The following is a 144,179-nucleotide window of genomic DNA, read 5'->3' as shown; positions in this document are numbered from 1 at the left end:
TACACAAACATACCAAACAGAAAATGTCAGCTGACCTCAGTTTGAAGTTATACGCATGCACGGAGAGCTTTTTTGTCTATTCCGCAGTCTGCTGCAAGCAGATGCTTCTAAATTTAGACACAGAGATGGTGGTGGAAGACACTAAATGCAATACACATTTCACTCATTGTAATGGAAACATGAGACTGAACTAAACTGACTAAACCAATTGAACTACAAAACACAATAAATCATAACACTAACAAAACTAACATGAACCACAATAACAACATTTAAAACACCAAAACCCCAAAAATCCCTGGTTAGTTAAAATGGCTAATTTCTCTAAAAATATTAGTCCTATAAACTTTCTGTTTTTGCAGTATTCATGCTTGACCCAAAATACATAAGCATACCAAACAGCAAATGTCAACTCTCCCGAGTTTCTGTGTGATCGAAGCCATACACACGCGCACACACACAGAGGCCACTTGGCTATTATAATGTAGATGGTAAATGTTCTTCTTGCTGTGTATTAAGTGAATACTTTTTTTTTTTTTGGTAGATGATAATTAGTGACTGTCTGTTTCAATCCTTTGTGTTGTCACTTGTGTGGGTTTTTGTTGGACATTGATTTTTCAGTCTGTGTTTATTATCAATCAATCAATCAATCAATTTTTTTTATATAGCGCCAAATCACAACAAACAGTTGCCCCAAGGCGCTTTATATTGTAAGGCAAGGCCATACAATAATTATGTAAAACCCCAACGGTCAAAACGACCCCCTGTGAGCAAGCACTTGGCTACAGTGGGAAGGAAAAACTCCCTTTTAACAGGAAGAAACCTCCAGCAGAACCAGGCTCAGGGAGGGGCAGTCTTCTGCTGGGACTGGTTGGGGCTGAGGGAGAGAACCAGGAAAAAGACATGCTGTGGAGGGGAGCAGAGATCGATCACTAATGATTAAATGCAGAGTGGTGCATACAGAGCAAAAAGAAAAAGAAACAGTGCATCATGGGAACCCCCCAGCAGTCTACGTCTATAGCAGCATAACTAAGGGATGGTTCAGGGTCACCTGATCCAGCCCTAACTATAAGCTTTAGCAAAAAGGAAAGTTTTAAGCCTAATCTTAAAAGTAGAGAGGGTGTCTGTCTCCCTGATCTGAATTGGGAGCTGGTTCCACAGGAGAGGAGCCTGAAAGCTGAAGGCTCTGCCTCCCATTCTACTCTTACAAACCCTAGGAACTACAAGTAAGCCTGCAGTCTGAGAGCGAAGCGCTCTATTGGGGTAATATGGTACTACGAGGTCCCTAAGATAAGATGGGACCTGATTATTCAAAACCTTATAAGTAAGAAGAAGAATTTTAAATTCTATTCTAGAATTAACAGGAAGCCAATGAAGAGAGGCCAATATGGGTGAGATATGCTCTCTCCTTCTAGTCCCCGTCAGTACTCTAGCTGCAGCATTTTGAATTAACTGAAGGCTTTTTAGGGAACTTTTAGGACAACCTGATAATAATGAATTACAATAGTCCAGCCTAGAGGAAATAAATGCATGAATTAGTTTTTCAGCATCACTCTGAGACAAGACCTTTCTGATTTTAGAGATATTGCGTAAATGCAAAAAAGCAGTCCTACATATTTGTTTAATATGCACTTTGAATGACATATCCTGATCAAAAATGACTCCAAGATTTCTCACAGTATTACTAGAGGTCAGGGTAATGCCATCCAGAGTAAGGATCTGGTTAGACACCATGTTTCTAAGATTTGTGGGGCCAAGTACAATAACTTCAGTTTTATCTGAGTTTAAAAGCAGGAAATTAGAGGTCATCCATGTCTTTATGTCTGTAAGACAATCCTGCAGTTTAGCTAATTGGTGTGTGTCCTCTGGCTTCATGGATAGATAAAGCTGGGTATCATCTGCGTAACAATGAAAATTTAAGCAATACCGTCTAATAATACTGCCTAAGGGAAGCATGTATAAAGTGAATAAAATTGGTCCTAGCACAGAACCTTGTGGAACTCCATAATTAACTTTAGTCTGTGAAGAAGATTCCCCATTTACATGAACAAATTGTAATCTATTAGACAAATATGATTCAAACCACCGCAGCGCAGTGCCTTTAATACCTATGGCATGCTCTAATCTCTGTAATAAAATTTTATGGTCAACAGTATCAAAAGCAGCACTGAGATCTAACAGAACAAGCACAGAGATGAGTCCACTGTCCGAGGCCATAAGAAGATCATTTGTAACCTTCACTAATGCTGTTTCTGTACTATGATGAATTCTAAAACCTGACTGAAACTCTTCAAATAGACCATTCCTCTGCAGATGATCAGTTAGCTGTTTTACAACTACCCTTTCAAGAATTTTTGAGAGAAAAGGAAGGTTGGAGATTGGCCTATAATTAGCTAAGATAGCTGGGTCAAGTGATGGCTTTTTAAGTAATGGTTTAATTACTGCCACCTTAAAAGCCTGTGGTACATAGCCAACTAACAAAGATAGATTGATCATATTTAAGATCGAAGCATTAAATAATGGTAGGGCTTCCTTGAGCAGCCTGGTAGGAATGGGGTCTAATAAACATGTTGATGGTTTGGATGAAGTAACTAATGAGAATAACTCAGACAGAACAATCGGAGAGAAAGAGTCTAACCAAATACCGGCATCACTGAAAGCAGCCAAAGATAACGATACGTCTTTGGGATGGTTATGAGTAATTTTTTCTCTAATAGTTAAAATTTTGTTAGCAAAGAAAGTCATGAAGTCATTACTAGTTAAAGTTAATGGAATACTCAGCTCAATAGAGCTCTGACTCTTTGTCAGCCTGGCTACAGTGCTGAAAAGAAACCTGGGGTTGTTCTTATTTTCTTCAATTAGTGATGAGTAGAAAGATGTCCTAGCTTTACGAAGGGCTTTTTTATAGAGCAACAGACTCTTTTTCCAGGCTAAGTGAAGATCTTCTAAATTAGTGAGACGCCATTTCCTCTCCAACTTACGGGTTATCTGCTTTAAGCTACGAGTTTGTGAGTTATACCACGGAGTCAGACACTTCTGATTTAAAGCTCTCTTTTTCAGAGGAGCTACAGCATCCAAAGTTGTCTTCAATGAGGATGTAAAACTATTGACGAGATACTCTATCTCCCTTACAGAGTTTAGGTAGCTACTCTGCACTGTGTTGGTATATGGCATTAGAGAACATAAAGAAGGAATCATATCCTTAAACCTAGTTACAGCGCTTTCTGAAAGACTTCTAGTGTAATGAAACTTATTCCCCACTGCTGGGTAGTCCATCAGAGTAAATGTAAATGTTATTAAGAAATGATCAGACAGAAGGGAGTTATCAGGGAATACTGTTAAGTCTTCTATTTCCATACCATAAGTCAGAACAAGATCTAAGATATGATTAAAGTGGTGGGTGGACTCATTTACTTTTGAGCAAAGCCAATAGAGTCTAATAATAGATTAAATGCAGTGTTGAGGCTGTCATTCTCAGCATCTGTGTGGATGTTAAAATCGCCCACTATAATTATCTTATCTGAGCTAAGCACTAAGTCAGACAAAAGGTCTGAAAATTCACAGAGAAACTCACAGTAACGACCAGGTGGACGATAGATAATAACAAATAAAACTGGTTTTTGGGACTTCCAATTTGGATGGACAAGACTAAGAGACAAGCTTTCAAATGAATTAAAGCTCTGTCTGGGTTTTGGATTAATTAATAAGCTGGAATGGAAGATTGCTGCTAATCCTCCACCCCGGCCCGTGCTACGAGCATTCTGACAGTTAGTGTGACTCGGGGGTGTTGACTCATTTAAACTAACATATTCATCCTGCTGTAACCAGGTTTCTGTTAGGCAGAATAAATCAATATGTTGATCAATTATTATATCATTTACCAACAGGGACTTAGAAGAGAGAGACCTAATGTTTAATAGACCACATTTAACTGTTTTAGTCTGTGGTGCAGTTGAAGGTGCTATATTATTTTTTCTTTTTGAATTTTTATGCTTAAATAGATTTTTGCTGGTTATTGGTAGTCTGGGAGCAGGCACCGTCTCTACGGGGATGGGGTAATGAGGGGATGGCAGGGGGAGAGAAGCTGCAGAGAGGTGTGTAAGACTACAACTCTGCTTCCTGGTCCCAACCCTGGATAGTCACGGTTTGGAGGATTTAAGAAAATTGGCCAGATTTCTAGAAATGAGAGCTGCTCCATCCAAAGTGGGATGGCTGCCGTCTCTCCTAACAAGACCAGGTTTTCCCCAGAAGCTTTGCCAATTATCTATGAAGCCCACCTCATTTTTTGGACACCACTCAGACAGCCAGCAATTCAAGGAGAACATGCGGCTAAACATGTCACTCCCGGTCTGATTGGGGAGGGGCCCAGAGAAAACTACAGAGTCCGACATTGTTTTTGCAAAGTTACACACCGATTCAATGTTAATTTTAGTGACCTCCGATTGGCGTAACCGGGTGTCATTACTGCCGACGTGAATTACAATCTTACCAAATTTACGCTTAGCCTTAGCCAGCAGTTTCAAATTTCCTTCAATGTCGCCTGCTCTGGCCCCCGGAAGACAATTGACTATGGTTGCTGGTGTCGCTAACTTCACATTTCTCAAAACAGAGTCGCCAATAACCAGAGTTTGATCCTCGGCGGGTGTATCGTCGAGTGGGGAAAAACGGTTAAAGATGTGAACGGGTTGGCGGTGTACACGGGGCTTCTGTTTAGGGCTACGCTTCCTCCTCACAGTCACCCAGTCGGCCTGCTTTCCCGGCTGCTCGGGATCTGCCAGGGGGGAACTAACGGCGGCTAAGCTACCTTGGTCCGCACCGACTACAGGGGCCTTGCTAGCTGTAGAATTTTCCACGGTGCGGAGCCGAGTCTCCAATTCGCCCAGCCTGGCCTCCAAAGCTACGAATAAGCTACACTTATTACAAGTACCATTACTGCTAAAGGAGGCCGAGGAATAACTAAACATTTCACACCCAGAGCAGAAAAGTGCGGGAGAGACAGGAGAAGCCGCCATGCTAAATCGGCTAAGAGCTAGTAGCTACGCTAAGCTAGCGGATTCCTAAAAACACGCAAAGCGAATAATGTGTAAATAATTTAGAGGTGATTCAGCAGAAGGAGTGCTTTAGTTAAGGCACGTAAAGATTACACTGGGAAACAAATCGTAATCTAGATAACTAGATCAATCTAACTGCGCAGATCAAACAGCTAACAGATACAGAAAAACACCGCTGTGCTCCGGAACAAGAAGTGATACAATACCGCAGTGAGAGCCGACCACCAGTAGAGTCAAGTAAAAAAGTAAAAAAAAAAAATAAAAAGGTAAAAAAGTAAAAAAGTCTTGAAAAAGACTATTAGTTCAAAGTCCAAAGCAGCAGGTAGCAGTCTCTGTGTAAACAGTCCCAACAGAGAGCCAAAATTAACAGATACAGCAAAACACCGCTGTGCTCCGGAACAGGAAGTGTTCCGTCTGGGTCTGCTGTTCTGACCCTGCCCTCTGTGAGCACTGGTACAGTTTCACCTCCAGTGGGAGCAGCCCTGTAGCTTCCTTCCTTGTGTGTCTGACAATCTTCAAATGCACCTTACAGTACAAGGGATCCAAAATCATACCATGGTCAGCAGCCCCGCAGCACCCTTGATGTATTACAAGGATACAGGCACACAGGGCACCCCCAAGCCAACATGGGACATAGCTACCAGGACACAAACCTTGGTAAGCCAGGAAAAAAAAAAACACCCAGAGACTGCCCAAGTTCATAATTGGCCTGTTGGTCTTACGTCCCCCTGAAAGGATCCTGGCTTGCAGTCTTTTCCAGCTGTCAATAATACTTTTCCCACAGTTAACAGATCTTTCCCTGCAGTCACTGGAACTTTCCACAAAGTCCGTCCGTCCAAAGACAGGGTTTTATCATCTTCAAATGCACCTGGCAATGCAGTGGAAGCTAGAGTAGTACTGCCTCAGCTCATCCACTAACCTCAGCAGCCCTTCAGCACCTGTGAGGTCCTTGATGTGTTACAAGTCTGCAGGCATACAGGCCACCCGACTGAGTCAACAAAGGACGTAGCTACTGGGGTACATAATGTCTTCTGTTTGTAATTCACACACCTGTCTTTTGTTGGTAATCATGCACCTGGTTCCATTTACATCGTCCTCATCACTCAGAGTACATCAGTTGCTGGTCTGTGTTTGTTGGGTTGTGCTGTTGGCTTTGATGCAACTTATAAAGTCGTGCTTGCTGTGTGGCCACGTTTAGGTTTCGTACAGTTTAACCTGCTTGTCTCGTTCCTTCTGTTCAAGCTTGCTCTGAGCCAAACCCATATGACAAAACAAGCATCCGCTTCACGCCCAGCTGTCATCTTACCGCACACCAAGTCCAGCCATCACACCATGTCTTTGTATCACAGCCAGGGTGCCTCACCTTCATATCAAACAAGTCTTCACACCACAAACATCCAAACCGCCGCCAGCCTCCACGTCAGGACGACCCTTCACATTCTTTATCAAGTTGCCACATCATGATCATGCAACGCTGATGATTACAGTGTAAATGAATCGCATTTCCTGTTCACTCCGTGTCTGTGTAGGCCAGCTCCAGGCAGCACGGTGGTTTAGTGGTTAGCACTGATGCCTCACAGCAAGAAGGTTGTGGGGTCGCTTCCCGTCCTTCCTGTATGGAGTTTGCATGTTATCCTCGTTTCTGCTCCGGTTTCCTCCCACAATCAAAAACATGCTTATTTAGGATCTGCTGCTTTTTCTGGAGTTGGTCCCCGGATGCCGGACTGTGGCTGCACAGTGCCCCTAGTGGTTGGTTTGTGTCTAACTGTAATTAGGATGGTTAAATACAGAGGACACATTTTGTTATGTGTATGGTTCCTTCTGTGGTGAAAGAGGCTGTGGAGTTGGATTACCTGATTATTAACCTCATTAAATGTGATTACTTTGGTGATTGATGAAGTCAGGATGTGTGTCTTTTGATGCTGGTCAGCTGTTTGCTTTCAATAAATGATTAACTTTAAACCTTATTTCAGGTTATTAAACCGTGAGAACATCAGAGTCAATTTAGTTTGATGAGACACAGATTATGATGCCTCCTTTGCGTGGCCTTTTGGAGGTTTGTTGGTTTGAGGAGCAGGCAGGAGACCTGGACTACATCCAGAATGCAGTGGAGGAATTAAATCTGTTTTCTGGCCTGGAAACAGCGCGAGATCTCCCGGAGTGGCAGCTGAAACATTTCACTTAGTCTGATGCCACGTATGACCCAGTCCCAGAAAAGTGGTGTCAAAGTAGGTTCATGTCAAGATCTGAAAACAGCATCAGTTACAAATGTTTTTGTTTCAGCTGTTTGGGCAGTTAATATATTTCAAGTCGTTTACTCTGTGTAAAACACACTAAATCAGCAGTTTGGTCACAAAGCACAGTAACCACCATGTCTGAGGCTATAAATCTCAATATAACTGATCCACATCCTGCACGCTGTGCACACGGACAAATAAATACAGTAGTGTTCAGAATAATAGTAGTGCTGTGTGACTAAAAAGATTAATCCAGGTTTTGAGTATATTTCTTATTGTTACATAGGAAACAAGGTACCAGTAGATTCAGTAGATTCTCACAAATCCAACAAGACCAAGCATTCATGATATGCACACTCTTAAGGCTATGAAATTGGGCTATTAGTAAAAAAAAAAAAAAGTAGAAAAGGGGGTGTTCACAATAATAGTAGTGTGGCATTCAGTCAGTGAGTTCGTCAATTTTGTGGAACAAACAGGTGTGAATCAGGTGTCCCCTATGTAAGGATGAAGCCAGCACCTGTTGAACATGCTTTTCTCTTTGTTCAAGACGTTCAGAAGAACAGTGTAGTTTGATTAAAAAGATGATTGGAGAGGGGAAAACCTATATGCAGGTGCAAAAAATTATAGGCTGTTCATCTACAATGATCTCCAATGCTTTAAAATGGACCAAAAAACCAGAGATGCATGGAAGAAAACAGAAAACAACAATCAAAATGGATAGAAGAATAACCAGAATGGCAAAGGCTCACCCATTGATCAGCTCCAGGACGATCAAAGACAGTCTGGAGTTACCTGTAAGTCCTGTGACAGTTAGAAGACACCTGTGTGAAGCTAATTTATTTGCAAGAATCCCCCACAAAGTCCCTCTGTTAAATAAAAGACATGTGCAGAAGAGGTTACAATTTGCCAAAGAACACATCAACTGGCCTAAAGATAAATGGAGGAATATTTTGTGGACTGATGAGAGTAAAATTGTTCTTTTTGGGTCCAAGGGCCGCAGACAGTTTGTGAGATGACCCCCAAACTCTGAATTCAAGCCACAGTTCACAGTGAAGACAGTGAAGCATGGTGGTGCACGCATCATGATATGGGCATGTTTCTCCTACTATGGTGTTGGGCCTAGATATCGCATACCAGGTATCATGGATCAGTTTGGATATGTCAAAATACTTGAAGAGGTTATGTTGCCTTATGCTGAAGAGGACATGCCCTTGAAATGGGTGTTTCAACAAGACAATGACCCCAAGCACACTAGTAAACCAGCAAAATCTTGGTTCCAAACCAACAAAATTAATGCCTCACAGATGTGAAAAAATCATGAAAAACTGTGGTTATACAACTAAATACTAGTTTAGTGATTCACAGGATTGCTAAAAAAGCAGTTTGAACATAATAGTTTTGAGTTTGTAGCATCAACAGCAGATGCTACTATTATTGTGAACACCCCCTTTTCTACTTTTTTTTTTTACTAATAGCCCAATTTCATAGCCTTAAGAGTGTGCATATCATGAATGCTTGGTCTTGTTGGATTTGTGAGAATCTACTGAATCTACTGGTACCTTGTTTCCCATTTAACAATAAGAAATATACTCAAAACCTGGATTAATCTTTTTAGTCACATAGCACTACTATTATTCTGAACACTACTGTATATGCATCTGTCTGTAACAGTATTTTTGACTATATGTGGCCTGATCATGTGACTTCATGAGGAAGTCGTTCATAGCAATAAGTCATAAATATTTTCTTATTGATACCTGTTAGATCATCCATCTAGGCTGCTTGGTTGTTGAGAAATTAAAAAAAAAAAAAAAAAAAAAAGTTTTCTGAGCGACTTTGCAATTTGGGCAAACTACTCCAAAATCTAATCATTTCTAGATATCTATCCAGGTAATATTCCCACCAAGTTTAGAAGAAATCTGCTGAGGTGGTTTTGAGTTATCTGTCCTCAGACACACACACCTGCAATCGATGCCTCGCCGACAAACAAGGCAACAATGATGCACAGCCAGTTTTCTTTTTCAAAGAATAGTAAAACAGAAGGGAGGGTGAATAATCCAACTGGCACAGAGTCCTTAAGGCTGAACCTCCAACAGAACCGTCCCTGTTATGTAACACAGCAAAGCAATTTCATGGACTCAGGCGCTTATCATCAGTGGAACCACAGCAGTGATGACTGACAACAACCTGAGTGCATGAACATATGAACCGTATCTATGCGCTGGCACACCCCACTCCAGCATCCAACCACCCCCGTTTTTTAATTAAAATTGGTTAAACGGCAACCCCAAATTAAAAATGATTTTTTAATTAAAGTTGATTAAACACCCACCCTATATTAATTTTTTTAATGAAAATTGGTTACACAGCCACCCTAAATTAAATAATTTTATATTAAAATATATTAAATGGCCACCCTGAATAATTTTTTTTTTAATCTATTAAATGGCCACCCTAAATTACATTTTTGTTTATTAAAATTGATAAAACACCCACCCTATATTAATTTTTTTAATTATTATTAAAATTGATTAAAGTTCCACCCTATAATAAAATTTTTATTATTAAAATTGGTTAAACAGCCACAATAAATTTAATATTTTTTTTAATTAAAATTGATTAAGCAAAAACAAAAAGACCTTAAAACTAACAGTGAGCTGAAGAGAGGGGACAACCTGCCAAATGTTTAAAATCAGGCTCATGATTTTTTTAAAAGTTCAGGACACAAATTTTCTGTCATGAGACAATAAAAATAATGTGCACTCAGAGAACACAGCGGTAACAATGTCCATCTGTTCTTACCTCTGCCGGCCGACAGCAGAGGTTGTAACTAAGGAGACAGTGGATCTGGATCTGCCAAAATAGAGTCTCGTGTTCTTTCGTCTTCTAACTCATAAACTTGAGTCATAATTGACGCGGATCCCCAACAGGCCGCTGGACGTCCCAGTCAGCCTGTACACACATCATGTGACTTCTTGCCAGTAAATAAATGTAAAGATCTTCTGGTGTTCAGTGCTTTATATTTAGTTCTTTATTGTTTTATTTGTGATCTCAGAGGATTTGTGAGTTTGAACTGGAGGAAGCCGCCATGGAAATGTTTTTCCTGCAGACTTGAGGAGACCTTCTGGGAGTGGCAGGATGACAAAGGTAATATGTCCACTACAAATACGCTGTTTTATTCTCGTTTTATTAACAATAATACATACAATTTTAAACACTTTGGTACTGTGATGACACTCACTCATGAATATAAATCTGCCATTGAATGAAGCTAGTCAGCGAATGACTTTCTGGGTTTTGTTTAATAATAAAATCAAGGTCATCAGAAGGAGGATGCATCACTGCAGGCCGCTCAGAAGTGCAAAGCCTGCATGAGGAACTTTCCTGGAACAGAATAAGGCTCTGAAAAATCCCTTTTCGGGGTTCCTGCAGAGGAGCCGTGCACAAACGTGGGCTCTGGTGGAAACAGGTCTGTTGTTTCAGATGATGGTGTCTAAACTTTGGGCAGAGTTCTCCAGGTGGATGGACATTTCACACAGCTTGTCCTTTAGGTTCCAACCACAGTCAGACAGGTGGACAGACAGTTACAACACAGAGCTGGAAACGGTGTTGAGGGACAGTTTCCCAGCAGCCCTCATTATGGGCTGACGGGTTTATTCTGGGTGGAATATGCCCACGATTCCCTCGCCGTCTCTACGTGCATTTTATTTCTGTGACACAGAATCAGTGACAATAACCATCAGGAGTCGCACCAAAATGACGTTTGGGCTCAGTGCGGAATCAGGTCCACCTGTTACACATGGAGACATTTATTCTTAAAGAAATAAGTAGGGATGGGTATTGATAAGATTTTATCAATATCGATTCCCTTATCGATACCTCTTGTGAATTTTGTGTGTACTAAAAGTCGGCTTTACAGGTTTTCTATGTCAACAACATTTTAAATTGGTCACTAGATCCTTGATCTCTGGACATAAATAAAAATAAATGAAATCTGTCAAAAGCATTTCCTTTCAGACATTTTGGCATGAATGTCTCTCCGTACCTCTGAGCTGAGCTCAGCCGGCTGCTGCACGTCAGCGCAGGACGTCTCGTTTTGGGAGAAAAACAACATTGTGATCGATTTATGTCTTTACAGACATAAAGACATGGATGACCTCTAATTTCCTGCTTTTAAACTCAGATAAAACTGAAGTTATTGTACTTGGCCCCACAAATCTTAGAAACATGGTGTCTAACCAGATCCTTACTCTGGATGGCATTACCCTGAGCTCTAGTAATACTGTAAGAAATCTTGGAGTCATTTTTGATCAGGATATGTCCTTCAAAGCGCATATTAAACAAATATGTAGGACTGCTTTTTTGAATTTACGCAATATCTCTAAAATTAGAAAGGTCTTGTCTCAGAGTGATGCTGAAAAACTAATTAATGCATTTATTTCCTCTAGGCTGGACTATTGTAATTCATTATTATCAGGTTGTCCTAAAAGTTCCCTGAAAAGCCTTCAGTTAATTCAAAATGCTGCAGCTAGAGTACTGACGGGGACTAGAAGGAGAGAGCATATCTCACCCATATTGGCCTCTCTTCATTGGCTTCCTTTTAATTCTAGAATAGAATTTAAAATTCTTCTTTTTACTTATAAGGTTTTGAATAATCAGGTCCCATCTTATCTTAGGGACCTCGTAGTACCATATTACCCCAATAAAGCGCTTCGCTCTCAGACTGCAGGCTTACTTGTAGTTCCTAGGGTTTGTAAGAGTAGAATGGGAGGCAGAGCCTTCAGCTTTCAGGCTCCTCTCCTGTGGAACCAGCTCCCAATTCGGATCAGGGAGACAGACACCCTCTCTACTTTTAAGATTAGGCTTAAAACTTTCCTTTTTGCTAAAGCTTATAGTTAGGGCTGGATCAGGTGACCCTGAACCATCCCTTAGTTATGCTGCTATAGACGTAGACTGCTGGGGGGTTCCCATGATGCACTGTTTTTTTTCTCTTTTTGCTCTGTATGCACCACTCTGCATTTAATCATTAGTGATCGATCTCTGCTCCCCTCCACAGCATGTCTTTTTCCTGGTTCTCTCCCTCAGCCCCAACCAGTCCCAGCAGAAGACTGCCCCTCCCTGAGCCTGGTTCTGCTGGAGGTTTCTTCCTGTTAAAAGGGAGTTTTTCCTTCCCACTGTAGCCAAGTGCTTGCTCACAGGGGGTCGTTTTGACCGTTGGGGTTTTACGTAATTATTGTATGGCCTTGCCTTACAATATAAAGCTACAATATAAATACTACAGCAAGTAGTTTCTCCATTCTATATTCCATGCTTTCCTTGGAGCCATAACATCACACAGCACCTGTTTCTGGAGGTCGTCATGGTCCACTCTGCACATGTTATTTCATATGCTGTATCACACAAACATCACAGGTGGAAGGAGTGTTTGTAAGTGCACGTAATTTCTCATTTGATATTCTGAAGCTCTGATCAACTTCTGTTCCTTCATGTTCTGCCTGGTCCGTGCATTTTTTCGTTTGCATCCTCCCCAAACCATTTTTCTTAAGAAGCTATGCCAAATGACTTCAGCCGTGTTCAGTTCATGCTCTGTTAATTCTCATGCTTGAACGCTGTGCAAAAGCCTTGATCGTATATACAGGTGGGTAGGAATTTCACTCCAGTTGCAAGTCGTATCCTTCTGTCAGTCATTACATGTTTTAGTTCATTCCATTTCTGTTATGCTGCACTGATTCTCGTATGTAATGATTGCATGGTACATTCAAAGTTGGTGATGGTGTACCCTAAGTACTTAAAACTGCTGACGGTCTTTAGTTTGTTTGAGCCAATACTAACCAGACTCAGTCGCTCCCAGTGATGCCGGTTACTCTAATCTGGCCACTTTTTTTAGTAACGAGTAATCTAACGCGTTAATCTTTCCAAATCAATAATCAGATTAAAGTTACTTCTCCAAGTCACTGTGCGTTACTATTATTTTTGCATTGTGGGTCGATAGCAGCATTAAACTTGGTCCGTGGGCAGGAGGTCGGGGTTCAACTGAACTGCCCACTTTAAGCAGAGCTGTGAGCTTTTCATCCACGGTTTTCTGTAGCAGCTCGTCCTCACCTCTTAAGCGCGGTGATCAGCACACCTGCACTGAGCTTTACAAAGACATTTTTATACTTTTTTCCTCCTTTATTTAGAATTCTGAGCTGAGCCGCTCCGTATCGTCTCCTTAAAAACAGCTGATCCTCCGCGACGCGTCAACAACTAACACTATTTTCCACTCAAATGCACCTAAACTCTCTTTCTGAGGACCACATGATGTGAAAACGCAATAAAACTTTCTTACCTTTAAATCTGGTCCTGTTTTCCTGCATAAATAAATGTTATCCATTCTTTGCGCTCAAACGCCAAAGCAGGGGCGAATCCAGATGGAATGGGGACGTGGGGCAAGGATGTGCCCCCCCCCCCCCACAACACCCCTAGATTAAAGGTCTAGTTTTGAAGCAGTTTTTTTATTACAACTACTAATATTGCTTAAAATAATAATAATTTCGACAAGTAAAATGTTTAGAGAGAGTTTAAATGTTAGAAAAATGTTAGAATTTAATAGTTACATTTATAAACAATGTAGGTTTGAAATTGCAAGTTTTACTGTTACAGTGCTGTCAACAGTTAAATATGAGGAACCTCCAACAGAACCGTCCCTGTTATGTAACACAGCAAAGCAATTTCATGGACTCAGGCGCTTATCATCAGTGGAACCACAGCAGTGATGACTGACAACAACCTGAGTGCATGAACATATGAACCGTATCTATGCGCTGGCACACCCCACTCCAGCATCCAACCACCCCCGTTTTTTAATTAAAATTGGTTAAACGGCAACCCCAAATTAAAAATGATTTTTTAATTAAAGTTGATTAAACACCCACCCTATATTAATTTTTTTAATGAAAATTGGTTACACAGCCACCCTAAATTAAATAATTTTATATTAAAATATATTAAATGGCCACCCTGAATAATTTTTTTTTAATCTATTAAATGGCCACCCTAAATTACATTTTTGTTTATTAAAATTGATAAAACACCCACCCTATATTAATTTTTTTAATTATTATTAAAATTGATTAAAGTTCCACCCTATAATAAAATTTTTATTATTAAAATTGGTTAAACAGCCACAATAAATTTAATATTTTTTTTAATTAAAATTGATTAAGCAAAAACAAAAAGACCTTAAAACTAACAGTGAGCTGAAGAGAGGGGACAACCTGCCAAATGTTTAAAATCAGGCTCATGATTTTTTTAAAAGTTCAGGACACAAATTTTCTGTCATGAGACAATAAAAATAATGTGCACTCAGAGAACACAGCGGTAACAATGTCCATCTGTTCTTACCTCTGCCGGCCGACAGCAGAGGTTGTAACTAAGGAGACAGTGGATCTGGATCTGCCAAAATAGAGTCTCGTGTTCTTTCGTCTTCTAACTCATAAACTTGAGTCATAATTGACGCGGATCCCCAACAGGCCGCTGGACGTCCCAGTCAGCCTGTACACACATCATGTGACTTCTTGCCAGTAAATAAATGTAAAGATCTTCTGGTGTTCAGTGCTTTATATTTAGTTCTTTATTGTTTTATTTGTGATCTCAGAGGATTTGTGAGTTTGAACTGGAGGAAGCCGCCATGGAAATGTTTTTCCTGCAGACTTGAGGAGACCTTCTGGGAGTGGCAGGATGACAAAGGTAATATGTCCACTACAAATACGCTGTTTTATTCTCGTTTTATTAACAATAATACATACAATTTTAAACACTTTGGTACTGTGATGACACTCACTCATGAATATAAATCTGCCATTGAATGAAGCTAGTCAGCGAATGACTTTCTGGGTTTTGTTTAATAATAAAATCAAGGTCATCAGAAGGAGGATGCATCACTGCAGGCCGCTCAGAAGTGCAAAGCCTGCATGAGGAACTTTCCTGGAACAGAATAAGGCTCTGAAAAATCCCTTTTCGGGGTTCCTGCAGAGGAGCCGTGCACAAACGTGGGCTCTGGTGGAAACAGGTCTGTTGTTTCAGATGATGGTGTCTAAACTTTGGGCAGAGTTCTCCAGGTGGATGGACATTTCACACAGCTTGTCCTTTAGGTTCCAACCACAGTCAGACAGGTGGACAGACAGTTACAACACAGAGCTGGAAACGGTGTTGAGGGACAGTTTCCCAGCAGCCCTCATTATGGGCTGACGGGTTTATTCTGGGTGGAATATGCCCACGATTCCCTCGCCGTCTCTACGTGCATTTTATTTCTGTGACACAGAATCAGTGACAATAACCATCAGGAGTCGCACCAAAATGACGTTTGGGCTCAGTGCGGAATCAGGTCCACCTGTTACACATGGAGACATTTATTCTTAAAGAAATAAGTAGGGATGGGTATTGATAAGATTTTATCAATATCGATTCCCTTATCGATACCTCTTGTGAATTTTGTGTGTACTAAAAGTCGGCTTTACAGGTTTTCTATGTCAACAACATTTTAAATTGGTCACTAGATCCTTGATCTCTGGACATAAATAAAAATAAATGAAATCTGTCAAAAGCATTTCCTTTCAGACATTTTGGCATGAATGTCTCTCCGTACCTCTGAGCTGAGCTCAGCCGGCTGCTGCACGTCAGCGCAGGACGTCTCGTTTTGGGAGAAAAACAACATTGTGATCGATTTATGTCTTTACAGACATAAAGACATGGATGACCTCTAATTTCCTGCTTTTAAACTCAGATAAAACTGAAGTTATTGTACTTGGCCCCACAAATCTTAGAAACATGGTGTCTAACCAGATCCTTACTCTGGATGGCATTACCCTGAGCTCTAGTAATACTGTAAGAAATCTTGGAGTCATTTTTGATCAGGATATGTCCTTCAAAGCGCATATTAAACAAATATGTAGGACTGCTTTTTTGAATTTACGCAATATCTCTAAAATTAGAAAGGTCTTGTCTCAGAGTGATGCTGAAAAACTAATTAATGCATTTATTTCCTCTAGACTGGACTATTGTAATTCATTATTATCAGGTTGTCCTAAAAGTTCCCTGAAAAGCCTTCAGTTAATTCAAAATGCTGCAGCTAGAGTACTGACGGGGACTAGAAGGAGAGAGCATATCTCACCCATATTGGCCTCTCTTCATTGGCTTCCTTTTAATTCTAGAATAGAATTTAAAATTCTTCTTTTTACTTATAAGGTTTTGAATAATCAGGTCCCATCTTATCTTAGGGACCTCGTAGTACCATATTACCCCAATAAAGCGCTTCGCTCTCAGACTGCAGGCTTACTTGTAGTTCCTAGGGTTTGTAAGAGTAGAATGGGAGGCAGAGCCTTCAGCTTTCAGGCTCCTCTCCTGTGGAACCAGCTCCCAATTCGGATCAGGGAGACAGACACCCTCTCTACTTTTAAGATTAGGCTTAAAACTTTCCTTTTTGCTAAAGCTTATAGTTAGGGCTGGATCAGGTGACCCTGAACCATCCCTTAGTTATGCTGCTATAGACGTAGACTGCTGGGGGGTTCCCATGATGCACTGTTTTTTTTCTCTTTTTGCTCTGTATGCACCACTCTGCATTTAATCATTAGTGATCGATCTCTGCTCCCCTCCACAGCATGTCTTTTTCCTGGTTCTCTCCCTCAGCCCCAACCAGTCCCAGCAGAAGACTGCCCCTCCCTGAGCCTGGTTCTGCTGGAGGTTTCTTCCTGTTAAAAGGGAGTTTTTCCTTCCCACTGTAGCCAAGTGCTTGCTCACAGGGGGTCGTTTTGACCGTTGGGGTTTTACGTAATTATTGTATGGCCTTGCCTTACAATATAAAGCTACAATATAAATACTACAGCAAGTAGTTTCTCCATTCTATATTCCATGCTTTCCTTGGAGCCATAACATCACACAGCACCTGTTTCTGGAGGTCGTCATGGTCCACTCTGCACATGTTATTTCATATGCTGTATCACACAAACATCACAGGTGGAAGGAGTGTTTGTAAGTGCACGTAATTTCTCATTTGATATTCTGAAGCTCTGATCAACTTCTGTTCCTTCATGTTCTGCCTGGTCCGTGCATTTTTTCGTTTGCATCCTCCCCAAACCATTTTTCTTAAGAAGCTATGCCAAATGACTTCAGCCGTGTTCAGTTCATGCTCTGTTAATTCTCATGCTTGAACGCTGTGCAAAAGCCTTGATCGTATATACAGGTGGGTAGGAATTTCACTCCAGTTGCAAGTCGTATCCTTCTGTCAGTCATTACATGTTTTAGTTCATTCCATTTCTGTTATGCTGCACTGATTCTCGTATGTAATGATTGCATGGTACATTCAAAGTTGGTGATGGTGTACCCTAAGTACTTAAAACTGCTGACGGTCTTTAGTTTGTTTGAGCCAATACTAACCAGACTCAGTCGCTCCCAGTGATGCCGGTTACTCTAATCTGGCCACTTTTTTTAGTAACGAGTAATCTAACGCGTTAATCTTTCCAAATCAATAATCAGATTAAAGTTACTTCTCCAAGTCACTGTGCGTTACTATTATTTTTGCATTGTGGGTCGATAGCAGCATTAAACTTGGTCCGTGGGCAGGAGGTCGGGGTTCAACTGAACTGCCCACTTTAAGCAGAGCTGTGAGCTTTTCATCCACGGTTTTCTGTAGCAGCTCGTCCTCACCTCTTAAGCGCGGTGATCAGCACACCTGCACTGAGCTTTACAAAGACATTTTTATACTTTTTTCCTCCTTTATTTAGAATTCTGAGCTGAGCCGCTCCGTATCGTCTCCTTAAAAACAGCTGATCCTCCGCGACGCGTCAACAACTAACACTATTTTCCACTCAAATGCACCTAAACTCTCTTTCTGAGGACCACATGATGTGAAAACGCAATAAAACTTTCTTACCTTTAAATCTGGTCCTGTTTTCCTGCATAAATAAATGTTATCCATTCTTTGCGCTCAAACGCCAAAGCAGGGGCGAATCCAGATGGAATGGGGACGTGGGGCAAGGATGTGCCCCCCCCCCCACAACACCCCTAGATTAAAGGTCTAGTTTTGAAGCAGTTTTTTTATTACAACTACTAATATTGCTTAAAATAATAATAATTTCGACAAGTAAAATGTTTAGAGAGAGTTTAAATGTTAGAAAAATGTTAGAATTTAATAGTTACATTTATAAACAATGTAGGTTTGAAATTGCAAGTTTTACTGTTACAGTGCTGTCAACAGTTAAATATGAGGTCAAGAGAGAGGTCTTTATTTTACTTTTTTATAAAACAAGTATTTATTTTCATTGAAGTCAAGAAAGGATGACTATAAAGTGAGTTTTGGCAAAACAGGTATCACTGTCATGTTGAGGTGGCAGAGGGTTGTTGTCGGCAGCTGGGGAAAGTAACTAAAAAAGTAACTAGTAATCTAACTTAGTTACTTTTACAATTGAGTAATCAAGAAAGTAACTAAGTTACTTTTTCAAGGAGTAATCAGTAATTGGATTACTTTTTCAAAGTAACTGTGGCAACACTGGTCGCTCCATCAGATGTTCGTCTACATTGAAGACCATTGTTTCAGTCTTTGTATATGAGATCTGCATCCCAAACCGTCTAGATGTGTTATCATAGATGGTGAGCATGTTCTGTAATTCCTCTTGTGAATTGGCAAAAGAGGTTTTACCAGCTCCGCTAACGTGTCACTGGTAAAACTCAATTTGCGACCGTAAAATCCAGCATGAACATCTGCAAATCATCATACACAATAGGGTTATTCCCCAATTATATCTCAATCAAAAGTGCCTTGGTCACTCTCATATTTCTGTTCTGGATTTACCTTCAGCACCAAAACGGGATCCAGGAGGTTCCAGTTTTATGCCCGTTTGTCTTCCAGTTATCAGTCAGAAACCAAGTGCCACAAAGCATCGACACATTGTGCACAGCAGAGAAAACCAATGTTCTGTGAAAATGACCTGAAAAAGAATTCAGAAACTGAAAAATTTAAAACCTGACAACACCACAAAAAAAAAAACACCTTTGATTCAAGTGCATGAACTTTTCACCTTTGAAAGACTCAGTCCTCAGTGTGAACTGTTAGCAAATCAGCATACAGGCTTTTGTCCGGGTTATTGTGAGCACTTTAATAGATGCTCAGGCCCCAAGTCTTCAGCACACTTGCATGAGGACAGTAATCCTTCATACTGGCCGAAGTCCAGGTGACTCTTATTTGGGTTCAACTTTCATGAGGTTTCATGTGGGTCTGAGCCAAGTCTCTTTATCACACCATATTTTCACATGACTCCTGGGAAGCGGCCTTCTGCAGCCGTCTATAGGCAGAGTAAATATGCAGCATCAGCGCTCTGATCACACTCTGTGTGACTCTGCGTGCGCCTGCAGCTCACTCTGTTATTTCAGGTGGAAAAGCAGCTGCTGTTTTATTGGTGCAGTGGTTTTTGTGATCACGGCTCTCCTGCCTTCAGGCTGCTACACAACCAGCTGAGACTTTTGGACTTGGTGTGTGTGTGTGTGTGGGGCGAGGCCTCGGCCGTCTCCTGGAGCCTCACCAGCCGGATCATCCCCACATGGTTACAACAAGCGCCACAGGACAGAAACCTGCTTCATGAAGTCTTCATGTTTTCAGAAGACTAACCCCAAATGTCTCCAAAGAAACGCTCACCAACATGCAAAACTTTGAAATGAAGTTTTACATTAATATGTCATCTTGAGTTTTGCATGTAAATCTGATCACAAATGATATTTTAACTTTTAAGCTGACCTTTGTCACCTCCAGTTAGCTGTCCCCAAATCAGTCCCCGCCCACGCCTTTCACTCCATCTATCAATAATTTACTGAGTTTATATCCCCAGTTAATAGTAATGTATAGTGGCCATCCCAGGGTGGCAGCTGTGCCATGTGGGGGTCAATTAAGAATAACAAAGGGTCACCATTTATAAATGCCCCAAATCATATCGAAAAGTAAAACCACATTATTCATCTGATCACAAAGATAAAAAACAAAAACCCTTAATCCTTAAACTGGAGTAAATTATGTTGTGTTATATCAGACAGGCATGTTCTTTTTTTAAATTCAGGCGTTTGATTTATTTTGTGTAGCTTGACACTGTGCATCCCGCGATGTGATGATCGCACGAAGGTCAGCTGAGAGAAAACATGGAAAATATGAGTTAACTTCAAGTTTAAAGGTTAAAACATGAAAACAAGACAAGGATAAACACAAAAGTATTTTGGTGAAGATAGAATAGTTATTTAAAGAACACAATAAAAAGCTCCTTGGATTAATTTTTGTGGTGTTGCAAAATATGTGAAATCCAATTGCAGAAAGAATTAGAATTATTGAAGAAAACTGAAATAAATGCATGCTGTTTGGTAACTGTGTGGTCCTTGTTTTAAATGATTTTTGCACAAAACCCTCTTAACAACCAACCAGACAAAGAAAAAAAAATAAGTTCAAAAAATTTCCACACATTGCAAAAATAAATAATTCTATAATATATTAATTTACATCACCTCTTTTGTCTTTTTGTTGATAAACTGCAATAATAAAAGAGTGAAAATGCTTAAAGTGCTTTGCAGTGATGCCTCACATTCACAATTTAACCTACACACACGTACAGCTGCAGTGGCGTCAGGACAGGCATCTGGGTGTAACTCGTGTCCAGTCTCAGTGCTGATGTGGACTGTGTCCATTGTGGTGACCCCCAAACACCCGCAGGCAGCTGAAGGACAAAAAACAGAGTCGGATGGCCAACCAGTTTCCACCTGTGGGCTGTGCCACCGAAGGTCACCACCTGGCCCCGCCCACGCAACATTTGTTTGGTTGTGAACAATATGCTAACTGGTGATTGTTGGTGTTTGGTATTGTTTACGTCTTTGATGACATCTTACTCTGCAAACGCACAAACTCACAGATGAACTAACGCCTCCCTGAGTCCGGGTTCATGTCCAGACCGGCTTTGACCAGCTGATCGCAGGATTAAGTGAATCCTTTGGTTTCCTGGAAATCTCAAGAAGCCTCCTAAAAGCGTCACCGCATTAGATGGTTACGGCTGCAGAGAGCAGAGGTGAAAAGTGCAAGAACTAAAAGATCCTGTGTTGGATGTATCCGAGTGTAGACTTGGTTCTGTGCTGGCTGACTGGTGCTCTTTCATGTTCTGGCTTCAGACCGGCTAAATCTGCATCAGGAACGGAGGATGAGTCTGTGTTCCTCCTCGTGAGGAACATCATGGCACAGACACGTGAAACAGTGAAGTGCTCAGTATCTGAAGTTTTTCTGAGGAAGCCTTTAAAGTGTGTAAGACTAAGGGGAGCTTTCTGTCAGAAGCAACAACCGGAAACCTTGGAGGACAAAGCGGTCTCACTGTTTCTAGGCAACATCATCGCTGCCGACCATGACGAGTTCAAAGTGGCAGAAGGGTCACGCTGTCATCCTTTTCTTAATGCAACCCGCTTTCAACATGCACACCAGCTGCACGGCAGAGAGTTTAAACTGCAGCGTCGGTTTAGCTGGTCGAGGGTTGACTTGATAAACTAGTGACGATGTTTTAAAAATTTTATTTTGTTTTTAGTGCAGTCAAGCTGCATTGTGCACATCTGATCCCATCACAGCTCAGAAGTTAAGCGGAGTAGGTCCTGATTAGGCTCGTATCACACTGGGCTGCGACATACTGCAAAGGGCATCCGTGAGGAAATTCGCACAGTTCAGAGCAAGGTTCTCAGCCTTTCACCATCACCTCACCTCAGTCATGGGGGGGTGGGGGGTGGTGTAGCACGCATCACAAAAGATTCATAGCAATGAACTTCTTCACCAAATCGTCAGAAGGGCACCTCGCTCCCCTCACCACGTCATCTCTGAATGTGAGCAACACAAGAGACAACTTGTGAAGGGTTGACACACACTTTTCCTTTTATATGATCGGACAGGATCAGCGCTTCTGAAGCAACTGAACACTCCAGCAGCCTCCAGCTGGACCGCTCTGGACCCACCTGACATGCACGTGCACACTGGGCTGGACGCACGAGCTGCACAAACCAGATTCAGTGTCTGTTTATTTATTTAATTGTTTTTCTGATGACGGAAGTGGATTTAACGCTTCTGGTCAGAGCACACCTGGCACACACACGCGGGAGCAGGCTGACATGTTCTGTCAGGCCATGGACGACCTGCACAAACCGGATTTATTGTGGTTATATTTATTTGTTATTCTGAGGACAGAAGTGGATTTAAGTTTAACGCTTCTGGCCAGAGCACACCTGGCGCACACACACGGACAGCATGCTGGACATCACCTGTGCGCTGAATGGGGACTACGCCAACATGCCGCCTTTATTTTTTTATTTTATTTTTCCAGATGATCACAGTGACGGTGTGCCCACAGTGCAGCGCTTCAATCAGATCACGGTGCTCAGCCAGTGGAGTGTCGTATGGTCACTTGTGGGAGGACAGGACCGTCACCAGCTGGGACAATAGTATTGACATGTGGCACCTCCTGGACATCTTCTGTGGCTTTAGCAACGTTTATTGTGTTTTAAAATATTATTTATGATTATTTAATGATATATTTTATGTCATTTTTGTATTATTTTCGGTGCTTTGTCTGCCTTAAGTCAGGGGAATTCTCACAGCCTCTTTCACATAACACTCTGATAGTCCACATCTGTCCTGAGCACTGTGTGCACAAATGCGTCGTGTCAGCCACGCCAGTGATGCTGAACATCTGTGAGAGTGCTGCCACACAGCATTTGTACACAAATTCTTGCCCCTGCAAAAGACCCATCAGTGGCTCTCACTATGTAGGTGCGTGTGGACTGCTCTAGATTTGTGGCCGTGTTTTCACTGCCACTCCAGATGGCATTCAGTCAGCCGTCATGTGCGCATGTGTCGGGAAGACGGATTCAGTAAGATTTCACATGATAAAGTTATCACCTTTTCACCCGTTTTGCGCAATGTTGCGTCTCCACCTCCTCTCCAGCAGTCGTGTGTCAGTGAGATATTAGCCTCAGTACTTGGCTGGGAGACCACCAGGAACTGCACAAGTTCTTCATGGACAACTGAACCTGTTCCAGGAAGGCCATCCAGTGCAAAAATTGTGGCAAATCCAATGTGGAAATCCACTTGAGCAAGTGGGGGCAGCCATAAAAAATACAACCCCAGTTCCAATGAAGTTGGGACGTTGTGTGAAATGTAAATAAAAACAGAATACAATGATTTGCAAATCCGCTTCAACCTATATTCAATTGAATACACCACAAAGACAAGATATTTAATTTTCAAATTGATAAACTTTATTGTTTTTGTGCAAATATTTGCTCATTTTGAAATGGATGCCTGCAACACATTTCAAAAAAGCTGGGACAGGAGCAACAAAAGACGGGAAGTTGATGAATGCTAAAAAGAACACCTGTTTGGAACATTCCACAGGTGAACAGGTTAATTGGAAACAGGTGAGTGTAATGACTGGGTATAAAAGGAGCATCCCCAAAAGGCTCAGCCATTCACAAGCAAAGATGGGGCGAGGATCACCACTTTGTGAACAACTGTGTGAAGAAATAGTCCAACAGTTTAAGAACAATGTTTCTCAATGTTCAATTGCAAGGAATTTAGGGATTCCATCATCTACAGTCCATAATATAATCAGAAGATTCAGAGAATCTGGAGAACTTTCTACATGTAAGCAGCAAGGAAAATGAAAATGTGTGGCGCATTATGAAGCACAAAATACGACAACAGAGACCCCGGACTGTTGAACAACTGAAGTCGTACATCAAGCAAAAATGGGAAAGAATTCCACCTACAAAGCTTCAACAATTAGTGTCCTCAGTTCCCAAATGCTTATTGAGTGTTGTTAGAAGGAAAGGTGATGTAACACAGTGGTAAATATACCACTGCCCCAGCTTTTTTGAAACGTGTTGCAGGCATCCATTTCAAAACGAGCAAATATTTGCACAAAAACAATAAAGTTTATCAGTTTGAACATTAAATATCTTGTCTTTGTGGTGTATTCAATTGAATATAGGTTGAAGAGGATTTGCAAAGACTACTGGCACGTGAGTCTTATTGTAGGTCTGGACCACTCATACATTTTGTTTGTACCTACGATAAAATTCAAAATGCTTCTGTTTGTAGAAACGGGTCAAGTATGAGGCCCATCGGTACGATAGTTTGTGTTCCTTATTTCCGTTGAATCATGAGAATTCCGTCAAGATGAAAAGCAACAAACTTTTATGTATATTTGGAAAGCAAAGCCTGTGTTTGCGTCCTTGGGTTCAACATCCTTGTAGTCTTGACATTATTTCCGGTATCAGAACATGTATAAATGCTGACCTTTCACAGTCTTGCTGACTGGTGTGTTTCTGTGTGTATTAATATCAGATCGTTTCTGCCATTGCACCTGTGATGTCGAGGTCCCACTTTGCAGGTCTCGTACCCCAACATCTGTTGGAGCAGTATGTCTCATGGCTAATTCGCTACTTTTCTAACTTTATATAATAGAGATAATGATAGTAATAATAATTACTTTATGTTGTGTGTCATGATGCATACTGTCCTTCTGCTTATCACGCGACACGGACAGAAAACAGTTTTACTTTTACACATAGCGTTTAATACGACGCGTGCACTCACCACAGATAGAAGTCAAAATGCAACATCTTTCAACCATAATCACATAACTTTACTGATCCACATTGAGGGGAAACGGCCCACCCATCTGGGGGTGGAGCTGGAGTGCAGGGAGAAGAGGCAGGCAGAGTCAGTGTGTGGTCAGTTTGTAAGCTGATGAGTTTTCCTGCGAGGCAAAGAGATCTTCATTTTGAGTTGAAATCTTACAAGTTAATGGTCAGTAGAGCACTCTGGTCTGCGCATAGCTTTTGTGCATAATACGAGGTCTGTCCAAAAAGTAACAGACCTTTTTATTTTTTTCAAAAACTATATGGATTTGAATCACGTGTGATTGCATCAGCCAAGCTTGAACCTTCGTGCGCATGCGTGAGTTTTTCCACGCCTGTCGGCTGCGTCATTCGTCTGTGGGCAGGCTTTGAGTGAGCACTGGTCCACCCCTCCCGTCGGATTTCTTTTGTCTGAGAACTTGGTGAGAGACTGCCGCTTTGCTCCATGAAATTTTTTTCAGAAACTGTTAGAGACAGGCAGTTGGAAGCCATTCGATAGATTCAGTTGGATATCGGTGAAGATTCTGTCGGCGTCACGCGGATTATGGACTGTTAAAACCTTTTTAAAGACGGCCCACAGTGGCGGAGGGCGCGTGGCGCGCCGAGCGGCCATTCGACAGGCTGGATCGACCAGATCATTTCTAAACTGAACGCTGTGTTGATCCGGGACATCATGTGACTACCACAGAAATGGCAACAGAGCTGGACATAGCACTTTTGCGGCACATTCCACTGTTACAGGAGATTTTGTAATGAAAGATGTGTGGAGGATTTTGCGCGTCAGCACGAAGCAGCTCAGGACGTGCAGCAAAAAAAAAAACACCTCCGTGTTGGAAACCATTCAGAAGATTGAAACGGCTTTTGTTGGCTTTCAGTCGAGTGAGTATCCGAGAAATTGTGTAACAGCTGGACATGCCCCAACATGTCCTGTGAGACTTCCAAGACGGAGGTGTTTTTTTGCTGCATGTCCTGAGCTGCTTCGTGCCGACGCGCGAAATCCTCCGCACGTCTTTCATTACAAAAAATCTCCTGTAACAGTGGAATGTGCTGCAAAAGTGCTATGTCCAGCTCTGTTGCCATTTCTGTGGTAGTCACATGATGTCCCGGATCAACACAGCATTCAGTTTAGAAATGATCTGGTCGATCCAGCCTGTCGAATGGCCGCTCGGCGCGCCGCATGCCCTCCGCCACTGTGGGCCGTCTTTAAAAAGGTTTTAACAGTCCATAATCCGCGTGACGCCAACAGAATCTTCACCAATATCCAACTGAATCTATCAAATGGTTTCCAACTGCCTGTCTCTAACAGTTTCTGAAAAAAATTTCATGGAGCAAAGCGGCAGCCTCTCAACAAGTTCTCAGACAAAAGAAATCTGACGGGAGGGGTGGACCAGTGCTCACTCAAAGCCTGCCCACAGACGAATGACGCAACCGACAGGCGTGGAAAAACTCACGTATGCGCACGAAGGTTCAAGCTTGGCTGATGTAATCACACGTGATTCAAATCCATATAGTTTTTGAAAAAAATAAAAAGGTACGATACTTTTTGGACAGACCTCGTGTATCTGCTAAGTCTGATTTTCTCCTGATGGCATAGTCAAGCAAGTGGAAGTGACCTGAGTGTGGGTGCTTCCAGGTGCAATAGTTCTTGGCAGGTTGGTAGAAAAATGTGTTGGTAATGCTGTGTTCTAGTTGTGCACAAAGGTTCAGCAGAAACTCCCCATTAGAGTTATTTTTTGGCTTTCTAAATTTGCCAGTGATGCCCATATACGTAAGTTTCCCAATTGGTTCCTACTCGAGCGTTGAAGTTGCCTAATATAAGGAGCTTGTGCTCTCTGGAGATCTTTAGCACTATTTGAGTGAGTTCTTGATAGAAGGACTCGTCCTCCTCATCAGTGTAAGTCATCGCGGGGGCATATGCATTCATCAGAGGCAGGTAGCACGCTTTCTCAATCAGCAATCTCAAACACATGAGTCTGGGGGAGATCGCTATGGGAAGTGATGTCAACTTCTTGGCAATGGTGTTATGAAGTGCAAGGGCAACACCAGCTTCTCTAGGCCCAGTGGTCTCGCTAACCCAAAAGAAGGTGGAGTCTGCTTCTTGGATTTGTCCCTGTCCCCCAAGACGTGGTTCTTCGAGAACTGCAATGTCGAGGCTACACAGCTGAAATTCCCTTGCAATCAGGGCTGTTCTTTGTTTGGGTCGATTGTCTTCATATAGCATTGTTCGCACATTCCATGTTGCAACAGTTAACTTGTTTTGTCTTAGATTTATTTACTGCTTTAGGTGACGTCCCGCTGACTGCGGCTAGCCAGTCAGGTGTGATCTGAGTACACATGTTTTTTACCCCACCTTTTCTAGGGGCTTCCCATCACAGAGCAGGCAGTGCTGTCCCAAAAAAGGGCTGCCTGGACACTCACATTGCTGCCTCAAGAAGCTCGTACTCAGGGGTCAGCTAGAGTTGTGACCATCAAATATGAGCCGCCTGCATGCAGCGCTTCTGCTAGCACCTTAAAGCTACTCAAGCTTGCTGCTGTCACATACACTCCATCGCCACAGGACATCCTCCACTCAAAACAAAACAAATAACTGGTTTGTAACTGGCTGTAACTGACTGTAGCCGGTTTGTAACTGACTGTAACTGGTTGTAACTGGCTGTAACTGGCTTGTGACTGGCTGTAACTGCATGTAACTGGTTTGTAACTGACTGTAACAGGTTGTAACTGACTGCAACCGGTTTGTAACTAGTATGTAATTGGCTGTAACTGCATGTAACTGGTTTCTAATTGAGTGTAATAGGTTTGCAACTGACTGTAACTGGGTTGTAACTGACTGTAACTGGTTTGTAACTGGCTGTAGCTGGTTGTGACTGGCTGTAATTGGTTGTAACTGTCTGTAACAGGTTTTGTAACTGACTGTAACTGGTTGTAACCAGTATGTAACTGACTGCAAGTGGTTTGTAACTGACTACAACTGGTGTGTAACTGACTACAACTGGTTTGTAACAGACTGTAACTGGTTGTAACTGACTGTAATAACTGTTTTGTAACTGTCTGCAGCTGGTTTGTAACAGACTGCAACTGGTTTGTAACAGACTGCAACTGTTTTGTAACTCACTGTAACTGGTTGTAACTGTTTTGTAACTGCCTAACTAGTTGTAATTGGTCTGTAACTGGTTTGTAACTGATTGTAACTCTTTTGCAACTGACTGTAACTAGTGATATTTGGTTTGTAACTGACTAACTGGCTGTAACTGTTTTGTAACTGACTGTAACTGTTTTGTAAGTGGTTGTACCTTGCTGTAACTGATTGTAACTGACTAACTTGTATGTAACTGACTGTAACTAATAATAATTTGTTTGTAACTGACTGTAACTGGTTTTATCCTGATGTAACTGATTGTAACTGACTATAACTGATTGTAACTAGTTGTAACTGGCTTGTAACTGGTTGTAACAGTTTTGTAACTGACTGCAACTGGTTTGTAACTCACTGTAACTGATTGTAACTGTTTTGTAACTCACTGTAACTATTGATAATTGGTTTGTAACTGACTAACTGACTGCATCTGGTTTTGTAACTGACTGTTACTGGTTGTAACTGGTTTGTAACTGCCTGTAACTGGTTTGTAACTGGTTGTAACTGTTTTGTAACTGACTGTAACTAGTGATAATTGGTTTGTAACTGACTGTAACTGGTTGTACCCTGCTGTAACTGATTGTAACTGACTAACTGGTTGTAACTAGTTGTAACTGGCTTGTACCTGGTTGTAACTGTTTTGTAACTGACTGTAACTGGTTTGTAAGTGACTGTAAGATGTAACTGCTTTGTAACTGACTGTAAATGGTTTGTAATTGTCTGCAACTGGTTTGTAACTGACTGTAACTGCTTTGTAACTGACTGTAACTACTTGTACTTGGTCTGTAACTGATTTTAACTAGTGATAATTGGTTTGTAACTGACTAACTGGTTGTAACTGTTTTGTAACTGACTGTAACTAGTTGTACCCTGCTGTAACTGATTGTAATTGACTAAATGGTTTATAACTGACTATAACTGATTGTAACTAGTTGTAACTAGTTTGTAACTGGTTGTAACAGTTTTGTAACAGACTTTAACTGTTTTGTAAGTGACTGTAAGTGGTTGTAACTGCTTTGTAACTGACTGTAACTGGTTGTAACTGTTTTGTAACTGACTGTAACTGGTTGTACCCTGCTGTAACTGGTTGTAACTGACTAAGTGGTTTGTAACCAACTATAACTGTGTCTAACTAGCTGTAACTAGTTGTAACTGTTTTGTAACTGACTGCCACTAGTGGTAATTGGTTTGTAACTGGTTGTACCCTGCTGTAACTTGTTGTAAATGTTTTGTTACTGACTGCAACTGGTTTGTAAGTCACTGTAACTGATTGTAACTGTTTTGTAACTGACTGTAACTAGTGATAATTGGTTTGTAACTGACTAACTGACTGTGTCTGGTTTTGTAACTGACTGTTACTGGTTGTAACTGGTTTGTAACTGCCTGTAACTGGTTTGTAATTGACTGTAACTAGTGATAATTGGTTTGTAACTGACTAACTGGTTGTAACTGTTTTGTAACTGACTGTAACTAGTGATAATTGGTTTGTAACAGACTGTAACTGGTTGTACCCTGCTGTAACTGATTGTAACTGACTAACTGGTTGTAACTAGTTGTAACTGGATTGTACCTGGTTGTAACTGTTTTGTAACTGACTGTAACTGGTTGTACCCTGCTGTAACTGGTTGTAACTGACTAAGTGGTTTGTAACCAACTATAACTGAGTCTAACTAGCTGTAACTAGTTGTACCTGTTTTGTAACTGACTGCCACTAGTGGTAATTGGTTTGTAACTGGTTGTACCCTGCTGTAACTTGTTGTAAATGTTTTGTTACTGACTGCAACTGGTTTGTAAGTCACTGTAACTGATTGTAACTGTTTTGTAACTGACTGTAACTAGTGATAATTGGTTTGTAACTGACTAACTGACTGTGTCTGGTTTTGTAACTGACTGTTACTGGTTGTAACTGGTTTGTAACTGCCTGTAACTGGTTTGTAATTGACTGTAACTAGTGATAATTGGTTTGTAACTGACTAACTGGTTGTAACTGTTTTGTAACTGACTGTAACTAGTGATAATTGGTTTGTAACAGACTGTAACTGGTTGTACCCTGCTGTAACTGATTGTAACTGACTAACTGGTTGTAACTAGTTGTAACTGGATTGTACCTGGTTGTAACTGTTTTGTAACTGACTGTAACTGGTTGTACCCTGCTGTAACTGGTTGTAACTGACTAAGTGGTTTGTAACCAACTATAACTGAGTCTAACTAGCTGTAACTAGTTGTACCTGTTTTGTAACTGACTGCCACTAGTGGTAATTGGTTTGTAACTGGTTGTACCCTGCTGTAACTTGTTGTAAATGTTTTGTTACTGACTGCAACTGGTTTGTAACTCACTGTAACTGATTGTAACTGTTTTGTAACTGACTGTAACTAGTGATAATTGGTTTGTAACTGACTAACTGACTGTGTCTGGTTTTGTAACTGACTGTTACTGATTGTAACTGGTTTGTAACTGCCTGTAACTGGTTTGTAACTGCCTGTAACTGGTTTGTAACTGACTGTAACTAGTGATAATTGGTTTGTAACTAACTAACTGGTTGTAACTGTTTTGTAACTGACTGTAACTAGTGATAATTGGTTTGTAACAGACTGTAACTGGTTGTACCCTGCTGTAACTGATTGTAACTGACTAACTGGTTGTAACTAGTTGTAACTGGATTGTACCTGGTTGTAACTGTTTTGTAACTGACTGTAAATGGTTTGTAATTGTCTGCAACTGGTTTGTAACTGACTGTAACTGCTTTGTAACTGACTGTAACTACTTGGTCTGTAACTGATTTTAACTAGTGATAATTGGTTTGTAACTGACTAACTGCTTGTAACTGTTTTGTAACTGACTGTAACTGGTTGTACCCTGCTGTAACTGACTGTAATTGACTAAATGGTTTGTAACTGACTATAACTGATTGTAACTAGTTTGTAACTGGTTGTAACAGTTTTGTAACAGACCTTAACTGTTTTGTAAGTGACTGTAAGTGGTTGTAACTGCTTTGTAACGGACTGTAACTGGTTTGTACCCTGCTGTAACTGGTTGTAACTAAGTGGTTTGTAACAAACTATAACTGAGTCTAACTAGCTGTAACTACTTGTAACTGTTTTGTAACTGACTGCCACTAGTGGTAATTGGTTTGTAAGTGGTTGTAGCCTGCTGTAACCTGTTGTAAATGTTTTGTTATTGACTGTATCTAGTTGTAATTGCTTTGTAACTGACTGTAACTGGTGTGTAACTGACAGCAGCTGGTTTGTAACTGACAGCATCTGGTTTTGTAACTGGTTTGTAACTGACTGCACATGGTTTGTAACTGGTTGGAACTGGTTTGTAACTGTGACTGACTGTAGCTGGTTTGTAACTAAGTGGTTGTAACTGTTTTGTACCTGACTGTAAGTGACTAACTGGTTTGTAACTGGCTGTAACTGTTTTGCAACTGACTAAGTGGCTGTAACAGCTTTGTTACTGACTGTAACTGGTTTGTAACTGTCTGCAACTGGTTTGTAATGGACTGTAACTGGTTGTAACTGTTTTGTAACTGACTGTAACTAGTGATAATCGGTTTATACCTGACTGTAACTGGTTGTAACTCTTTTGTAACTGACTGTAACTGGTTGTAACTGACTAACTGGTTTGTAACCAACTATAACTGAGTCTAACTAGCTGTCACTAGTTGTAACTGTTTTGTAACTGACTGTAACTACTGGTAATTGGTTTGTAACTGTCTGCATCTGGTTTGTAACTGGTTGTAACTGTTTTGTAACTGACTGCCACTAATGGTAATTGGTTTGTAACTGGTTGTACCCTGCTGTAACCTGTTGTAAGTGACTGTAACTGTTTTGTAAGTGACTGTAAGAGGTTGTAACTGGTTTGTAACTGCCCACCCGGAAGCGAACATTTGCAAACAAACAAATGTTCATAGAATGTTTGTTTACTGTTCAGCAAGTTTGTGAACATTCATGTAATGTTTGTGATGTTTGTCTAATGTTTGCATGGAGGCGAAAATTTGCGAACATCAACTGAACGTTCATAGAATGTTCATTTAGTGTTCAGCAATTTTGCGAACATTCATATAATGTTCATGTTGTATGTGTAAAGCTTGCCTCTAAATAAATGTATATATATATATATATATATATATATATATATATATATATATATAAATTTCACATTATAGGAAAACATTAAATATCATTTACGGCATACAGAAAGTTAATGTTGGACTCCATTTAAATTATGTGTGCAAACATAGGTAGAATGAACAATAGGAAATAATTTAAGCACTCTACCATGGTAACCAATAATTTGTCGATTTATGATTTATTCAGGCCTACTGAATATACTGTATAATTTCAAGATTACTGTAATAAACTGACAGAGCTAACTCCAAAACATGTCTTGGTGCAACTTGCATAAACATGCACTCTGTTAATTGGAATATTAATTTTTGCAAAATAATTTACATCACTACAGACTGTGATTGTCAGCTACCAAAATATGTTTTTTATGGAAACAGATTGCAATGGCAGCTTATTATCCAGAAGTCCCACAGACCTGAGTTACATACATTTTGCCAAATTTAAAAAAAGCCTATCTTTAGCATTTTTGTAAATAAGGAAAAATACATTAAAGTTATTAAAAATTGATTTACAAAATAATGTTTTCAACATGCATGAGCAGGAAGCATTGACATTTAAATAAAACAGCTCACAGGCAATATTTTTTACTGGTCACTTCACAACTTGCAGTTCAAACATGCTTTTAAACAAACATGCTGAACATGAGATGAATATAGCAGTCACACACATTACGGTGGCAGAAATCAACTAGATTTCACATTTCCAGAATGAACATTTGTCCAGGGTTTAGTGTTTCACTCAGGCTTCATTTGAGGATGACTTCATGTCACAGTCGAACAGTGTTTGGTGGGAATTGTTACCACATAATTGTTACAACATATTTTTTGCTTTCTGATTCCTTTAATATCAGCTGCTTAATTCATGTTTGCAGTGAGGCATGATATTATAATTATCCAGGGTAAAACATGTACATTGTACACAATATAATTGTAAGACCTGGATACAATCATTTCTGTATGTAAAATGAAATAAATAAATAATGGTAAAAATAAATAAATAAAAAAGCATCAGTGATCATTGTGTATAATTTCCTGTAATCACATTATACATTCAAGTATTGCCAATTAAGTTAACAAATTTCTAGCATAAGTGTTTGGTTCCTTCATGGTTAAAGGTAAAGCCAGAGCAGGTTTATCAGCTCAGAGAAATGCTGTCTCACAAAACTATTGTAATAATTGGGTCAGAACGTCTGAAACACTATAGTGCTTTATTTTATTTTTGACCAACATTATCAGAGGATACAATTCAAATGAATTCATTTTATTTAAAGTAGTTTGTGTACATAGATCTATTTACTATTAAATTATTTTGTTAACAATATGCTTGCTGCTTCACAGTTGCTTGCAGTGCTGCTCACGCACCAGTTGGTGGCAGTAGTGCACCAAGTTGGGTTAAAACCCGCTGTTTAAAAGAGCAGAAGAAGAAGACGTAGCTGAGTTATGGCACTCAGCTCCGTTCTGTTTTAGCAAATAAAAGTTTGTGTTCCACAAGTTAATTTGCCTGTTCAGTCTCTATACTGTGATTAAGAGACCACTGAGAGCAGAAGAGGAGACTAACGCTGGACGCTCGTCGACTGGGATTCTTCACAAAGAACAACCACATAGCTACCATGAGGTAGCAGCTAGCTTCAAATGGCGGGGCCTTTGTGCCGTGATATCGGCGCTGTGACTATCAAAAGAAGGTAAGGGAAGCTGATGTGAGCACAAATTCGTTTTAGCCAGAAATAACAAAACTTGCTTGAAGCTTGATTATGCCAGCCATAGATTAATGGGAACCAAACCAACACATTTTTGACTAGCATGGAGCTAACGTTAGCCACAGAGAAGCACAGGCCTAATTAATATTTTGACTAAAACATGAGTAAAATATATACTCTCTTTTATTAGGTGTTGATGCAATTGAAGTTTAAGTAATGTCAGTGCCCAGAAAGAGACTTTATGAAGATAAGCTTGTGATAATATTTTCGAATTATTGCTTGTTTTCCCCCCAACAGCAACCATGCCTGCTGCCATAAGAGTTGTTGAATCAGTGAATCCTCCATCTGATCAGTGGGTTGAGTGTGTGCCTGCAGTTGATTCACATCAGCCCGATTATCCCAAGGTTTGTACTATAATGGTTAAATAAGATTGTATAGTGTCTTGTACCAGTAAATTCTAAAATTCATGTTCAGCAAGCAAAATATTCAAACATTTCTGGCAAGAAATACTCTGTTCTATTTGGGATATAATTTGAAAATAGAGTAAAATCTGTCAGTAATGAAGTTGTATATGCTAACTTTCCTTCCTTAAAGAAATAATTTACAGGCCCTGTTACTCAATAAACATATTTATTTATTGCTGATATAAAGTTTAAGAATTTCTTATATAAAAAATTCTGTGTCCCTTGCATAATGTTTCATTTGCATAGTGTGTGCATGCTGTCTATGGTACCATACACTTGAAACAGAAGGACTTCTGTGCTGTACTACTGAGGTTTACCACCTTATCTGGGGTGGAAAAACTGACCTGTGCCAACAAAAAAATTAATTTTTTGAGATTCTTTTGGAATAGACCTGAGTAAGCACCAGAATGCATTTGAGATTTCGCATTTTTCTGGGGGACAACCACCAGACCCTGCCAGGGCCTTTTCAAGATCTTTCAAGTTTTTTTTCCATAGCTCACTTTCATCACTCAGTTCATTCACAGATTTGTCCGTGCTCATGATGAAAGGTCAACAGCATTGGCTTAATCATTTGTGAAGCATAGGATTTAATAAAAAAGTGGGAACTTCTGTATTAAGATTGTAACATGTGGATCTATATACATTTTGTGTTCCAGGAGAAGCACAATGACATCATTCACAGTATCGAACAGCTGAATGACAAAGTTGATGCACTACATCCTTGGACCATCCCTGAAAGTGTCGGTTCCCAGACATACCAGGAGAGAGAACAATGTGGACGCTGCTGACACGATTATCCGAAGGTTGGCCATCTAAATCAGAAGTGTGTGCTTGAGCCAATTACAAGCAGTGCCTGGAAGTAATGGGGCTTCCAGTAAAGTCACTCAAAGAAGTGAGTTCATGTGTTTTCTGTTTGTTAGATCCTCTTCACTTCAATAAAGTTTTGCCTTTTTTTTTAACACAGTGTATTATAAACATGCTGTATTTATGGAAACTAGTAACTAAAGGGCCTTTCACATTGCATGCTTTATACGCGTCAGGCAACAACTCCCAATGTGTCATCAGTCATGTTGTGTCAACGCCTCCCTACACCCTGACGCGACGCATGCAGCAGGGGGGTGGAGATTTTCACTCTGATTTTTTTTTCCAGAGGAAAGCTGAATGATCGCCATGTTGTATATGTGTCGATGAACCAAGAAAAAGCTTTAATATAGCAATTTGATTTCACAATCAAATTAATTTTTGGGTTAAAAACATTTGCAAGGATTTTTATTCAGAAAACTGCTCTGTATAAATGAGCAGTCCTGTGACACGTTTCTGTTTTGTAGAGATCAGTGGTTTCTGCCACGAGTCTTCCATGTTTGGACCCAACACGTTTCTATTGGACAGTGCGAAGCTTTGTCACAGTTCAGAGCGCCAAAAGCTGGATTTTTTTATTTTTGTATTTTTTTTATCATGAATTTCCTCAGGAAATTGTATTGTAATGTGTTTGTGTTAAAACTGTTCAATTTTGCTTTAAAAATTGTATTCAGTTATATTGTCATATCTGACTGTCATACTTCTATGTGATAAAAACTTAGTGTTTTGTCATGTGAATTTCCTCAGGAAATTTATTGATTGTAATGTTTGTGTTAAACTGTTCAGTTTCGCTCTTAAAAATGTGTGTTCAGCAAGTTGCATTGTCGTATCTGACTGTCATACTGAGTCTTCAAATCTGTGATTAAAAACTTTATATTTTTTCATAGGAATTTTTTGAGAGTAATGTTTGTTTTAAAACTGTCCACAGATTTGCTCTTAAATATCATAAAGTATTATTAACTGTATGTAGATGTAAGCTGAATTTATTTTTGTTCCTAAAATGTGTAGTTGGTTGTAGATCAATAGATGAATGTTTTTTAGGTTTCATTATTATTTCTCGAAGATTTATTCTTTTGTCTGAACATCTTTTGGAGTAGTGTCGGTGGTATGCCATGTAAGATCTAAAGATGTAAAATCTTTTGTAAAGTTGAAAATTTTTCATTTTATGTGCTTTTTATTTTTGAGCATGATGTTTAATTCTGTAAAGATGAATTCCATCATAAGTGATTTCAAAAGTTTCTGCATTGATTTTATATGTGAATTCCATAAATACATTGCAAGTTACTATTTGAATAAAACCTGTTGAATTTTAAAACATTTATAAAGTTTGTTTTACATCATTTTTAGTTCTCAATAGGAAAAATCCCCCCAAAAATTGTAGATATATTGAGCAGGAACATTGCACGAACATCATATGAACAAAGAATGAGGACAGGTAATGCTAGCATTCAAACATTCTACAAATGTTCATTTAATGTTCCGGTTCAACTGTTCACATGATGTTTGTGAACGTTTGTATAATGTTCATTGAATGTTTGCATGCAAACATTACCTGTCCTCATTCTTTGTTCATATGATGTTCATCCAATGTTCATGCCACGTTTGCAAACGTTCAATGAACATTCAAAGAATATTCAGTTTCCGGGTGGGTGTTTTGTTACTGACTAGTTGTAATTGGTTTGCAACTGACTGTAGCTGGTTGTGAGTGGCTGTAACTGGTTTGTAACAGACTGCAACTGGTTTGTAACTGGAGTGTAACTGACTGCATCTGGTTTTGTAACTAGTTTGTAACTGACTGCAAGTGGTTTGGAACTGGTTTGTAATTGTAACTGACTAGCTGGTTTGTAACTGACTAAGTGGTTGTAACTGTTTTGTACCTGACTGTAAGTGACTAACTGGCTTATAACTGGCTGTAACTGGTAGTAACTGGTTTGTAACTGTCTGCAACTGGTTTGTAACTGGTTGTAACTTTTGTAACTGACTGCCACTAATGGTAATTGCTTTGTAACTGGTTGTACCCTGCTGTAACTTGTAAATGACTAACTGGTTTGTAAGTGACTGTAACTGTTTTGTGACTAAGAGGTTGTAACTGGTTTGTAACTGTTTTGTTACTGACTGTAACTAGTTGTAATTGGTTTGCAACTGACTGTAGCTGGTTGTGAGTGGCTGTAACTGGTTTGTAACAGACTGCAACTGGTTTGTAACTGTAACTGATTGCATCTGCTTTTGTAACTAGTTTGTAACTGACTGCAAGTGGTTTGTAACTGGTTGGAACTGGTTTGTAATTGTAATTGACTGTAGCTGGTTTGTAACTGACTAAGTGGTTGTAACTGTTTTGTACCTGTCTGTAAGTGACTAACTGGTTTATAACTGGCTGTAACTGGTAGTAACTGGTTTGTAACTGTCTGCAACTGGTTTGTAACTGGTTGTAACTGTTTTTTAACTGACTGTAACTGGTTGTACCCTATTGTAACTGGTTGTGACTGACTAACTGGTGTGCAACTGACTATAACTGACTAACTAGCTGTAACTGGTTGTAACTGTTTTGTAACTGACTAACTGCTTTGTAACTGATTGCAGTTGGTTCATAACTGTTTTGTTGCTGACTCTAACTAGTTGTAATTGGTTTGTAACTGGTTGTTACTGTTTTGTAAGTGACTGCAACTGGTTGCAACATGTTTGTAACTAATTATTCCATTTATGAAATATAGAGAAGATTCGTCCCATCCTGTCTATGGCTGATGCTGAGACTTTGATTCATGCATTTGTCTCTTCTAAATTGGACTATTGTAATGCTCTATTTTCTGGCTTACTGCATTAGGGGTCTTCAACTGGTTCAAAATGCTGCTGCCAGACTTTTGACACAAAGCAGAAAGTTTGACCACATTACGCCTGTTGAAGCGTCCCTGCACTGGCTTCCAGTTGCTGCAAGATCGGATTTTAAAGTACTGTTATTAGTTTATAATATTGTCCATGGACTTGCACCTCCCTATCTGGCTGACCTGGTAAACCCCTATGTACCAGCTCGGGCACTGCGTTCTCGGGGTGCAGGACTTCTGTGTGTTCCCAGGGTGAATAAAAAGTCTTCACTTTATTTATTCAATGTCTCCAAAGGAGCAACGAGCTGTACAGCAATGGGTATACAGAAAAGCACAGAATAAAAAGAAAAGCAAAACACTCCAAACATTCAGTACACAAGGGGGACACAGTACAGACCTGGATCGATGGAAAAGGAACCGAGTTACCTAACACGATTTGCCATCAACCCTAAGTACCTGCTTCTCTTCTCTGGTCAGCATTCAGAACAGAGACAGCCACAGGTACAAAGGAATGCTTATATCTGTTACTCCTCACTGTAGGAAAGTCTGCCGGTCAGGAGCTTTCTCCTACCGTGCCCCAGCTCTGTGGAATGATCTCCCGGCACACATTCGGCAGTCGGATACTGTGGAGACTTTTAAGTCACGTTTAAAGACTCATTTGTTTTCCCTGTTTTATCATTAGTGTTATGATGTGTTTTTATTCTTGTATTCTTTTATGGTCATCTTTTATTGTGTTTTAAATTTTTAATTCAGTTTTTTTTTTATGTTGTGTGAAGCGCCTTGAGGCGATTTCATCGTGAACTGGCGCTATATAAATTAATAAATTTGATTTTGATTTGAATTCTAATTAGATGTATCTGGTTTATAATTGACTGTAACTGGGTGGAGAAGTAACATGCAACTGTATCCCATCTGGGGGGAGTCGTGGTTTTCATGAATAAGCCTGACGGGCCTCAGGGCTTGTACACAATGTACTTCTTCATTCTCAATACTTATTTTCATTAATTGTGATTATATGACACCATTAAATTTGGGTCTAAAGAGTCCACCTTTAAATACTGTGAGCATATTTTTCTGAATCGATCACCTCTTTAATAAAAGCTACATAAACATGTATATAAACATTTAAATGAAGATAGAACACTTTCCTCCCAGGTGGAGCCATTTCAGCACAACGGGCCACAGAGTGCATCTGTCCCTGATGATGCAGAGTCCTCTGAGTTACATAAAACACCTGTATTCCAGGTAGAACCTGTGACTGGGCTAAAGCTGCCAAGATCTGGATCCAGATTTATGTAGAGACAAAAGTAACATTTATAGAGGAAAACCTCAAGCAGAGTGATCCCGAAGAAGAAGCCAGTGCAAGTTCATGTTTGTATCGTCCTCCTGTTACATTTCATGACCCTGAGCCGCCATGACCTCACTGAGTGTGTGTAGCCATCAGCAGTCTACTTAGAAGTGCAGTTTAAGGACCCGTCTGTTGTCTCAGATGCACAAAGTGTGCAGCGTGACGTGAGGTCAGTGGATGGAGTTGTGAAGTGGAGATTCAGTCTGACGGCCAACCTCACAGGTGATCGAAATTGAGGAATGTTGTTGCTTGACAGCTCCCCCCCTCTCTGTCTCTCTCTCTCTTTCTCTTTCTCTCTCCCCTGACTCAAAAACTGGCTGGCGACTCCCCCCCCCCCCCCACTGCACACACCACACTGTCTGGCTGCGTGTCACCCAGGTCACACTCGAACCCTCACTCCACAATCATTCCACTTGCTGAATAATACAAAGCAAACACTGACCTACTTTCAAAGTCAGGAACAAGCTGGAGAGAAGACGTGGAGCGGAATCCAGCTGAGAGGCGGACCAAGGGAGGAGCAGCAGTCGATCAGGGGGCGGAGCCACTGAACAGATTTAGCTGCTGGTGAGCTTTGCTGGTTGTGAGCAAAGGGGCGTGGCTTTGTGGACAGAGACGTGAACAGTCCACGTGTTGTGCCGTGTGAGCTCCTGAGTCCAAGTCCGCGGACTCCGACCGCGGCTTACAGCCTGCTGTCAATGTGATTAAACAGGCAGGCACAAGAATACTGCAGAGCTGCTATCCTGGAGGCCTCCTGGCATAAGGAATGCTGTTCACAGGAACAGGGCCTGACGTGTCACACCACCAATCTACACCTTCTGACCCCACACCCGCCTGCGTTCATGCTATCTCTGCTTACGCTGCCTCTCCCAGAGCTTCAGGGGCAATGCAATTTCACACTTGTTGCTTGAGCGCTGTCTGTCACGACAAAGAAATGGTGTGCACCTGATCTACAGGAAACCAAAAGAAAACAAATCTGAAATCTCAACAGTTTTGTTTAGGTTCTTGTTATCATATACACACTATTATATATTATATATTATTATTTTATCAGTATTATTATTGTTATTTTATTTTATTATTATTCTATTTTGTCATTTGATTTTAAATGGACCACAATGGAAATAAGTGTTTTCACTTTCTTGTGACATCCATGTATTTTTAATGTATTTACAATTGTATTATGTGCTCACAATGAACGTAGTAAATAAACTCACACACTCACGCATGCATATACACCTTTAATACAAGCGAAGTGATGTGCGGCAGCATGAAGCAAGCTCATGGTACACGGAGTCCCAAACAGGAAACAGGTGAAACAGGAAATGTCAAACACTTCCTGGATCCCTTGAGCTGCGATCTCATGGGATCTTGTGAGAATTTGGTGGTAAGTTGAGACTGAAATAGGAAGTGACCGGGCAGCCTGTCACGGCACTGCATGTCTGGTTGAAAAGAGCTGCATTTTGAAATCAGTGACACATATTGACTGCTCGGTCCCTCCCGTACAGCAGTGAGCGCTGTGTACCACAAAAAGTTCTAATCCACCTCTGAAGGACTTATTTTTATATAACCTCTTAATTTTGCTATCTGAGTGACACACCAGTGACACAGTCTTCCTTAAACTCAAAGTGAAAGCAAATCTCTACAACTTCATATAAATTAATGAAAAATATAAAATGCAGCTTCCTGGTGAAGTGGAAGATTTTCTTAAAAAGAAGATGTGATAGTTCAGCTACAATTTGCCAGAAAATACATTTGAGATCAAAGCCAAGATTTGATGTTTTGGTGAAAGAAACTTTTGTATTTCTTCATAATTGATGTAAATAAAGTCCAAAACATATTCAGTGACTTGGAAATGTTCATGTTTCCATCCCCTGACAATAAAACTAATTATTATTTACTGGTATTATTGTCAGGACATGTGGTCGCGTGACACAGAGGGTGGGTGGACACAAAGTGCAAACTCTGATGTGTAGGAGGTAAAGGAGGCTTTATCTTATAAACAGTCCAGGGTCTGGTACATAGAAAGGCAGGCAGCATGGCAAAGGTACAGATAAGTACAAGGCAAAAATGTGCGGTCAAAGACAGGCTGGGATCAAAAGGCACGGAGAGACACGATTACATGGGCAGAGGCAAAAGACAAAATCTGAGTAAACAGAGCGAGGTCAAAAACACTGAGGCAAAATGAGACATGAGAAAGGCTGGAACGAGGATCTAATGCTGCATTTACACATAGGCAGAACGCATTACGAATGTCATATTTGCGTCATTCTTGGCACATTCCTGACATTCTTAACGTGACTTAACACATCAGGTTTCTTAATAGTGCATCTTGGTGCGTGATTTTTGTGGAGCATGTTTTTTTTTGGCTGTCAAAAAAAATCTTTCACGAATGTCATGCACCACCCTCATTTTGCCTCATGTCGTGGAGGTCACAACTGAGCATGTTGATCCGTCTTGATTAGTGGTGATCCTTAATAGAGCGTGACAGCGTTCTTCTCTGATATGCACACAATTAAACCCTGCTGCACCACATTCAGTTTCATTGCTGCAGTATGCTGAAGAAGGACAGAGATGCCAAGTAAGCTAAAAGTCTTGTTTCAATGCTCCTCAGCGTGCTCCTGCAGGTGTTCCAGCTGCTGCTGTTGTGCCTAATGTTTGGGAAAACAAGCAAGACGAGAGCCGCGTGGAGCCACACATCTGGCTCTCTCTGTCTCCTTCTCTCTGTGCCACTCCATGGCACAGAGCCCAACTAAGCATGCAGTCACAAAGTTCTTCTGCTGTGGATTTTGAGGAGCAAACTGGAGCGATCTGAATTGTTCAGCAGCTGATGGATGAATATGGGTGTGTGTGGAGACAATTAGCCTCATTCACAAAGTGACACAACGTAACGATGAGCTGTTACGCCCAACAACAAAGCAGATCAAAAGCAAGAGGAGTCACTGACAGACAAAACCAATGGTGAAAATATAACATGGCCAAAGACAACAAAAGGAAATGTGAACAAACTAAAAGGACAGACTAGGAAATAGAGTGACAGACCTAAAAGAACAAGAACAATGAAAGACTATAACCAAAACTAGAACAGTACTGAACATGACTGAAGAATAAATGTTATAACAAACTCAGAAAATAAAATAGCAAAACAAACTATGGGCTGACCAGAAAATGAACAGAAACAAAACCAGAGCCAACAGTAAAACAGGAAATGCACAAGATAAACGATGACCAAGAACAAGACAAATGATGATAACAGGAACGTAACCAGATAATAAGAGATGAAAGATAAACAAAACCAGGGAATACCATCACACAAACCACTCAGAATGGGCCAAAAGAGGTGCATAGATGGAGAGAGACATAAAAACAGGGGATGAATTCATAATGTAGACCTGGGTGGGACAAAGCCCGACAATCATCAAGTTTTCGAGATTTGCTTTCAGTTTGAGTTTGAGGAAGATAATTTTCAAAATTTTTATTCTATATTTCTTGTATTTAAAATTGCATAAACAAATTAAAATGTGTGAAATTCTAAGTGTTCCAATACTTTTGGAGGGCACAGTAGCCTAACCTTATGATGAGTGCAAAATGAGTGTGGTATTATTACTGTTTTGTTTAAGAATGTTTAATTTTCACTGTTGCTGCACTTTGTGTCAGTTTTTGCACTTTTTGATATGACAATATTGAGATAAGATAATTTGGTATATTGTACAGCCCTACTGTCAACTAGCTGAAAACTTTGAATATTAATTTACATCTGCATAAAAAAAATGCTTCAAGCGGCAGGGGGTTAAGAGGGCTGTAATTTGGGGGGGGGGGGGGGTCTGTGGGATGGAGGCCCCCCAGAAGCTGAAAGGCAAATAAAAAAGAAAAATGCTTAAAAAGGCAGGGATCCGAAAGGTTTTAGCCATGCTAATGGTCCCCTGAAGGAAAAAAGTTTGAAGGACCTAAATGACACATGGTCAGATGCTGAAGAGCTTTGCTCGTTCATGACATATACATATTATAGTTCAGATTACATGATTGGGTGATTTTACTGTCCATTCATAACTAGGAGCACTGAGCACATTCATTTTTTTGTTTCTCCTCCCCTTTCCGTGACAACCAACTCTTAGAGGACTGCGTCATGCCCAGTGATGGGTTCATCCCTGCCTCTTCACAAAGATAGAAGTTTCTGTTCCTTCCTTGCTCAGAGTTGCCCTCAGACACCTCTTGGATCTCTCTCAGGCTGAGATTCCTTGCCAGGAATTTTTAGGCTAAGTTAGGAGCTCTCTGAGAGGACTCTGAGATGCTTCGTGCATGGGCCCAGATGTTCCAGGAGTCATGAGCAGCTTGAAAAACATCTTTCACCTTCAAGCAATTTACATGATCAAGTTTATTGTCCTGGTACATACAGTGGTTTAAGTGAAACCAGCCTGCTCCTGTTGCCAGGATTGTAAAGAAACGTGCACCGTATTGCACCATGTACAGAGCAACTGCATTATGAATAAAGGTGTTTCTACAGCATATCACAGACACTTCTGTGGAACATCTTGAACAAAATAGGCTGTCCAGAGAAATTCATCGCCCCCACAGTCTTCATCATCTTCATGGTAACAATCCTCTACCTGTTCAAGGACAAGGTGCCACCATTAATTGACACCATTTACAGAACAGACGGAAAACTCTTCAACCTAAGCCGAGAAGAAACACCACCACTTTGCTCCTGGACTTCCAGTATGCCGACGGCAGTAGTGTGTCATCCTTTCCCCTCTCCAATCAACTTTTTAATCAAACTACGCTAATCTTCTGAACAATGTCTTGAACGTCCCATTTTCCTCAGGCTTTCAAAGAGAAAAGCATGTTCAACCTGTGCTGGCTTCATCCTTACATAGGGGACACCTGATTCACACCTGTTTGTTCCACAGAATTGACGAACTCACTGACTGAATGTCACACTACTATTATTGTGAACACCCCCCCCCCTTTAAACTTTTTTTTTACTAATAGCCCAATTTCATAGCCTTAAGAGTGTGCATATCATGAATGCTTGGTCTTGTTGGATTTGTGAGAATCTACTGAATCTACTTGTACCTTGTTTCCCATGTAACAATAAGAAATATACTCAAAACCTGGATTAATCTTTTTAGTCACATAGCACTACTATTATTCTGAACACTACTGTATGTGTTCTTTGAATGTCAGAGGGCTACATGATAATACTAAGAACAGAAATATTTTCATTTACCAGAAATTGGAATACAGACATATTTTTTTTGCAAGAAACTAATTCATGTAAGGAAGATGAAAGACTTTGGAAATCACAATGGAGTGATAGTTTTCTTTTCCCATGGCTCCAATCATTCTGCCGGTGTCGCTGTGTTGTTTAACAGGTTTGAAAGTGATGTTTTGGAATCCATAATTTGAAATGAAAGCTTATGGATTATTTTGGTTCTGAAAGTGGACAATTTGAAGTTTATAATTGGCAATGTTTATGGACCAAATAATTCTGCTCAAGCAAAAAACACATTCTCCAAACTCTCCCTAACCCTGGACATGTTAAGGGCAAAATACAAGGACTCCCTCATCGTCGCAGGTGGAGACTATAACGATGCTTTTGATGATGAAAAGGACAGACATCCCTCCAAGATCTTCATCAACATCAGGTTTTAAATCCACTTTGTTCATTAGTAACAACTGTTTACTTACAGATGTATGGTGATTTATGAATCTAGATGTTGCAGAGTAACATAGTCGAACTCCAAGAGATCTTTACTCTCTTGTATAGATATACAGTTAATGTCATCACACGGATTGCTATTTGTTACAGATAAATGGTAAAAGGACTGCATTTATAACGCGCTTTTCCATCTGCATCAGACGCTAAAAGCGCTCGACAACAATGTCTCACATTCACCCCGATGTCAGGGTGCTGCCATACAAGGCGCTCACTACACCCCGGAAGCAACTAGGGGATATAGGACCTTTCCCAAGGGCCCTTAGTGATTTTCCGGTCAGGGTGGGATTTGAACCAAGGATCCTCCGGTCTCAAGCTCAATGCACCTATCCAGATGTTTCTCATTCTCATGCTCCACTGTCCGACCACAAATTAATAACCCTCAGGTTGAATGGATACATGACTAAAGCAAGCTATTGGGGTTACTGGAAATTGAACAATAATTTGTTAGAAGATTATAAGTTTAAGGAAAGTGTAGCTTTACTTATAAAAGAGATTTTTAATGATAAAGGAATGAACCCAATCAAAAAATATCCATCCATCCATCCATTTTCTTCTGCTATATCCGGAGTCGGGTCGCAGGGACAGCAGCTCAAGCAAAGCCGCCCACACCTCCCGATCCACATACACCTCCCCCAGCTCTTCCGGGGGAACCCCAAGGCGTTCCCAAGCCAGCCGAGAGACATAGTCCCTTCAGCGTGTCCTGGGTCTTCCCCGGGGCCTCCTCCCGATGGGACGTGCCTGGAACACCTCTCCAACGAGGCATCCAGGGGGCATCCGGAAAAAATGCCCGAGCGACCTCAACTGGATCCTTTCGACATGGAGCAGCAGCGGCTTGACTCCGAGCTCCTCTCAAGTGACCGAGCTCCTTACCCTATCTCTAAGGAAGCGCCCAGCCACCCTGCAGAGGAAACTCATCTCGGCCGCTTGTACTCGCGATTTCGTTCTTTCGGTCATGAGCCAAATCTCATGACCATAGGTGAGGATTGGAAAGTAGATTGATCGGTAAATCAAGAGCTTTGCCCCCCTACTCAGCTCTCTCTTCACCACGACAGTCCGATACAGCGACCGTACCACTGCAGATGCTGCACCGATCTGTCTGTTGATCTCACGCTCCATCCGTCCCTCACTCGTGAGCAAGACCCCGAGATACTTAAACTCCTCCACTTGAGGCAAGGACACTCCACCGACCTGAAGAGGGCAAAGCACCTTTTTCCGGTTGAGAACCATGGCCTCGGATTTGGAGGTGCTGATTTTCATCCCGGGTGCTTCACACACGGCTGCAAACTGCCCCAGTGCATGCTGAAGGTCCTGATTTGACGAAGCCAACAGAACTACATTGTCCGCAAACAGCAGAGACGAGATTCTGTGGTTCCCAAACCAGACCCCCTCTACACCCTGGCTGCACCTAGAAATTCTGTCCATAAAGATAATGAACAGAACCGGTGACAAAGGGCAGCCCTGGCGGAGGCCAACGTGCACTGTAAACAGGTTTGACTTACTACCGGCAATGCGAACCAAGCTCCTGCTGCGGTTGTACAGGGACCGGATAGCCCTTAGCAAAGGACCCCGGACCCCGTACTTCCGGAGCACCCCCCCACAGGGTGCCCTGAGGGACACGGTCAAACGCCTTCTCCAGATCCACAAAGCACATGTGGACTGGATGGGGGAACTCCCATGAACCCTCGAGCACCCCAGCGTGTAGAGCTGGTCCAGTGTGCCTCAACCAGGACGAAACCACACTGCTCCTCCTGAATCCGAGGTTCGACTATCGGTCGAATTCTCCTCTCCAGTACTCTGGAATAGACCTTACTGGGGAGGCTGAGGAGTGTGATCCCCCTGTAGTTGGAACACACCCTCCGGTCCCCCTTCTTAAACAGAGGGACCACCACCCCGGTCTGCCAATCCAGAGGCACTGTCCCAGACTGCCACGTGATGTTGCAGAGGTGTGTCAGCCAAGACAGTCCCGCAACATCCAGAGACTTAAGATACTCAGGACGGATTTCATCCACCCCAGGAGCCTTGCCACAGAGGAGCTTTTTAATCACCTCGGTGACTTTGGCCTGGGTAATGGATGAGTCTGCCTCTGAGTCCCCAGTCTCTGCTTCCTCTTCAGAAGATGTGACAATGGGATTGAGGAGATCCTCGAAGTATTCCTTCCACCGCCCGACAACATCCCCAGTCAGGGTCAACAGCTCCCCACCTGCACCGTAGACAGTGCTGGTGGAGAGAAGCTTCCGCCTCCTGAGGCGTCGGACGGTTCACCAGAACTTCTTTGAGGCCGACCGATAGTCCTCCCCCAACTCCTCCCAGACCCGAGTTTTTGCCTATGCAACCGCACGGGTTGCGGCATGCTTGGCCTGCTGGTACCTGTCATCTGCCTCCGGGGTCCCACCTGCCAACAAAGACAAGTAGGACTCCTTGATGGCATCCCTTACTTCTGACGTCCACCACCGAGTTCGGAGATTGCGCCGCGACAGGCACCAGAGACTTTGTGAACACAGCTGTTTGTACATTTTGTTCAGAAAAACAAACACATCATCTCGAAAAAGACATTTTACAGAGGCGTGTTGGACGTTTGCATTTCTTTCATCTAAATTCCACTTTTAAAATCAAATGGCTTAAGAAATGTTTGGAGAGGCCAATTTCACTTTGGTATTTTATTCCACACAATTTATTGAAATTGGTATAGGTGGCCTGAAATTTTTACTAAGTTGCAATTTTACTGTTACTAAATTACCAGTTAAACTTTCAAAGTTTTATCAGCAGGCCTTATTAGCAGGGAAATTATGCCATGTGTGTAACTTTTCTCCACACAAGGAGATAATATACAACCCCTGGCAATAATTATGGAATCACCGGCTTCAGAGGATGTTCATTAATTTGTTTAATTTTGTAGATGGATGAAAATTTACAGGGTGATTCCATAATTTATTCCTCAGAATTGAGTGAGTCCATATTTTTTTTTCCCTCTGCTTGGTCTAAAAAAGTAACCGTTACTGACTGCCACAATTTTTTTTCCTGATTTCTTATAGTGTTTCTTAAAGCCAGAAAGTTGCCATTTGAAATGACTTTAGTTTTGTGTCATGTCTGTGATCTGCTTTTTTTCTACAAAATTAAACAACTGAATGAACATCCTCCGAGGCCGGTGATTCCATAATTTTTGCCAGGGGTTGTAGAACAATGGCAATACAATATCACTGTCAAAAACATGTTTATAAGGAAGGGTGGACTGAAAGGGGTATCACTTTTGTTTCTGATTTATTTGAAGATAATGGCAAACTTTATAGTTATGAAAATTTCTTAAAAACAAAATAATTTCCAGTTAAGTGTAAAGAATTTGCTGCTGTTGTAAAGGCCATTCCTCAGAGTACACCTGAGTTAATGAAGTGTCATCTAACTTATCAACAGACTGAGGTTCAAACACCTTCTCTTACGATTGGGGGGTTTGATATGCTTGACAGAAACTGTACAAACAGACATGTCAGGAACACACTTCAGAGCTATAACAAGATCTTCCCCAAAAGAACATTTTTCTGGAACTCACAATTACACGACATACAATGCTGTGCCCCTTCCAGTTGAATCAGAGACAATTTCACATTTATTTTGTCTTTGTTTCATCTACGTTTTGGAGAGAGTTTGAAAAATATATCTATGAAAAAACTGGACATACCATCATAGTTGGTTCAAAGGATATTATTACAAGATTTGAATGTAATAATAATAAGCCTTTTGCTTTTGTAATTAATCTTATGTTGCTAATTGGCAAACTTTACTTACAGCAAATGAGAATTTCTAAATCTCTTGCATGTTTTCAAATATTTCTGGTAGAATTTAATCGGTATAGAAATACTTTGGAGCTAACACATAAGAAAAGTGAATATACACTGCAATACCTTGGAGACTTGTCACTAAGAGACCTTGGGTGAGTTTGTTGTGCAGTCAAACAACAACAAATCATGTTTGTGACGTCAACACATTTGATGTGGCCACAAAGTAATCAGCTCTGAAAAAGTGAATCAGAGGGACTGTGAGGTCCGTGTGGCAGATCATAAAGGACGCCTGGAGCTGCTTGTTAGCTTTGCGCAGTGTGAAATCGGCCCTGTGGTTTCCTTGGGAACAGCAGAGTCCAGTGACACGGCGTCAAACACACGGCCTCCACAAATTCTCTTCATGAGCCTTTTCTGTCCTCAATGAAGGATTTCATTGAAGGCCCAAAAATAAAATAGACAAAAAGTTGGAAAGTATGAAAAAATAAAAACTCAGATTGATTCTTCCTTTTACTTTGAATTTTATTTTATTGCATACAAGATGAACATACATCATATGTGTGTTTTGTTTTGTTTTTACGTTTCCCAGACATGCCAGCTTCTTCTGACTTGGGAATGTATTTAAGAGTTTGCCTCAGAGCAGCCTCGGGTTTCACCAGGGGTGGATTGGCCATTGGGAGTACCGGGTTTTTTCACGGTGGGCTGATCAACAATGGACCGATGGCTGCCCAGTTTTTTTTTCCCCTTTATGCTGTGCCTTGCCATGATAACTATCCCAGCCCAGGGAAAGAAACATGTACTAGCCCACAGAGCTCAGCTGCAGCCTGCAGACACAGCATAGGTCCAGTGGCTTGTCTGTCAAAAGAATACCTGACCCATTTGTGGCGTTGTAACAGGCTGCAGAGGCCCCACCCACACATGTTCTACGCAACTCAACCTTTATTTCTAAAGCATGACAGCAGTCGACCAAAGTGCTGTAGATAATTAAAAAACAGGCACCAAGTTACCGTCACTCGTAACTAAATTAATTAAGAACAACAATAAAATTACAACAGGCAATAAAACAAAAGACAAAGTAAAATAAAGAGTAAAAAGTAGTAGGAAATAATTTAATTTGATTTAATTTATTATATTTACGGATCGGTGCAGTGATGCGGTCGCTGTATTGGACCGTCGTGGTGAAGAGAGAGCTGAGCAGAGGGGCAAAGCTCTCGATTTACCCATCGATCTCACCTATGGTCATGAGATTTGGCTCATGACCGAAAGAACGAGATCACGAGTACAAGCGGCCGATATGAGTTTCCTCTGCAGGGTGGCTGGGTGCTCCCTTAGAGATAGGGTGAGGAGCTCGGTCACTCGGGAGGAGCTCGGAGTCTAGCCGCTGCTCCTCCAGATTGAAAGGAGCCAGCTGAGGTGGCTCGGGCATCTTTTCCGGATGCCCCCTGGACGCCTCGCTGGAGAGGTGTTCCGGGCACGTCCCATCGGGAGGAGGCCCCGGGGAAGACCCCAGGACACGCTGGAGGGACTACGTCTCTCGGCTGGCTTGGGAACGCCTCTGGCTTCCCCCGGAGGAGCTGGGGGAGGTGTGTGTGGATCGGGAGGTCTGGGCGGCTTTGTTTGAGCTGCTGCCCCCACGACCCGACCGCGGATGAAGCGGAAGAAAATGGATGGATGGATGGATGTGCCAAATCACAACAAAGCTGCCTCAAATGCAGTGCATGAGTAAGGTCTAACCAGAGCAAACACACAGGCAACAGTGGTAAGAAAAAAATTCCCTCTGATGTTAAAACCTCAAGCAGACCAGACTGAAAGGGGTGACCCTCTGCTTGGCCATGTTACCCAAAGACTACAAATAAATTTGTCAGCATTAAGCAACAAGAAAAACAGAAGAACTACTACGGTGAAACAGAGATGTAATCACTCATTTAGGAAACAGAGAAAAGAAATAGATTTTTAAAGAGGCTTTAAAAGTCTCTTGGGACGGGGATGATCTAATATTAAAGGGGAGACTATTCCAGAGCTGCCCCCAGGCTCCCTGGCTAGACCCCCCCGGTCCAATCACCTTTAATGATGAGCAAACATGATGAGAGAGAGAGAGAGAGAGAGAGAGAGAGAGAGAGAGAGAGAGAGAACACAGCAGAATATGAAAAACAAAGTCACAAAATGGAGAAAGAACAGAAAGGCGGTGCAGAAAACCAGAGGGACTGTTATTGGTGTGTCCTGTGCTTGTATGTGTGCCTTTTAGATGTGTGCATGTGTAGTGTGTTCCACTGCTTCATGTCTGAGTCGTGTCCCGTAGCTGTTACTTCCCTGTGTCCGTGGGATCCGTCTTTGCTCTTCTTTTCACTCTATTCTATTTTGAGCTCCGTGTTTATTTTCCACATGTACTCTCTGCCTTAGTTTTTGTTATTTGGTTCTTGGTTTATCCTTGTTTGTGTGTCTGTTCTGCAGGTGTTTCTGCATGTTGTCTTCTTAATGTCTTCATGTCTCAGGTTGTGTTTCATAATCTGGTTTTATTTTCCTCATAGCTGTTGATGTCTATTTCGGTACCTTGTGTTCCTTCAGTTCCTTTGGTTATCACGTGTCCTGGTCCCTGTCCATACTGATTATTGCACCTGTCGCTCATTAATTCTTTTTGCGTTTTGGTCGCACCTGTTTGTTAGTTTACCGGTCATTTGAAATGGTTTGTGTTCTCCTTTGCTCTCACCCGTGCTGCTGCATGCTGTAGTTTTGTGTAATGCGCTCCTCATGGGGAACTCTGGCAGGAGCTTAGAGACTGCAACACATGCTGAACAGTGCTGCTAGGATCCTGATGAGGGCGTGCAAATATGACATCACTCACATCTTCAAATCTCTCCACTGGCTCCCTGTCCCACTCAGAATTGAGTATAAGGACTCCCTCCTCACCCACCAGTGCGTTTATGGACATGCCCCCCAATATATCAAGGAATTCCTCAACCCCAAGTCCCCCACATGCACACTCTGATCCGTAAATACAAACACCCCCAGAACCAAGCTCTGCACCATGGGTGACCGGGTCTTTTGCTCTGCAGCTCCAAGGCTGTGGAACACCCTCCCAGACCACCTGAGGGTCCCACAGACCACTGATGTTTTTAAATAAAACTTAAAGACATATTTAAGAAAGCTTCCCTCTAAATTTTAGTACACCTTTTACTGTTTTTTTTTAATTAATTTTGTCTTGTGTTTCTTTCTAATTAAGTCTGCACTGCAGCACTTTGAGATCGTTTAAATCAAAGTCATGCAAGTGTCAGGGGCCTCATCTCTCCTTCCTCTGTCTTTTCCACCGTCTCCTCTGTTTAAGACACTCTTAGGTTTCCTAAAAGTCCGCCTCCCTCCTCTTTCCAGTTTGGTACCTTATGAGCTCTCTTAAAGCCTAAGATGCTTTGCGACAACTTTCACTTACCAAAGGAAAATTCTAAGAAATGTCTAAGAATTTAAGGAATTCTGAGATTTTTCTTAGAATGACATCACTAGGAGCTATTTTTAGGATCATTGTCTTTATTTAGTGCGTTAACTCTACACACACGCTACCTGATACATTAACACCACAGCAGAGCCGAGGTGCATCGGCATGTTGATTTCACACAAGTTCTACACCGGACACCCTTTCTGAGGGGCCTCGAGCCGGGATCCTTCCACTCTGAAAACAAACACCCCGACCACCAAATATATCAGGAACATGAAACTGTGGCAGATGATCTCACTGCACAGTAAATGTCTTTTGTCTCAGCAGTTTGATGTTGTTAAATTTGACAGATGTCCTAACGGGTTGGACAGAACATTAAAAGAACCACTTTCTATCCCGAGTAGAAGTTGCACCTTCAGTCAGTATGTGGTTTCCATCACATGATCTTTGATCACATTCAGAGAGGAACAAATGTGATGAGATACGTCATTAAATAAGCTCCACGAATGCTCTTTGTGTGTTTGATTCTGTGGTTCAGTGTTTTCAGGTTGAGCCCTAAATGTTCTCTGGATAACCACCAACAATGAAACACTTGTTCTTAACAAACCAATGACTGGAATAATTAATGACTAAATAATTGTATTTGTGCTCTGAAAATAGCCGGATCACAAGATCCACTTGGAAAGTGTCAGATTTTGCAGAAAGCAGCTTTGGTTTCAGCGGCGACATTTATTGGTGAGTTGATTTGTTTTGTTCCCGTCTCGTGTCGCCTGGTGCCCCTCAGCGTGATTGTGCTCAGGAGGTCACGGCGGCCAGGATCTGCCAGGGAAGCAAATATTCTTAGAGGATTAGAGTCCAAGAATAGTTCTAGTCTGGGAGCACAGGACAGGACACGACCTCATGACCTGCAAGAGGACTGATAAAAAGACATCACCCCTTCTGTTTCTCTCCGTTTAGATCTTTAAGGGAAAATCTGCAGCTGCAAGCAGTTATTATTGGTGGTTTATTCAGATGGACCCGTTTTAACTTCCAGCTTCCAGAACACGGCTGCTCAGAGCAGTTGTCCAAAAAAGCTCCTGGTTTCTATGGAGACTCCGCCTACATATCCAGCCGTGGATGCCAATCTCATGCCGGCCTCCGCTTCCTCTGAAGTGATTCGAACGCTGCTGCTGGTTCTTCCATCACCAGTGTTCCACAAAAACATGATCCAGGTTCAAAGTGATGTTTTTGGTCGCAGCATGAATTCATCTTCATCAGGCCTTCATGGACACAGTTGGTTTATTTACTGTTCCATAGGTGTGTTCAGACTCCCAACAGCCCCCTAACAAGTGTACGTTTAGTAAAAGTTAGAGCAGGACCTGGGTTTGATTCCGGCTCAGGCTGCCTGTCTGTGTCCTTGTATAAGATATTTCACCTGCACCATCTCAGTCCACCAGCTGTAAATGAGAACCGGCCTCAGCTGGAGGAGGAAGCCACCTCGTGTCTCTGTAGACTTTGATGCACCTTCACACTATGGTGTCCCAGTTGGCCTCATATTCTGCAAAAAAACCAACTACAACTTAGAACCAGTATTCATTCAATTAAGATTAGAGTGAAATAAAAATAAACTACATAAGTTTTGTTTTGTTTGTTTTAAATTATGTTGTCTTTTGTTGATTGATATTATGGTGCTTAAGGTTTAAACCAGTGGTGTCCAAAGTGTTCCAGAAAGGTCCGAGAGGGTGCAGGTTTTCCTTGCAGCCACTGACTCCAGCAAGTGATTATCATCACTTTGAACAGGCAGGATGAGTTCATCAGTGAAAACCTGCCCCCTCTTGGCCTTTTCTGGAATGCTTTGGACACCACTGGTTTAAACTTTTAATCAATTTGAATGAGCAAAATATGAACAATTCCCACCTTTAAAAGTGTATATACTTTTAAATAAAGTGTATATTTTTTAAACATATTGATATACAGTAAGACTCACATATAATGAATTCAGGTGGACCAGTGGATTTTGTCCGTTACAATCAAAATCCATTATATGTATAAAATGGACAAAAACTGTTATGACACGGAATAGTTACAGTCAGGAAGCACCAAATGATCTCCAGGGAATCCTCAGCACCAATGAGGCTTACATATTTCCTTGATTAAAGGAAATATTTAGATTTAGATTCAGCGACAAAATGTGTTGTGATGTTTGTAAAAGCTCAGCTGTAATTATTTGTACATATTTGATATAAAAACCAAAATACATGAGAAGGGTTTTAAATTAATTTATTAAAAAAGAAAAAAAAAAGCATTTCTCCAATGAAGCAGAACAAACATTGATTTTTTCCCTCCTTTACTATTGTTTGGAACGTGTACAATCAGAAGACGGACTCACCGGGTTGCCAGAACAGAGCAAAATAATCAAGCCAAGGATCTGCCAACACCACGTCAACACAGGCGGAGGTCTGAGGAGGAGACCGAAAAGAGGGAGGGGCAGGAAGAGGGAGAACGTGGAGGTCTGAGGAGGAGACCGAAAGGAGGGAGGGGCAGGAAGAAGGAGAACACCGGATCAAGTGCAGGTCTTTTCCTCTGGTGCGGTTTCTTCTGTGGTCGGAAATCATGCAAGATCAAGAGCTGAAAGTAGACACGGAGCGCTCGCACACTTACATCTGTGCAAGTATTAAATGATGGCGGTATAACCACGCGATTTGATAAGGACATGTCAGAACTATCATCTGAAGAGGGGCGGACACATTGTTCCAACAAAAGTCCACATTAAAAATAAAAAAAAGATATCAGATTTCTAACTCCGTGACCAAAATGTCACCGGCTGTGTTGCTGGTACGTTCCCATTAATTAAATTATTTATCTAAGTGAGTGAAAATACATAAAATCCTACACGCCACTTCAACAGTAAAATACTGCACAGCTACACGCAGCGGCGAGACAGGAAGGTCAGGAACGCGAGAGGCTAGCTGCCGAAGTCACAGGAAGATTGGCGCTGAGTTGAGTTTGATCCCTTTCTGAAAGTGGCGTCCTTGATCGTGTGGCTCTTTAAGAGGGGAGAAGAAACATGCGACATGCTCGTCACCGCTCGGTCGCGTCTGCCAGAGCGCCCAATCTGCTCTGAGGTAGATACGACAGAAAGGTGGTGCCCAGCGTCGGACCACTTGCGGCAAAGGGTCGGCTTTGACGGGTTGACTGTCGTTAAGGCTTCCTGTGGTTTTAGTCACTCGTCTTTCACAGGGGGCGCCGTTCTCCCCTTTCAGCTCTTTATGCTGACAAACTGGAGCGCAAATGGGTGGACAGTTCGTCGTGAGGCTGAAGAACAGATAACCCAAACTCAGGGGGCTGTCTGTCGGGGAGGGGGGCAAAAACAGGAAAACAGTAGAAGGATAAAACCAGAAGCAAAGGTCATGTGGTGTTTGTGGTCGACTAGTTGGGGTGGCTGCCCTGGTCATTAGATGCTGACGAGTCAGAGTCTGCGGCGGCTGCGGACGTGATGCTAACCTCCTCATCCTCTGGTTTGATGCGTTTGGCGTCCGGCTGCTCTCTGGCCATCAAGTCCCCGTTCTGACGTTTGGTGGGGAGGGAGGCCGATGCTGAGGCGTGCGCCGCCAGAAGGTGAAGCGGACTCGCCACAGCTGGAGCTGAGCAGGAGAAAACGGAAAGGAAGTAAGATGTGTGCCATCAGAGAAGTTTACCAAGATGGAGGCAAGAGGCCTGTGTGACTGCAGTTTGACCAAAACTCTGCTGGTGTGGAACAAAGATCTGACCACGGTCCAGCAGCCAGTTATGACAACAACTGGACATCATCTTACTAATGAAGAAGAATTAAATCCTAAAAGCTCACCTGGAAACCCAGAGTCGTTTCCAGTCACGAAAATTATCTGGAAATGTATTTAAAATTCACCAAATATCAATACTGTCCAGAAAATGTTGAGTTAAGCCTCAGGTGGATCTCCATCGGTGTGTGTCTACTTGTGTCCATCAGACAGAACAGATCAACCTCACGAGTACAACAAATAAAAATGATGGGAAATGAGGAGGTGACGGCATTTCTTACCCGCAGTGGTCAGCGCCTGGATGGCGGTGGTGATGCCGTGGGTCCCGTTCTGCGTGATGGCCTTCACGGGCAGCTGGTGCTGACCCACTGGCTGCACCACGGTAACAGTCTGTAGGGGCGTAGCCACCTGGGAGGTCTGGGTGATCCGCCCAGAGTTGCCTATAGAGGTGTGAGTGATGGTGGCAGGAACAGGCTCCACTTTCACTGAGGAAACAAACATCCCAACAAAGATGGTTCAAAGCTCTGAAACCAGGATGTGGAAACTGATTATCTGTTTACTTCCAGGCTGTGTGACCGCGACACATCTGACCCCAGGAGCCGGCTTCGGTCTGTCTAATCCAGGTGAGTTAATTCATTCTTACTGTGCTACTATGGAATCTCCAGGAGTACGTCTGCATACCTGGGACCACTTCACGATGAGAGGTCTCACCAGGGGCTGACACTCCAGACTGGAGCTCACAAACCCGTCCACCATGTCAAAGTGTCGATTCAGGAGGGCCTGCACCCCAGGAGTTGTGGAGGGCCTGACTAAGGATAGGGAAGTGTGTGGTGAGCTGCTTAGTCTGCCATTACTGCGATCCAGACAACGAGCAGAAAATTAATGAATGAATGTTAACTCCGTCTGAACATCTAATGTTCTGTCCTCCCCTTAAATGAGGCCTGCCCACCGGTGTACACAATTAGTCACGTCCCTTGTGATGCGAAGCAAGGTGAGGGCGTTGCTCTTACTTATACATTTGGGTTTGGTTTATTAGGTGTTGGGGGTCACAAATATAACTCGTTTGAACATCTGATTCTCCGCTCTGCCCATGATGCTACGCATTGCAAAGGTCAGAAAAATAAAAATCAGCTGTATTACTTTTCTTATTGTATATAGGCCTCCTGGCCCATACTCTGAATGAATGATGAATTTGGTACATTCATCTCTAACTTGTCAACTAGTGCAGATAACATTCTGGTTATTGTTGACTTTAACATTCATATAAATAAGCCTTCTGATCCCCTCTGCAAATCATTTATGGAAATTATGGATGCATTAGGATGCACATTAGTGGAAATACCCTGGATTTGGTTCTCGCACGTGGTATTGCGGTCACGAATACTGACATCATGCCTCTTACACCAGTGGTCTCTGATCACTCGCTTATTAAGTTTACAGTTTCGCTGCTGTGTTTAGTGGAACAACAACCTTATATATCACTACAGCGATGCATCAACTCCTCAACTAAGACTGAATTTGAAGCTAGACTGCCTGATGTTTTAGCTTCACATCTGGCAAATACCCAATCAGTAGACAATCTTGTGGATAGTTTAAACTCAGTGCTCAAAACTGCACTCGACATGATTGCTCCAACTTTATCACCCCCCCCCCCCCCCCCCCCCCAAAAAGACAGTCTCCATCCATCCATTTTCTTCCGCTTCATCCGAGGTCGAGTCGCGGGGGCAGCAGCTCAAGCAAATCCGCCCAGACCTCCCGATCTGCACACACCTCCCCCAGCTTCCAGCTCCCAAGGCGTTCCCAAGCCAGCTGCGAGACATAGTCCCTCCAGCGTGTCCTGGGTCTTCCCCGGGGCCTCCTCCCGATGGGATGTGCCCGGAACACCTTTCCAGCGAGGCGTCCAGGGGGCATCCGTAAAAGATGCCCGAGCCACCTCAACTGGCTCCTTTCGACGTGGAGGAGCAGCGGCTCGACTCCGAGCTCCTCACCCTATCTCTAAGGGAGCGCCCAGCCACCCCCCTCGGACTGCCACCTTATCATGGTGGGGGAGTTTGCGTACCCGGATGATCCTAGGAGCTATGTTGTCGGGGGCTTCATGCCCCTGGTAGGGTCTCCCATGGCAAACAGGTCCTAGGGGACGAGTCAGACTAAGGGCATTTCAGAAGCTCCCATGACCAGTATAATATCAAGGACCAAGACGTCACCCTGGAGCCAGGCCTGGGGTTGGGGCTCGCGCACGAGCGCCTGGTGGTCGGGCCTTAACCCACAGGGCCTGGCTGGGCCCAGCTGAAAGAGCGGTGTGGGCCCGCCCTCCTGTGTGTTCACCACCTGCAGAGGGGGCAATGGGGGTCGGGTGCAGAGAGGACTAGGTGGCGGTCGAGGGCGGGTGGCCCGGCAGCCCAGTCCGTGCTCACAGCCTCTGGCTGTCGGGGGAGACAGTCTCCAATTGGTTCAAAATGCTGCTGCCAGACTTTTGACAGGTAGCAGTAAGTTTGACCACATTACACCCATTTTGGCATCTCTTCACGGGCTTCCTGTCCCAGTGAGATCAGATTTTAAGGTTCTGCTACTAGCCTATGAAAGTGTTCACGGACTGGCATTCCCTACTAAGATTACCTAATGAAACCCTACGTACCGGCCCGGTGTCCCTAGGGTGAATAAGTCTGTGGGTCACAGAGCATTCTCTTATCGTGCCCCTGTTCTGTGGAATGATCTCCCTTCATCAACAAAACAGTCAGATTCTGTGGAGACTTTCAAGTCCAGACTTAAGACCCACTTATTTTCCCTTTCGTATGGCTAGCATACTGGTATAGTATGTTACTATGCTTTTTACTCTTTTAATTAATTTCATTAGTAAACTGAGTGTGCCGCGGCCTCAACTTTATCTAAATTCTGGGTCTTTTAGTGAAGCTTAGGGCTAGTGGCCGGCGATCACCTTAGTATTTCTTCTTTCTATTGTCTGTATCATGGCCCAAGCAGAGGGTCACCCCTTTGAGTCTGGTCTGCTTGAGGTTTCTTCCTCAGAGGGAGTTTTTTTTTCTTACCACTGTCACCTGTGTTCTTGCTCTGGGGGTTGGTAAGGTTAGATCTTACTTGTGTGAAGCGCCTTGAGGCAACTTTGTTGTGATTTGGTGCTATATAAATGAAATAAATTGAAAACTGAAATTGAAATATGTAAGCATTAGTTTTTTGCAGACTCCTCACAGAATTACTGTTTTAGTGTCCTGCCTGAGAAAACATCCTCATCCGGTGTGGTGAAAACTGCTTAACTCATTTAGGAGTAATTCTTATGAAGAAACCTGACCTTTGACCTCTGCGTGTTCTCCGTTCTCCTGTGGCTCCATCTTGTGGATGATGGTGGTCGGCTGGGCGATCACAGCAGAGCTGAGGGATCCTGCTTGGATCTGCTGCAGGACGCGAACCGTCTGAACAGCAGGCTGGGAGGTGCTGGTGCTGACTGGTGAGGCCATGGTGTAGGTCACCGGCTTGATAGCTTGAGAAAGCGGACGCTGTACTGTTATGAAAACCGGCTGGGTAACGGGAGAACCTGGAACAGACCATCACACCAATAACTCAACACAAAAGATGGAAAGTCGAGCAGAAACAAACATTACCATGTACTTTCTGGACCACAAGTTGCACCAGAGTGTTTATGCAAATGGCGCATTAGTGGGCAGATGCTAACGTGCAAATTAATGTTACTGCATAAGGCATAAAGAATTTGAGTAAACTGCTTCTCATGGCCAGTGAAGAGACATTTTGGTCTGTTCAGTGGCTGTGTTCAGAGCTAAACGTGTACACATTTACCTCACTAAATTATTTAAAACTCCACTGCATTTTTAAAATATTGCAGTTAGCCTTACCTTAGCCTGGCTGTCCTACTCATTGCTGTTCTGGTTCTCCCACACAGAAATGACTCAAGTACTGACTAATATGAAGGTTCTATTCCCCCTCTTTATTCAAGAGCAGGCTGTTTCAGTTTGAGAACCTGATTTATTAATTTCACTCATTTTGTAAGACCCAGCACATCATTAAGCATCCAGCTTAATGATTCATTACCACCACCATCTCCTCCGGACTGTGAATCGCAGGTACCTCTTTGAGGTCAATACACACGAGCAGCTCGTCATGAGTGCAGACAGTGCCATCTTGTGGCAACAGATAAAGCAGTATTTTTGTTACGTTTCAGGACCAGCAAAATAAGGAGAAGAAAAAGAGACAGACAAAAAATGTTCTGGAAAGAATCAAGTAATAACCCACCTACTTCAATTGGTCAATAAATGAGACCATTCTAACAAAGAAATAAGCCTGTATTATTTGAGGATTAAAAATGACTCATACCTGGTGTGTTTTGTGCAAAGCGTGCTTCCTGGATGACTGCCAGTTTGGGATGGACCATTGTGGTGGTTCCTGGGGCTGTAATTGAGGCAGCTTCCAGGTCCGTGGGAACTGGGGATCCCTCCCGCGATAGGCTGTCGGGGGTCTGAATGTCGCTGGAGGGAGTGGACAGCACCCCTGAGTGATTAGGGGAGGCCGGGGCACTCCTGAGCGTTGGACAAACAAGATGAATGAGACAGAGCTGAAGTCAAAATGTGACCATCATGGTTGACATGTATAAATGGTGAATGTCAGCGATTTCAACGTCCTCATCGAGATGCACCATCTGCAGTGCGTGATAACAAAAGGACACGTCGCCCACTCAAATGCTACAGCTGATTTGTCAGAATGTCCTGACATGAGTTGGATGCAGCACATAACGTGGGCACAGAGATGCTCACCTGTGCAGCACACAGTGAAGCACATTATGAACCAGATAAGGCCCTCAGACAGTGCAACACTTCCTCCTTCAGTGTCCAGCACAGATTCATGCTCATGGTGAGAGCCAACCACCATCTACTCGTGGTTGGCTCTCACTGCGGTATTGTATCACTTCCTGTTCCGGAGCACAGCGGTGTTTTTCTGTATCTGTTAGCTGTTTAATCTGCGCAGTTAGATTGATGTAGTTATCAATCAATCAATCAATCAATTTTTTTTATATAGCGCCAAATCACAACAAACAGTTGCCCCAAGGCGCTTTATATTGTAAGGCAAGGCCATACAATAATTATGTAAAACCCCAACGGTCAAAACGACCCCCTGTGAGCAAGCACTTGGCTACAGTGGGAAGGAAAAACTCCCTTTTAACAGGAAGAAACCTCCAGCAGAACCAGGCTCAGGGAGGGGCAGTCTTCTGCTGGGACTGGTTGGGGCTGAGGGAGAGAACCAGGAAAAAGACATGCTGTGGAGGGGAGCAGAGATCGATCACTAATGATTAAATGCAGAGTGGTGCATACAGAGCAAAAAGAGAAAGAAACAGTGCATCATGGGAACCCCCCAGCAGTCTACGTCTATAGCAGCATAACTAAGGGATGGTTCAGGGTCACCTGATCCAGCCCTAACTATAAGCTTTAGCAAAAGGAAAGTTTTAAGCCTAATCTTAAAAGTAGAGAGGGTGTCTGTCTCCCTGATCTGAATTGGGAGCTGGTTCCACAGGAGAGGAGCCTGAAAGCTGAAGGCTCTGCCTCCCATTCTACTCTTACAAACCCTAGGAACTACAAGTAAGCCTGCAGTCTGAGAGCGAAGCGCTCTATGGGGTGATATGGTACTACGAGGTCCCTAAGATAAGATGGGACCTGATTATTCAAAACCTTATAAGTAAGAAGAAGAATTTTAAATTATATTCTAGAATTAACAGGAAGCCAATGAAGAGAGGCCAATATGGGTGAGATATGCTCTCTCCTTCTAGTCCCCGTCAGTACTCTAGCTGCAGCATTTTGAATTAACTGAAGGCTTTTTAGGGAACTTTTAGGACAACCTGATAATAATGAATTACAATAGTCCAGCCTAGAGGAAATAAATGCATGAATTAGTTTTTCAGCATCACTCTGAGACAAGACCTTTCTGATTTTAGAGATATTGCGTAAATGCAAAAAAGCAGTCCTACATATTTGTTTAATATGCGCTTTGAATGACATATCCTGATCAAAAATGACTCCAAGATTTCTCACAGTATTACTAGAGGTCAGGGTAATGCCATCCACAGTAAGGATCTGGTTAGACACCATGTTTCTAAGATTTGTGGGGCCAAGTACAATAACTTCAGTTTTATCTGAGTTTAAAAGCAGGAAATTAGAGGTCATCCATGTCTTTATGTCTGTAAGACAATCCTGCAGTTTAGCTAATTGGTGTGTGTTGTCTGGCTTCATGGATAGATAAAGCTGGGTATCATCTGCGTAACAATGAAAATTTAAGCAATACCGTCTAATAATACTGCCTAAGGGAAGCATATATAAAGTGAATAAAATTGGTCCTAGCACAGAACCTTGTGGAACTCCATAATTAACTTTAGTCTGTGAAGAAGATTCCCCATTTACATGAACAAATTGTAATCTATTAGACAAATATGATTCAAACCACCGCAGCGCAGTGCCTTTAATACCTATGGCATGCTCTAATCTCTGTAATAAAATTTTATGGTCAACAGTATCAAAAGCAGCACTGAGGTCTAACAGAACAAGCACAGAGATGAGTCCACTGTCCGAGGCCATAAGAAGATCATTTGTAACCTTCACTAATGCTGTTTCTGTACTATGATGAATTCTAAAACCTGACTGAAACTCTTCAAATAGACCATTCCTCTGCAGATGATCAGTTAGCTGTTTTACAACTACCCTTTCAAGAATTTTTGAGAGAAAAGGAAGGTTGGAGATTGGCCTATAATTAGCTAAGATAACTGGGTCAAGTGATGGCTTTTTAAGTAATGGTTTAATTACTGCCACCTTAAAAGCCTGTGGTACATAGCCAACTAACAAAGATAGATTGATCATATTTAAGATCGAAGCATTAAATAATGGTAGGGCTTCCTTGAGCAGCCTGGTAGGAATGGGGTCTAATAAACATGTTGATGGTTTGGATGAAGTAACTAATGAAAATAACTCAGACAGAACAATCGGAGAGAAAGAGTCTAACCAAATACCGGCATCACTGAAAGCAGCCAAAGATAACGATACGTCTTTGGGATGGTTATGAGTAATTTTTTCTCTAATAGTTAAAATTTTGTTAGCAAAGAAAGTCATGAACTCATTACTAGTTAAAGTTAATGGAATACTCAGCTCAATAGAGCTCTGACTCTTTGTCAGCCTGGCTACAGTGCTGAAAAGAAACCTGGGGTTGTTCTTATTTTCTTCAATTAGTGATGAGTAGAAAGATGTCCTAGCTTTACGGAGGGCTTTTTTATAGAGCAACAGACTCTTTTTCCAGGCTAAGTGAAGATCTTCTAAATTAGTGAGACGCCATTTCCTCTCCAACTTACGGGTTATCTGCTTTAAGCTACGAGTTTGAGAGTTATACCATGGAGTCAGACACTTCTGATTTAAAGCTCTCTTTTTCAGAGGAGCTACAGCATCCAAAGCTGTCTTCAATGAGGATGTAAAACTATTGACGAGATACTCTATCTCCCTTACAGAGTTTAGGTAGCTACTCTGCACTGTGTTGTTATATGGCATTAGAGAACATAAAGAAGGAATCATATCCTTAAACCTAGTTACAGCGCTTTCTGAAAGACTTCTAGTGTAATGAAACTTATTCCCTACTGCTGGGTAGTCCATCAGAGTAAATGTAAATGTTATTAAAAAATGATCAGACAGAAGGGAGTTTTCAGGGAATACTGTTAAGTCTTCTATTTCCATACCATAAGTCAGAACAAGATCTAAGATATGATTAAAGTGGTGGGTGGACTCATTTACTTTTTGAGCAAAGCCAATAGAGTCTAATAATAGATTAAATGCAGTGTTGAGGCTGTCATTCTCAGCATCTGTGTGGATGTTAAAATCGCCCACTATAATTATCTTATCTGAGCTAAGCACTAAGTCAGACAAAAGGTCTGAAAATTCACAGAGAAACTCACAGTAACGACCAGGTGGACGATAGATAATAACAAATAAAACTGGTTTTTGGGACTTCCAATTTGGATGGACAAGACTAAGAGACAAGCTTTCAAATGAATTAAAGCTCTGTCTGGGTTTTGATTAATTAATAAGCTGGAATGGAAGATTGCTGCTAATCCACCGCCCCGGCCCGTGCTACGAGCATTCTGACAGTTAGTGTGACTCGGGGGTGTTATCTAGATTACGATTTGTTTCCCAGTGTAATCTTTACGTGCCTTAACTAAAGCACTCCTTCTGCTGAATCACCTCTAAATTATTTACACATTATTCACTTTGTGTGTTTGTAGGAATCCGCTAGCTTAGCGCAGCTACTAGCTCTTAGCCGGTTTAGCATGGCGGCTTCTCCTGTCTCTCCCGCACTTTTTTGCTCTGGGTGTGAAATGTTTAGTTATTCCTCGGCCTCCTTTAGCAGTAACGATACTTGTAATAAGTGTAGCTTATTCGTAGCTTTGGAGGCCAGGCTGGGCGAACTGGAGACTCGGCTCCGCACCGTGGAAAATTCTACAGCTAGCCAGGCCCCTGTAGTCGGTGCGGACCAAGGTAGCTTAGCCGCCGTTAGTTACCCCCTGGCAGATCCCGAGCAGCCGGGAAAGCAGGTCGACTGGGTGACTGTGAGGAGGAAGCGTAGCCCTAAACAGAAGCCCCGTGTACACCACCAACCCGTTCACATCTCTAACCGTTTTTCCCCACTCGACGACACACCCGCTGAGGATGAAACTCTGGTTATTGGCGACTCTGTTTTGCGAAATGTGAAGTTAGCGACACCAGCAACCATAGTCAATTGTCTTCCGGGGGCCAGAGCAGGCGACATTGAAGGAAATTTGAAACTGCTGGCTAAGGCTAAGTGTAAATTTGGTAAGATTGTAATTCACGTCGGCAGTAATGACGCGGTTACGCCAATCGGAGGTCACTAAAATTAACATTAAATCGGTGTGTAACTTTGCAAAAACAATGTCGGACTCTGTAGTTTTCTCTGGGCCCCTCCCCAATCAGACCGGGAGGGACATGTTTAGCCGCATGTTCTCCTTGAATTGCTGGCTGTCTGAGTGGTGTCCAAAAAATGAGGTGGGCTTCATAGATAATTGGCAAAGCTTCTGGGGAAAACCTGGTCTTGTTAGGAGAGACGGCATCCATCCCACTTTGGATGGAGCAGCTCTCATTTCTAGAAATCTGGCCAATTTTCTTAAATCCTCCAAACCGTGACTATCCAGGGTTGGGACCAGGAAGCAGAGTTGTAGTCTTACACACCTCTCTGCAGCTTCTCTCCCCCTGCCATCCCCTCATTACCCCATCCCCGTAGAGACGGTGACTGCTCCCAGACTACCAATAACCAGCAAAAATCTATTTAAGCATAAAAATTCAAAAAGAAAAAATAATATAGCACCTTCAACTGCACCACAGACTAAAACAGTTAAATGTGGTCTATTAAACATTAGGTCTCTCTCTTCTAAGTCCCTGTTGGTAAATGATATAATAATTGATCAACATATTGATTTATTCTGCCTTACAGAAACCTGGTTACAGCAGGATGAATATGTTAGTTTAAATGAGTCAACACCCCCGAGTCACACTAACTGTCAGAATGCTCGTAGCATGGGCCGGGGCGGAGGATTAGCAGCAATCTTCCATTCCAGCTTATTAATTAATCAAAAACCCAGACAGAGCTTTAATTCATTTGAAAGCGTGACTCTTAGTCTTGTCCATCCAAATTGGAAGTCCCAAAAAACAGTTTTATTTGTTATTATCTATCGTCCACCTGGTCGTTACTGTGAGTTTCTCTGTGAATTTTCAGACCTTTTGTCTGACTTAGTGCTTAGCTCAGATAAGATAATTATAGTGGGCGATTTTAACATCCACACAGATGCTGAGAATGACAGCCTCAACACTGCATTTAATCTATTATTAGACTCTATTGGCTTTGCTCAAAAAGTAAATGAGTCCACCCACCACTTTAATCATATCTTAGATCTTGTTCTGACTTATGGTATGGAAATAGAAGACTTAACAGTATTCCCTGAAAACTCCCTTCTGTCTGATCATTTCTTAATAACATTTACATTTACTCTGATGGACTACCCAGCAGTGGGGAATAAGTTTCATTACACTAGAAGTCTTTCAGAAAGCGCTGTAACTAGGTTTAAGGATATGATTCCTTCTTTATGTTCTCTAATGCCATATACCAACACAGTGCAGAGTAGCTACCTAAACTCTGTAAGTGAGATAGAGTATCTCGTCAATAGTTTTACATCCTCATTGAAGACAACTTTGGATGCTGTAGCTCCTCTAAAAAAGAGAGCTTTAAATCAGAAGTGCCTGACTCCGTGGTATAACTCACAAACCCGTAGCTTAAAGCAGATAACCCGTAAGTTGGAGAGGAAATGGCGTCTCACTAATTTAGAAGATCTTCACTTAAAAAAGAGTCTGTTGCTCTATAAAAAAGCCCTCCGTAAAGCTAGGACATCTTTCTACTCATCACTAATTGAAGAAAATAAGAACAACCCCAGGTTTCTTTTCAGCACTGTAGCCAGGCTGACAAAGAGTCAGAGCTCTATTGAGCTGAGTATTCCATTAACTTTAACTAGTAATGACTTCATGACTTTCTTTGCTAACAAAATTTTAACTATTAGAGAAAAAATTACTCATAACCATCCCAAAGACGTATCGTTATCTTTGGCTGCTTTCAGTGATGCCGGTATTTGGTTAGACTCTTTCTCTCCGATTGTTCTGTCTGAGTTATTTTCATTAGTTACTTCATCCAAACCATCAACATGTCTATTAGACCCCATTCCTACCAGGCTGCTCAAGGAAGCCCTACCATTATTTAATGCTTCGATCTTAAATATGATCAATCTATCTTTGTTAGTTGGCTATGTACCACAGGCTTTTAAGGTGGCAGTAATTAAACCATTACTTAAAAAGCCATCACTTGACCCAGCTATCTTAGCTAATTATAGGCCAATCTCCAACCTTCCTTTTCTCTCAAAAATTCTTGAAAGGGTAGTTGTAAAACAGCTAACTGATCATCTGCAGAGGAATGGTCTATTTGAAGAGTTTCAGTCAGGTTTTAGAATTCATCATAGTACAGAAACAGCATTAGTGAAGGTTACAAATGATCTTCTTATGGCCTCAGACAGTGGACTCATCTCTGTGCTTGTTCTGTTAGACCTCAGTGCTGCTTTTGATACTGTTGACCATAAAATTTTATTACAGAGATTAGAGCATGCCATAGGTATTAAAGGCACTGCGCTGCGGTGGTTTGAATCATATTTGTCTAATAGATTACAATTTGTTCATGTAAATGGGGAATCTTCTTCACAGACTAAAGTTAATTATGGAGTTCCACAAGGTTCTGTGCTAGGACCAATTTTATTCACTTTATACATGCTTCCCTTAGGCAGTATTATTAGACGGTATTGCTTAAATTTTCATTGTTACGCAGATGATACCCAGCTTTATCTATCCATGAAGCCAGAGGACACACACCAATTAGCTAAACTGCAGGATTGTCTTACAGACATAAAAGACATGGATGACCTCTAATTTCCTGCTTTTAAACTCAGATAAAACTGAAGTTATTGTACTTGGCCCCATAAATCTTAGAAACATGGTGTCTAACCAGATCCTTACTCTGGATGGCATTACCCTGACCTCTAGTAATACTGTGAGAAATCTTGGAGTCATTTTTGATCAGGATATGTCATTCAAAGCGCATATTAAACAAATATGTAGGACTGCTTTTTTGCATTTACGCAATATCTCTAAAATCAGAAAGGTCTTGTCTCAGAGTGATGCTGAAAAACTAATTCATGCATTTATTTCCTCTAGGCTGGACTATTGTAATTCATTATTATCAGGTTGTCCTAAAAGTTCCCTAAAAAGCCTTCAGTTAATTCAAAATGCTGCAGCTAGAGTACTGACGGGGACTAGAAGGAGAGAGCATATCTCACCCATATTGGCCTCTCTTCATTGGCTTCCTGTTAATTCTAGAATAGAATTTAAAATTCTTCTTCTTACTTATAAGGTTTTGAATAATCAGGTCCCATCTTATCTTAGGGACCTCGTAGTACCATATCACCCCAATAGAGCGCTTCGCTCTCAGACTGCAGGCTTACTTGTAGTTCCTAGGGTTTGTAAGAGTAGAATGGGAGGCAGAGCCTTCAGCTTTCAGGCTCCTCTCCTGTGGAACCAGCTCCCAATTCAGATCAGGGAGACAGACACCCTCTCTACTTTTAAGATTAGGCTTAAAACTTTCCTTTTTGCTAAAGCTTATAGTTAGGGCTGGATCAGGTGACCCTGAACCATCCCTTAGTTATGCTGCTATAGACGTAGACTGCTGGGGGGTTCCCATGATGCACTGTTTCTTTCTCTTTTTGCTCTGTATGCACCACTCTGCATTTAATCATTAGTGATCGATCTCTGCTCCCCTCCACAGCATGTCTTTTTCCTGGTTCTCTCCCTCAGCCCCAACCAGTCCCAGCAGAAGACTGCCCCTCCCTGAGCCTGGTTCTGCTGGAGGTTTCTTCCTGTTAAAAGGGAGTTTTTCCTTCCCACTGTAGCCAAGTGCTTGCTCACAGGGGGTCGTTTTGACCGTTGGGGTTTTACATAATTATTGTATGGCCTTGCCTTACAATATAAAACGCCTTGGGGCAACTGTTTGTTGTGATTTGGCGCTATATGAAAAAATTGATTGATTGATTGATTAATTCTGTGTGACTCAGTGGGACCATAACTTATGGGTCAGTGCAGCGTTGACCTTCATAATATCTGTCAAAAACTCAGAAGCACTTTATCCTTGATCAACACAAACCCTTCAAATCAGGGAGGATGGGCTGGTGCCACATGTTCCTGCATCCACCGCAGGACAGACCCACCCAGGGTCCTGGCAGGCACTGGTCCACCTCCACCTCCCAAAATCAGCCATCTATCGTCCACAGACAGATGAAACATGGGTGTCCTGTTGCTGGACTCCTGAGCGCTAAGGTGCCTGGATCACATTCTAGGAGGTGACCCACATGGCCACGTCTGAGCGGGTACAAGTCACCCAAGTCTCCTGAAGTAACTGTTCACAAAGTCATTCCAGTGATACCCAAAGACGCTCCAGTCCGGGTATTTGAGTACCAAAGTAAGTACCAGTACAAGTCGTCACCTCAGGTCACCGTCCAAGTCTTACAAACATACAGTAAGACAGGAATCACTGGGACCATACAGACTTGGACCTTTGTTCTCCTGCAAAAGCATCACTATCAACCCCTCAGCCACGTTTATCCATAACGGCTCCAAATCGAGTTTAGTCTGTCAAGGTCAGAGGTTCATGTTAGCCAGTGGGGCTGCGACGATACACGGATCTCCAGAGACGATACCTAAGAAATGTAACCCTACAAGAACTGACTTTACAATATACTGCGATTTGTGTTTGCGTTGTGTGACACCAAATGTTCTTATGTCTATTTGAAGCAGAGGTGATGTGATGCAATACTCAGATTTGGTCAACAACTCATTGCTCCCTCTGCTGAATGAAAGTGGTACTGCATGTCCAGTTCATTTCAACAAGCAATTCTATTTGATTTATATTGATTCTGGACTTCAAAAATAGTTTTTTCTTATTGAAAAATTAAATATCACAATATCGTGATTCCTGATATTTCCCCCAGGATGAGCAGCCATAGGTGTCACTTACCAATTCCTCAAAATAGAAGATGTAAATCAGTTTTGACCTTTCAACATCTCAAAGCGTTTTCTTCAAACTTTGCTTCATTTGTCTTTGAAGAAAGTTTACTGTTATAAAGATGTGAAATTGAAATGATTACAGAGGCAGGACCACAAAAGGGAAAGTCAAACAGCAAACCTGGAGGACAGGGGTCCATGTGGGGTCCTGAAGCAGGGGACACCCCCGGCCCGGGGCCTTCGTTTCCTGAAGGCCTGTTCGATGAGCCTGCTCTCCGAGGACGGGTCTATCCTCCAGAAAGAACCTTTACCAGGTTCCTCCTGTGACCGGGCCACTTTAATGAAATAACGGTTCAGAGACAGATTGTGACGAATCGAGTTCTGCAAGAGAGAAACCGTACGACAGGTCAAAAACCCACGCCTGATGGAGGGAACAAACACAATCAACACAACGTGGAAGCCACGACTGCAACTCCAAGTGGGGACGATTACAGCTGATCCACATTCTCATCAGTTTCTCCTTCCAATAATTAATTCTTAATACTTCATTTCATTTTTCCATTTCATTTATTTGTTTATTTGAAAGGGACAATGCAGTCAACATAGATCGAGCAAAGTCTGCGACTGATGCGATAGACAAAGAGTTTATAGCTTCAACTAATTCACAACTCTTGTCCCTGGTTGGGCCTTTCTACAAATTACATGATTCAAAATTCTACAATTTACATAATTCATAATTCTAAAATTTAAATAAATAATAAACAACCTGATTCATCATTTCATTAGATCATTGACCCACCTTCTCACATGTAAAAATTTCTTACATTTCCACACCTTCCAACACACAAACATAATTTACAAAAACTTAAGAACTGAATTTCTGTGGGTTAACACACTCACTCCTCCATTCAATCCTTCCTTGACCCACTTTTTTACTCACAATGCTTTGTCTGCACATGGGGGCAACATTGGTGACTTTTAAGCCAAAACTTGAGCCTGGAGGTGAACATCCTAAACTCAGATATGTTCTTGAGCTCGGGCGGCAATGAGTTCCACAACTTTATGCTTTACAAAAAAAGGCAGACTGACCAGATGAAGTTCTACACTGTGGGATGTTACAATTCTTGTTTATAAAACATCTGGTGACTCTACCTCCGCTTGGTCTCTGAACAAATGAACTGAGTCGCTCGGGTGCTTGATTATTAATACATTTAAACAACAGTTTGAGGAAGCACAGACAACCAAAGCTTTATGTAAAGCTTTGGTAGTCTCAGTGTTCAGCAAATATGTAATTGTTCCTGAGGACATGGCACCAGTAATGGCCCAATGACCTTGACCCTCACCCAAATGAATGACCTCTGATCATGAGAAAGAATATACTGGTGTGTGTTTGGTCAAAATGGGCTGAACATCAAATGCCCCGAGCTCTGCCAAAAGTGTTTTTTTTTTTTTAAACAGCAATCTTTTGGGGGGGGGGCTCTGAGGTCCTCTTGTTGATTTCTACCAGGCAGAGAGACACGACTTTGACAGTTTAACCTCACTGGGCAATTGTGGACGTCATCTGTGCCAAGTTTAGGTAAAGTTTTTAAGTTTTGACGTCAATGTTTTAGATTCAGCAAATTTGATATCACCTGAGCAAAAAATGACCTTTGCCCCAAATTATTGGGATTTTTTGGGGTGGGGAGGGGATCATGATTATTAATTTTGACCTTTGAGCCCACTTTCAAATCAGCCGTCTGCTGGTGTGTCGACAGCAGGGATGAAAGTGGTGAAAAAAAAAGCTGAAACCCAAAATCTCCCCCCCAAAAATGTTTGAATTCTAGAAGCTGTGAAATGTAATCTGGGACTATTCCAGACAAACTACAGTGAGTGCAGCATCCATTTTGGTGAGAAAAAAAAAAACAAAAAACAAACAAACTTTCCTTATTCAAATTCATTCCACTAGTATTCTGCTCTTATAGGATGTTTTCTAGCTTGGCAGATAGTTCTGGAGGAAATCATTGAAGAAATGAAAAATTGAAAATATGGTTTGACCAAAATAAATTGTCATTAAACTTAAATTAATGAAAATAAATTTCTTTGGGCAATTAACATAAGAAAATCAGTTGGAAACCACACATCAAATCTACACAAACCAAATTATCAAGAAGCATTTCAGTGTTTGCTATCAAGATCAGACTCACTCACTTTTCTTAAAGTCAAAAATATTAAAATTAACAGATAGTAAAATTCCAAACAGTACAGATTTTATACAAAGCAAACAATATTTTACCAAAAACATTAAAAAAAACTGTTCAGGGATCGAGAGGAGGGATATCAATTAAGAGGGAAAAACAACTTGGAAACCGCTATTCATTTCTATATTTATTTATTTATGTTGATTGTTAGTTGGTTTTATCTTTTCTGTTGTGTTTTGTTTTATCAGGTTCTTTTTGACTCTCTCTAAAATTGTACTGTAGCATTATTAGTTATTATATTGCTATTATAATTGTTGTTCCTATCATTATTATCATCATAATCATTAACAGCAGTATTTTTAAGGAAGCAGGGATTGATATATAAATCATAAAGGGAGAAGCAGTGGGATTTGATAAGTTCAGACTTCTTCCCACTCCTTTTTGAGCAAACTTTACATCGTCTGTTGTTGTTTTACTTATCTGCCACTGGGCCGTGTCATCAGCAGGCATTTCATTCCACTGCTATGCTGATGACACACAGCTTTACTAAAGGACAGATCCAAACCACTCTTTTTTGTGGGCACATTCCTCCTCTTCATTATCACCCCCTCTTCCGCTTACCACCCTCACTTCCTGCCTGGAGACATGGATGAGTCAAAACTTTCTTCTAATTAAACAGTTCCCTTAACAGAAGCTGTTCTAGTCGGCACCCCCCATCAGGTCCAATCATCCACTATAACCACCATCTCTTGCTCCGGTCAAGACATCCCTCTATCAATAAAGGTTACTAACCTTGGCGTGAGACTGGACCCTCACCTCACATTTGACAGTCACATCAACCACCTGTTTAAGACCTGCTTCTTCCACCTCAGAAACATTTCCAAGCTCCGTCCCTCCCTCACCCTCACTGATGCTGAAAAACTTGTCTGTGCCTTTGTCTCCTGTAGGCTTGACTACTGTAACTCCCTGCTCTTTGGGATCCCTGTCAAAGAGGGAAGGTACCTTCAAATGTTCCAATACATCCAAAACAGTGCAGCTAGAATTCTGATGAGAGGACATAAATAGGAACACATTACACCTATACTCCATCACCTTCGCTGGCTCCCCATCACCTACAGAAACCATTTTAAGATTGCCCTCATCACCCACCAATGTCTCCATGGCAATGCTCTCCGCCCACCTCAAAGACCTCCTCACTCCCCACACACCCTCCCATTCATACAACACTAATCTCCTCTGTCTCCCTCACACCAAACATTTCACCGTGGGATACAGGACCCTCTGTTCAGCTGCCCCTCGTACATGGAACTCCCTCCATGACCACCAGAGGGCTCCACAAACTGATGAAGCTTGATGAGGCCTCTCACATGTCTCCACAATTTCAATCTGTTGCATCTTAGTCTTTTTATTCCATTTCATTATTTTATTTTGGTTTTATTCTATTCTGCTGACTGTTTTTATGTTAAGATTTTCTGTTTTTAATCTCTTGTTTATCCTTGGTTTTATTTTTTTTATTCTTCCTGTAGCACTTTGAGATTTTTATTAACGAAAGGCGCATTATAAATGAAACTTATTTCTTTTGTTATGTTCAAAATAAACCTTCAAATAAATAGTTAAACAGGTCCATTAGTAAACCTCGAGGAGTCACCAGGTAAGTTTGAGATGTTTACTGTGAGGATCACTGTGAAACTACAATATATAAATAAAAATAAATGAAGAAAAAAATATTACAATTTGTAATCCATTTGACACTTTGACGACAAATACTGAGCCATTATTTATTGTAAGGAAAAAAATGCACACAAACGTGCTGAGATGTGAACACCTTAATGCTAACTTTAACATTGAAAATGCCATAGACATGCTAACATGCTAGCATCGCTCTCGTTTTAAGTTATAAAATAGATCTGTCAACTGTTTCAGAAGACCATAACAGGTCGGTTTAACATAAAAAAGGTAAATATTACTCACAGACATATGCTCTTTAAGGTTTAGCAGAGAAAAATGAAGAGAATGCAAAATAAAACAGCTTTGCTTCAAGGGCCCTTCAGCTGCCCAAAACCTGCCTGAGGGAAAAGCACTAAATTCAGCATTTAATGTTTCCTATTAGGCATGTGGAGATTGATATGAATCGGTATCTAGATACAAACGTGCGTGATGTGAGTACATTGATTCATTCAGTGTGCATCGATTCATTTGACGGGTTGAATCGTGTTGCATCACTCGCTGCCTACTTGCGTTGATATTTTTCCGATGCACAATGAATGCATCACGGACGGAAGCCAGAAAGCACATTTCTACCACAACAAACATGAGGACATCAACAGCCTTTTTGCTTAACGATTCCCTTATCAGCCCTTCAGTTCAGGACGCCGAAGCGGCCGTTTATCGGGAAATGATGATTTCTCTATGTTGATTGCAGACTGCAGAGGGTCTGCTTGAAGAACAAAGCAGCACTTCGACCCGCTGTTCGCTGGTTCTCTGCTTTGCTGGTTTTCCGAAGCGGCAGGTCTGCAATGTCTTCATGAACCCTCTCAAAGCCATTTAAAGATGTCAGTCATGAGTCACCTTTGTGTGGATTAAAGTCATGAACTGGGACTCTTGTCTTGTTGTGGGCATGAAACGAGAATTGTCCTCCGTCCACACCGGAGTTTTACGTGATGGTTCTCTGCCGTGAGCACCAGCCGGTATGTAAACTGAAGTTGTCCATCAGATAATGGAAATAATAAAAGTAATAATAATAATAATATCTCCTGTTTTGTGGGACTAAGTGTGCAGCTCCAAAGAGCCGCGCAGATTTCTGTCTGAATTAATAACTTCAGAGCAAACTGCCATTTTAAATCAAATGACACCTCTTTCGAAACATTATAATACAAACTACAACCAACCAAAACCGGGTTTTTTTTTCCGCACGTCGGGACACAGCCGACGCGGTGCGGCGGCACAGGAAAAACACCTCCGTGTTGATAACCATTTGTAAAATCCAGGCGGCTTTTGATGGCTTTCAGTGAAGTGAGTATATGAGAAACTGTTTAACAGCTGGACATGTTCCAACTTGTCCTTAAGGCTTCCAACAGAGGTGTTTTTCCTGTGGCGGAGCGTCGCGGCGGCTGCGAGCCGATGCTGCAATCCGTCCGCACGTCTTTCATTAAAAAAAATCTCCTTTAACAGTGGAATATCCGGATAAAATGCTGAAACCGACTTCTTCTGAAACTTCTCTGTTCTCTCACGACGTCCTGGATCAATAGAGCCTGAAATGTGGAGGTTTTCAGCTTGAAACAGGCTGACGACGGCGCCTGAGAGCGCTGAGCGACGTCTCGCACCGTGGGAAGTCCTTAAAGCGACAGTATCACCTCAAAATCTCTCATCAGCCGTTAAAATTGTCACTGAAAACCTGCTTAATTTTTCGAACCGTGTCCACTTCGACGTGTCTCACAGGTTTAGAAAAAATTTTGATCAAACAAAGCGCCAGTCTCTCAGCAACTTCTCAGACAAAGGAATTCCGACGAGGGGCTGGATGACTCCTCCCACAAGGAGTGCTCACAGGCGAATGACGTCACCGACAGGCGTGGAAAAACTCACGCATGCGCACGAGGGTTCAAGCATGTCTGACGTAAAAACATATGAATGAAATCCATATAGTTTTTGAAAAAAATAAAAAGGACCTATACTTTATGGACAGACCTCGGGAACAGGGGTGAATCATAGCGCCATGTATCGCTACATGTATCGTATCGCTGGTAGTGTATCGAGGTTTGTATTGAATCGTTATCAGTGATGAGATTCACATGGCTACTTCCTACTGAACAACACTGACCCAGGCAACTGGCAAAAACACGGAAATTTGCCAAAAAGTGGACATTTTTCATCCCTGCAACAGTAACAGAGGGGAGGAGTTTGCCACTCCTCAGATCTCGAGTCTACTGTTCTTCTGGAAAAGTGCATTTAAATACAGAACTCATCATTTTGCTGTCAGCTTGGCACAGTTAAGGTTTAAGCAAAAACATCCTGTCACTAGTTAAAGATTTAAACTTTCCACCAGATGATCATCATTTAATGTGTACCAGCTGCAGCTTTGTCACTTTTGTGATATTAATCTTCCTCAGCATTTTAAAACAATTTTACATTAAAACAGACCAGCTGCAGAATTAATCACATTTTAATACAAACTACAATATAAACTTTAGCAATCATGTAATCACAAAATGCTGTGATTTATGTGATGGTAGTGTTCTATGCATTTTGACCCACCTACTGGATGGCAGTGGGAATAGCGTTCGCACAAATATCATGGTTGTTGAGCTGAATCACAGCTTAAACAGAATTTTCAGTTAGACAAATGCCTTTTTTTTTTTTTGCAAATACACATTTATTTGTAAAAACCAACACACACATTACAGTAATATATGTGTTGGTTTTTACATATAATAAATCAACCAATCAGTGATGAGCGAAGGCTCAATTTTTCCCATAATGCCTTTTGGCATCTGTGTGTGTTAATGTTCAAAACTTCAGAATTAGTGCATTATTTTAAAATTAAAAGATATGTGTTATATTTTCACTTTGTAAAAATGACAGAGTTGACATTAATGTCAACTATGTCATCCCTAGCAGAGTTGACAATGTAGTTAAACTATCCAGATGAGTTTGGTTTATAAATCAAAACCATAAGTCAAACCTGTTTTCCTTTTCAGGACTTCTGCCTCACGTCTGGACCACTGTATGCTGTGAATGGAAATGACTCTTCCTTACAGCAGTGGGGAGGGTGCACAAAGACAGAAGTGCTGACTAGAGATGGGTATTGATAAAGTTTTATCGATATTGATACTATTATTGATTCCGCTTATCGATCCGATTCCTTATCGATACCTCTTGTGAATTTTCTGTGTACTAAAAGTAGGCTTTACAGGTTTTCTATGTCAACAACATTTTATTGAATCTTAAAATAAATAAATATGAAATTGGTCACTGGATCCTTAAACTCTGGACATAAAAACTCTACATGGTGGCTCCTTGATCTCTGGACATAAGTAGAAATAAACAAAATCTGTAGTTTTTGTCAAAAGCATTTCCTTTCAGACATTATTGGCATGAATGTCTTTCCACACATCTGAGCTGAGCTCTTGCAGCCTGATTTGCTAAAAACATTTTAGTCTATTGTGGTTTGTTGTCTGTATTACAGCGTTTGGAAAGAGGTGTCATTTTATTTAAAGCGGCGATTTGCTTTGAAGTTATTAATTCCGGCCGGACTCTGTCTTGGAAGAGAGTGGTGCAGAGTTTGGAGCTGTGCCAATGGAACGGAGGACAACTCTCGTTTCTTGACTGCCACAAGACAAGAGTCCCAGTTATTGACTTTAATCCACACAAAAGTGACTCACGATTAACATATTTTTATGGCCTTGAGAGGGGTTAAGAAGCGGAGTTGCCACTTCCGAAGAGCAGCGAATCAAAGAACCAAGGAGCCAGTGGATCGAAGCATTGCTTCATTGGTTCACGCTTCAAAGTGGAGTCGCGCTGCAGAAACGGTTGATTACAGACCCGCTGCAGGGTCTGTAATCAATGAGGAGAAATGATCATTTTCGCGACAAATACCCTCAAAAACAACAGCTGCTCTGAAGAACCGATAAGGGAATCGTTAAGGAAAAAGACTATTGATGTCGGTACATCAAATCATTTCTTAATGATACCCGAAAAGAACCAGTTCTCGATACCCAACCCTAGCGCTGACTCGTTGGCTGTGTTTGGGTTTGTGATCTTCTTTGATTCTAATCAGAAGCGTTGGCGGTGCTTAAACTCAAAACCGGCTTGTCAGTGTCTGAGAGTGTACCGGAGACATTACTGAAAGTTAACAGTTAGCTGTAATTCCCTCTAAATTCTATAGTGGTTTATCGGTTTAGCGCTGTAAAAGTTAACTTTTCAGTTAGCGGATTAGTGGTTATCAAAGCTAACTTTTTGGTTAGCTGTGCGCACCACTGTTCCTCATTGCTGGAGGCTGGAACCTGCGACTGCTCCTCAGAACAGCAAGTACTGACAACTGCCGATGCAGCAACTGTCCGTCAGAGCCGTCGTATTTATGATGTCAGAGTGACGCTCACCTGCCAGCCCTTGTCTGCGGTCCTGTAGTACGGGTAGTTCTTTGTGATGTGGTTATAGATTCCATTCAGTGTCAGCTGCTTGTCTGGAGCTAGAGTGATGGCCTGGACTATCAGCTGTGCATAGGAGTACAGAGGTTTGGAGTCATCCTGTAGCAGAGAGCGGAACAGCACCTTAACCCATCAATCATCCGTGTTCTCAACAATCCAAGATTTTTAACCCATTTTAAACAATTCTAAATACAGAATCTGAGGAATGGAAATTGCACTTTCTGCATTTGCTGTCAGCTTTCTGTTCTCTGTATCATCTGTGGTTTATAATCCTCCTCCATTCCTCTGCAGCAGTCCACTCAAGAAAAATGCTTCTTGGGTTGTTTTTCTTTTTAGCCAACAGAAAGCACTGAAGTCTATTTTCAAAATCACAGCTTAATATTTAGGAAACTTTGAAAGTACAGATGAGCTATTTGAATTTAATGGCTGTTTTATATTTATTGACTGTAAACCCCCCCCACACACACTTTTTATCTGCAGGATATTTTTTTTTATCTGTTATAATACACTAGAGGTACCTGCATTAATGGTAAATGTCCACCAGGTAGAGGTATTGTTCCATTTCAAGAACCCTGGAACATGACCATGACCAAGCTGTTGCTTATAGTAGTAGGTAAGAAAATTTTGATTTCTACCAGGTTGCAGCCACGATTGTGTGCTTTCCACAGGAGGTACGGGACTCACAGGTACAGTGAAAAATATGGAAGAAAATTGAGGAAAAAAAAAACACCCTAAAAGCACTATAGGTTTAGAGGGTAACGCAGGTTAAAGCTTACAGTGAAATACAGCACTGATTGTGGTCAGATATGAGAATACACACTGACTGCACGGCGCTCCTCCGGCCTTCCACTCACCTTGGGACTGTCCCCTCCTGAGGCCTCTTTGTCGTTCTCAGGCTGGGAGTTGTCATTTATAAGCTGGAGTTCCACAGAGCTGACCATGCGTCCCCCCATCCTGTAGCCAGAAGACCCGGCACCCCGCGGGCTGGAGGGGCACGAGTTAGCAGCACTGCACAGCAAAGCAACAACGTCAACCAAACAAGCAGAATAACCACGACTTTCAGACAGCCGAGATTTTAAATCATCCAATTCAATTCACACCGGGCCCAGTTCGAGTTGCTTCTTGCGGCGTCATGACGACGCAGGAATGTCTGAGCCAGGTACGTGCAGCAGGGGGCAGAGAGGAGGTGAGGATGCAGCCTGCAGGTTCTCTGCACAGAGAAATCAGAGTGCACAGTTTGGCTGCAGACAGACTGTGCACTCTGACTTCTCTTATAGTTTATATTTGTTCTTGTGCTGAGCTGCAGGTCTGCGCTCTGAGTTCTGTTATAGTTTATCTTTCTTCCTTTGACTGCAAGATGCACGTGCACATGAACAAACCGTCCGTGAGTAACTGTGGAGACGGCTGGAGTTATACTTGATGTGGATGTGTCCTGTCTCTGGCAATCAATCTGTGAGCAGGACTTATGCCCTTTTTTTTTTTAAACACAGTGATGAGAGAGTTTGAGGGGAGAGTGAGGAACTGCAGCAGCCAGACAGTTTTTTTTTTTTTTTTAATTGTTCACATGTGTGCGCGCCAAGGAATCATCCGTGAGTGGACTGGAGATGTCCGGACTTTTTACTGGATGTGGACATGTCCTGTCTCTGGCAATCAGTCTGTGAGCAGGACTTTTATAGACTTTATTTAAACACATTTGTGAAAGAAGAGTGAGGAGCAGCAGCTGCAATCAGCATTTTTTTTTCTGTGCTCTTTTTCAGCGTGTAGTAAAGACCCGTTAGCAGACTTTTAAATGAGCCTTTCATTGGATTCAGGTGTGTTGGAGCAGGGAGACAACTAAGAGTGTCAGGAAGGTGGCTCTCGAGGACCGAACTTGGCCACCCCTGACCTAAACTTTTTAACAAAACACATTTGCATTGAAGCGTCGTCTCCTTATTCAGTCACACTTACAGTCTTACTGCTGCCGGCAGCAGGACGCTACACCAACATGAGAACTACAAAGACAACATGATTTTATATGAATTAGTGTAAGAGGTCACGGATGGGATGCTCCCCAAATAGTCCCGCTGCCTATGGCGCTTTGAAATCTGGACAGAATGAGGTTTTATGACATTACATCATACGCACAAAAATATAACCATCTCAAAATTGACAAAACACTGAAGGTGGTCTGGTGCGACATGTCAAAAACAAAAAAGCGCAGAGCAGCGACATCATCCAACGTGAAAGACAGATGTAATCCAATTCGAAAAGGTCTGTGTGCAGTGTACTGAGCGCACAGCACCACACTGTGAAAAATGAATCACTGCGTCACTAAAACAAGTTTAAGAGCCAATTTTTTTTTTTTTAAGGATCAGGCGGGCTGTGATTCAAGCCGACTCGGATTTCAACGAACCATGGCTCAGAGATGGAACCTACCAAGAAGCAAACTTTCCCAAAATTTTTCCACCGAAAACCAAACGGTGACCTTGCCAGGGGTCATCAAAGTTCAAGGTAAAAATACGCAAACACTTATATTTCATTAAATTCTCATCTTTCAAGTAGTGTAACATTCAGCGCCATCAAGTCCCCAAGCCTGTTTAACTATCAAATGTCTTATGGAGGCAAACTCTTTCATCTTACATACATATTTGGTTGGGGGAATCAATGGCACTGAATACAGGGGGCGCTCAAAGTCTGTTCATTCTGCTAAACTGGCTGTATTCATGGATGATTAGGATGAGAAAAAAAAAAAAAGAGACAGCAATCCAAAGTCTTGGTAAATTAAAAGACAGCAACTACTCACGGCGAAGCAGAAAGGGGGGGGTTGCCCCCCCTGGAAGTTTTAAGAATTTAAGTGCCCTGTGGCACATTTTGGTGCATTATTTGGATTAAATTTGGACTTGAAAAAGCTGTTAAATTTCTCTTGTGATCTCATGCAGTATGGCATGTTGTACCATCCTGTAGGAGTATATACAGAATATAACAACACAATAGTTTACGAATATAGCTAACTCATGCAAAAAACTTTATTGATTTAGTTTGTTTTTGATTGGGCTCAAAGACTAGGCAATTGAAATCTCAACATTCACAGAACTAGTTAACTTCATAATGCTTTCAGACTACAGACTAGATAATTGCTTTCAGACTAGATAAAGATACATAACATAATACTGATAGGTTCTGCTTAAGATCAATTCACTTTTGTATGCCATCACAGATGACATTACCATGTATACGTACTATTACAGTAAATACATATACAGTCGGCCTGTTTGTCTGCTCTGAACACTGACATGGCATCTAATCAGTCATTATATACCAATTCAGATTCAGGAACAAAAGAAATCTGCAGGTTTTCTATCATTTCGACACACTTCGTTAACACCACTGGGTTTCCCATGTGCCAGAAAGACAGGGTGAAAATAAATAAACCTGAGATTCCTCTTGTGATCGCCTACAGCATGACGTAGCATGCATTCAAAAGCCACTTGATTACTATTATTCATTCAATAATGCACAACAATAAAATGTTAAGTTTGTGTAACTCTTTTACTGTTTTCCCGGGGGGGAGGCTGTGCTCTTGAAAATGTGCGTGGAGAGCCTGAATGTGTACTACAATAAATGTTTCTTCTCAATTCATATTGTCTTGGATTGAACGGGGAGAAATAAAAAGTTGTAGTATTGTAGTGGAGACTACAGAAGGGGGGAAGCTTTTGAAAATTCAAGCTAAAAATTGCCCGTTCTAGGGGTACCCAAAGGGGAAAAGCCAGGTACAACAGCCCACGTCCCTTCATCATGTCCAGAAGGCTGGGGAAGTTTGTTGAGTGGGCAATCTCATTCTGGGTTAGCCAGTACATGGCCCTCAGCGAGGCAGTCGGAGTCCGTGGACATTTTTAAGTCAAGACTTAAAACCTATTTTTATTCTCTTTCTTATGAGTAGTTTTAATTTTGTTATGTTTTATTCTTTTACTTCTGTTTTTAATTAGGTATTTGAATTTTTTTTATTTTTATTTATTTTTATTTTTTTATGAACTGTTCTGTGTGAGGCACCTTGAGACGGCTTTTGTTGTAATTTGGCACTTTATAAGCTGATTAAATTGAAATTGAACATTTTATTGAGTCTTAAAGTAAATAAATATGAAATTGGTTACTGGATCCTTAAACTCTGGACATAAACTCTACATGGTGGATCCTTGATCTCTGGACATAAACAGAAATAAAATCTGTGGGTTTTTGTCAAGAGCATTTCCTTTCAGACATTATTATTGGCATGAATGTATTTCCATATCTGAGCTGAGCTCTTGCAGATGTGCTGCAGGTCAGGTTTATAAAGAATGCAAGATGTCTCATTCTGGGAGGAAAAAACGTTTTAGTGAATTGTAGTTTATTCTCTGTATTGCAACATTTGTAAGAGGTGTCATTATTAATTATTAGTTATTAATTCCGAGCGGACTCTGTCTCGGCAGAGAGCCGCGCAGCGTTTGAAGCTGTGACAAAACGGAGGACGATTCTCGTTTCTCGACTGCAACAAAACAAGAGTCCCAGTTAGTGACTTTAATCCACACAAAAATGACTTGTGATATTTTAATGGCTTTCGGGGGGGTTAAGAAGCGGACTTACTGCTTCTGAAGAGCAGTGAATCAAAGAGTCACGAGCCATCGAATCGAAGCATTGCTTCGATTCACGCTTCAAACTGGAGTTGCGCTGCAGAAACGGTTGATTACAGACGCTGTACTGAAAATCGTAACGGTCCAAAATAAGCGTAATGGTCCAAAATTACAGCGTAACGGACCGTAACGCAAGTTTGCGCTAGCTAGAACCCTGAACACACCACTATTTTATGATAAATTTCTCAGCAATTTGTAGTTTTTCTGCTAAAATACCATTTCACGGATTTGAGAAAATAAAAATTAATGTTTTGCTAGTTCTTTTAGACGGCGAGATTTTGCAAAAAGACAGAAATCCGTCCAAAGATGGCGAATAATTATCCATGTGTATTTGAAGGCCCATAACCCTCTGCACCATCAATCAATCAATCAATTTTTTATATAGCGCCAAATCACAACAAACAGTTGCCCCAAGGAAGAAACCTCCAGCAGAACCAGGCTCAGGGAGGGGCAGTCATGAAGACCCCAACCAGATTTCAATGTTATAAACAAATATAGGCCCTACTCTATCAAATGCAACTGAATAAACATTAGGGTCTTGATTGCGCTGGCCACCAGGGGGTACCAAATTACCCGACTTGCCCAATTTTGAGGAATTTTAGCGCCACCTGGTAGCCCGCGTCATCAGCCTTTTTTTAAATGAAATCTGCAGGACTGGATAAACTAACATCTCTACTTTATATAACAGTTTGCAGAATTTTGGGGAGTCCTCATATACTGGTTTGATACCCCTTTAAAATGAGGCCATTGAACACATGCTTGCTAACAGGGTTGCCCCCTCTGGAAATTTTAAGAATTTAAGTGCCCTGTGGTGCATTTTGGTGCATTATTTGGATTAAATTTGGACTTGAAAAAGCTGTTAAATTTCTCTTGTGATCTCATGCAGTATGGCATGTTGTACCATCCTGTAGGAGTATACAGAATATAACAACACAATAGTTTACAAATATAGCTAACTCATGCAAAAAACTTTATTGATTTAGTTTGTTTTTGATTGGGCTCAAAGACTAGGCAATTGAAATCTCAACATTCAAAGAACTAGTTAACTTCATAATGCTTTCAGACTACAGACTAGATAATTGCTTTCAGACTAGATAAAGATACATAACAACATAATACTGATAGGTTCTGCTTAGGATCAATTCACTTTTGATTTTGCAAAAAGACAGAAATCCGTCCAAAGATGGCGAATAATTATCCATGTGTATTTAAAGGCCCATAACCCTCTGCACCATGAAGACCCCAACCAGATTTCAATGTTATAAACAAATATAGGCCCTACTCTATCAAATGCAACTGAATGAATATTAGGGTCTTGATTTCGCTGGCCACCAGGGGGTACCAAAGTACCCGACTTGCCCAATTTTGAGGAATTTTAGCGTCACCTGGTAGCCCGCGCCATCAGCCTTTTTTTAAATGAAATTTGCAGGACTGGATAAACTAACATCTCTACTTTATATAACAGTTTGCAGAATTTTGGGGAGTCCTCATATACTGGTGTGATACCCCTTTAAAATGAGGCCATTGAACACATGCTTGCTAACTCAACTGCATGAATTACCACATTTTCTTTTGTTTCTCCTTCCCTTATGTACAGTCAATCCAATACATGTGTATTGGTATTAGTTGCTATGGCAACAAGCTTGTGCACATGTCCTGTTTAAGAGAACATAAGAATTTTCCTGAACTTATTTTTCCTGTACCTAAATTCTCAAGTCTGCCAAGAGAAAAGGTAGTTTGAGGCACATCCAAGTAAGTCATGCATGAACTTTTGTACTGCAGATGACGCAGATCGAGAGACAAATGTGTGACCAATGACCTGCCTGACCTTTGAAAATATTGGCTCTTAATTTCAAAACTGCATGTCATGTTATTTTGGGGAGGATTTGTTACACAAAATCGAAATCTGCATCACTTTTAAAAATCCTGTATTTTTCAGGCTCCAACCATCACAGCACAGAAACAAAGTTTACAGATTTAAACAGTGTGAAGAGGCAGAAAGTAAGACCTGGTGGATGATACCTACATTGAAATTCTATTCCTACCCTCAGCTGGAGGAGATGTTTATAAACCAACCAAACACAAAGTGGGAGGAGCTTATACAACATGCACTGAACGCGCTTTTCCATCTTTCAGCCTCAAAACTAACCAACAGACATTAAAGGATCCTTCAATAAACATCCACAATACAGCCAAACCTAATGCATAGTCCCATACAGCTGTTGATTTTAAAACAAGAGAGAAGAACTGGAAGAGCCACCTGCACAATCAGGGAACTCTGAGCTGGTGACACCGGTGTGGGCATGTTTGTTACGCACCGTTGATCCTACAAAGTACAACAACCCTGGGCCACCAAAAGTTTGGAAATGCGCCACGTTAAATACACACATCAACCATCAACACAGACTTGTGTTGATGAAAACAACAATGGCTCTTCTTCCTCAGGAAGTTGAAGCTGTCTGGACTCTCCTCTCAGGTGTTAGTGAACTTTTACAGAGCCACCATTGAGAGCATCCTGTGTCTCAGTGTGACCGTGTGGTATGGCAGCTGCACGTCACAAAACAAAAAAGGACTTAGCCCGGGTGGTGAGAACAGCACAGGGGATTGTGGGCCCCATCTACCAGAGCTGGACTCTGTTTACATTGCCCGAGTCCAGAAGAGGGCCAGACGTATGGCTGCCGATCCCACTCACCCAGGCAATGCACTGTTTGTACCACTTCCATCATGGAAGCGGTATAGGAACATTAAAGCCACCACGAAAAGACTCAGGGACAGCTACTTCTCTAGAGCTGTGAAAGCCATAGCCCCCCTGCAGTGAACCACTGCATCCCACCTCCCTACAGAACTGTCAACATGAACCCTCCCCCCTTAAACACACTTACCTACCCCTATCACACACAGACTCATACCTCCATGTCTACCACGAACACACACACACACACCCCTAACAATCAAACTCAATCAAGACTCGCACTAAGTTGCACTTTATCTTTTATCTCTTCATCTCCTCATTGTCACCTCCTCTCTCTCCCCTGTACACTCATTCTCATGTAGATACATACACACACCACTTGTAAATTTTTTTATTATTTTAAGTGTGTTTCTTTACCTTTTTTTTTTTTTTTTTACCGTTATTATTTAAGTGTTTTATTTATGTGTGTGCTGATTTATTTATTATGTACCTTGCCGGGAGTGTGCAAAATTTCGTTATGCCTGCATAATGACAATAAAGATCTTGACTGATTGATTGATTGTGCAGCAAGAAACAAAAGAAACCAGATACAGACTTGATTGCTTTCTTAAAGCAACTGGACTAGATCACAGACTGTATATATGATGGGCAAACCCTCCGTGATGTCACACATGGGTCTTCTGAGGACAGGTTTTGAAGCTCAAATAGTAACTGCGACCATGTTGGGTGGTGCTCGACTCCGCCCAACTCCCAGCCAATCCATAAATTGGTAAAAAAGGTCACATGTGGGCAAGTTCAAACATGACCTGGGCGGGATGAAGTGGTCCAAACATGCCACCTTTTCAGAGTTGCTGAACAAGCTAAAGTTAACAGGCCAACCTTGGTTCAGGCATTTTAATAGACACGTTTTTGTGGACTGGGTGGTGGTTTTCATAACTGGTGGCTTGTTTGTGGGCTTTAAAAATTATGACCTCCATGGTGCATTAGTAACTGTGGAGTGACAGTGGAGCTAATGTCACAAAGCTACCAATACCTGCCAATAGTGCTAATGTACAATTAAATATCAAAAGTTCACTTGACAGATATACTGAAGCGCAGACTTGTACATAGTCCATTAGTAAAACTAACTGCAAAACAAGCTGTATTATGGCCGATATTTGTAATAAAATGCTCAGAAAGGACAGATACGGCCAGTCCACAGCCCAAGCTCGCTGTGGACTCAGCCCCCCCCCCAATTATGTATAACTTTATGGCTTAAAATATCTTAAACTGATGAGTTGCATTGTACATCTTTATGATGATGACACCATTATTTACACATTTGGTTCCTCCCTGACCACTGCACTGTTTTCATTGCAGGACAGTTTCATTAGTACCCAACGCACCTTCTCCAGTCTCCATTTACTTTTAAACACAAACAAAACCAAACACATGGTTTTTAACAAAAATGTATGACAGGTTGACTGTCCCTTCAAAATTTCTTCTTTGGTGAGCTCTTAGATTGATTATGTTGAAAGCTACATGTATCCAAGTCATTTAAAACTCACATAATGGTGTCACTCACAACGGTCAAATCTTTTCTGTAACAAATCTCCTTCACACACTCTGCAAAACAGCTTTTGGTTAAAATGACAGTGCTTCTGATTTTGGATTAGGATGATGTAGTCTGCAAGTCTGCTTCAAAAACTCTTCTTCACAAACTGGATATTATGTACTTGCTATCTGCTTTCTGACTGGAGCTTCATTGAGGAACCAGCCTCAAGTGACCATTTAAGGAACTGCTAGAGTTGCCATTTTTGTGTTTGCTTCATTAACTGGACCAGAGTTTAGGACTTGGGACCCAAGATCAAGGATGGAGAAGATCTAATCCACTGAAACAGACTCCTCCCCCTCTGATCCTCTGAGCTGATATCCCTGTGCTCTACCGGTGGTGTCAAGGTCACCACCTTGAGGTCAGTGCAGGTCAAGTTTCTTATTGCAGTTGCTCAGAAAATCAAAAGGATTCTTTCAGACAGAACAGAGCCAAAAAAACATCTTTTATTCAAATCTAAGAAGTAACTGTTCAGGGTAGGAATCTAAGCACCTCACAAATCGATTACAATGTGATTATAAAATGATTAGCAATGGTCATGATGCACCTTTTTTTGTTCATACAGGATCCCCCCCCACCATCACTGTGCGACAAACTGGTACTTTTTCCTTTTATTTAATTTTTTTTAAGTTTATTGTTCTTTGGAGTGTTACCAGCAAAGGAGAAGGTAAAGTACTTACTGTATGTTCACTGTGCGCATGCAACACTGGCTCAAACAGGAAACGCATTGTGATAATGGTGAAACTTTGCTGCATCTCTTTTAAAAGCTGCAGAACACCGTACGAGAGTCGTGTCATCTGTTCTCACCTCTGCATGCAGTTTCCTTTAAAGAACATTTTGAGTTTACAAACTGTGCCAGAATTTGTCACCACTTGCTTCTTGTTGTGTAACGTGTCACATTTATCTTAGTTGATGACAAATGTGAAGTTTATGGAAAACAACAACTGAACTTTTTGTTGAAGGTGAACCTCAGTGGTGTAAGTTTTTTTTTTATTATAATCTACACTCAAATGCATTCTGGTGCACTTTGGGAGAAAAATCCTGTCAATGAGTTCAGTTCGAAATAAAACTCAGAAATATATCAAACTGTGTTTTTCTTATGTACGATGACAAGAAATCTCTGTTTTCATTATTTTCTTCCCAGCTAAGCCACTAAAATTTGTTCTTTACAGCTCGTCTCCTCGCTGAAGAATCATAACGTTCGTCATCATATTTTAGACAGATTCCTGATTTAAAGCTTCAGTTTCTTCACACTTATCGTGTTAGCGGCAGCTCACCTCTGAATTGTCACAGAAGACCGTGCTGTACAAAATTAGCCAATCAGAATCCTCCACACATATGCAACTTCTAATACTTTCTGTCATTGGTCAGAGAAGCCAACCAAGATGGTGAAAGCAGCAAGGAGAAATTTATCCAAAATAAAGTCAAATAATGTAGGATTTTAACCATTTTCCCCAAAGGAAAACAGGTTGTAAACGGACGGCTGGTTACCATTTTCAGGACTAATACATCAAGCAACCAAAAACCGGGAATAACTGGAAAATGTTCCAGAGTGTGTCGTCTAAACAGGCAGAATGTGTTTTGGCTGCGGGCCGCACCGTGACAGATCTGGAGGAGAGCAGTTGGGAAGAAGCCGTGTGGCAAATGTACTAAAGTAAAAAGTAATTTACTGGCTGAAAAAGATAAGACTTTAGTAAAAGTAGAAATGAGAAGTGCTCGTTAACGGCGGCCACCCACACCTGCAATTAAAATTCAGAAGATCAATTTTTGACACAAGTGAACTGATTCAGAATCACCCACCCCCACCAAATGGAAAATACGAATCCTTTGAGATCAGTTATTTATACAGTGGCAATAAATATTCATGTACATAAAAACACTCAAACCTGAAGCAAATTTACAGACCCACAAAAATTAAATAAAAAGGGTCACTTTGTCAAAGTCCAAGTTATTTACTTGATAAATGTTGGCGATGCAGCGACTAAATACAGTTTAAAATTAAGAACAAACAGTTTGTTGAAAATATTTATCCAAATTAACTGATCAAACTGAGTCACATTCAGTATGGTCCAATAACAGAAGAGCCTCCACGTGACCACCACAGATCAGACTGGCGAGAACTCAGCATTAAGCTTTACTGAAACACAAAACTACTAACAGGCCCTTTCTTATCGCCACTAAGTGATATCACTGGCGTACATGAAGTACTCTTTACTGTTGATACACAGTTCCACGAGCGGGTACCTGATGGTGCCTGTTGGCGAGGGCAGGGGGCTCATAAGATGAGCGATGTTATCTGGAATGTTGATGGTCAAGGGGGAGATCTGAGGTTGGACTGGTTTCACTGGAGACTCGAGGGCTTCTCGCTTCACTTTCTTCCCACTGGACAGTGCCGTGAATGTGATCTTGATGTTCGTGCTGGGGAACCTGAAGGTGCACCTGGAAAAAAAGGCAAAGGACATCAAGGCCTCTGGAGCCACTGACGTGAAAAGATCACCCATCATCAGCCCGCCATAAAAAAAAAAAAATTATGTACACTAACGTTAGACTTTTGTTGTTTCCAAACTCATTTTGACCACTGCCAATGCTGACACAGACTTACACATAGTACCCCCTAGGGTTGGGTATCAAGAACCGGTTCTTTTCGGGTACTGTTGAGAAATGATTTGATCCAACATCAATAGTCTTTTTCCTTAACGATTCCCTTATCAGTCTTTCAGAGCAGCCGTTGTTTTTGAGGGAAAATGATCATTTCTCTACACTGATTACAGACCCTGTAGTGGCTCTTCAATCAACCGCTTCTGCAACTCCACTTTGAAGCGTGAACCAATAAAGCAGTGCTTCAATCTGCTGGCGCATTGGTTCTTTGATTCGCTGCTCTTCAGAAGCTTTTAAGTCCACTTCTTAACCCCTCTCAAAGCCATTAAAATATGTCAATCTTGAGTCACTTTTGTGTGGATTAAAGTCACTAACTGGGACTCTTGTCTTGTTGCAGTCAAGAAACAAGAATCGTCCTCCGTTCCGTTGGCACAGCTCCAAACGCTGCGCGGCTCTCTGCTGAGACAGAGTCCAGTCGGAATTAATGACTTCAAAGCGAATTGCTGCGTTAAATAAAATGACACCTCTTTCCACCTCTTTAATACAGACAAGAAACTACAATCGAGTAGAACATTTTTTTCCCTCCCAAAATGAGACGCCCTGCATTCATTATGAATTACATCCTGATGTGCAGCACAGCCGAATGCAAGAGCTCAGCTCAGAGGTATGGAAAGACATTAATGCCAATAATGTCTGAAAGGAAATGCTTTTGACAAAAACTAGATTTTCTTTAGTTCTATTTATGTCCAGATATCAAGGACCCACCATGTAGAGTTCGATCAATAGGAATCAGATCGATAATGGTATCGATATTGATAAAATGTTATCAGTACCCATCCCTAGTGCCCCCCCCCAGAGAAGAATGTCAAGTCTCTCCTGTACCACAACAGACTGGATTCAAAATACAGCAACCAACTTGGACTTGATCCCGAGAAGGTGGACTTTGGTTGCAAGGACAGCAGACAGAGGAGAAACACAAAATAAGGGAAAAACACTGAGCCAATTCTCGGTTGAAAACCACCATGAAATTTATGAAAACTGTTTAAATAATCTGCTGGAATTGCAATAGTGACTTGTTTACATTTGCCACAGACAGGAAACAAATTTATCATGACAATGGAGAGACAACTGTTAGCTGTGGAGATAGCAAAACAGGACCAACAGACAAGCAGGAGATAGTAGGTTAACGGCCTGTCATACCTTGATGATTTAGTCTGCGTATGCCGTTGTACGAAAAATTTGGCGAATATGCTGGTGTATGTCGAATATTTTTTGCACAATTTTTGTGTAAGGTAAGATCACGATGAAACACACTGTATACATTGCCAAAAAATGCTGTGCATCCACATAATTTTCAATTCGTGAGATTGGCCGATGAATCGGTGCAGCAGCGGCGGTGTTGCATTCGCTCTACCGTACTGTAGTGATGAAAAGGGAGCTGAGACAAAAGGCGAAGCTCTCAATCTATTGGTCAATCTTCGTTCCTACTCTACTTATTTTTGTAATCGAGTATTCTATCGATTAATTGGATAAAAAGTACTTTTGCGTTTTTAAACAACATCAATAGTCCAGGGCTCTCCCTAAGCAATGGCACAATGTCCCTGTGCCAAAGTCTTGACATTTTGCTGAAATTGCGATGGGATGTGGCTTTCTGTTCTGTTTTTTCCCCCAACTTGTAAAATTTAACCACTGAGTTGTTTTTTTTTTTTTAAGCCATGCAGTTATTTTATTTTATTTTTTTTAAGTTACCGTGTTTGTGAAGCATTGTGTGTTGCCCAGAAAAAGCGAAACACTTAGTGCGAGTTTGAACAGCAGCCAGCTTCGACTGCCCGGCCGTCGGGTCAATAGTCACTCACCACGTTGAGCAGACCGTGTGTTTTTTAATAACAGACAAACAGTGCTTCACTTTAAATGCACAGTAAGTCTATTTCAGATGATCAGTGTGGAGCCTCTTTCTCTTAAAAGGCTTTATTTTACTCTGTGTCACATTGGAAAGCGGTAGCTTTAAGAGCTAAATTATTAGCTGTTACACAGCCTGAACGCATGCTCTAGTCTTCTGTTGTTTTTCTGGGGACATTACAGCGCCACACACAGGCCTGGCATATGTAATACAACGTTTAAACGAAGCTTCGAAGCACAGAATTTGCCTCGATCATTTTTTTGTAATCGAATTACTCGAGTTATTTGAGTAATTGTTTCAGACCTAGTTGGGTCATGAATGAAAGAACTAGATTGTGGGTACAAGCGGCTGAAATGGGCTTCCTCAGGAGGGTGGCTGGTGTCTCCCTTAGATATAGGGTGAGACGTTCTGTCATCCGTGGGGAGCTCAGAGTAGAGCCACAGCTCCTTCGCGTTGAAAGGAACCAGCTACGGTGGTTTGGCCATCTGGCAAGGATGCCCCCTGGGAGCCTCCCTAGGGAGGTGTTCCAGGCACGTCCATCTGGAAGGAGACCCTGGGGAAGACTCAGGACTAGGTGGAGAGATTATATTTCCACACTGGCCTGGGAACACCTTGGGATCCCCCAGTCAAAGGTGGTCAATGTGGCCCGGGAAAGGGAAATCCGGGGTCCCCTGCTGGAGCTGTTGCCCCGCGACCTGAACCCAGATGAGCGGTTGAAGATGATGATAATAATTTTCAACACATACCAGCATATGGGTGATACATTCCGCGTCCGCAGGCCATAAGTTACGCTACTGTTGACACACGTTACTTGTATCGAACTTATCTCCAATGCATACTAACGTATACAGATGTCTCTGACGTGTTCCAGACAACCTCAAAACTTACTGAACATGTCAGCTGTCATATAATGGCGTATTGGCATGTCGGCATACGCGAGCTAAATCGCCATGGTGTGACAACTGCATAACTTATTCAATGTAGCGACTGTATACCGAATTAAAAACATGCTTATTTAGGTTCTGCTCCTTTCTCTGCCCTTGAGCAAGGCAGCGTCTCTACATCTGGAGTTGGTCCCTGGGTGCCGGACTGTGGCTACACACTGCCCCTATTGGTTGATTGCGTCTAACTGTAATTCGGATGGTAAATGCAGAGGAAAATTTTCATTATATGTATGTAAGTGGAAGCCACTTTTTAAACAGAGTATTTCACTGGGGATGAGTTCAAAGTTGGCCAGGAACTCAGTGTAGCACATGTGCACACCACAGCATGTACACTTACTTTAAAAAGGGCTATCAACTAATTAATAAATAAAAAAGCAAGATGGACAAATAAATGTTCATATGCACAACAGGTTATTAGATGCAGAGGAACATTGACTGCTGCTGTTGAAAACTACAATTAAAAACATGAGTCTGTTTGATTTTTCCCATCAGCTCCATAATTTGAGATTTTTGTGCAATGTTGCAGTGAACTTTTATTATTGATGTTTAATGCTTTATTGTTGGAGTTAATTTTGTTTAGTGTGTTTAATTTCTCTGTCTCCCTCTATAAATACTTACTATCATTATAATATGAAGCTCTCTGTTGTTCTCTTTCTCCAGGTAGCACGATGCAGATGATCTCATCCACACCAGGACTTTACAGTACTGTCTGGCATCAGTGAAAAATGGGATGTCCAGTCATTTCTTACTCTTAAATTGTGACAAAATCGGACACTGAACTATGGTCAGAGCTCTCAAATCTCACTCATTCAGTGTGAGACTCAACATGTTGTCAAGCTCTCATGCTAATGCACGACATTCTCCAACATTTCATCGCTGTGATCTGTAAGACAGCATTTGGCGGAAAATAACTCCTTGAGCGTATCTCAGCTCTGTTAATGGTGCACTTTTTAAGTAACATTTTCAAATAAATCTGTAATTATTTTCATACTACAATAGGATTGCTTCATACTTCCCTGAGACAATGTGAACAAAACAGTTTATTTTGGAGACAAATCCTCATTGTTCATAAAACAGAAGTACCTGACGGATCCACAAGGATTTGGGGGGTGGGTGTCAGTTAACTATTGTTTATACTTGAAACTGTAGAAACTGAAACCAAACTCCACATGAGGTTTTCTGTCAGCCCCAAACAGCACGGTAACAATGCAGCGACACACAGCAAGCGCGCTGCTGCACAAAATATTTAATTTAATCCTGAACTTCAGCTTTAGTCACTGGTAGTGTTTTCGGCTCATTTAAGGCTGAAAAACAATCGATTGGCTCATCTAAAGCGTTTAAGGGCACATTACTAAGAACCAGAATAAGCATTTCTGCTTTTTACACACACACACACACACACACACACACACACACACACACACACACACACACACACACACACACACACACACACACACACACACACACACACACACACACACACACACACACACACACACACACACACACACAGGTCAGGCTGATGTGTGAGACGCTCTCCTCCATTCTCTCAGTGGTGGGCACGGCTAACCAAAAAGTTCGCTTCAATAACTGCTAATCAGCTGCCTGAAAAGTTATCTTTTATAATGCTAAACCGATAAACTGCCTAAAAATTCACCGGAAGCTACCGCTAACCGATAACTTTCAATTTTGTCTCCCATATACTCTCAGCTACTAACACACCAAGCTTGAGTTTAAACACTGCCAAAGCTTTTAACAGAATCAAAAGGTGATCACAAACACAGCCAAGGAGCCCGCACTTCTGTCTTTGTGCGCCCTGCCTACTGCTGTGGGGAAGCTTTATTTATCTTGACAGCATACAGTGGTCCAGCCATGAGGCAGAGGTTTTGAAAAGGAAAGCAGGTTTGACTTATTGCTTTGATTTATAAATCAAATTATCCAGATAGAATAACTACATTAATGTAAACTCTTAAAATGTACAGAGTGATATATAACACATATCTGTTCATTTTAAAATAATGCACTAATTCTGAAGATTTGAACATTAACACACAGATGACCAAAGGGATTATGGGTAAACTTAGCCTTCGCTCATACTGATTGGTTGACTAATTCATTCTATGTAAAAACCAACACAAGTGAATCAGTGTAACGTGTTGGTGTTTACAAATAAATGTGCTTTTGTAAAAAAAACTAAACAAAAAAAAAGGGCATTTGTAAAGCCGAAAAGTCTGTTAAACTGTAATGGAGGATTTTTCAAGATCCTGCTAGACAGCACCTAAGCGCATGTGTGATGACATCACAACTCTATCCAGTTAGGGAGATGTGGTTTCTTTCAATAACAAGAACTGTCAAAAAACTTTCTCGTGTGTGGTTGGAGTTGTGTGGCGATAGGAATAGACTTTTGAATGCTTGAATAATGATGTCAGTCACACAAAGAAATCAAATCATAGTGAAAACATGTTCATTGTGCCCAGAATGTTGGTATTTTGGTTGTTGAACTTTACGGTGCGGTGTCATAACAACGAATCAATCAGTCGCTCCGTCTGGTGTTATAACAACGGGTCAGTCACTCAGTGCGGCCTCATAACAATGGATCAATCAGTCGCTCCGTGCGGGGTCATACCATCCGATCAGTAAGCGGCTCTGTGTGGTGTCATAACAACAGATCTGTTAAGCCTGGTTCACACGGCAAGATAATTAGGCCGATATCAGACCCGATCTTCCCCTTCTGACAATCTTAAGGACGCCCCGACAATCATGATGATGCTAAAGATAATCTTATCAGACATTCCAGCCATGTGGTGTGTGTTCAGAGTGCTCTGATCTGCTCAGAAGGACGTCAGGAGTGCTCCGATGGCAAATCGGCGATATTCAACATGTTGGATTGTCTTGGCCCAATATCGCAGCATGTGTAGTGTCCTCTGGCCACAAATGAGCACGCAGCCTGCTGAATGTGACATGCAGCCAATCAGAAAGCGAGGTGACGGACGCACGGAGTGAAATCTAAAATCAAAATGGCTGTTCGGACTTACCAGAAAGCTCGGTGGTCACGCTGTCTCCACTCCTTTAAAGAACACTTCTTTTTCTATTTTTTTTTTCCCCTCTGTTGTAAATAGTCCACAAAGTATCTCCGTTTGTTTACTCTTAAGTCACATTTAATCTCAAGAGATTTTGCAAGATTTCCTGCCTGACCTGGGAATGTTCATGTGTGAAATCTATTGGTGTGTTGTTTTTACCATGTGGCTGCACACCACACACTGTACAGCCAAACCTGTCAGATCTATGATTTTTTTTTTTATCTCCATGTGTGTGGTCTCTCAGGTTTTGGAAACCAGCAGATAATTTTAAAATCCTGCCGTGTGAATCAGGTGATTCAGGTCAACACCGTTATATAACAGGGCACCAGTAGATTTTTTTTTTTTTTAAACACAAATGAAAAAAGGACATATTTTACAAAAGCAAATTTATCTGTAAACACCAACACACACGTTACAGTGATTCAGTTATGTTGGTTTTTACAAAGAATGAATTAGTCAACCAATCAGTACGAGTGGAGGCTAAGTTTACCCATAATCCCTTTGGGCATCTGTGTGTTAATGTTCAAATCTTCAGAATTAGTGTATTATTTTAAAATGAACAGATATGTGTTATATATTCACTTTGTACATTTGAAGAGTTTAGATTAAAGTAGTTATTCTATCTGGAATAATTTTATTTATAAATCAAAACTATAAGTCAAACATGCTTTCCATTTCAAGACCTCTGCCTCGTGGCTGGACCACTGTATGGTGTTAAGGAGTAATGACTTTTCTTTTTTTTTGTGGCAGTCTGGCGGCCAGGACCCTTCTGCTGGGGTCACAGTTGAGATCAGTTCCTCTTAGCTACCTCACTGCTACAAAACACATAGCAGACAGGAGCAAAATGGATTATAAATGTTTCTCAATGTTACTAGCTATGTAAAAAAACAAAAAAAAAAACAAAAAAAAAAACGCTAGCAGTCTAAAAATTATCGGAACTAAATTTATCGGAAGATAACTGGTCCGATGATGGTTTTAAAACTTATCTGAAATAGTGCCCACCACTGCATTCAATATTTACTGCTCATGATTTTTAATAAGTTGTATTTCTTCACATTTTCATGAAACATTTAAAAGAAAAAGAAACTTGGAATAAAACAAGAGCAATCTGAGATCTGAGGACTCAAAATAAAACATATGTGATTCCCATTGTGACCCGGACTTTACCTGGATCCGGATTCCACAACACGATGCAATAACTGCATACTGATCCCGAACAGTCTTACTGATCAAGACGCTGCAATCTGATATTTAATTCACAAGATGAAACAAAATAGTGCCTTCCTGATCTTCAAAGTAGTTTTGACGTAATCCTTAATAGTCTACAAAGTGAAATCCTGATCCAGAATCCGGAACCAGATCCGCTGCAAAATTAAGTGGAGTCTTCCATGGCCTAATATCTATCTGTGGTGTAAATTTCGTCAAAATTTTGTTTTGACGTAATCCTGCTAAGACAGACAAATAAATAAACGCAGATGATTTTATTACGTCCTTGGCAAACATAATTTCTGTGACACTACCAACAATAACAGCAGCAAAAAAGCTCATGTCTGGATGGACACATTTTAGAAGATGTCACAAGTGGATAAAATGAGGAAAAAAAATCCATTATCCATTATTTCACAATAAGCCATTAATATCAGCGAGATGAAGGTGAACCCTGGAGGAGAATATGAGATAAAAGTGATTTATTCTGAATCCCTGAACATGGTGCAGAGTTACAGAGCTGCTTTTCCTGGAACAGCAGCAGATGTTCTGACAAGTCTCAACATCGCTACCATCCACAGAGAGAACAACACATGCAACTCCTAAAACCGAAAAATGTGTTTCCATTCACAGGACGACACTCATTAAAGTGCTGATTAAAGTCTCGAATTACCGGTAAACTGAAAAGCTCTTTCTGCTGTTGTGGGCAGAAGTGAGAATCCACCACTTCACACAGAGTTTTTATTCGTTCATCATTAACATGCATTTTTTGTGAGGCAGCCAACGACGCAGTTCTCTGCCGTGGACTGAAACATTAATATCCCCCACTTCTCTGGTTTGTAAACTTTAGTTACTGTCCCTCATGAAAATAATAATGATAATATCCTCTGCTTTGTGTGTGTGCGTGTTGCGGGATTTCCTGCAGCTCTCTGCCGAGTAAAGTTGGAAATCAGGAATCAATAACTTCAAAGCAAATCGCCGTTTTAAATCAAATGACACCTCTTTCCAAACGATGTAAAACAGACAACATACTACAACTGACCAAAGCTGTTTTTCCCCCCCCAAAATGAGACCCCCTCCGTTCCGTTGGGGAGAACTTATCTCCGTGTCAAAGTCTAACAACTGTAGTTTCTCCAAAAATATCAGTCCCATCAACATTCCATTTTGGCAGCGTTCATCTTTGACCCATAATACATAAACATACCAATTGTCAAATGTCAGCTCTCCACAGTTTGTCCCTGATCAAAGTTACACACACACACACGTTTTTGTCTTATCTGCATTCTGCCGTAAGCAGGTGCTTCTATTTTTAGACAGACAGAAACAGCAATGGTGGCAGAAGACATCAAACACAGCACACATTTCAGTCATGGTACTGGCAACATGACAATCATTTGAACTACAAAACACAATAAATCAATAACACCAACAAAAACGGTTAAACTAACATGAACCACCATAACAACATTTAAAACGAATGTTACGCATGGAACTATGGTTCTATGAATCCTGGATGACTGCCAGAGGCGGTGCCTAAGCACAAAGGTGATCATTCAGTGCTTATGCACCGCCTCTGGCGCTCAGAAAGGATGAAATAGAACCCCAAAGCCCTGAACTCCCATGGTGCATTGCAGCACAATGTCCACTGTTAACTGTTATTTAATATTGCTAATTTCTGCAAAAATATTAGTCCCATCAACGTTCCATTTTCACAGCATTCATCCTTGACCCAAAATAGATAAGCATACCAAACAGCAAATGTCAGGTTTCTGCAGTTTCTCCGTGATCGAAGCCACATGCACGCACACAGAGGCCACTTGACTATATAATATAGATTGTATCACGCTTTTCAACCTGCAGAAAACAAATGCAGATCCAATGACATCGTTTACCATTATTAACAAATCAGTTACATCTATAAATATCTATAAATCTGTGCAACATATTGCAGAGTTTAGAGCAAACAAATGAGTTTCAAACAACGTGAATATATCTGACAACTACACGTTTGGTATAGAAGCGAACCAACATGCATACATTTACACATAATTTATTTTAAGGAAGACGAGAGAAAAAAGTAGAGGAAAATAACATTAACAAGAGAGATGTTTGGTGAAAGTGATCTCTTGGCAGGAGCCACAAGACCATGCAGTCTGTAGGTCAGACCTGACTACAGCCCTTACAGAAATTAAAAGGTTAGGGTGATACCACCCCCCACCACCACACACACACACACACACACACACACAAGAAAAAATAAACAAGCAAGCAGGCAGGCAAGAAAACAAAGGCAAACACTTGCGTTTGTGAGAGTACAATAAAAACTTTGAAGGAACCACTTTAGGGCCCATCAACACACCATTTGTAAAAACAAAACTCGCTGAAAACAGTCTGTTCGGGGCACAGAATGTGTCGGGTCACAGAACGTGTCGTAAGCGCGGCAGGGCGGGGGCTGGTTTGTTTACGTTCAGCAGCTCCATTCACAAATACTGCCAAGCTAACGCTAACTATTAGCAAGGTTGTTTACAGTCCGGCGGCACTGAGGGGGCAAAATATCCGTATAACCGAGGACAAACTGTAAATACCAAGCAGCTCTGCCATTGTGGGCTGAGTGGAAGTGACAGAGCCCCAGTGGAATGCGGCGGTTGCCAAGTAAACCACTTGAGGCTAACGCGGCTCCGCCACAAAGAAAACGGTTCTGGGAACAGGATGTAGAGTTGTTGCTAATATGCTAAAACACGTGGCCCCGCAGGAGCAACAACAGGGTTTGTTTTTTGCAGCAAGCTGGCTCGTATTAATCACCCACACGTCCGCAGACTTACACTGGCGGCAGTTGCAGAGGAGGGGCGCCCCGCCGGAGGAAGACTCCGTCCACGAACACGCCGTTCTTCCCCAGACACCGCAGGTAGAAATCCCCGCCGCCGCTGCCGTCGTCGCTGGCCGTGAAGACCTCCAGGTGCCTGCGCGAAATGAAGCTGGAGTGGCCCATGCTGACGTCCACGCAGCCCTGAGACGAGTTCCGCCCGATGGTCACCGAGCGCTTCTTCATCATGTATTCGAATTCGCGGCCCTCGAGCCGGGCGACCGGCCCAGACGGTCCGCTCCCCGCAGCCATACTAACCGGCTGACTTTGACCGCTACGAGCCGGAACCCGGACACCAGACTGCGGCCTTTTAAAGGCGTGTGAGGGAGGCCGGTCTATAGCGGGGACATCGAACTTAAAACGGGGATTTAGAAGGGGACATGCGAGTCCAGGGACAGCGGCTCCGAGCGACCCACCGCCGAGAGAAAGAGGAGCGAGTCAGCCCGCCCCCAGCCACACTGACAGCGCGCTCAGCCAATCAGCTGCCAGGACCTTGTTGCAGTGACCAATCGTACGTAAACACTAATCCGAGGACACACTCAAGGTCGGTTGCTGGGCAGCAAAGCGCGCACATGCACGGCGAGCCGAAGAATCGGCGTGTGCGACTCTTTCCCCCTCCTTATCGATCACCGCGGCGAAAGATCGCCGATCGCCTACTATCAATCCATCAAAGGCGATCGCAGCGGTGCAAGCACACGGCGCGTGCGTGTTCCCCTGTGGGGAGAAATTACACGCAGGACTTTGGTCGTTGCTCCTTTTGCAGTGTCTCCATAAGACACGGGGAAGTGATGCATGAGAGCGTGCACCAAAGGTCAATAGGTCATCACCATGGTGATCCTCAACCTCACAGGCAGTTACCATGGTGACAAACCTCAACCTCACAGGTGGTTACCATGGTGACGATCCGCAACCTCACAGGTGGTTATCATGGTGATCATCTTGCATGAGTGGAACCAAAACTTGAGGGCTGAGAGAAGGTGTCGGTTGTGTTACCACAGGTCGGGATTTGTGTATATGTTCATTTAAACCTAAAGTCAGGACCTTATTGTGGGTTCCGTCCAACAAATGCAAGTGAAGGTTGCTGAAACAACTATTTTGTGGCATGTTGGCTACTTTTAACATGTAAAGACAAACGGGTCGACAGTGATTGCGTCCAAACGTGCGGTCATTGTTGCAGATTTTGTGACTTTATTGTGAGTGACTAAAAATCTGATAAGCAACAAATCTGGCAACTTTCACTCCCCACACACTGGGCAGTTTGTAAATTGTTAGATGAACATAATAAAATTGCAAAAATGATGCGATAGCAAAACTTTTCTTTTGAAAATGTTGGAAACTTTTATTCAAATCCCAGAAAGGAGCCCAAAATGTTGACAGGCATGCCTGGGATTACCACAATAAAAATACGGATAATGTTAAATTAATTAATTACACATTTGAATAGAAATATTTAAGATCTATTTATTATATCATTGGTTGTGTGTCCTTGAAAGCTTAAAGCTCTGTACATTAAAACCGTACATTCTGCACTGACTTTTCTTCTTTCTTTTATTTGTTTATTTGTGAAGGGGCCGTGTACAATAAAAAAACATAAATGTTTCCATTTGATGTATTGTACCAGAGTTAGCCTAAAGTTAATTTACATCGGCAGTCCCTTGGCAGTGGTGGGCACACCTAACCGAGAAGTTAGCTCCGATAACCGTTAATCCCCTATCTGAAAAGTTAACTTTTATAAAACAAAACCAATAAATACCTAAAAAATTTAGCAGAAGTTGCAGATAAAAGGTAAACCATTAACTTTCATTATTGACTTCAGTATAGTGGCAACTACTGACATAACAACAAGTCAGTGCTTCTCTCTCAGATCAGCCTTCTCTCAGCAAAAGAGACCTGGTGACCAGAGAGAAAGGAGAGTAAAAAAGATCATTTATCTTCACACCATAAAGACCTGCTGGAGTATCACAGGAGTTTTGCACAGGTAGACAGTTTTGACTTATGGTTATAAGTCTGAGTCTAATTTTAAACAAACTAATTCCGGACAAGTTATTAAAATTAGCATCACATCTGTCATTTTACAAAGTGAAAATATCAGCTATGGGAACATTTTCCTGACATCAGCAGTGGTTGGTTGGTCAGTATAACCATATACTGAAACGTGTGGGTGGTTTTACAAATAAATCTGTATTTGTAAATATGTCATTTTTTTCATTAGTAAAAAATGAGGCAATTTTAATGCCGCATTCACACCGGATGACGTGAGTGGTGGCTGTGACAGGTTGCCATGTAATCCCTATAGAAGGATGCATTGTAGCGGCACAAAAGTTCAAGCCACGCAATGCGACGCGATGGACGCGAATGAAGCAATTTTGAGCAATTGGCGCCTTTGTGGCGTGATATCTCGTCGCGTTGCCCTCCTCCCTAAGTTGAAAAATCTGAACTTTTTCATCTTGTCGCGTTGCGATGACCAATCAGGGACTGGATATGTAGTGACATGGAGATGTCTGGAGTTTATACTTGATGTGAACATGTCCTGTCTATAGCAGCGAGCCTGTGAGCAGGACTTACGTCCCTTTTGTCCTTTATTTCACAATTATGATAGAGTTTGAGGGGAGAGCGAGCAGCAGCGGCAGCAACCATTTTTTTTTTTCACGTGCGCACGCGAATGAATCCGTGAATATTATTTTATTAACTACACAGATGTATTCTAAAAATAAAAAAAATGGTGACTGGTTTATAACACAATTATTACAGAGTTGGAGAGGAGAGCAATGAACTGCAGCGGAATCCAGTTTTTTTTTTTTTTTTAATTGTTCACATGTGCACGCGTGAACGGGACAGGAGGTCCTCAAACTGGATCCTGAAGAGGCGGAAGTACCGCTGAAAGCGGCCATCATCCAGACGGAGCTCCTGCAGCAAATAATGAAACTCCCCAAATTGGGAATGTCTCATGAGAATGTTGTGAACCCAGGGACACAATTAAAACATAAATAATAAAACGTCACAAAAAACATGAGCTCAAAATGAGATCAGCCACACAGACATATTTAACATGATGTTCTAAAATCAGTGCTCACAAAGGTGAGTGTCCTTCAGTAAATTTTTGACTTTGTTCTTGAAGCTTCCAGGAGAATCAGAGTTCTTAATGGTGTCAGGGAGAGCGTTCGTTCCACTGAGTCGCGGCTCTGACAGACAAAGGCACAGAACAGTCTCTGACTGAAGACAGATCATACACTGTAAAAGAAATAGTTGAGAATACTTCAAATTTGCAAGCAACAGTCTGCACTAAGACTTTTATGTTGTGCCAATGATGAACTATATACTATAACCTATATTTCATCATCGGCACAACATAAAAGTCTTCGTGCAGACTGTTGCCTGCAAATTTGAAGTATTCTCAACTTTTTTTTTTTTTTACAGTGTATGGACTGCTCCGGATGAATATTAATAAATTAATGTAATGGGGAAGGAGCCGAGCCATTTAACATCTTAAACGTAAGACACAAATTAACGTAAGACACAAACGAACAAAAAAACACAAGACACAAACTGACAGCTAGGTGGTGCTGGAAGGATGTCAGACTCCTAACAGTGGCTGCTAGCTTTTGTGTGTCTGTATTTTCTGAACGAATTTGGCTCATTGTGCAGCTCATTGTGCTGATGGACCATCTAAGAAGTTTGTGCTCCAGTATAAGACATCTCACACTCTCAGGTAACGCACTGCATTGTGGGAGAGGTGAGAGGTCATCTGACCCAAACACAGCTAGGAATAATGGAACAGGACTGTGGTTCTATTTTGTGGGTTTTCTTCTCTTAACTGGGGCCGTGATTAAGAGGGACAGCCGGGGGCTAGAGGTGAAATTATTGGACCAAGAACGTTTTCATTCATCAGGAATGAAAGTCGGAGGTTCGAAGTTGAAGACAATCAGATGCCGTCGTAGTTCCGACCATAAGCGATGCCAACTAGCCATCCAGCAGCATTATTCCCACAATGCTGCCAGGCATCATCAGGTGTACTGGAAAGACGGGTAGAGACAGAAGGGCACTGCCAGGAGCCTGCAGATTAATTTGACTCAACACAGGAAACCTCACTCAGCCCGAACATGAAAAGGATGAACAGATCTATCGCTCTTTTCCTCCCATCGGCTCCTGTCAGCGTTTATTCTCACCGTTCTTTGTTGGTGGAGCGATTTGTCTGAAATTTGACTATCAGCATCATTTGCACTGTTAGCAAGTAATCATATGGTTTTATAACCGCACTCAGGCCAGCGCATGAAAAGTGCTGCCCAGATTGCAAAAATATGATTTAATAAAACACCTGAAATGGGGTTAGCCTGTTAGCTTCAGCATGTATGGTTACTCTAAGATGAGGCATTTGGGCTTCCTTTGTCCAACCCAGGTCACACCATGGTTACCTATGCTCCGCCTCTTTACCCAGACATTGTCAAGATGGCGACACCCAGAGCTGCCTCATCTCAGCGTTGAATCCGCTCTTCAGGAAGCCTGTGGGTGACCCCGCAGATTCTTTGACCAGATACAGTCTGCATTAAATCCTGCCATCTAACGTAGCACTGGTGTTCACAAGCCACTGGAGGCTGCTGTTGCTTGTGTCATGTTGTAACTCACTAATGGTGCAAATTACACATCAATAATGGGACATTTTTTTTAAACTTTATCAGAATTATATTGAACATACAGTATTTTAAACAGTCAAATCAAAACTAAATCAGGATGTATAAATACCACAGATACCACATAACCTGCCTCTGCACAGGTACAGTGTATGCTGTGAATTCTGGCATTCCTCAGGGATATGTTCTGGCTCCCACAGTCTTCAGTGCTTCAGTTGCATGGACTGGGCGTTGGGTTGGGTTGTAGAAACCAGAGGATTAGGTGCCTGTGTTGCTGAGGAAAGATTTACTGACCTTGACTTTTTGAGAATGCTGCTATCTTTGTGGAATCACCCTAATTGCAGCACTTGAGAAGGTGAGGGAGGAGTCACAGTGTCTGAGTTTTGTGTCTGAGTGTCTGTGTTTGTGATTGTACTGGCTCAAGATTCGTTATAAAGACTAGATGTTGTAATCCCTGATGTTTGCACCGCTTTTACTTCACAGGACTTCTTGGTGAATGGCTGCCATCAGGCTTTCCCAGCGGGACACATCATCAGTTGTGTGCCTCAGCGTCACAGGGTGTTTCGGCCATTTATCACAAGACACCCTCTGCTTAGGCAGGCCCACCACAGGTTGCTCAAGCCCGGGTGTGTGTCCCGCTGTTACATGTTTGCCCTAGCAGCCCAGGTGGGGTCACTCCTTTTCAGCCACAGCCAATGACTCGTTCTCTCTGCAGTGTTGGCCAGCTCCTTGATGGCTTGTCTGTGCTTCTGGCCCCTGATTCCGAGCTCCCTAAGGAGCTTTACAGTTGTTCTGGCTACGAAGCCTCTACACCCCACCTCCACCGGGCGCACCCTTATTTTCCATCCTCTGTCCTCTGCCTCGGCTGCTAAGTTGGAGTAACGCAGCTTCTTACGCTCATATGCTTCTTCGAAAGCGTCCTCCCATGGAACCGTAAGTTCCATGATGTAGGCGAGCTGGCAGGCATTAGACCAGAGGACAAGATCTGATCGCAAAGTGGTTGTTGCGATCTCCAGGGGGAAAATGAGCTTCTGATCTAGATCAACTCGCATCTGCCAGTCCCTGGCTGCACTCATTGGGGTCAGATCGGGGTTTGAGAGGCTAACTCTTGGTTTGTCCCCTTCCCGGACAAACGATAGAGGTTGTCGGCTCACATCCTGGTTGTTAACAGCTTGGGCGTTGATGGATACCCTTTTGCACTCGATTTTATCGGTTAGAGATCTGAGGACCTGGTTGTGTCTCCACGTATATCTGCCCTGAGTGAGGCTAGTCCTACAGCCAACCAGAATGTGCCTGAGTGTTGCAGGGGTTGTGCACAGGGGGCAAGATGGATCCTTTCCAAGCCATAGCTGCAAATTTGTGGGAGAGGGCAGCACATCATATGTAGCTCGGATGATAAAGCTCAGCCTATTAGCTTCCATGCCCCAGAGGTCGCTCCATGTGAGTTTCCTCTTCTCTGCACCCTCCCACCTCATCCAGCGACCCTGTTTAGCTTGTGCTATGGCTTTGGAGCATCTGGCTGCTTCCTCCTGTCGGCGCACCTCCTCTATCACCATGGATCGACATTCCGTTGCAGATGCCTTTTGCCAGAGAGGTCTTACAGTTCCAAGGCCAAAGCCTCCTCTGCCTTGTTGGACATAGCCCACTACATCACGGTGGAAAAGAGCAGATTTAGCCTGCAGTACTGCTGTGGCTGGAGTCCACTTCCTCCCTGTTGCTAGGGTAAGAGCGATGCCTCTCACCACCGGGTCCCGGGAGTCAGTGAGGGACATGTTCAGCCTCACCTTGGCACACTTGACCTCTTCAGCCAGACTAGAAATTGGCAATGACAGAGCTCAGTCGCTGTAGAGACCAACACTGCTGAGGCATCAAGACTAAGATCCAGGCTTTGGACTCGACCATCATATGGGGATCTCCATGCAATGAAAGTGTTGGGCTTGTGGAGTTACACATGTCTCTGGGTCATCAGCCTTTGCAACTGACAGGTGCCTGGGAGAGGGAAGAGGTCCTCAGTGACACCTAAGCTGAATATTTTCCATCTTTCTACACTCTGCTGATGATGTCATTGAGTGACATCATCATTTTGTGACAGAGCAGGGGGAGATGGGAAATGCAGGCTTGGACTGGTAATCTGTGATTTTGGGCATTTGCCCGGTGGGCCGCTGCACGTTTAGATGTGCATGGGCCGGCTGTCCCATATTTATAGAGATTATGGAAATATACAGTGTTGTCGAACCGCGCGCTGCTGTCAACACGAGGAAAATCCGTGATCGGTGAAGCTACAGCATTTAATCGGCGCAGCTGTAGAGCCACTTCCTGAATTTGTGTCAAAATAAAAGTTCTGTAGTGTTTCATACACGGCACAGTCTTATTCTTGGTTTCAGTTTTGTTTCCGTTTGATCGCACAACGGAGACTTACATCGAGCACAGTGATTGACATGACCAACACCCAATGACAATGGAGAAGGATACAGGGTGGCCAATCAGATTGCAGGAAGAGCAGGCGGCCGCTCCCGCCCCTGTGAATGGATTGAGTCCTCGGCGCCTGGACTTCTCTCCGCTCTTCTACTGATACAAGGTTGGAATCGTTTCTTTTATCTTAATTAACTGTGCTTTACTTTTGTTCATCTTTAAATGCAACAGCTACGGACTTCAGCTCCTTAATTTGCTGCTGTGTGAATCCTAGCAGTGGTTACACATTACCCCCCCCCCCCTCTCTCTCTCTCTCTCTCTCTCTCTCTCTCTCTCACACACACACACTTTGGAGACACAAAAACTTTTTCCGCTTGCGTGCTTTTGCTTCCATTTTGTCAGACCCGGCGCCAGAAAAAAAAAAAAAAAAAAAAAAAAAAATATATATATATATATATATCACAGGGGGCCCCCCCCACCAAAAGAAATAGTGCGCACCGGAGGAGACGTGCGCTCCTGGAAAGCTTGTGTATTTACGCTGCGCCGTTGTAAGAGACTGACTAAGAGTGAAGAGTGATGACAGTATTTTTTTAATTATTATTTGAACGTATAGACGCTCGGTCAAGTGATGTGCATAGCACACAGAGCCGGTGTTCTGTCGAGATGAGGTGCGCCAAATGGATTGGACCAATCCGATTGGTGCAGAAACCACTGATTTGTACAAAACATTAACGTGTGACAGGACTGCTCATTTATATGAGGTCTATTAGAAAAGTATCAGACCTTACTATTTTTTCCAAAAACCATATGGATTTGAATCACGTGTGATTACATCAGACATGCTTGAACCTTCGTGGGCATGTGAGAGTTTTTTCACGCCTGTCGGTTACGTCATTCGCCTGTGGGCAGTCTTTGAGTGAGGAGTCGCCCACCCTCTCATCGTTTTTTCATTGTTTAGGAATGGCTCAGAGACTGCTGCTTTGTTTGATAAAAATTTTTTCAAAACTGTAAGGCACAACTGAGTGGACACCATTCGATAAATTCAGCTGGTTTTCGGTAAAAATTTTAACGGCTGATGAGAGATTTTGGTCTGGTAGTCAATCAATCAATCAATTTTTTTTATATAGCGCCAAATCACAACAAACAGTTGCCCCAAGGCGCTTTATATTGTAAGGCAAGGCCATACAATAATTATGTAAAACCCCAACGGTCAAAACGACCCCCTGTGAGCAAGCACTTGGCTACAGTGGGAAGGAAAAACTCCCTTTTAACAGGAAGAAACCTCCAGCAGAACCAGGCTCAGGGAGGGGCAGTCTTCTGCTGGGACTGGTTGGGGCTGAGGGAGAGAACCAGGAAAAAGACATGCTGTGGAGGGGAGCAGAGATCGATCACTAATGATTAAATGCAGAGTGGTGCATACAGAGCAAAAAGAGAAAGAAACAGTGCATCATGGGAACCCCCCAGCAGTCTACGTCTATAGCAGCATAACTAAGGGATGGTTCAGGGTCACCTGATCCAGCCCTAACTATAAGCTTTAGCAAAAAGGAAAGTTTTAAGCCTAATCTTAAAAGTAGAGAGGGTGTCTGTCTCCCTGATCTGAATTGGGAGCTGGTTCCACAGGAGAGGAGCCTGAAAGCTAAAGGCTCTGCCTCCCATTCTACTCTTACAAACCCTAGGAACTACAAGTAAGCCTGCAGTCTGAGAGCGAAGCGCTCTATTGGGGTGATATGGTACTACGAGGTCCCTAAGATAAGATGGGACCTGATTATTCAAAACCTTATAAGTAAGAAGAAGAATTTTAAATTCTATTCTAGAATTAACAGGAAGCCAATGAAGAGAGGCCAATATGTGTTATGTGTCGGACGCAGCTCGGAGAACCGACCAGCGTTTGAAGGACCCAGTATGAAATAAGCAGAGCACGGTACAAAGGCTAACTGAATTTAATACATAACAGTGAAAATGTAATAACAGAAAGGTGCGGCCTGGCGTGGTGCGCTCCCAGCAGCGCTAACGGTCCGGAGCCAGAAGCTGTTTCGGACCCAAGGACCCCGCCGACACCCCCCAGGTGGCTGCAACAACCGAGTCTGTGAAAGAAGGAACCATTATGTGAGTCCACACTCTACACACAGAACACTTAAAGGTGTACAAACAGCAAACACTTCCTGGCTTGATTACTGATCAGCTTCCCAACCTGCAGGCATGGAACATCCCGTTCACAAAACTCCACTGCAGTGGAAGCTGATACATGACTAACATACAGCTCAATACAATAAGGTGTGAGGGACACCACATTTACTGACTGTATAACTGTTAGTCACAAAATCCAACGTACCTCAGGAAGTGTGCTGACGAGCGTGAGACCTCACCCCCTCCTCTTTCACAGACCGTGCATCAAACCTGGACATTCTCAGCGTCCGCTGCTGATGAGATGGCTCCCAAGACGACGATCTCACCCGTCTGGTCACAAGGTCGGGTCTCTGGCCAATACACACTGTGCACTCCAGTCTTAAATGCCAACATGCTCCAATCCATCCAGATGCACCTCAGCTGTGAGTCCTGACGAGTCGCAGGTGATCAGGGTGAGGTCCTGACAGCCTCAGCAACACAGCCACTCAGTCCCAAATGCACGCCACCTGGGAGGAAAACAAAAAGACAAACAAACCGGCAGCCAGGCCCCCCCAGCCATATAACAGTACCCCACCCTCACGGGAAGCCTCCCGGCGACCACACACACCTGGCCCAGGAGAAACACCCCCCTCCAGGGACCATGGCTGGAAACCGCGTCTGCGTTCGTCCTCCAACAGACTGGTTGAACTGGCTGCATCTTTGCCCTTGTTTGACAGTCTCAGCACAGGTGTGGCCAGGAGTTCCTACACCTGTGCGGTCAGCCTTTAACCAAACATGTGTGATTAGTCATAACACAAAACAACCAAAACACCCCCCCCGCCCCAGGGGACCGTCCCATCAAACCCCAGGGAAGGGGAAAAAGGAAAAACAACCCAAACCCAAGCCTACAAACAAAAATGCCAAAATACCCCCCCTCCTCCCCCCCAAAACGACACGCAGGGACCAACACCCCCCAGAGGGCCACCCGCCAGCTCCAGGAGTAATAACCACGGCCGAGGTCCCTCTGGGATCCACCGTCACCCACGGGGACTACCAGCGCCCCCCAGAGGACCACTCGTCAACCCCAGGAGACGCCTCCCCTCACGACCAATGGACCCAGCCCCGGCCGTCCACGGCTAGATGGACCCAACGCCTTTTCCCCCCCAGAGGACACCACAGTCAAACCCTGAGGGCGGAAACTGGGGGAGGGAAAACAAAAAAAAAACCCCAAACCCCCCCCCCCCCCCCTCCCCTCCCGGGTGCAGAGGCCACCTGGGAAACGCCCAGCACAACCTAACTGCACCCCTCCAGCAATGCCGACACTACGGCACACCCGGCTGGAGTCAGAGGAGAAGAGAGGGCACAACAAAAAACAAAGAAAAAACAACCCAAATACCACCCCATCACCCCCCAGGGGACCGTTCCATCTAACCCTGGGGATGTGAAACAAAAAGAAACAAAAGAAAAAAAAAAAAAACAGACCAACACAGTTGTTTGGGTCCCCGTTTTTCTTTTTTTTTTTTTGTTTTTGTTCTTGTTTAGCAAAGGCTACAGGGTCACACCCCCAGACAAATAGTGGACAACAAAAAAGAAAAGCCCACACAAAAACCAACTCAAAAAACACCCACACAAAATGAACTAACACAAAACAAATCAGTGAGTTATACCGTCAAGCTCAACCAAATGGAACACACCTGTTCCTACTCCAGAGCTTGACGGTACCGTGATTCAGTCACCACAAGGGGGAACCAGAGTGCTAAAAATGACAAAACCCCTTGGGCGACAGAAAAAAACAAACGAGCTGCTTTTGTGTGCGCAGCTGAGTGCAACACACAACCAAAATGTGCTCAACTAAATAACGCCGGAGCTGATACAACAGACGCAGTAGTTACCTTTATCCGGGGAAACGGGGCTACGACTGTAACACAGGAAGCCCAGCGACCCGTGCTAACAGAGCTCCGCCGTGCGCGTGAACCCATTACAAACGCACTCTTGCAGCTCCCGTTTACACCTCCCATCCGGTCGGAGTGTGACGCGAAGCCGTCGCCAGTCACACTCCACCACGATCCACGGATGAGGCACAACACAGGAACACGGCTGCAAGAGAGCACAAATTAGTATCCAGTAATGGGTCTCAAACACGCACCTTCCGGGCGGAGAGCCCCGCAACTGATCCGGATAACCACTGAACGTCTGCTGCCGCCTTCCCGGCGCGTTACCGTCTCTGCTAACGCTGGGTCCGTGATGTTTGGCCAGGGACTACTGTTATGAGTCGGACGCAGCTCGGAGAACCGACCAGCGTTTGAAGGACCCAGTATGAAATAAGCAGAGCACGGTACAAAGGCTAACTGAATTTAATACATAACAGTGATAATACAGAAAGGTGCGGTCTGGCGTGGTGCGCTCCCAGCAGCGCTAACGGTCCGGAGCCAGAAGCTGTTTCGGACCCAAGGACCCCGCCGACACCCCCCAGGTGGCCGCAACAACCGAGTCTGTGAAAGAAGGAACCATTATGTGAGTCCACACTCTACACACAGAACACTTAAAGGTGTACAAACAGCAAACACTTCCTGGCTTGATTACTGATCAGCTTCCCAACCTGCAGGCATGGAACATCCCGTTCACAAAACTCCACCGCAGTGGAAGCTGATACATGACTAACATACAGCTCAATACAATAAGGTGTGAGGGACACCACATTTACTGACTGTATAACTGTTAGTCACAAAATCCAACGTACCTCAGGAAGTGTGCTGACGAGCGTGAGACCTCACCCCCTCCTCTTTCACAGACCGTGCATCAAACCTGGACATTCTCAGCGTCCGCTGCTGATGAGATGGCTCCCAAGACGACGATCTCACCCGTCTGGTCACAAGGTCGGGTCTGTGGCCAATACACACTGTGCACTCCAGTCTTAAATGCCAACATGCTCCAATCCATCCAGATGCACCTCAGCTGTGAGTCCTGACGAGTCGCAGGTGATCAGGGTGAGGTCCTGACAGCCTCAGCAACACAGCCACTCAGTCCCAAATGCACGCCACCTGGGAGGAAAACAAAAAGACAAACAAACCGGCAGCCAGGCCCCCCCAGCCATATAACAATATGGGTGAGATATGCTCTCTCCTTCTAGTCCCCGTCAGTACTCTAGCTGCAGCATTTTGAATTAACTGAAGGCTTTTTAGGGAACTTTTAGGACAACCTGATAATAATGAATTACAATAGTCCAGCCTAGAGGAAATAAATGCATGAATTAGTTTTTCAGCATCACTCTGAGACAAGACCTTTCTGATTTTAGAGATATTGCGTAAATGCAAAAAAGCAATCCTACATATTTGTTTAATATGCGCTTTGAATGACATATCCTGATCAAAAATGACTCCAAGATTTCTCACAGTATTACTAGAGGTCAGGGTAATGCCATCCAGAGTAAGGATCTGGTTAGACACCATGTTTCTAAGATTTGTGGGGCCAAGTACAATAACTTCAGTTTTATCTGAGTTTAAAAGCAGGAAATTAGAGGTCATCCATGTCTTTATGTCTGTAAGACAATCCTGCAGTTTAGCTAATTGGTGTGTGTCCTCTGGCTTCATGGATAGATAAAGCTGGGTATCATCTGCGTAACAATGAAAATTTAAGCAATACCGTCTAATAATACTGCCTAAGGGAAGCATGTATAAAGTGAATAAAATTGGTCCTAGCACAGAACCTTGTGGAACTCCATAATTAACTTTAGTCTGTGAAGAAGATTCCCCATTTACATGAACAAATTGTAATCTATTAGACAAATATGATTCAAACCACCGCAGCGCAGTGCCTTTAATACCTATGGCATGCTCTAATCTCTGTAATAAAATTTTATGGTCAACAGTATCAAAAGCAGCACTGAGGTCCAACAGAACAAGCACAGAGACGAGTCCACTGTCCGAGGCCATAAGAAGATCATTTGTAACCTTCACTAATGCTGTTTCTGTACTATGATGAATTCTAAAACCTGACTGAAACTCTTCAAATAGACCATTCCTCTGCAGATGATCAGTTAGCTGTTTTACAACTACCCTTTCAAGAATTTTTGAGAGAAAAGGAAGGTTGGAGATTGGCCTATAATTAGCTAAGATAGCTGGGTCAAGTGATGGCTTTTTAAGTAATGGTTTAATTACTGCCACCTTAAAAGCCTGTGGTACATAGCCAACTAACAAAGATAGATTGATCATATTTAAGATCGAAGCATTAAATAATGGTAGGGCTTCCTTGAGCAGCCTGGTAGGAATGGGGTCTAATAAACACGTTGATGGTTTGGATGAAGTAACTAATGAAAATAACTCAGACAGAACAATCGGAGAGAAAGAGTCTAACCAAATACCGGCATCACTGAAAGCAGCCAAAGATAACGATACGTCTTTGGGATGGTTATGAGTAATTTTTTCTCTAATAGTTAAAATTTTGTTAGCAAAGAAAGTCATGAAGTCATTACTAGTTAAAGTTAATGGAATACTCGGCTCAATAGAGCTCTGACTCTTTGTCAGCCTGGCTACAGTGCTGAAAAGAAACCTGGGGTTCTTATTTTCTTCAATTAGTGATGAGTAGAAAGATGTCCTAGCTTTACGGAGGGCTTTTTTATAGAGCAACAGACTCTTTTTCCAGGCTAAGTGAAGATCTTCTAAATTAGTGAGACGCCATTTCCTCTCCAACTTACGGGTTATCTGCTTTAAGCTGCGAGTTTGTGAGTTATACCACAGAGTCAGGCACTTCTGATTTAAAGCTCTCTTTTTCAGAGGAGCTACAGCATCCAAAGTTGTCTTCAATGAGGATGTAAAACTATTGACGAGATACTCTATCTCCCTTACAGAGTTTAGGTAGCTACTCTGTACTGTGTTGGTATATGGCATTAGAGAACATAAAGAAGGAATCATATCCTTAAACCTAGTTACAGCGCTTTCTGAAAGACTTCTAGTGTAATGAAACTTATTCCCCACTGCTGGGTAGTCCATCAGAGTAAATGGAAATGTTATTAAGAAATGATCAGACAGAAGGGAGTTTTCAGGGAATACTGTTAAGTCTTCTATTTCAATACCATAAGTCAGAACAAGATCTAAGATATGATTAAAGTGGTGGGTGGACTCATTTACTTTTTGAGCAAAGCCAGTAGAGTCTAATAATAGATTAAATGCAGTGTTGAGGCTGTCATTCTCAGCATCTGTGTGGATGTTAAAATCGCCCACTATAATTATCTTATCTGAGCTAAGCACTAAGTCAGACAAAAGGTCTGAAAATTCACAGAGAAACTCACAGTAACGACCAGGTGGACGATAGATAATAACAAATAAAACTGGTTTTTGGGACTTCCAATTTGGATGGACAAGACTAAGAGACAAGCTTTCAAATGAATTAAAGCTCTGTCTGGGTTTTTGATTAATTAATAAGCTGGAATGGAAGATTGCTGCTAATCCTCCTCGTCGGCCCGTGCTACGAGCATTCTGACAGTTAGTGTGACTCGGGGGTGTTGACTCATTTAAACTAACATATTCATCCTGCTGTAACCAGGTTTCTGTTAGGCAGAATAAATCAATATGTTGATCAATTATTATATCATTTACCAACAGGGACTTAGAAGAGAGAGACCTAATGTTTAATAGACCACATTTAACTGTTTTAGTCTGTGGTGCAGTTGAAGGTGCTATATTATTTTTTCTTTTGAATTTTTATGCTTAAATAGATTTTTGCTGGTTGTTGGTGGTCTGGGAGCAGGCACCGTCTCTACGGGGATGGGGTAATGAGGGGATGGCAGGGGGAGAGAAGCTGCAGAGAGGTGTGTAAGACTACAACTCTGCTTCCTGGTCCCAACCCTGGATAGTCACGGTTTGGAGGATTTAAGAAAATTGGCCAGATTTCTAGAAATGAGAGCTGCTCCATCCAAAGTAGGATGGATGCCGTCTCTCCTAACAAGACCAGGTTTTCCCCAGAAGCTTTGCCAATTATCTATGAAGCCCACCTCATTTTTTGGACACCACTCAGACAGCCAGCAATTCAAGGAGAACAGGCGGCTAAACATGTCACTCCCGGTCCGATTGGGGAGGGGCCCAGAGAAAACTACAGAGTCCGACATTGTTTTTGCAAAGTTACACACCGATTTAATGTTAATTTTAGTGACCTCCGATTGGCGTAACCGGGTGTCATTACTGCCGACGTGAATTACAATCTTACCAAATTTACGCTTAGCCTTAGCCAGCAGTTTCAAATTTCCTTCAGTGTCGCCTGCTCTGGCCCCCGGAAGACAATTGACTATGGTTGCTGGTGTCGCTAACTTCACATTTCTCAAAATAGAGTCGCCAATAACCAGAGTTTGATCCTCGGCGGGTGTGTCGTCGAGTGGGGAAAAACGGTTAGAAATGTGAACGGGTTGGCGGTGTACACGGGGCTTCTGTTTAGAACTACGCTTCCTCCTCACAGTCACCCAGTCAGCCTGCTTGGGATCTGCCAGGGGGGAACTAACGGCGGCTAAGCTACCTTGGTCCGCACCGACTACAGGGGCCTGGCTAGCTGTAGAATTTTCCACGGTGCGGAGCCGAGTCTCCAATTCGCCCAGCCTGGCCTCCAAAGCTACGAATAAGGTACACTTATTACAAGTACCATTACTGCTAAAGGAGGCCGAGGAATAACTAAACATTTCACACCCAGAGCAGAAAAGTGTGGGAGAGACAGGAGAAGCCGCCATGCTAAATCAGCTAAGAGCTAGTAGCTACGCTAACCTAGCGGATTCCTAAAAACACGCAAAGTGAATAATTTAGAGGTGATTCAGCAGAAGGAGTGCTTTAGTTAAGGCACGTAAAGATTACACTGGGAAACAAATCATAATCTAGATAACTAGATCAATCTAACTGCGCAGATTAAACAGCTAACAGATACAGAAAAACACCGCTGTGCTCCGGAACAGGAAGTGATACAATACCGCAGTGAGAACCAACCCCCGCAGTGAGAGCCAACCTGGTAGTGTCGCTTTAAGGACGGCCCATGGTGCCTGACGGCGATCTGCGCTTCGAGGCGGCAGCGTCTCGCCGTTTCAAGTTGAAAACTTACACATTTCAGGCTCTGTTGACCCAGTAAGTCGTCAGAGAACAAAGAACTTTCAGAAGAAGTCGGCATGAGGAGTTTATTCGGACATTCCATTGTTAACGGACATTTTGTAATGAAAGAACATGCCGGCAGAGTCGCATGTCGGGCTGGACCCGACCGCGGGGGGTCGCGACAGGAAAAATACCTTCGTTGGAAACCTTAATGGGCAAGTTGGAACATGCCCAAGCTGTTAAACAATTTCTCAGTTACTCACTTGTTGAAAGTCATCAAAAGCCGCCTGAATTTTACAAATGGTATTCAACACGGAGGTGTTTTTCATGTCGTGGTGCACACAGATTCGCCGAGTTGCCTGGAAACGACTCGGCGAATTTGCGCGCACGTCATGCCTTCTGAATCTTCTCTGTTCTCTCACGACGTCCTGGGTGAATTAAGCCTTAAATTAGGATGTTTTCAGGTCGAAACAGGCCGACGACGACGCCTGGAAGCGCTGCGCGACTTCCCGCTCCGTGGGAAGTCCTTACAGCGACAGAAACACCCCATAATCTCTCATCAGCCATTAAACTTCACCGAAAACCAGCTTAATTTCTCGAATAGTGTCCACTCGGATATTCCTCACAGGTCCAGAAAAAATTTTGAGCGCCGTCTCGAGCATCGTGTGAAACAAAGGAATTCAGCCGAGAGGGCGGGACCACATCTCACTCAAGGCCTGCCCACAGGGAAATGACGTCACCGACACGCGTGAAAAAACTTACGCATGCGCACGAGGGTTCAAGCATGATTGGTGTAATCGCACGTCATTCAAATCCATATAGTTTTTAAAAAAATAAAAAGGTAGGATAGTTTTCTAAAAGACCTCGTAGAGCAGTTTTCTGAAGAAAAATCATTGGAAATGTTTTTGTTGTTGTTACCTCAAAATTTCTGATTACTGTTAAAAAAAAGTTTAGAACACTTGTAATTAAAACAGGTAAATAAATCAATAAATGGTTCTTTAGAAACCTTTCATCTGTATTAAAACCACCTGTTATTTCAGATTAGATAATTTCTTGTTTAACATAAGGAACCTCAGACATTTTTTAGACAAATAAAATAACATGGAAACTTGTATATTTTTTGAAGTCTGGTAGATTATTTGATTATTTATATCTTATTTCAACCAGAAAAACAAACACTAAATAAATACAAATATTTATAGTCATTTAAACTTGTAATTTCGTCAAAATATGTAATTGCCTTTAATGTTATCAGGACGCCCCCTCGTGGCGCCGGGTCCGCGTTTTGTACTATGATCAAGGTGAAATGACAGTGAAGGTGTGTGTTTAGGTGTGTGTTCATGGTGTTTAGGTGTATAGTATTTGTATTTGGGGGTTCGGTATGGACGGGTGGGTGTGCGTGTTTGGGGGTGGATTCGTCGGCCCAATAGTGGGCTGGTCCAGAGGAAAAATGCCAGGGCCGAAATTTGTTCCCAGTCCGACCCTGGGGGAATGTGCAGGTTTGAGGGACCCCGAGGTCCCTGGACAGAGGTGTTTGGTGATTCTGATAACTATTCAGGAGAATAAAAGTCTAGTCTTTCAGGTCCTGGTGCCTCCTGTCTGTCTGTGTGGTTTTGACACGTGGACACTAACCAGTGACCTCTGTGTTCTTTTATACTAGATGTGTTCAGAGGATCCTGAGTTTCTGCTGGAATGACTGTCAAAATTATCATGTGATAAATGCAGTTTTTCATTCTCTCCTGTTCAAGATGAATCAGAAAACATTTTTTAAAAAATGAGTTGTAAAAGAGCCAAAATCGTTTACCTTCGCTAACCACTAGAGGGAGACAGGCACCGCTGTAACACCCAAAGATGACGTCATATCCACCTTCTCTTTGAAAGCAAATTTTATGTCCTGCTGTCAGAGGAAGAGATTTTAGTGGCTGCAGCGATTAGAACCAGTCAGATCCCAGCAGAACAATGTCCCAAATCCAGGATTCCGAGCTCACAGTCTCAGCTTTATGATCTGAACGCCTCCTCTGCAGAACAGCACATTCTTTTCTGGAGGTGTAACTGGGATTTAAAAAAAAAAAAACATTCATTCATTCATTTTCTCCATCCATTTATTCCAGTTCAGGGTCACAGGGTGGCCTCGGGGTGAGAGGCGGCTTTCACCCTTCACAGGCTGCCTGTCTGTATTTTGTATTTATTTACTTAAAGTTATTCATTCATTTTTACCCGAGGCCATCAAATATGGCCATCAGGTATTGTGAAGGCTTTTCATTCATTCATCCGTCCATCCATCTGTCTGTCTGTGTTCAGCATAAGTCCAGTTCTGTTACTGCCACAGTCTTCAAACTCACAGGGACCATTCTTGGGACACAGACCTTGGACAAGTTCAACAATGGCTAACCTTGACATATTTTAAGAGGTCAAAAGGTCACATTCTGGTTCCTATTTTTATGCTATGAATCATGCAAATGCATTGCACGCGGTCAAAGCTAACTTCTACTCATATCAAAAGCTCATGTATTTGCACACATACGCCCTCCTTCAGACGCCATTAAAATGTAAATAAAATATTTTTTATGATTGATTGACTGATGCAGTTTATTTTGCAACATCAAGAAGAAGAAGAGCCTTTATTGTCAGTGTACATACACATATACCACCCATCCTAATTAAAGTTAGACACAATCCAACCAATAGGGGCAGTGTGCAACCGTATAAACATACAGAGATGAATGTATCAATGATACACTGATCACACAATAAAGCATAAACACTTATCTCCATTGTGCTCCTTGTTAAATTATTATGTGACAAAGTAGATGGGCTTGATTGAACATGTACAACTGTACACAAGATAATAGGATCTGAATAAGTGATGTAAATAAATGTGTGTATATATATATATATATATATATATATACAATTTTAAAGAAATGATGCTCATACGGCAGAGGGTATTTTAGCACTGTGTTATAAACGTATGTATATTATAAACGTGAACAGTCCATAAAGTTTTGTTGTTGATGGAAATCTTAATGTGAGGTCTGTGTGTTTTTCTTTCTTTCTTTTCTCACAGAGTGAATTTGATCTTTTTCCAGCATTTTGTTTAATTTCTTAGATTAAAACAGAAAGTTGATGAAACCTCTCAGTCACACAATACAAATACTTTTTTTTGGTGACAGAACTATCCTGAAGTTTTACAAGAACATCATGTTGATTAAATTGTTCTTCCCTGATTATTGTCCCATTTGCTGCTTTTGTGGAAACATGACAGTTAAAGTTGTCAGACTTTTCTTCATCTGGAAAGATCTGTTCCTTTCTTTCTCAACATGGGCAAAATTCTCTCTATTGTTTGATTTCTTTTCGTAGGATTTACAAAGACTACACAGATTCAGGGGTGTATATTTTATTTTACTTTAATTTTTTTGTAACCCATCAGTTTCAGATATTTAAAAGCATAAAATTATGCATATTGGGGCGGAGTCGCTGTGAGTGACAGAGCTAGTATGCACCAGCGAGCTGCGTCCACACCCCAAAATAAGTCGCTATGGACCAAACATGTTTGTTCTTTCTGGAGAATTTTATTAGAAATATCTAAGCTAAGGCTCGCCCTGCTGCTAATGACACTAACGGACCATCCACAAAGTCTGTGCTCCAGTATTTCAGTCAAGTGTTATTTCATTTGTAGCAGAGTCGATGAGGAGCTGACCCTCCAGTATGTAGAACTGGTTCGAATCCCACTCGTCCTACCTGCTCGTGTCCTTGGACAAGACACATTGTCTTAGTCCACTCAGCTGTATATGGGTACCATCCTCGGTTGAGGAAGTAACCTTTGTCGGACTGGTGTCCTGTCCAGGGACATACGTAGACACTCAACTGCTTCATGCTGTGGAATCCTGAGATAAACACCAGCACCAGTGGGCCTCAGGACGTATGTAGGTCGAGCTCCTTCTTCTTAGCACTGTTAGGAGGCATCGTTACCTCCACTATTGCATCACAGGCTACGTTTACATGCCGTTAATATTCGGGTTAAGGTCAATATTCCGGTTTCTGAATCATTAGGAATAACCTGTTTACATGCTTAAGCAGACAGTTACTCCTGTATACATGGCCATTGGTATCATTTGGAATATCCCCATCTAAACAGCGGCGCATGTCTTCCACCGGTGCTTGATTTGGTCTGGCGTTCATGCAAATCGTGCTTCGTGTAATCCTGCTTTGTGTAAAACCCCTCACTACACACTTTTCTCAAACAGGAATTAACATTTTCTCATTTTTCTCTCCTGCGGGCTGCCTCCTCATCAAAACAGCGAGCGTAGTCTTTGGACTTGTTGCCAGATTTGGTGCAGCTCCGCACAGTGGAGAGAGGGAGGCAGTGTGAGTGGCCCGATGCGGTGTTTCAGGAGGCAGAGCAATCGCGGTGATGCCGACCGGTGCCACGACCAGCCCACCTGATAAGGACGCAGAACACAATGCGCTGTTTATCTCTGCTTCTGTGGTGTCCGGTGGGCTGCGCGCACCACATACAAGTAGTTGCCGTACTCAAAAGACCAAGATTCCTTGCGGATAGGACATGCGCAGAACACAAAATAATGTTCCTTTCTATGGGGATATCCCGATGCGCGTATATATGACCTGATATTCGGGTTATAAAAGGAGTAACCCAGGGGTCTTATTCGGGTTTTTAAAAACCGGAATATGAGCATATTCAGGTTTTTGCGGGCGTTTACATGGCCATGCACAACCGGGTTATTGCTAATATTCTGGTTATGAAAGGGTTATTGGCTGCATGTAAATGTAGTCACAAAGCTAGTTATAATTTTTAATACCTGCATCCAGCCCACCTGTCATGAACCAGGAACCCCCTCCCACTCCAAGTCCACAAAAATAGCCTTTCATAAAACACCAAAACGATGTTTAGCCAGTTAGCGTTAGCATCTTTGGGCTTCATTTGTCTTGGCCATGCTCCACCTCTTTAACCATTTATGGGTTTGCCGGGAGTTAGGTGGCGTGAGCCCCGCCTACATGACAACATCCAGAGCTGCAGTATTGGAGCTTCAGAAAACTTGTGGATGATGTCATGGGAGGTTTAACATATATAGTGTGTGGAAGGGACACACCCCGCATTCCACAGTGCCCTGCGGGTGGGACACGCCCCATATTCCACAATGCCCTGTGGGTGGGACACACCCCATATTCCGCAGTGCCCTGCGGGAGGGACACGCCCCATATTCCACAGTGCCCTGTGGGAAGGACACGCCCCATATTCCACAGTGCCCTGTGGGAGGGACACGCCCCATATTCCACAGTGTCCTGCGGGTGGGACACTCCCTATATTCCACAGTGCCCTGCGGGTGGGACACGCCCCATATTCCACAGTGCCCTGCGGGTGGGACATGCTCTATATTCCACAGTGCCCTGCGGGTGGGACATGCCCCATATTCCACAGTGCCCTGCGGGTGGGACATGCCCCATATTCCACAGTGCCCTGCGGGTGAGCCTGTTTGGGGCACCTGTGTCTCAGCGGGCGGGTTTGAAGTTACATATTGGTTGTCAGGTTACTTCATTTCCAGTGCCTCTGTAATGCTTGAGAGTAACAAATTTAATCTTTTGTTCAAACTCAAAAAGAAAATAAAAAGTCATATTTACAAAGAAACATGAAATGGGTGAAGACTTTTGCACAAGTCTGTCCTGTAACAGTCACCTGTAGATTCCTGCTGATACGGATGGAGATCTGGTGGTGGAGTTGTGTTTTCTGTATTGCTTGTGTTGTTTCACAGTGGATAAGGAGAAATCGAACCCGCCGTGACTCTGCTAATGGATCTGAATCAGATGGTCAAAGCTCTTTGTGGCCGCATCACTTATTGGTTGGAAAACAAAATGATATCAATTTAGAATTTTAGATCCTCTGCATGCTGGATATCTGCATCGTCATTATCTGTCGGTGTGCTGGTGTGTAATTATGATTTACATCGATCTCAGTACCACCAGAGACGTTATTGACCTGCACCACGATGAAGACTTTGGGCGGTTTGTGTGTAATAGAGAAGGCGGCGGTTCGGGGCAGAGGAGGCAGACAGAGCTCCATTACGCCTTCTGTCCATTTCCTCAGGAACCAAATGAGCACATTAATAACACTCTCCATGTCAGAGCCAACTAATGGAGCTGAGTACCGGCCAAGCAGCAACGGGCGTGGACGAGGAGCATTACCTTCTATTCACCGAATGATGCCGCACTGGACCTGAAGCACACGGTGCTGTCGAGGTGAAACTGATAGTTAACCTAAACTCTCATCAATGCACAGCGTGAAAGTTAACAATCTGGACATCTGGGTCACCAGAACTTCTTCTTTTTAATACTGTTAACATTTTTAGATTTATACAGTTCTTGCAAATATCTGTAATATAACTAGACAGATTCATTTTGCAACTGTGCTGAAATAAGATTTGTATGTATCTGGCCATTAAACTACATTTTATTTTGAAAGACTCAAGATTTTTTCCTCTTTTTTTAATATCCCTCATCAGTAGTTACTCCGGCAAATATCCTGAATTAAAACTGCTCTGACAGATGAGTATAGTTATGAAAAATTGACACAAAGCTCACAATGTCGTGATGGTGTCTGATAATTTATCATTATATCAAACTGGGCTACCAACTGGACCAAATAAGAATAAATTCTTATTGGGCCCACAAAACTGAATCAAACTGGATCAGAATAAGAGAAACTGAAGACTACTGTATAGGTGATAATTCCATAAAATTTCAGCTGGATAAGTGCAACAGTTCAGAAGATATATATAAAAAAAACATACCTGTGGGGGTCTCTTAGACCTCAGGTGTACTGATTAAGGTTAAAGCATAGAACATCCAGTGCACGCAAAAAGTATTCAGAATGTTTCACTTTTTCTACATTTTGCTATGTTACAGTCTTATTCCAAAATGGATGAAATTCTTTTTTTCCTTCAACATTCTACACATAATACCCCATAATGACAAAGTGAAAGTGAAAGATGTTTTTTTAGATTTTTGCAAATTAAAAAAAAAAAAAAGAAGAAATCACAAGTATACACAGTCACATTCATGAAGCTATAAATTGAGCTCAGGTGTTTCCTGTTTCCACTGATCATCCTTGAGATGTTTCTGCAGCTTAATTGGAGTCCGCCTGCAGTAAAGTCAGTTGACTGGAACTGATTTGGAAAGACACACATATACATATAAGGTCCCACAGTTGACAGTCAGAGCACAAACCAAGCATGAAGTCAAAGGAATTGTCTGTAGACCTCAGAGACAGGATTGTCTGGAGGCACAAATCTGGGGAAGGGGACAGAAACATTTCTGCTGCTTTGAAGGTCCCAATGAGCACAGTGGCCTCCATCATCTGTAAATGGAAGATGTTCTGATCCACCAAGACTCTTCCTAGAGCTGGACGCCCGTCTAAACTGAGCGATCAGTTGGAGAAAGATCTTAGTCAAGGAGGTGACAAGAACCTGATGGTCACTCTGTCAGAGCTCCAGCGTTCCTCTGTGGAGAGAGGAGAACCTTCCAGAAGGACAACCATCTCTGCAGCAATCCACCAATCAGGCCTGTATGGTAGAGTGTCCAGACGGAAGCCACTCCTTAGTAAAAGGCACATGGCAGCCCACCTGGAGTTTGACAAAAGACTCTCAGACCAGGAGAAACAAAATTCTCTGGTCTGATGAGACAAAGACTGAACTCTTTGGCGTCATGTTTGGAGGAAACCAGGCACCATCCCTACAGTGAAGCATGGTGGTGGCAGCATCATGCTGTGGGGATGTTTTTCAGCAGCAGGAACTGGGAGAGTAGTCAGGATTGAGGACAAGGTGAATGCAGCAATGTACAGACGTGTGATTTCTTAAGTTTTTTTATTTTTAATAAATTTGCCAAAAAAAAAAACTACTTTTTTTAAGGTTGTCATTATGGGGTGTTGTGTGTAGAATTTTGAGTGAAAAAATCAATTTACTCCATTTTGGAATAAGGCTGTAACATAACAAAATTTAGAAAAACTGAAGTGCTGTGAATACTTTCTGGATGCTCTGTAAAGGAATGTGCTTTGCTGTCAGTTTGTAGAGTCACATGAGGAGGATGTTTACTCCTCGCTGTGTGCATGGCTCAGGGTGGACTGAGCTCAAATCCCGCAGTGCTCGTTTGTCCGGTTTTTCCAAGAAGCCGACGCCACAAAGAACACAACAGTACAGAGTTCTGCACCACATTTACTCACTGACTGAATTCATGTGTTACGTCAAGGCACAGCATCATGTTCTCATATATAATATATATAAATACTCAAAGATACAATATTTAGATGAAAATATTAAAATAAATTGGTGTCACTTTGAGGTTTGGTTCCTTCTGGGTAACATTTTCCAACGTCGTGGAGTCACTGCTGTCCGCCGTCTTCACAGAGCAGGTCAGACATGTCTGTCTCAGGCCTCGTTCACACTGAGGTGCATGTCGCCTTATAACCCACATTACAAAAATAATAAAGTATAATCAGACCAGATTACACAGGATTAATCTACTCAGATTATAGTTACACTGTCAAGTATTACCTGATTACATTTTCAGATGAAATAAAACAAATGAAATCTATTGTGACTTTTGTTCTATGATGCTTTACAGCCCAAAAGTCACATGATAAAAACAGGTCGGGTGCCTCTGCACTGACCGCCTCCCTTGTGCTGGTGTCTGTCTTTGATCGCGACCCGGTGACATTCTGTAAAGTATTTGCCCGTTTTGCATCGAGTGCACAGCTCACCACTAACATTAACATGACCTCAGTGCACCTCAACGTGAACCAGAACTAATGTGGTGATGTTGACTTGTTCCAAGAAGGTCATGGGTTTGAACCTGACCTGAAGCTGTTCTGGTTGGAGTTTGCAGTTCCTGAGAGATTCAGTTTCCTCGGTGGTGACCTTCAGGTTTTTGGGAGCTCAGACGATGAGGTCGAGAGACGTATGGGAAGAGATCCTGGAGTCATGAGGTCACTACTGATACTGACACTTTTACAGGGGAATAAAGATCCGAGTCTTTAGAGTCCCGGAGATTCTGGTTTTACTGCGTGGTCGTGAAATTTTGGGCCTCATTTATAAACGATGTATATGAATCAGTAAAATTTGATTTCTGTTTCCAAACACACAAATACATTAATGTGTGAAATAATGGCAGAATGTAAAATTTTTTACAATGACCTAAATTTGATCAGTCGCCTTATTATTGTTTATTGATTAGTAGTTTTGGTTGACTTTTTTTCTTTTTAGGTGCAGCGGTTCATGCTTGTGCACTGTGCATGAACTGACCGTCTCTGTTGTTAATCTCATTCAGTGGCTTTTTTTCTATTTGTAAAGTCACTGAATGAAGCTTAGATTCTTTCTGAGAACTGTCTCAGTTTAACATTCAGCACAAATGTACTTCTTTAGCGCCATCTACATGCACTCATGAAAAAGTTGAGAGTGGCCAGCAGGGTCATGCACGTGCACTTTCAGGACCACTGAGATTTATGAAAAAAAATCCATATTTACGCACAGCTTTACAATTCTGGTGAAAAGATTATATTTGCAAATTTTGTCTTTGTGCTGCAGCTTTCTACATCGAGTTTAATAAATGAGGCACCTGGACTCTAACCAGTGACATAAAACAACCACTGGATGTCTTCAGTCCATGGATTCGGCTGGATTGACTTTGTATCAAATGAGCAGGTTCTTCAGGAGATACAGACGAGACACAGACTTGCACTGCGACATCATTACAATGCTGTGGCCACGTTTCTCCGTGCAGGATCCAGCACACAGGTACAACAGTGCTGAGGACCCAGAACCTGCACAAGGTCTAGGGAACACACACATGACCAGGCTACAGCAGAGAGATGGTTACTTTCAGGAGGTGTGGACGGAGCGGTTCTTTGCCCAGGTGGTTGACAATAGGGATCCAGGGTGGCTCTAAGGTGGTCGAGTATGCTCTCAGACCTGGGTTCCTTCCACATTTCAGAGCCATGCAAGTGTCGATGTGATCTGAGGTCATCGCCATGTAGTAGTAGTACTGTGATGAACTGGAGACTTCAACCTCACCATGACCCTGATCAGGGAACATGGAAGGAAAATGGCTGATAATACTCAAACACTTTCCAGACCGTGCCTGAATTAGGGTTCAAACATCTTATTCTTCCTGGTTTTGATGAAGGTTCTGTTGATTTCCCACAGGTCCTCTTGTCCACAATGGATTCCTTGCTGTGGTTACAGTATGTCGATCCTAGATATGCTCAGGTCTTCTTCAGACACTGTGATGCTCCCCAAGTACCAGAATATCCAGAGGAACAGGCTGATGAAAATAATCAGAGGTCCCGACAGCACAAAAAAGTCCCAGAAACTCAAAGGTGCAAAGACCCCAATTAGGAAGAGAACGAGTCCGAGTACATCCAAAATCACAGCCAGCACCAGGATGCCAACAGTGAAGACCTTCTGGTCCATAGCTGACCTGCTTGAGGGGGAACACTGGGTTCTGTCTGAAGGTCTGTTCGGACCGAGCTCACGCCTGACCAGGAGAAGGCTTCTCCGTCTTAAGGATCATTCTGCATCACAGGAAAAGAACGAGTTGCAAAACTGGTATACAAGCTGCACCTTTTGAAGTCGTGAGAAGATTCTCAGTCCAGCTTCATTCCTTTGCAGGACTAACTTGTTTTGCACCTTTTGCGTCATTAACATGTGACACATCAGCCGATTGTTTGTGACCTGCCCGGGTATCAGCTGCTGCTCTGAGTACATGTACCGACCGAGACACCGGCTCCGTCTGAATTGGGCTCTGTGTGGGCTTTTTGTTGAGACAGTGAGACCAAAGCCTTGCAGCTTTTATGACATCACTGAAGCATCCATCACCATTTTACTCCCTCTGAGCTCGGCTCTTTATACCACAAAACAGATTTATGTTCCTTATTTAGGTCAGCTGAGTAGATAGTTTCAGTGCTTCCCTAAATACTTAATAATAGACATTCATGCATCACTGTAACACTTTGTAATGATCATCATTGTCACGTGACACTCACAAAGAGGAAATGCACCTAGTTAAAACTTCTCTCTGAGCGCCTTGTTTGACCAGTCAAGCTGACATGATTTGTCATCCTTGACTTACCAGCATCTGCCTCCGGGTGTCATAAATCTATACACACTTTGTTAACTGCAGCATTAATCAGACTCTGATTAAAGTGCAATAAATCATCATCTTGCTCAGGTCAGGCAATACTAAAAAGTGCTAACTGCTTCATTTCTTATAATTATAACAGCATTATGACACTAATTATGATTGTTTATGGATTGAACACATTTCCCCACAAAAGCTGATCCAAAGCCCAAGAAAACCGGCTGCGTGCTGATTAATATTCCTGCAGCAAACCCTGCAGGTTCAGAGACAAATTCTTCAGTCAAGAACTTTACTTGCTATACAGGACTGTGGAAAGACCATTTCTCTTTTCCAGAAGATCAACAGAAAATCTAGTGTTGATGCATTTGAGGAAAAAATTTGATTTTTTTTTTTTTGGTTTGATTGAAACAAAAACAGCAACAACAGTCACAAAAAAAAAAAAATCAGTTTCTAAATTGGATTTACAATAAATAAATAGAGAAATAAAATACTTTACAGATGTGTTAAGTGACACATGACATCACAAAGCCAAGTTGCAGATGACAAAAAAAGATTAAATAGATTAACTGTAGTTTGATTTTCTTCAAAATCACAGGAAATGACATTGAAACAACAGTAATTTTATCACCAAAAAACAAACTATTTTCAAATGTGAAACGTGGTCACAGATTTGTATTTATTTATAAAAAAAAACAGCTGCAGTCATCAGACTGACGGAAAGCAGAGATAATATTCAAAATAGTAGGTTTCTCCAAAGCTGAGGAATATTAGTTATTGACCATATTAGTTAAAATTAGTTCCTAGTAGTTGTTACATTTAAACCGGGGTCCCAGGAATGAATGTCAAATTCACCATCACTCCACAGACGCTCTCATTTCTCTGTTGACTTCTGTTCATTTATGGTCCGGGAAGGGGTAGGGTTAGTTATAGTAAGATAAATAAATAAAACCCATCACGAAAATGTGACTCATTTCATGACAAAATAAACTCGTGAGACTGGGCTGGTTTTATGGGCTCATGTTCGTGTGACAGAGGCCAGCAGGGGTCGCTGTGCAATAGTACTCAGTAAACTTCAGTCCCCAACAGCTAAAAGTTACAGAACCCAGGTTCTAGCCTTCTGTTTAGAGAGTCTGTCTCCTATACCGGAGATCATGGGTTTGTACCCTGAGAGGATCGAGTGGGAGGAGTCGACAAGACTATGTGCAAGAGAGGGTACAGCCGCTACGTTAGCCTAGCCTTTAGTTCAAATTCAAATGTATTAATTTATAGAGCGCCAAATCATGAGGAGGTCACCTCAAGGCACTTCACAAACATCATTTAAAAAAGCAGAACAAAATGAATTAAAAGATTAAAAACAATAAAAAATTAAAACATAAATAAGTAAAAAAGAATAAAAGAAGACACACAATAACATAAAATACTAGTGATAAAACAAGAAAAAAAAAAAGTGTCTTCAGTCTAGATTTAAAAGTCTCTACAGAGTCTGATTGACGGATCTGCCCGGGCAGATCGTTCCACACAATGGGGGCACGGTGAGAAAAGGCTCTGTAACCCGCCAACTTTTTTCACCCTAGGGACACACAGCAGACCTGCACCCTGTGAACGCAGTGTATATTACTGGATGTATTATATATATATATATATTAAATACATCCAAATAATTCTATAGTCTTTTAATTTGCTATTGCTGTGGCAGTCTCAATCTTTAAATAACGTACACATTTTTTTTTATTATTATTAATTTTAAATAACATTTCCTCATTTTTACAGATGGATGTCCTGCCCCGGGTGAACCCCGCCTCTCGCCCTATGACTGCTGGGATAGGCCGCACCACCCTGTGTCCCTTAACTGGAGTAAGCTGGTGAAAATGGATGGATTTCCTCATTTTTAACCATTTTATAACATTTGTGTTTTTATTACTTAATCACTGTCGTTTGGTATCTTTTGTCTACATTTTATTGGAAATGTTCTATATTGTCACAATGTTTATTTGTGATATATCATGCTGGGCCACAATGGAAACAAGTATTTTGACTTTTTTTTGTTACCCTGTATAGTCAATGTATTTATATTTAAAACACCTATTTGTATTGTTTTCTATTGACATATGAATAAAAGTCAACTTACAGATTTATATTTTATTTATTTTTTAAACTGTTTTCACATCATGCTACAATGAAAAGAGCACAGCGCTGTTCCATAAGAATATATTTCTTCGCTTCTCCCACATCGGGAACATTTTAATAAAAATTCAGTGTTCAAATTTGAAATTCAAAACTTTTAATGTTCCTATTTTTTCCTTTTTATTTTTGTTTAATTTTACAACAAGGAGGAATGTTTTGAGTCCTAATCCTGCAGAGGGGATCTTAAGGTACAAACCAGGAAAGTTGTTGGGAATACCTTTGGAATTCTTGCTGTGCAAAAAAGGATCAACCTGCAGGTGTTCCACGTGACCTCTGCAAATACAGAAAAACCTCCAAACTCCACCAAGAGGCCGAAGCTGCAGGACAGACCTTCATCTGGTTAAATGTCCTGAGAGTCCAGCTCACCTGTCCTCTCTGCAAAAACACACCTGCTGCTGCCCTTCAAAATAAAACAAAGGCTCTTTTCACAGCAACTTTTTATGATTTGAGAGAATTGTTTCCTTTCATATTTTAACACTGATTAAAATGCACTCCTGCTGACTTTGCTCCTGTTGTCTGTAGTTTTATTTTTTATACCAGGTTAGTGCTGCAGGAATCAGTGGGCTTGAGACCAAAGGATCCTCGGGGGCCTTCGCTAAGGCTCTGCATCTCTGTGCATGGCGGCACGCTGACATCAGTGTGTGAATGTGAGGCATCACTGCAAAATAGAAATGAAGTCCACTTCCTCTTATCTAGTAGCAATTTGTTAACCTTCCATTTGAACCCAGCTGAGGGATCCAGCCCAGTCTCACGGCAGGTTGTGGGACTGGGGAATGAAAAGTACATTAATCTATGTTATTGTAACAAACCCATTATTTATGGGTTTGTTACGGGGTTACGACAATGGGACGCTTTTCATAACGGGGCACAAATTAATTTCGTGATGAGGGCCACAAAATGTAGGGTGAAGGCGGGGTCTGGGGGAGTCATGGTTAATACTGGGGGAGGGTACACACATACGCTATGGTTATGGTTAGAGTTAGGAGGAGGGGAAGATTATAAATAGCAAAATAGAACAAGGGGCCACGAAATGCGGGTGTTAAACGTTACAGGGGCACAACAAAACCGTGAGCCCAGGCTGAGGTATCACACAGATGTCTGCAGAGCAAAATTATTTAGTCACAACTTTTTTCTTGAATGCAAATCATCTCTGCTTTCTTTTGCATTACAGAATTAACGCTTTCATTACCATCAGCAGGATTTAATTGTGTTTATAACTGTAAAGGTGATTCATTGTATTTAATTTTTTTGTCAGAAAAAGAATTCAGCTGTGATGGGCACGGACCCACAAAGCCCACCCCTAACAGCCACCCTGTGTGCATGATTCATAATAAATATCCTTCTTAATAATCATTTTCCAACAGCACTTGGAATGGTTTTTAATAGAATTTAAGTTTAATTTCAGCTGTTACATTTGGGTAACAGATATAATCACTGGAAGTCACATATTTTTAGAGCAACTTCAGAAAAAAACATGACATTTAAAACACACCACCTGAAGGTAAGTTCTTTTGAATTTTGATGCCATTAATAAGGTGTGTGTGATAATTCTATATATTTTGGACCCTATTTTCTAAACCTCCCTGAAAATGACACACTATACATTTACACGCTTATACACACACTTTTAGCTGGTTTTCCTTCATGGCTTCAGATTAAATCAACTTTGTGATATTAGAGTGTCTTTAGTAAATATTGATACAGCACTTTGCATGACTCCATCCACCTCAAACAGTTGTGGGAATGTAAACATTAAAGAAAAAGTGCATCACGTTACGTGCTGGAATGGATTACAGATTTTTTTTTTTTTTTTAACTTGGACTTTATGTTTCAGAAAATGTTTTCTACTCCAACACTGTATTTTGTCCTCAGAGATCGAAATGAGCAGTAAGTTCACTTATTGCATGCACAGTGCCGCAGATCAGGATCCTGAGTTCTGGGTGGAGGATTTCAGGTTTGTTTGGCCCGCAGCAGCATCTCGGGGACAAACCCGTCTAACCAGTACTTTTGTTGCTTTAGCAGCCAATCAAAGACAAACAGGACATCACTGCACTTGATCATGTTTCTGTCAAACACACAGGATTTATTCTACCTGCCAAAAAAATCAAGAGTGAAAGAAACGCACGGACTCGAACTGTCGATGTGGTTCTGAAGGTGATGATCTTGGCTGCAGGACCAAGAACAAAGTCAATAAACAGACGTTGTGACTGATCACCAGGGCGGAATATTTCTATCCAGGGCGGATCAGCTGTCTGCCTTTCCTCCCTCCTTGCTGTCCTCCTCGGAGGGGTCCAGGCTGGCGTCGTAGCCTTCATTCAGGTAGGCGCCGCTGCCGTTACGCACGTCCGTGCGCGCATGGCTGCAGTCCTCGTTCTCGATGCACTTGGCGCGGTTCTGCTCTTGGAACTCCTGGTTTAACCTCTCCGATAACTTCCTGGCCAGCTGGGCCAAGCTGCTCCTCTTCTTTTTTTGGGCGTCCTCCGGCACCTGGATGTTTCCTGAGTACCACAGGATCCAGCACGCCAGGCTCAGGAAGACGATTAGTGCGCCCGTGTAAATCAAAAAGTCGCCGTAAAAGCGGCCGTCGAGGCGCAAGCTGGCGAATATTCCGACGAACAGGAGGACGAGCCCGAGCAGGTCAAAGAGCACGGCCACGAAGAAGAGGAGCGCGCAGCCGCCGAGCCTGTGGGTCAGATTCATGTTGGGTTCATATCCCGGCAGGATGCTGCTGCTGCTGCTGCTGACTTTGTACGTGCGCGCAGAAACGCCCTGACACTCCAACAATGCGTTTCCTCAGGCTGCGTAAACACGCACCTGCAGCCGGCGCGCAACACGTGACCTCAGTGCCACCATGCAAATCACGTGGGACTCGCCAAACTCTGCAACGCGTGATTTGCCATTCAAATTCAAGTTGATATTGCAGACTTTTGAATATGTAAAAACATGTGCATTTTATGTTGTGTGCGCGCAAACTGATACAAGCTGTGACAACAGATCTCAGTCCACTCAACACCATTTAAAAAGTATCATTCACGTCTTCCAAGTGTGCGGACAGCTGGAAGCCGCTCGGGTGGTTCAGGGTCACCACAGCAGATCTGCATGTCGATGTGGCACAAGTTTTACACCAGATACCCTTTGTGAGGCAACTCAGTATTACGTGAATGGGCAGTGGTGGGTTGTGAACAAGGAACCTCCTGCACTGGAAGCAAGCACATTTAACTGCTTGGCCTCCACCCCTACTGAGCTCTGATAGAGTGGATAAAAAAGAAAATAAGGCAGCGTGTCTCTTAAAGATACAAAGCAGATCCACAGCCAGGTTGAAATGGTGATGATGTCACCTTGAGGCCAGACTTTCAGCTGCCTGAAGTTCCGCCTGTGGCCTGCTGCAGTTCACGTCTTGGATTTATGCTGGTGCACAGTCAGTCTGGGTTGGTTTTCGATCCAAATGTAGCTCTAATTTAGCTTTCAAGTCAAATTCTCATATTTCGCTAATCATCATATTTGTGTCTCTGTAGTCTTTGTTATCTGCACAGTATTCAGAAAAAACGAAACAAAACACTGAATACGAGGTCTGTCAATAAAGTAACGGTCCTTTTTATTTTTTTCAAAAACTATATGGATTTCATTCATATGTTTTTACGTCAGACATGCTTGAACCCTCGTGCGCATGCGTAAGTTTTTCCACGCCTGTCGGTGACGTCATTCGCCTGTGAGCACTCCTTGTGGGAGGAGTCGTCCAGCCCCTCGTCGGAATTCCTTTGTCTGAGAAGTTGCTGAGAGACTGGCGCGTTGTTTGATCAAAATTTTTTCTAAACCTGTGAGACACATCGAAGTGGACACGGTTCGAAAAATTAAGCTGGTTTTCAGTGAAAATTTTAACGTCTGATGAGAGATTTTGAGGTGAGACTGTCGCTTTAAGGACTTTTCACGGTGCAAGACGTCGCGCAGCGCTCTCAGGCGGCGTCATCAGCCTGTTCAAGCTGAAAACCTCCACATTTCAGGCTCTATTGATCCAGGACGTCGTGAGAGAACAGAGAAGTTTCAGAAGAAGTCGGTTTCAGCATTTTATCCGGATATTCCACTGTTAAAGGAGATTTTTTTTAATGAAAGACGTGCGGACAGGTCCGCGCGTCGGGACGCAGCCGCCACGACGCTCCGCCACAGGAAAAACACCTCTGTTGAAAGCCTTAAGGACAAGTTGGAACATGTCCTGCCTGTTAAACAATTTCTCATATACTCAATCCACTGAAAGCCATCAAAAGCCGCCAGGATTTTACAAATGGTTATCAACACGGAGGTGTTTTTCCTGTGCCGCCGCACCGCGTCGGCTGCGTCCCGACGCGCGGATCCGTCCGCACGTCTTTCATTAAAAAAATCTCCTTTAACAGTGGAATATCAGGATAAAATGCTGAAACCGACTTCTTCTGAAACTTCTCTGTTCTCTCATGACGTCCTGGATCAATAGAGCCTGAAATGTGGAGGTTTTAAGCTTGAACAGGCTGATGACGCCGCCTGAGAGCGCTGAGCGACGTCTCGCACCGTGGGAAGTCCTTAAAGCGACAGTCTCACCTCAAAATCTCTCATCAGCCGTTAAAATTTTCACTGAAAACCAGCTTAATTTTTCGAACCGTGTCCACTTCGATGTGTCTCACAGGTTTAGAAAAAATTTTGATCAAACAACGCGCCAGTCTCTCAGCAACTTCTCAGACAAAGGAATTCCGACGAGGGGCTGGATGACTCCTCCCACAAGGAGTGCTCACAGGCGAATGACGTCACCGACAGGCGTGGAAAAACTCACGCATGCGCACGAGGGTTCAAGCATGTCTGACGTAAAAACATATGAATGAAATCCATATAGTTTTTGAAAAAAATAAAAAGGACCATTACTTTATTGACAGCCCTCGTACGTCTACGGCTGGAAAAGCACAAACAAAGTCATAACTTGCATCCTTCTGATTTACTCTTCCTGTGTTTGCACACAGCAGCCATGTTGAATATCGTTCAGCTGTCTTCTACACTTCCACATGAGCAAACAAAGTCTTTATTTTATTTCAACACTTCCAAATTCTACAAGTTCCACATGAAGGTCAATAAACGTCCGATCGCTGTTGTCACATTTGTGTTGCTTCATTCTTTCGTTTGTCCGTCCACAGTCAGTCAATGATCAGGTAAAGATCCCCGTCACTAACAAAAACAGCTGGGAGCCGGTCCCGCGTCCACGGCGCAGCTCTCCCGTTAAGATAGCAACAGCCAGTCACCCTCAATACCCGCTGTTGTTTTCTTGCTGACTCTTCGTGGTCACACTTATAAACACAAGGGCTGCTTTCTCCACGAGACCGCTGTAACTCAGCGTAGGTGAGATGAAATTTCATCTCCGTGATCGTGACACAAACACGGTGCATTTCTCATTTTCAGGAGACGCAGCATGCTTTGTTAAAGTTCTGCTGGAGACACAAGTTGAAAAGATACACGTTGAATTTAATTGATGAAGGTAACATTTTCCACATAACATTGTCAATTAAGTGTAAAACAATATTGTAGTTAAAATTGATTAAATCAAATGAAACATTATTATTTAAATCCCTGAAATGAACAATTTCAAGTATATTGAAAATAATAGTATTAATTGCATTTAAAACCCCTGTGTTTCATTTCTTAGTGTCTTTTGTCTCAAGCCATTTTTGAAGCCCATTTCTCATGTGCTCACTGCATTTCTGCAGTCTTTCTGGGAGGCACCAAAAAAAGCTTCCACTTTTGCCTTAATAGCTTATCCTTTGGAAAACTGTGCACCTTGTAGCCCGAGGGCTGGTGCTGTTGGACCCAAGGCCTTTAATCCCCTATTGCTCCCGGTGTGTAGTGAGCGCCTTGTGTGGCAGCACCCTGACATCGGGGTGAATGTGAGGCATAATTGTAAAGCGCTTTGAGCTTCTGATGCAGATGGAAAAGCGCTATATAAATGCAGTCCATTTACCATTTATTTTTGAGGGGTATTTTTCAGAGAATATGAATGATAACAGAAAACTTTTTTTCCACTCATGGTTAGTGGTCGTGTGAAGCCATTTATTGTCACACAACTGTGTTTATTCTTTTTAAATCATAATAACAACAGAAACTACCCAAATGACCCTGATCAGAAGTTTACATACCCCTTTAACATGGATGGATGAGGCTCTTTATTTTCTCTGATGGTAAAGCTGCCCAAAAGTGGTGTCACGGCAGCTCGTGGACTATCTTACTGAGAATAATCTTGTGGTGAATGATCTTCTGCTTACAATGGATTCGTACACCACTATGGTTCTGGTGCTGTTAGATCTCAGTGCTGTGTTTGATACCATGGATCATCATATTCTCCTTGATAGGCTGGAAAATCATTTTGGAATTACTGGGAGTGCGCTTACATGGTTGACGTCATACTTGACCAGTTGTTCTCACTGTGTTTTGTACAGTAACACTACCTCTAACCTTAGTGACATGAAATTTGGGGTTCCACAGGGGTCCATCTTAGGCCCCCTGCTTTTCTCCCTTTATATAGCACCCCTTGGACACATATTGCGGCACTTACTGCTATGCTGATGATACTCAGTTATACATGCCGATAACTTCTGGTAATCTCATCCACATAAAATCCTTATAAGATTGCCTTGCATCAGTGAGAAGTTGGATGTCTAGAAACGTCCTACTTTTAAACTTTAATAAGATCGAAATAATGGTTCTTGGTCCAGTGAGACATCGGCATCAATTTGACCAGTTAACGCTGTGTCATACATCACACTGACAAAGTGAGGAACCTTGGGGTAATTTTTGATCCTACATTGTCCTTTGACCTCCATATTAGAGATATTATGAGGACTGCTTTCTTCCACTGGCGAAATATAGCGAAGATTCGTCCCATCCTGTCTCTGGCTGATGCTGAGACCCTGGTCCATGCATTTATCTCTTCTAGATTGGACTATTGCAATGTTCTATTTTCTGGTTTACCGCAGTCTAGCATTAGGGCTCTCCAACTGATTCGAAATGCTGCAGCCAGACTTTTCACACGAAGGAGAAAGTTCAGCCACATTACACCCATTTTGTTGTCTCTTCACTGGCTTCCTGTCCCTGTGAGATCAGATTTTAAGGTTCTGCTACTAGCCTATAAAATTGTTCATGGACTGGCACCTCCCGACCTAGGTGACCTAATTAAACCTTACGTACCGGCCCGGGCGTTGCGTTGTCAGGGTTCAGGACTACTTTGTTTCCCTAAGGTGAATAAGAAGTCTGTGGGTCACAGAGCTTTCTCTTATCATGCCCCTGTTTTATGGAATGATCTCCCTGCATCAATAAAACAGTCAGATTCTGTGGAAACTATCAAGTCCAGATTTAAGATGCACTTACACTCAACAAAAATATAAACGCAACACTTTTGGTTTTGCTCCCATTTTGTATGAGATGAGCTCAAAGACCTAAAATTTTTCCACATACACAATATCACCATTTCCCTCAAATATTGTTCACAAACCAGTCTAAATCTGTGATAGTGAGCACTTCTCCTTTGCTGAGATAATCCATCCCACCTCACAGGTGTGCCATACCAAGATGCTGATTAGACACCATGATTAGTGCACAGGTGTGCCTTAGACTGTCTACAATAAAAGGCCACTCTGAAAGGTGCAGTTTTGTTTTATTGGGGGGGGGGGGGGGGATACCAGTCAGTATCTGGTGTGACCACCATTTGCCTCATGCAGTGCAACACATCTTCTTCACATAGAGTTGATCAGGTTGTCAATTGTGGCCTGTGGAATGTTGGTCCACTCCTCTTCAATGGCTGTGCAAAGTTGCTGGATATTGGCAGGAACTGGTACACGCTGTCGTATACGCCGGTCCAGAGCATCCCAAACATGCTCAATGGGTGACATGTCCGGTGAGTATGCCGGCCATGCAAGAACTGGGACATTTTCAGCTTCCAAGAATTGTGTACAGATCCTTGCAACATGGGGCCGTGCATTATCCTGCTGCAACATGAGGTGATGTTCTTGGATGTATGGCACAACAATGGGCCTCAGGATCTCGTCACGGTATCTCTGTGCATTCAAAATGCCATCAATAAAATGCACCTGTGTTCTTCGTCCATAACAGACGCCTGCCCATACCATAACCCCACCGCCACCATGGGCCACTCGATCCACAACATTGACATCAGAAAACCGCTCACCCACACAACGCCACACACGCTGTCTGTCATCTGCCCTGAACAGTGTGAACCGGGATTCATCTGTGAAGAGAACACCTCTCCAACGTGCCAAACGCCAGCGAATGTGAGCATTTGCCCACTCAAGTTGGTTACGACGACGAACTGGAGTCAGGTCGAGACCCCGATGAGGACGACGAGCATGCAGATGAACTTCCCTGAGACGGTTTCTGACAATTTGTGCAGAACTTCTTTGGTTATGCAAACCGATCGTTTCAGCAGCTGTCCGAGTGGCTGGTCTCAGACGATCTTAGAGGTGAACATGCTGGATGTGGAGGTCCTGGGCTGGTGTGGTTACACGTGGTCTGTGGTTGTGAGGCTGGTTGAATGTACTGCCAAGTTCTCTGAAACGCCTTTGGAGACGGCTTATGGTAGAGAAATGAACATTCAATACACGAGCAACAGCTCTGGTTGACATTCCTGCTGTCAGCATGCCAGTTGCACGCTCCCTCAAATCTTGCGACATCTGTGGCATTGTGCTGTGTGAAAAACTGCACCTTTCAGAGTTGCCTTTTATTGTGGGCAGTCTAAGGCACACCTGTGCACTAATCATGGTGTCTAATCAGCATCTTGGTATGGCACACCTGTGAGGTGGGATGGATTATCTCAGCAAAGGAGAAGTGCTCACTACCACAGATTTAGACTGGTTTGTGAACAATATTTGAGGGAAATGGTGATATTGTGTATGTGGAAAAAGTTTTAGATCTTTGAGTTCATCTCATACAAAATGGGAGCAAAACCAAAAGTGTTGCGTTTATATTTTTGTTGAGTGTATTTTCCCTTTCGTATGGTTAGCATACTGGCATAGTATATTTCTACACTTTTTACTCTTTTAATTCATTTTAATAGTAAACAGAGCATGCCGCAGCCTCAACTTGACCTAAATTCTGGGTCTTTTAGTGAAGCTTAGGGCTAGTGGCCGGCGATCACCTTAGTATTTCCTGTTTTTCTTGTTGTTTAATGCTGACAAATTATACTGTATTTGTTGTCTTTCTGATGCCTGATTCTGTTTTTTCTCTCTGTTTAAGGTGCATCTCCATCCACAGATGGATGTGATAATTGTGCTGGAGACCCTCCTGTCCTGTGCACCAGCAGCATTGTTGGTGCACAGGACAGGAGGGTCTTTGAGTCTGGTCTGCTTGAGGTTTCTCCTCAAATCATCAGAGGGAGTTTTTCCTTATCGTTGTCACCTGTGTTCTTGCTCTGGGGTTTGGTATGGTTTGACCTTATTTGTGTGAAGTGCCTTCAGGCAATTTTGTTGTGGATTGGCGCTATATAAATTAAATAAATTGAAAACTGAAATTAAATCAGAAGATTATCAAACTAAAAAGTTACATCAGCAAGGCCATCCAGTGCAAAATTTGTGCCTAATCCGAGTGTGGATCTGTACTGGATCCACTGTAGCGACCCTGAGCAGGTGAAGGAAGTCAAAAGTACAAAAAAAAAAAAAAAAAATCCTCTTTCAAAACAAAAAGCTTTTAACTGGGACTTGGTTGTAATGTTGTGGAGGAATTCGTTTAAAACGTCCTTGCTTATGACTCTTTCTTTCCACTGCACAGACAATGTAATGATGCAATTAGACATACTTAATTGATAAATGAAAGCTCTTACAAGGTTTAATTATTAATGAATGCCTGTTTACTGTACCGGAAAGCATTAGGAAATCCGTTGTGTCTGGTGTCCCCTCATAAATATTTAACAGGACATTTTATTTTCTGTCCTTCTTAGAAAACTGTTTGTGGATAATCTCCTTTTATGGCTGATGTTGTTGGCCTTGGTGCTTCATCTTCAGTGTGACAGCAGCCAGAGTTTGTTCATATTCAGTTCTAATGCAAATGTCATCATGCACACATGAGGCTGATGCTAAGAGCTTAGCGCCATCAGTCCAATTAAATCAAAGCATCTTCACGTGCTGAAAATCCTCCATCCATTGTGCAAAAAAGTTACAATTCCTTGCTTGAAAGTTACGCAACAAAATCTTGTGTCATCACACATTGAACATGGGCGGCTTGTAGTAAGTGTGGGGTCTCTTCATCGTAGACCTCTTCCTGTTCTCTTTGGTGATGGGGATCAGGACCACACCGATCACAAACACCATCAGGCCGATGGACAGAAAGGCGGGTCCCAGGATATTTGTGACCATCCTGCAGTGTCGAGCAAAATACAGGCTGCTGATGATGATGCCACAAGCCAGGAAGACCCCACCAGTGGCCATGAAGTGAATGGGGTACCAGAAGACATCACACTTTTTTTTGGATGCCTCTGTGGTCCAGAGGGACTCGCTGCGTGACAGGCTGAATACAGTGCTCTCGGTTCGGCTTGTGGGTGTCAGCTGGTCCCTGGATTGGGAGAGGGTGCACTCCGCCAGGGGGATGTTCTCTGGCTTGCCTTTCATGGCCTCCACCTTTTTGCTGTAGTAGGAAAGCAGAATAAATCTCTTTTAGGGAACACACAAGGCAACTCTGGGATGGATATGATGGGGCTTCAGACATCTAAGAATTTCAGAAGTCCCTCCATAACATCACCACAAACTAGACATCTGGCATTAAAGGACATGTCGCACCAAAATCATAACTTAGATTTAGGCTGTTAGTGACCATCCACTGATCGACTGGGATTACTCTGTGCACTTCAGTGACCGGTCTCAAAGTATACGGCATTCACAGCAAACAGCTACAGAGGCTGTCAAAAACAAAGTACACGTTTTTCAGGGTGTTTATGACAGTGGTGATGTAGCTTTGAGCAAAACATCTCAGTGTGGACTTGAATGGAATGTAGATGCTAATGTTAAGAACTGAGGCACAGATTAATTCCAAAGTTGACATAAGTGTGATGTCGTGTTATGACAACTCGTTCATTTCGATGAAGTCACGGTAAAGGAAGCAGCCGTTCTCCAATGTCAGATAACTTAGTGCACACACACGTTCATTAGTCATAAACACAGATATAACTATGAAAAATCTAAAAAAATACATCTGCATGATCAGACAGCCTGACAAACAGCGGAGAGGTCCACATGCCGTGCATGTTAAAACATCATTGCAGTCTGCACACATTAAGATCCAAAATCAGAGATTCTCTCAAAGTAAAATAGAAATAAAGTCTACCAGCTCCAATCAGGACAGCAAATACAAAAGTGAAAATAAAAACTGAACAGGGCAGTCACCCACTTGAAGAATTATTTCCACAATTAAATATATGTAACGTCCACAACCTCAAAGAGTCCCCACACACGGATCATGCGTGATCGCCAGGGGCGGAGCAATGCGCAGGTCCACTGTAATATGTATGCTAGCCATACTGGCATAGTATGTTACTATGCTTTTTAAATCAAATCAAATCAAATCAATTTTATTTATATAGCGCCAAATCACAACAAACAGTTGCCCCAAGGCGCTTTATATTTTAAGGCAAAAGCCATACAATAATTACAGAAAAACCCCAACGGTCAAAACGACCCCCTGTGAGCAAGCGCTTGGTGACAGTGGGAAGGAAAAACTCCCTTTTAACAGGAAGAAACCTCCAGCAGAACCAGGCTCAGGGAGGGGCAGTCTTCTGCTGGTACTGGTTGGGGCTGAGGGGAGAGAATCAGGAAAAAGACATGCTGTGGAAGAGAGCAGAGATCAATCACTAATGATTAAATGCAGAGTGGTGCATACAGAGCAAAAAGAGAAAGAAACACTCAGTGCATCATGGGAACCCCCCAGCAGTCTAAGTCTATAGCAGCATAACTAAGGGATGGTTCAGGGTCACCTGATCCAGCCCTAACTATAAGCTTTAGCAAAAAGGAAAGTTTTAAGCCTAATCTTAAAAGTAGAGAGGGTGTCTGTCTCCCTGATCCAAATTGGGAGCTGGTTCCACAGGAGAGGAGCCTGAAAGATGAAGGCTCTGCCTCCCATTCTACTCTTAAAAACCCTAGGAACTACAAGTAAGCCTGCAGTCTGAGAGCGAAGTGCTCTATTGGGGTGATATGGTACTATGAGGTCCCTAAGATAAGATGGGACCTGATTAACCTTATAAGTAAGAAGAAGAATTTTAAATTCTATTCTAGAATTAACAGGAAGCCAATGAAGAGAGGCCAATATGGGTGAAATATGCTCTCTCCTTCTAGTCCCCATCAGTACTCTAGCTGCAGCATTTTGAATTAACTGAAGGCTTTTCAGGGAACTTTTAGGACAACCTGATAATAATGAATTACAATAGTCCAGCCTAGAGGATATAAATGCATGAATTAGTTTTTCAGCATCACTCTGAGACAAGACCTTTCTAATTTTAGCGATATTGCGCAAATGCAAAAAAGCAGTCCTACATATTTGCTTAATATGTGCATTGAAGGACATATCCTGATCAAAAATGACTCCAAGATTTCTCACAGTATTACTGGAGGTCAGGGTAATGCCATCCAGAGTAAGAATCTGGTTAGACACCATGTTTCTAAGATTTGTGGGGCCAAGTACAATAACTTCAGTTTTATCTGAATTTAAAAGCAGGAAATTAGAGGTCATACATGTCTTTATGTCTGTAAGACATTCCTGCAGTTTAACTAATTGGTGTGTGTCCTCTGGCTTCATGGATAGATAAAGCTGGGTATCATCTGCGTAACAATGAAAATTTAAGCAATGCTTTCTAATAATACTGCCTAAAGGAAGCATGTATAAAGTGAATAAAACTGGTCCTAGCACAGAACCTTGTGGAACTCCATAATTAACCTTAGTCTGTGAAGAAGACTGCCCATTTACATGAACAAATTGTAATCTATTAGATAAATATGATTCAAACCACCGCAGCGCAGTGCCTTTAATACCTATGGCATGCTCTAATCTCTGTAATAAAATTTTATGGTCAACAGTATCAAAAGCAGCACTGCACAGCACTTCCTCTGCAGATGATCAGTTAGCTGTTTTACAACTACCCTTTCAAGAATTTTTGAGAGAAAAGGAAGGTTGGAGATTGGCCTATAATTAGCTAAGGTAGCTGGGTCAAGTGATGGCTTTTTAAGTAATGGTTTAATTACTGCCACCTTAAAAGCTTGTGGTACATAGCCAACTAATAAAGATAGATTGATCATATTTAAGATCGAAGCATTAATTAATGGTAGGGCTTCCTTGAGCAGCCTGGTAGGAATGGGATCTAATAGACATGTTGATGGTTTGGAGGAAGTAACTAATGAAAATAACTCAGACAGAACAATCAGAGAGAAAGAGTCTGACCAAATACCAGCATTACTGAAAGCAGCCAAAGATAACGATATGTCTTTGGGATGGTTATGAGTAATTTTTTCTCTAATAGTTAAAATTTTATTAGAAAAGAAAGTCATGAAGTCATTACTAGTTAAAGTTAAAGGAATACTCGGCTCAATAGAGCTCTGACTCTTTGTCAGCCTGGCTACAGTGCTGAAAATAAACCTGGGGTTGTTCTTATTTTCTTCAATTAGTGATGAGTAGTAAGATGTCCTAGCATTACGGAGGGCTTTTTTTTTTATAGAGCAACAGACTCTTTTTCCAGGCTAAGTGAAGATCTTCTAAATTAGTGAGACGCCATTTCCTCTCCAACTTATGGGTTATCTACTTTAAGCTGCGACTTTGTGAGTTATACCACGGAGTCAGGACCTTCTGATTTGAGGCTCTCTTTTTCAGAGGAGCTACAGCATCTAAAGTTGTGCTCAATGAGGATGTAAAACTATTGACGAGATAATCTATCTCACTCACAGAGTTTAGGTAGCTACTCTGCACCGTGTTGGTATATGGCATTGGAGAACATAACAAAGAAGGAATCATATCCTTAAACCTAGTTACAGCGCTTTCCGAAAGACTTCTACTGTAATGAAACTTATTCCCCACTGCTGGGTAGTCCATTAAAGTAAATGTAAATGTTATTAAGAAATGATCAGACAGAAGGGGGTTTTCAGGGAATACTGTTAAGTCTTCAATTTCCATACCATAAGTCAGAACAAGATCTAAAGTATGGTTACAGTGGTGAGAGGACTCATTTACATTTTGAGCAAAGCCAATTGAGTCTAATAATAGATTAAATGCAGTGTTGAGGCTGTCATTCTTACCATCTATGTGGATGTTAAAATCGCCCACTATAATTATCTTATCTGAGCTAAGCACTAAGTCAGACAAAAGGTCTGAAAATTCACAAAGAAACTCACAGTAACGACCAGGTGGATGATAGATAACAACAAATAAAACTGGTTTTTGGGACTTCCAATTTGGATGGACAAGACTAAGAGTCAAGCTTTCAAATGAATTAAAGCTCTGTCTGGGTTTTTGATTAATTAATAAGCTGGAGTGGAAGATTGCTGCTAATCCTCCCCCTCGGCCCGTGCTACGAGCATTCTGACAGTTAGTGTGACTCGGGGGTGTTGACTCATTTAAACTAACATATTCATCCTGCTGTAACCAGGTTTCTGCCGAGTCTCCAATTCGCCCAGCCTGGCCTCCAAAGCTACGAATAAGCGACACTTATTACAAGTACCATTACTGCTAAAGGAGGCCAAGGAATAACTAAACATTTCACACCCAGAGCAGAAAAGTGCGGGAGAGACAGGAGAAGCCGCCATGCTAAACCAGCTAAGAGCTAGTAGCTGCGCTAAGCTAGTGGATTCCTAAAAACACACAAAGTGAATAATGTGTTAATAATTTAGAGGTGATTCAGCAGAGGGAGTGCTTTAAGCCCCGGTCACAACACACCGTGCAGTTTTTTTCGCAGTACGTTTTCTGCGGATGCCACGGCCACTACGTTTTTGTGAAAACGTACGGAGGCAGTAGCAAGAGGAGGGAGGGAGTACGTTCAACGCACGTCTCTAGGAGTGTAACGACAAAGAGAGTTGAC

The 144,179-nt window shown here is 42.2% G+C and overlaps 3 protein-coding genes across 3 annotated transcripts in view; all 3 read right to left on the bottom strand.

Annotated features, from left to right (window-relative positions):
- Positions 1–54,651: 54,651 nt before the first annotated feature.
- Positions 54,652–100,030, bottom strand: LOC117527618 (forkhead box protein K2-like). The gene is made up of 9 exons (XM_034190043.1): positions 99,539–100,030; positions 89,230–89,424; positions 78,911–79,064; positions 78,009–78,155; positions 69,918–70,117; positions 60,429–60,631; positions 59,392–59,634; positions 56,369–56,572; positions 54,652–55,952 (listed from the first exon to the last, which is right to left on the bottom strand). The coding sequence occupies exons 1-9, from the start codon at positions 99,829–99,831 to the stop codon at positions 55,738–55,740; spliced, it is 1,854 nt and encodes a 617-aa protein (XP_034045934.1). The 5' UTR covers positions 99,832–100,030; the 3' UTR covers positions 54,652–55,737.
- Positions 100,031–130,953: 30,923 nt separating this feature from the next.
- On the bottom strand, positions 130,954–132,367 carry LOC117527836 (transmembrane protein 238-like). The gene has a single exon (XM_034190336.1). It carries the CDS (start codon positions 131,813–131,815, stop codon positions 131,360–131,362), a length of 456 nt encoding a protein of 151 aa, XP_034046227.1. The 5' UTR covers positions 131,816–132,367; the 3' UTR covers positions 130,954–131,359.
- A 6,962-nt stretch (positions 132,368–139,329) lies between these two features.
- LOC117528317 (phosphoinositide-interacting protein-like) overlaps positions 139,330–144,179 on the bottom strand; it is a 9,714-nt gene continuing 4,864 nt past the window's right edge. Inside the window, exon 2 of the mRNA XM_034190930.1 lies at positions 139,330–139,753. Within this exon, the coding sequence (XP_034046821.1) occupies positions 139,330–139,737 (408 nt within the window). The 5' untranslated portion in view covers positions 139,738–139,753. The remainder of the gene's footprint in view (positions 139,754–144,179) is intronic.

The sequence above is a fragment of the Thalassophryne amazonica genome, chromosome 16, assembly GCF_902500255.1.
Source record: "Thalassophryne amazonica chromosome 16, fThaAma1.1, whole genome shotgun sequence".
Lineage (NCBI taxonomy): Eukaryota > Metazoa > Chordata > Actinopteri > Batrachoidiformes > Batrachoididae > Thalassophryne > Thalassophryne amazonica.
Note: the sequence above shows the minus strand (reverse complement) of the source record. Positions and strands in the feature narration are given on the sequence as shown.

Excerpts from the sequence above, each read along its gene's own strand:
- LOC117527618 (XM_034190043.1), bottom strand. The coding sequence starts at position 99,831 with ATGGCTGCGGGGAGCGGACCGTCTGGGCCGGTCGCCCGGCTCGAGGGC. Across the intron at positions 78,156-78,910 it reads CAGGAGGGGACAGTCCCAAG|GATGACTCCAAACCTCTGTA; the intron begins GTGAGTGGAAGG and ends TCTCTGCTACAG. Across the intron at positions 60,632-69,917 it reads CATGGACCCCTGTCCTCCAG|GAGTGCCCCGGCCTCCCCTA; the intron begins GTTTGCTGTTTG and ends TCCAACGCTCAG.
- LOC117527836 (XM_034190336.1), bottom strand. The coding sequence starts at position 131,815 with ATGAATCTGACCCACAGGCTCGGCGGCTGCGCGCTCCTCTTCTTCGTG.